The 136,285-nt window shown below is 38.2% G+C and overlaps 19 protein-coding genes, 1 long non-coding RNA gene and 2 pseudogenes across 37 annotated transcripts in view; 11 read left to right on the top strand and 11 right to left on the bottom strand.

Annotated features, from left to right (window-relative positions):
- LOC137720568 (cyclic nucleotide-gated ion channel 1-like) overlaps positions 1–6 on the bottom strand; it is a 3,612-nt gene extending 3,606 nt beyond the window's left edge. For all 4 annotated transcript variants that reach the window (XM_088691216.1, XM_088691217.1, XM_088691221.1 and 1 more), the window contains exon 1: positions 1–6. This exon is cut by the window's left edge and continues 231 nt beyond it. The gene's annotated coding sequence lies outside the window, so the exon portion shown is untranslated.
- Positions 7–7,952: 7,946 nt separating this feature from the next.
- LOC137720567 (cyclic nucleotide-gated ion channel 1-like) lies at positions 7,953–10,782 on the bottom strand. Of its 2 annotated transcripts, XM_068459648.2 has the most exons (6): positions 10,505–10,782; positions 9,972–10,410; positions 9,689–9,889; positions 9,216–9,478; positions 8,997–9,111; positions 7,953–8,863 (listed from the first exon to the last, which is right to left on the bottom strand). In XM_068459648.2, the coding sequence occupies exons 1-6, from the start codon at positions 10,528–10,530 to the stop codon at positions 8,129–8,131; spliced, it is 1,779 nt and encodes a 592-aa protein (XP_068315749.2). In that variant the 5' UTR covers positions 10,531–10,782; the 3' UTR covers positions 7,953–8,128. The 2 variants fall into 2 exon arrangements, with proteins under 2 accessions (XP_068315749.2, XP_088547337.1); XM_088691211.1 differs by lacking the exon at positions 9,689–9,889 and having other exon boundaries at positions 10,505–10,663.
- Positions 10,783–17,126: 6,344 nt separating this feature from the next.
- LOC137719446 (cyclic nucleotide-gated ion channel 1) lies at positions 17,127–25,088 on the top strand. Of its 2 annotated transcripts, XR_015960826.1 has the most exons (9): positions 17,127–17,715; positions 18,288–18,423; positions 18,786–19,338; positions 19,648–19,860; positions 19,948–20,246; positions 20,389–20,500; positions 20,597–20,833; positions 20,922–21,724; positions 24,950–25,088. XR_015960826.1 is itself a non-coding variant. In XM_068458482.2 (8 exons), exons 2-8 carry the CDS (start codon positions 18,395–18,397, stop codon positions 21,618–21,620), a joined length of 2,142 nt encoding a protein of 713 aa, XP_068314583.2. In that variant the 5' UTR covers positions 17,127–17,715; positions 18,288–18,394; the 3' UTR covers positions 21,621–21,820. The 2 variants fall into 2 exon arrangements, 1 of the variants encoding a protein (XP_068314583.2); XM_068458482.2 differs by lacking the exon at positions 24,950–25,088 and having other exon boundaries at positions 20,922–21,820.
- Positions 21,943–25,848, top strand: LOC137719447 (cyclic nucleotide-gated ion channel 1-like). 2 transcript variants are annotated; one of them, XR_015960828.1, is made up of 8 exons: positions 21,961–22,733; positions 22,818–23,018; positions 23,132–23,412; positions 23,508–23,619; positions 23,825–24,061; positions 24,154–24,855; positions 25,568–25,626; positions 25,733–25,848. XR_015960828.1 is itself a non-coding variant. In XM_068458483.2 (6 exons), the coding sequence occupies exons 1-6, from the start codon at positions 22,320–22,322 to the stop codon at positions 24,850–24,852; spliced, it is 1,944 nt and encodes a 647-aa protein (XP_068314584.2). In that variant the 5' UTR covers positions 21,943–22,319; the 3' UTR covers positions 24,853–25,088. The 2 variants fall into 2 exon arrangements, 1 of the variants encoding a protein (XP_068314584.2); XM_068458483.2 differs by lacking the exons at positions 25,568–25,626; positions 25,733–25,848 and having other exon boundaries at positions 21,943–22,733; positions 24,154–25,088.
- A 372-nt stretch (positions 25,849–26,220) lies between these two features.
- Positions 26,221–28,302, top strand: LOC137719444 (cyclic nucleotide-gated ion channel 1-like; annotated as a pseudogene). The gene is made up of 5 exons (XR_015957404.1): positions 26,221–26,534; positions 26,590–26,707; positions 26,792–26,992; positions 27,099–27,331; positions 27,502–28,302. The product of XR_015957404.1 is annotated as a cyclic nucleotide-gated ion channel 1-like (transcript).
- Positions 28,303–29,858: 1,556 nt separating this feature from the next.
- LOC137719537 (uncharacterized) lies at positions 29,859–31,797 on the top strand (annotated as a pseudogene). The gene is made up of 3 exons (XR_015967019.1): positions 29,859–30,217; positions 30,377–30,884; positions 31,425–31,797. The product of XR_015967019.1 is annotated as an uncharacterized LOC137719537 (transcript).
- Positions 31,798–32,385: 588 nt separating this feature from the next.
- Positions 32,386–34,087, bottom strand: LOC137721059 (uncharacterized protein At4g00950-like). The gene is made up of 2 exons (XM_068460182.2): positions 33,391–34,087; positions 32,386–32,639 (listed from the first exon to the last, which is right to left on the bottom strand). The coding sequence occupies exons 1-2, from the start codon at positions 33,946–33,948 to the stop codon at positions 32,562–32,564; spliced, it is 636 nt and encodes a 211-aa protein (XP_068316283.2). The 5' UTR covers positions 33,949–34,087; the 3' UTR covers positions 32,386–32,561.
- Positions 34,088–38,602: 4,515 nt separating this feature from the next.
- LOC137720853 (PP2A regulatory subunit TAP46) lies at positions 38,603–41,372 on the top strand. The gene is made up of 9 exons (XM_068459964.2): positions 38,603–38,860; positions 38,970–39,092; positions 39,243–39,329; positions 39,471–39,575; positions 39,767–39,928; positions 40,073–40,108; positions 40,202–40,273; positions 40,550–40,830; positions 40,968–41,372. Exons 1-9 carry the CDS (start codon positions 38,759–38,761, stop codon positions 41,218–41,220), a joined length of 1,221 nt encoding a protein of 406 aa, XP_068316065.2. The 5' UTR covers positions 38,603–38,758; the 3' UTR covers positions 41,221–41,372.
- Positions 41,373–41,887: 515 nt separating this feature from the next.
- Positions 41,888–44,691, bottom strand: LOC137719370 (phytolongin Phyl2.2-like). Its single transcript, XM_068458416.2, has one exon. The coding sequence runs from the start codon at positions 43,081–43,083 to the stop codon at positions 42,313–42,315; it is 771 nt and encodes a 256-aa protein (XP_068314517.2). The 5' UTR covers positions 43,084–44,691; the 3' UTR covers positions 41,888–42,312.
- A 3,101-nt stretch (positions 44,692–47,792) lies between these two features.
- On the bottom strand, positions 47,793–52,975 carry LOC137720059 (starch synthase 1, chloroplastic/amyloplastic). The gene is made up of 15 exons (XM_068459065.2): positions 52,152–52,975; positions 50,955–51,316; positions 50,763–50,840; positions 50,533–50,657; positions 50,311–50,392; positions 50,034–50,207; positions 49,685–49,766; positions 49,497–49,588; positions 49,350–49,412; positions 49,168–49,257; positions 48,874–48,998; positions 48,684–48,792; positions 48,535–48,590; positions 48,391–48,430; positions 47,793–48,204 (listed from the first exon to the last, which is right to left on the bottom strand). The coding sequence occupies exons 1-15, from the start codon at positions 52,447–52,449 to the stop codon at positions 48,046–48,048; spliced, it is 1,935 nt and encodes a 644-aa protein (XP_068315166.2). The 5' UTR covers positions 52,450–52,975; the 3' UTR covers positions 47,793–48,045.
- Positions 52,976–53,934: 959 nt separating this feature from the next.
- On the bottom strand, positions 53,935–56,668 carry LOC137719404 (protein IQ-DOMAIN 21-like). 2 transcript variants are annotated; one of them, XM_068458443.2, is made up of 4 exons: positions 56,462–56,668; positions 55,351–55,656; positions 54,830–55,207; positions 53,935–54,743 (listed from the first exon to the last, which is right to left on the bottom strand). In XM_068458443.2, exons 1-4 carry the CDS (start codon positions 56,537–56,539, stop codon positions 54,096–54,098), a joined length of 1,410 nt encoding a protein of 469 aa, XP_068314544.2. In that variant the 5' UTR covers positions 56,540–56,668; the 3' UTR covers positions 53,935–54,095. The 2 variants fall into 2 exon arrangements, with proteins under 2 accessions (XP_068314544.2, XP_088547315.1); XM_088691189.1 differs by having other exon boundaries at positions 55,351–55,653.
- A 7,524-nt stretch (positions 56,669–64,192) lies between these two features.
- LOC137721078 (protein DEFECTIVE IN MERISTEM SILENCING 3-like) lies at positions 64,193–68,652 on the top strand. Its single transcript, XM_068460199.2, has 8 exons — positions 64,193–64,294; positions 65,192–65,335; positions 65,568–65,682; positions 65,863–66,100; positions 66,482–66,673; positions 66,784–67,104; positions 67,333–67,558; positions 67,916–68,652. Exons 1-8 carry the CDS (start codon positions 64,274–64,276, stop codon positions 67,955–67,957), a joined length of 1,299 nt encoding a protein of 432 aa, XP_068316300.2. The 5' UTR covers positions 64,193–64,273; the 3' UTR covers positions 67,958–68,652.
- Positions 68,653–69,872: 1,220 nt separating this feature from the next.
- Positions 69,873–76,717, top strand: LOC137720060 (uncharacterized). 2 transcript variants are annotated; one of them, XM_068459066.2, is made up of 13 exons: positions 69,873–72,521; positions 72,704–72,819; positions 72,962–73,061; positions 73,166–73,298; positions 73,401–73,464; positions 73,756–74,527; positions 74,611–74,937; positions 75,052–75,396; positions 75,484–75,556; positions 75,661–75,746; positions 75,868–75,987; positions 76,290–76,360; positions 76,471–76,717. In XM_068459066.2, the coding sequence occupies exons 1-13, from the start codon at positions 70,218–70,220 to the stop codon at positions 76,517–76,519; spliced, it is 4,560 nt and encodes a 1,519-aa protein (XP_068315167.2). In that variant the 5' UTR covers positions 69,873–70,217; the 3' UTR covers positions 76,520–76,717. The 2 variants fall into 2 exon arrangements, with proteins under 2 accessions (XP_068315167.2, XP_068315168.2); XM_068459067.2 differs by having other exon boundaries at positions 76,443–76,717.
- Positions 76,718–77,434: 717 nt separating this feature from the next.
- On the top strand, positions 77,435–82,297 carry LOC137720181 (CLP protease regulatory subunit CLPX1, mitochondrial). The gene is made up of 15 exons (XM_068459197.2): positions 77,435–78,300; positions 78,434–78,495; positions 78,728–78,828; positions 79,080–79,159; positions 79,393–79,443; positions 79,860–79,934; positions 80,020–80,097; positions 80,317–80,373; positions 80,621–80,691; positions 80,781–80,880; positions 80,985–81,089; positions 81,435–81,497; positions 81,660–81,782; positions 81,871–82,026; positions 82,118–82,297. Exons 1-15 carry the CDS (start codon positions 77,743–77,745, stop codon positions 82,190–82,192), a joined length of 1,755 nt encoding a protein of 584 aa, XP_068315298.2. The 5' UTR covers positions 77,435–77,742; the 3' UTR covers positions 82,193–82,297.
- A 2,069-nt stretch (positions 82,298–84,366) lies between these two features.
- On the top strand, positions 84,367–87,086 carry LOC137720052 (E3 ubiquitin-protein ligase SINAT5). Its single transcript, XM_068459053.2, has 3 exons — positions 84,367–85,123; positions 85,921–86,307; positions 86,561–87,086. Exons 1-3 carry the CDS (start codon positions 84,872–84,874, stop codon positions 86,921–86,923), a joined length of 1,002 nt encoding a protein of 333 aa, XP_068315154.1. The 5' UTR covers positions 84,367–84,871; the 3' UTR covers positions 86,924–87,086.
- LOC137720051 (pentatricopeptide repeat-containing protein At3g49240, mitochondrial-like) lies at positions 87,060–89,246 on the bottom strand. The gene has a single exon (XM_068459052.2). It carries the CDS (start codon positions 89,157–89,159, stop codon positions 87,222–87,224), a length of 1,938 nt encoding a protein of 645 aa, XP_068315153.2. The 5' UTR covers positions 89,160–89,246; the 3' UTR covers positions 87,060–87,221.
- Positions 89,247–101,242: 11,996 nt separating this feature from the next.
- Positions 101,243–105,827, top strand: LOC137719559 (calcineurin B-like protein 4). Of its 2 annotated transcripts, none has more exons than XM_068458597.2 (9): positions 101,243–101,684; positions 103,623–103,761; positions 104,056–104,138; positions 104,233–104,292; positions 104,488–104,596; positions 104,743–104,795; positions 104,887–104,967; positions 105,056–105,168; positions 105,277–105,827. In XM_068458597.2, exons 2-9 carry the CDS (start codon positions 103,686–103,688, stop codon positions 105,338–105,340), a joined length of 639 nt encoding a protein of 212 aa, XP_068314698.2. In that variant the 5' UTR covers positions 101,243–101,684; positions 103,623–103,685; the 3' UTR covers positions 105,341–105,827. The 2 variants fall into 2 exon arrangements, with proteins under 2 accessions (XP_068314698.2, XP_068314697.2); XM_068458596.2 differs by having other exon boundaries at positions 101,425–101,684; positions 103,656–103,761.
- A 1,539-nt stretch (positions 105,828–107,366) lies between these two features.
- Positions 107,367–111,229, top strand: LOC137719557 (uncharacterized). 4 transcript variants are annotated; one of them, XM_068458591.2, is made up of 7 exons: positions 107,367–107,693; positions 107,809–107,887; positions 108,114–108,602; positions 108,726–108,920; positions 109,207–109,236; positions 109,351–110,460; positions 110,550–111,229. In XM_068458591.2, exons 3-7 carry the CDS (start codon positions 108,159–108,161, stop codon positions 111,099–111,101), a joined length of 2,331 nt encoding a protein of 776 aa, XP_068314692.2. In that variant the 5' UTR covers positions 107,367–107,693; positions 107,809–107,887; positions 108,114–108,158; the 3' UTR covers positions 111,102–111,229. The 4 variants fall into 4 exon arrangements, with proteins under 4 accessions (XP_068314692.2, XP_068314693.2, XP_068314694.2 ...); XM_068458592.2 differs by having other exon boundaries at positions 107,443–107,693; positions 107,803–107,887; XM_068458593.2 differs by having other exon boundaries at positions 107,453–107,693; positions 108,169–108,602.
- LOC137719558 (putative RING-H2 finger protein ATL21B) lies at positions 111,221–114,509 on the bottom strand. The gene is made up of 2 exons (XM_068458595.2): positions 113,741–114,509; positions 111,221–112,016 (listed from the first exon to the last, which is right to left on the bottom strand). Exons 1-2 carry the CDS (start codon positions 114,435–114,437, stop codon positions 111,616–111,618), a joined length of 1,098 nt encoding a protein of 365 aa, XP_068314696.2. The 5' UTR covers positions 114,438–114,509; the 3' UTR covers positions 111,221–111,615.
- A 4,050-nt stretch (positions 114,510–118,559) lies between these two features.
- LOC148698930 (uncharacterized) lies at positions 118,560–120,115 on the bottom strand. The gene is made up of 4 exons (XR_015960761.1): positions 119,916–120,115; positions 119,446–119,689; positions 119,157–119,349; positions 118,560–118,935 (listed from the first exon to the last, which is right to left on the bottom strand). It is a non-coding gene; the product is annotated as an uncharacterized LOC148698930 (long non-coding RNA).
- A 38-nt stretch (positions 120,116–120,153) lies between these two features.
- Positions 120,154–120,670, bottom strand: LOC137721057 (succinate dehydrogenase assembly factor). The gene has a single exon (XM_068460180.2). It carries the CDS (start codon positions 120,591–120,593, stop codon positions 120,270–120,272), a length of 324 nt encoding a protein of 107 aa, XP_068316281.2. The 5' UTR covers positions 120,594–120,670; the 3' UTR covers positions 120,154–120,269.
- A 1,282-nt stretch (positions 120,671–121,952) lies between these two features.
- On the bottom strand, positions 121,953–132,742 carry GLT1 (NADH-dependent glutamate synthase 1). Of its 4 annotated transcripts, XM_068460062.2 has the most exons (22): positions 131,947–132,742; positions 131,722–131,841; positions 131,154–131,267; positions 130,692–130,844; positions 130,461–130,561; positions 130,270–130,366; positions 129,665–129,774; positions 129,434–129,537; positions 129,130–129,309; positions 128,693–129,036; positions 128,523–128,593; positions 127,973–128,442; positions 127,007–127,876; positions 126,762–126,916; positions 126,488–126,649; positions 124,790–126,367; positions 124,248–124,463; positions 123,867–124,135; positions 123,446–123,751; positions 123,087–123,354; positions 122,692–122,949; positions 121,953–122,594 (listed from the first exon to the last, which is right to left on the bottom strand). In XM_068460062.2, the coding sequence occupies exons 1-22, from the start codon at positions 132,322–132,324 to the stop codon at positions 122,295–122,297; spliced, it is 6,624 nt and encodes a 2,207-aa protein (XP_068316163.2). In that variant the 5' UTR covers positions 132,325–132,742; the 3' UTR covers positions 121,953–122,294. The 4 variants fall into 4 exon arrangements, with proteins under 4 accessions (XP_068316163.2, XP_068316164.2, XP_068316165.2 ...); XM_068460063.2 differs by lacking the exons at positions 130,461–130,561; positions 130,692–130,844; positions 131,154–131,267; positions 131,722–131,841; positions 131,947–132,742 and adding an exon at positions 130,075–130,209 and having other exon boundaries at positions 130,292–130,338; XM_068460064.2 differs by lacking the exons at positions 130,270–130,366; positions 130,461–130,561; positions 130,692–130,844; ... (1 more) ...; positions 131,722–131,841; positions 131,947–132,742 and adding an exon at positions 130,067–130,205.
- Positions 132,743–136,285: the final 3,543 nt, after the last annotated feature.

Genomic DNA, 136,285 nt, shown 5'->3' with positions numbered 1-136,285 from the left:
GAGGTTCAGGAGAGACAGATGCTTTTTGTAGCTTGTCAGTGAATAGAGGTGGCCACGTGGCGGCTTTCTTGCATTCACTTTAGGAGAAAATTTTAATTATAACGGAAAAACAAGTAGTACACCACGACGTGGTGACCACGTGTTTTAATAAAAATGGAGAGAAATTTTATTTTTTAAATTATTAATTTTTTAGTACATATATCTCACTATTTGTTTATTGACACATGATATACCATCCCGTGTACCGGTCACATTGAAAAATCTCTCCCACTTTAGGAGTCATATGGTGCAGCCGCATCCACGATGGGTTTTGAGACTCGTAATCCTAGTATGCCACGTGTTTTTCTACTTTGCTCTCCGGGTATGAAAGATTTTTCAATATGATCGGTACACGTGGTGATACGTCATGATACGCCCCGACCCTGATATTGCTCAAATACCAGGATAGACACGTGCTGGCAGACACTTGAGGGTGACAAAAGCCATTAATTGATACAAAAGCTAAGAATGAGAAATAAATAAGGGTTATGAATTGAAATACAATGAATTAACAACTTAGGAACGTGTTCAAAACATACAGCTAATTAGAACACTAAAAGAAATAATATAAAATTGAATGAATAAAGGAGTGGGTCCTACACCGAGAGGGCTCGAAGATGCCGATGCTGAAGTGCCTTGACGCCGGGATTGTATGTCTCGATTCTAAGACCTGAATGGAGGCTCAAAACAAAGGTGAGTAGACCAGGTTCATATATACAATAATAATAAAACAGTTATCAAAATACTAACCCTCACAGTTTATATAAAGAAAACTACTAGCATAATAAGTGATAGGTTTACTGAAAACCCTAGCATGCCAAAAACATCTAAAAAGACATATCGCGGAAATCAAAATATCAATCGTCTCACAGACCATCTCGTAAGCGCGGTGTGTTGCTAGTAAGATCATTGAATAAATATAACTCCCGGCCCTATGCCAGCACCGTGGTCTCTGCGCCCGTAGCCAGAGATTACCAACTCCCGGCTCAATGCCTGCTCCATGTCCCTCAGCCCGTAGCTAGGGATTAGTTTTCCCGGCCTAACTACCAACACCAGATCCTCGTCCCAGGCAGCATAGTGTCCACTAGGTACGCACAAATAGTTACGCCTCTAAAAAATAATCACTTCATAGTATAAAGTCATCCATCATCTATACTATAAAGAGGGGTTTCTAAAACATGTTCTAGCATCCTATCATCATCCATCAGATAGTCTACCAGTTCATGGTTTTTATAGAAACTACAATATATCAAACTATAGCTCAATGTAGGCTAATAATTAATTCCTCACCAAAAACAAGACGATAAACAACATATTCCATAAACATGCTTAACATAAAATCAGTTCATAAAACTCGTAAGGCATACTATTCATTTATGCAATTAAACTATGAAATCATGTAATTTTAGAAGGGGTCCACTCACAGATACTCTGTAGCAGCAGAGTTGTGCCGGAAAGGATTAAGGAAATCCCCACTAGCAAGTTCACCTAAGCACAAAAATGTACAATTTATCAAAATATGCCCAAACGATAGAATTCTAGGAAATGGACGCCAAAAACAGATTCGGAACATCAAAATTGGCCTAGGAGAGATTTTGGGTTAAAAAGGGTTAGGGTGAAAAGGGGTGGTTTGGGCTTAAACCCAAACCCACACAAACATACACACACACGACACAACACACACACACACACATGCACACACTCACACAGACACACATACACACACACTTCACAAACACACACACATGCACAACATGCATACGCATGCACGGCATGCACGCACGCACGCGCGCGCGCACACATACACACACTCGACCCGCAGGCCTAACTAAAAATAAAAGGGCTCGAGCCCAAGTTTAATAAGACCCAGAGTATGGGTTAGGTCTTCGAAAGGTTATTGGGCTTAACTTAAATAAATGGGTTAGACAAATTTGACTAGGGTTATAGGACTTGGATTGGAAAGGCCCAAAGGCCTTGGGTTTGGTGGGTCGCCGGATTCCAAGGAAGGAGAAGGCCGGATTTCGGCCGGAGAATTCCCAAGCTCCGATGGAGCTCAAAACTCAACCAAAACATGTCATTCAATATACCAAATTGAAGCCCCGAAGGTAAGGAATCAAAATATACCCTTGGTTCCCGTCATCGTGGCCGGAGTTGGCCGGAAAATGGCCTGCAAGCCACGGGTACCCGCCGAAATCTTGGTTTAACAGACCCGAACTGATTTCAAGTCCAACCTTCACCAAAACAGGTATACATACTCATAAATTCATACCAACATCCAAATTAAGATAGGGTAAGATGATTCTGAGCCTCACCTACTCGCAAATGGTGGAGTTCGACGGAGTTCGCCATTGCACCCTCTCGGTGCTTGCCGTGGCAGAAGGAAGAGAGAGACTTCAACGTGTTGAAGATCCTAACGAGGGAGTCTCGAGGGTGATGGGTTCATCGAGGCTACAAAAGGGTGGGTGGTCTGCATGCGTGTGTGTGGTGCTCGGGAGAGAGTTGAGAAAAGAAAGAGGGAAGGAGAGAAAGAAGAGGGTCACGGGATGGGGGACACAAATAAAGAGGTGGGCCCTTAAGCTCACTAATTAAGAACAAAAAAACCATTTTTAAATAAAATGGGGGTGGGTTTAACACATCATGTGTTACTGTACAAATGATTGGCTTATAACTTTTTCCCATAACTCCAAAATGGCAAACATAAAAAGGACAGCATTTGCTTACCGTGGAATTTGAACCTCCATTGCCATTTGCCAGCGCCACAAAATTTAAGCTAGCAGATTATTTGCCGGGTTAAAGAAAGGAAAAGACTCGAAAACTATAATGAAGAAAGAAGCAAAAAGATCAAGCGTCAGAAAGGTTTCATGAATACCGGTTGAGTTCCAAGAAATGCAACATGTTGTAAGTAGGAAGCAGCAGTAACGGCGACCCTAAAAAGTGCTAAGACCGACAAGCTCCTTCAAGTCAACAAAGCCATTAAAGGGCATGGATCCAATTCACATAGATATTCTCAAAGAATCTTCGAGGAGATTTCATTCCTCACAAGGCAACCAATAAAGTCAACCTGAGTCTGATGGCTTGGGCTTATGACATTAATTATCGTTTAATTTTCAAAGGGTATTTATCATTTATAACTAAAATTTAGCACACAAATTCATTAATGTCAGTTTTTATAAAACAATTCAAAATTTTACTTGAATAGACCTAAATACCTTCAAAATTAAAGCTTAATTACACCTAAAACCAAAACCTAACAAAGCATCATTGTTCACCAGTAACATTGCTGCCATATTGGGATCCAAAAGCAACAACATGAATTTTCTTAGACTTTGGATTTGAATCGTCATATATATGATTCTCCTCACGGAAGAAGCCAATCACCATAAAATCGATCTAAAATATTCTCATCTTCCAATGCACTTGTTTGGAGTGAATTTCCCTTAATTAAATGCCTAATTTGGGTATCCCTCTACTTAAAGAGATCATATGCAGAATGCATAAGAACATGCAATCGCAGTTTCATAAAAAAATACCTGCCGAATACTATTTAAAAATAATCCAGAAGTTAATAGTTCTAACAAAATTTTCTAAGAAATATCAATTAATTATCACACAAGAATATTAAAAAATTGTAGTTATGTATCATGATCTTCGTTGTAGGCTTGTAAATTAAGAAAGGAAATTTGATAATTTGATTGACTTAATTTCCATTAGAATAAATACCTCTTTATTAAATGTTTAATTTCATCATGCTCCTCTTTCTATCTTTTTGGATTCGAATTGAGATATGAAAATAATTAAACCCTAAAATGAAAAAAACACAAATAGATCTCTTTGGCGTTTGTTTTTCATTTTGAGGGTAATTTGGTATATTTGTGACAGTTCGTCCTGAAATATTTGTATCGATGACGTGACGGCCAACACGCCTTGATTTTGGTCGGGGTGTGTCAATATTGATGTGAGGTTTTGGTTATAAATGATAGTTTTTATAAAAGCACCTCACCAAACCAGTACTTCCTCTCTCTCCGTCTCTGTCCAAACGCCTGTCTCAAAGTCTATAATTTATTTAATCACGAGGAGGGGTAGGCCAACGGAGTGTTCAACTCACTTGACTCAGGACCCACCAACTTACTTATTGCCCTACGCATTTCCCAGAACCTTCGTCTTCTTCTTCTTTTGCTTCTTCATCCTCTCTAATCAATCTCTCTCTCTGTCATTGATTGAATATCGAGCATTAAAAGCTATCTGGGTCTTGGGAGATAATCACAAGGAGAAGCTTCTGTTTGGGTTGTTCCGCCATGGATAATCTGCTCTCTTGGTCGCTCTCAAACTTTATTGTTTGGTGAGTTATTGTATTTTCGCTGCTTTTGTTGTTGGGTTTTCTTCAATTTGCTGTTTCTGTTCATTTTTTCTTTTGTTTCAATAACATGGTTTTACCCAAGGTTTTAAAAAACGCTAGGCGTTAATCGGGCGTCAAGTTGGGGCCATGTTGCCGCCAGAAGCCCGTATTTCGTCTAGAGAATCTCCTAATTGTTCCCGAGCAACTAGAAAGAGATTCTTTAACTAGAAAGAATTCAGTTCAGATGTAGGATACCTATCCAGAAGGAATTTTGGGTGCTTAGGCAGCTAGGCCGGTCCTAGGCAAATTTAAGTAAATCTGTTATATTTTTGGTAAATAAATATGAATATATATAATTAAATCATAAATTATAAAATAGAATTACATGTATATTATGAAGTACTGAAACATAATGAAAATATGAGCAACAAACATATAATGTGTGTTCATTTAAGTATTCAATAAGTCTCTTACAATTTATTAAAAAAAAAAATGCAAAATGAAAGTTATCTATTGTTTTTTTCTAAGTGAGTCACAACATAGGTGGGTGTCTAGGCAGGTCTGGGCGGACTAGGTGGGTGCTTAAGCGGGTGCCTCAGCAGGTCTAGGCGCCCTTTCTAAATTTTCAAATGCCTAGGCATTAATCAGGACAGTGGTCAACCGTCTAGTGCCTAGGCGGGGATTTTTAGAACGGTGGTTTTACCTCAAAGATTGGATTTTTAGTTTTTGAAATGTAAAAGATTTAGTTTTTTTGGTCTTTTTTTGGAAAGGATATGAAATTGGAAATCCAAAAATATCAATTATTTTTGTTGAAATTCGTTGGCTTTTGGTTCAAATTTTGAATGCAAGAGGTCCTGTTGGTCCATTTGTGACAATATTTTTTATTTACTTACTATATTTTGTTGTTAGCATTGATTTTATGAATGTATGAAAAAAATGGATGCTAAATTAGGGAGATATTGCTCAAACGAAGATATTTTTGTATGGATATCTAGCGTTAGTGCGATTTCTGCTTTTTGAATTGGGGCAAACTGCACTTGGACATTGCTCTTGGACCCCAGATAAAGTTTCCCCTTTTATTAACGCGTTTAGGCGAGTAATTCTACGAAACATCTTGTGAAATTACAGAAGTTTCTATGTTGAACTCATTTTGCTTCACTTTGAATCGTTGTCTAGGGACTGCTTTTGGAAACTTGGTGGTGCACGAGGAAGCTCTTCGGGTTATTCAAACGTTCGGAGGTTAACTTTCCAAACTTCGGGTTATTCAAACGTTCGGAGGTTAACTTTCCGTTTGGAGATTCTTTCGAAAACAAATTGTAGTCATGAATTTTCAGCAAGAGAAGTTCGTCAAGGGCCATTCCTTCAGAAGTGGAATAAGATATTTGTATTGGCATGTATTATTGCCGTCTCCCTTGATCCCTTGTTCTTTTACATCCCTGTGATCGATGATAAGAAAAAGTGCCTTGGTTTGGACAGGAAGATGGAGATAACAGCTAGTGTTCTGCGTTCATTCACAAATATATTTTGTATTGTTCACATAATTTTCCAGTTTCGTACTGGATTTATCGCTCCTTCTCGAGTGTTTGGAAGAGGTGTATTAGTTGAAGATGCTTGGGCTATTGCAAGTAGGTATCTCTCGTCATACTTCCTAATTGACATTCTTGCAGTCCTTCCTCTCCCACAAGTAAGCTAACCCTTCCGACTTTGCATGAGGTGCAATAATTTACTGTTCGGTTTCGATTTAGTGCTTTGCTTCCCACCCTTAAGCAGTGGTGATGTCACCCTTAGACGTTTGATCTAAAAGTATATCAAGATAAAAGCACATAAAAGATGATTCCAACCCCTCCCTTTCCACCCAAACAAAAAGTGATCAGCGTGTAGTAAATTAGGAGAGATCCATGTGCCGAAATACGAGTACATACATCATATATCAGTATACAAGCAGAAGCAAATAAGTACAACCTCGATAATTTAATATCTGATAAATTAATACCGGTTAAATCTTGGTTAACAAATATATAGAATTGTTAGTTTGTAAAGCGAAAAATTAATAAAAAAATACAATATTTAAGAAAATAAGAAATACCTTGATAAATTCAATGTTTGCTAGATTAATAGATTTTCCATGGTTCCAAGGCTATTAATTTATGGAGGTATAATTGTAGGCCTTTTTTTTTAGAATACATATATATTGAGTGGGGATGTGATATCCACACACCTTTTTTTACTTCTCACACACTTTTTTAATTTTCAACTGTCAGATCGGATAAATTGAAGAAGATTAATAGACAAAAATTAACAAAGGGTGTGTGAGAAGTAAAAAAGGATGTGTGGATAGCACACCCCTATTGAGTGTGACATGAATGCACATAACTCATTGCGCCCAATATGTCTATAACGATACCATATTAGAATATGCATGATTATCTCCGGCACATTTGTTTCATGAAATAACGATTGAGATTTAACTTATTAAGATTTAGTTAAATCTTAACCGTTTCTTTTTGTCTTTTGATGCTTATGAGAGAAAAGTGTTGTGCCTCGTTACCTCACCAAGATATAAACCCACAGTTAAACAGAATAAAATACAAGAAATAAAGACATTGAGAAATTTACGAGGTTTGGCAAAAACCTGCCTATGTCTTCGGAGAGATATTGATCTTCACTATGAGAATAACAGTACAAGTACACATGAGTTAAATCCACATAACCCAATCCCGAATCTCGCCTCACTCTACCCCTAAGAGTTCTTTCATCAGAGATCTTTCACTCTAGCTCTCTTAATTTCTCTCAACCCATGTTCAACCTTTCCATAGGAGAGCCGGATGCTCTCCCCCTTGGATGCTTCCATGATGCTTACTCTCTCACTCAGCAAGCATGCCTAACGCAAGCATTTCCTTGCATTAAATAAAGGACAAGGATTGTCTGTTCTCTAACTTCCGGTGCCCTCTCGTACCCTCTTATTTTATGTGGTCACGGTTAAGCCACGTCAATATTATATATATATATATATATATATATATATTTTATAAAGATAATAAGATAAAAATGAATAATAATATAAAATGTTGATATGACTTAACCGTGACCACACAAATAAAAAAGTACGAAATGACACCGAAAATGAAAGGGTAAACGATCCTTGTCTTTAAATAAAGGCCAAGTCATGACATTTCTAACAAAATGCTCCCAAAGTCAAAAAGCAAACCCACTTTTGCTTTTCCTTTGTAGCACTTGTCACTTCCAATGCAGTCCACAGACATGTGATATTTCCACCGAAAGCAAACACACAAAGTCACAAATCATCCACTATCGAAAGCACACGGGTTAATTCATTGTTGTCAGCTCAAGATATGAGCCAATCACAACACAAAGCTCATTAAAATACATATGAGCATCCATTCTAAAATCAATTAGTGGTACGAGGCACATGAAAAATAACGTTTTGAATAACCTTATTGCTACAATTTCTATTGAGTGTTCATCATCCTCTGGCTGTGGCGTCTATGGAGTACCTCAAGTTATACTTCTTACTTCTAAAGTTCGATGGGGCAAATTCTCGATGGTCTATCAAATGTTGACATATAATGAGCAGTGTGATTTGAGAGAAACCAACCTACAACACGGGAAGAGAGTTTCAAACACGAAACTTCGGGTGCTTGAGCGAATAACCAATGATTCTTTACTTAACCCTATATAGAAATAAAATCTACTTGTTACAAAGTAGCAGTACAATGGAGAGCTTCTCAATAATTAACTTCTCCTTCGCACCATCGAGGTTTCCTTTTTATGGCGACGCCAAGCTGCTTGCAAAGCATAAGCTGCCCTTGGTTTCCATTGCTCCACGTTAAAGCTAGTATTAAGGCTCGAGTGGCGGCGTTGCTCTTTGGTGAAAAGCCACCAGAATTTAGAGACTACCGTCTTCAACTGCTGCGCCCTTAGAACAAACACTTCAACTTCCGTTTGCGCCTTGATAGTTTCAGTTGACAAGGGAAAGTTAGATAAGCTGGCACAGTTGATCAGCACCCAATCGAAAAGCTCTTCTCCATAGAAGTCACCTTTGCCAAGAAATCTTACCCTAGCGGTAGCAGAGGCGGTGTAAGTCAATAGTTTACCGCGTGTGACGAAGAGCATCTCAGCAAGTGGCTCTCCCTCATGAAAAATGATGCTGTTCTTTGCGTATAGCACCGGCGTGAGATGTTTGCAGATAGCTTCCAACAGCTGTTCGTCCATGGTTTGAAGTATTGGCACTTCTCTGAGTGAACCTGAGCAGAGATGCCATTTTATATCCTTACAAAGTTCGACGGGTAGAAGGTGAAGAAAATTCTGCACGTCAATGCGTATATTTTCTTTCAGTTTGTGTTTCACGGATTGCCAAATCCGTGCCTTTAGACTCCGAGGAAGTGAATGGAAATACATCCACAATTCTATTTCTGGTTTCTTCAATCTCATTTTCTCCGATCTTGCAATTTTTGACAGCACATATTCCTGTGTGACAAGTGATAACCAAAAGGCTGCTCATCAGGTTTACATAAGTAAATTAGATTATCTGATAAACCTATGCGCAATCAGTCATTTGATAATTAGATAAAGAACTAGGAGGGAATGGTTTAGCACCAACCTGCAGATTTCGAGCAAGAATTGCAAGTAGCACCAAGCCTGTTATCGAAACAGCAAGTGAAAAGTATATCTCCCATACGTAGATAGTTGTGGGTTTGAGGCTTTGGCCGAGGGAGCTGCAATAACACGATACAAATAAACATATAAGAGGATATTCTCAAAAGCGCTTAATCCAGAAGCAGTAAGAAATCCTTAGATGATAATTTGGATAAGTAATAACCTTAGATTTTGTATCCCCCACCAGAAGCAGTAAGAAATCCTTTTTACAAAAGGAGTTGAATCCAGAACTATAGATTCAAGGGCATCATAGTATATTCCAAAATTCATTGTGTTTGCAGAGCAAGAGTTGTATACGGGTGCGTTAGCTGCAAATGTGTCGTCGCAAAATAAATAGCAGTGCGCACCTCCATGAAATTCGCAGGCTTCTCCCCAGCACTTCGTTATTCTTTTTATAGAAAAAAAATACCAGAAGGCTCCAGTAACCTACGTACAGAACCAGAAAATTCGTATACAGAACAACAAAAGCGTTTCAGATGTCGAAGGACTGATTAGAAAGGAAAATGACAGGAGACCATCTTTGTTTTAAACAATATTTTAAAAACCATATGATTGGCGGTTGATGGTTGGATTCCATCTTTGTATCAAAATGGTCTCTCAAGCATCACTCAAATTAGAAATGGTTATGGAACTTACATGACCGGCAAGCATAAAAAGAAAGAGATCAGCCCATGCAGATTCGGCAAGGATGCTAGAACCCCTTAGAGCTACTTTTAACGAAAAGCCCATTCGAAAAAACCTTAGCAGATATTGAAGGACAAACATATTTTTCCATATACTTGCGACAAAGAAAGCCCTCGAATGTTTAATTTTTGAAATGACAGCAAAAATTAGCACCTGGACAGATCAGAGCAAGCTTATAAGCTAGCATACCTGGTAAATATTATAGCTCAACTATATATAAAATGGCTTTTCATACCTGTGGAAGTGGAAGAATTATAAGCATGTCGACTAGTAGGTACATCAACAAATATTTCCGTGCTCTTGCCCGAGTCTCTGCAACCGATTCGCCTTGTCGAGAGGTTTGAAAAGAATGAGCAACATTGCTTGCACGGAATTGAAAAATGATATGAAATATATAAAAGAAATCGATGCTGAAACGCAGAAGCGTAGTTACGGTCGCCAATGTTTTGTCCAGGGTAAGGCAATTCTGTTCGTTGTTAACCGTAAGGAGGTACAAGAACAAAGGATCGGTTGAGAGAGCGATAACACAGAAAACTAAAACTATCTGATTCCAACTCTGCAGGACTAGCTCTGGTAAATCAAGAATCTTTTTCTTGGGCAATTTTTTCAGTGCTTCCCTAATATTGTTTGGGAATTTTTCTGCGGCATTTTTTTCTAAGTCACAGTGATGTAGCCTGAATTATACAACATTTACAAACAGCAATTGGCTTAGAACTTTTACCCTAAAAATTCAAAATGGCAAACATAAAAAGGATAGCATTCGCTTACCGCGGAATTTGAACCTCCATGGCCATTTGCCAGTGCCTCAAATTCTAACCTAGCAGATTATTTGCCGGGATAAAGAAAAGAAACGACTCGAAAACTAGGGAAGAAGAAAAGGGTAAAATGATCAAGTGTCAGAAAGGTTTCATGAAAGCCAGTTGAGTTCCAAGAAATGCAATAGTTGGAAGTCAAGGGAGCCGGCCAAGGCCATGGATCCAATTCACACACGCATTGTCAAAGAAATCTCCAAGAGCTTTCATTTTCACAAGTCAACCAATCAAGTCAACTAGGTAGGGGTGGGCACAGTGCAGCTTAATCTAGCTCTACCCTAAAATTGGAACCAGAATCAGAAAATACCAATAGTTCAGTTTGGTAAGGTTTTGTTTAAATTTATTACTAAAAACAGCTCCGGTTTGGTTTACTACAAGCTTCGGTTCTGTTTATGTCGGTTTACGGTTCTAAATACTAAATCATTTGAATCTTGCAAACATACATTTAGAGCATATAAAAAAGTCGAAGAATTTTATGGTAAAATATAGTAATTGGATCACACAACGAAGAACATGCATGATTAATCATAAAGAATGATGAACTACAATTGAAGGAGATTTAAAAGTTAAATGGCACCAAAACTTTAAGTTAATGAATATTATTCATATCAACAATTCACAAAACAAAAACACATAACTAACAAATTTAGCTCACCAAACCTATTATGGTTTACTAATTTAACAATCTAGAAACGAAGACTGAAGCACTTTATTAAGAAACACGATCAAACAGTTACAATTCAGAAAATTTTCAAATCTTAATTAATTATTTATATTCAAGGTTTGGTTCTAAGTGGTTCTGCGAATATGAAAACCGAAATCGGAACTGTATTGAACAGTTTGGTCTAATTCTTGAATCTAAGTTGACTTTTTTTGTCAACTCGATCTTTTACAGTTTATCTTATCACAATTCGATTCGATTTCTCGGTTCCACGATTTTTATACCCACCCCTACAACCTGTCTAATGATTCTGATGATTTGAGCTTATGCTTCTTCTTTCTATGCCCTCTTCTCGGTTGCCAATCGATGACTGACCTTGATTTGGCTACTCCGGTGGGAGCGAGGTGATAGCTGGGACTGTATCTGATGTTGTCGATTGTGATTAGAAATTGCAACCGACATTTGCCATGTCTCCTCATAATTTAGATAAATTTAGCACAAATTATCTATCATTTGTCCAAAGATAAAAATTTAAAATTTAAAATTGCATAGCTCATGAGTATATAATTGAAAAAAAGGGATCATTAAACTCATTTTCTCTTTACATACACTTATTTATTTTTGACATTTGAATTTGATAAATTAAGCAAATCGAGAGAAAAGACAAACAAATTTATGTAATGAGTGTGCAAAATCATTTTGATAATTTAATTGCTTAAAACTACTTTTAACGTGATTAATAAAAAATAAATTAATTCAACTTCTTAGAGCATCTCCAACCGATGAGTTAAAACAATGTTATTTCTTCCAACCAAAATGTTATAAGTTGACATGGATTGGTTGCATTGGGTGTCAAATGCTTTTAATTCAAGTTATCCAATACACGTAGCATTTAACTATTACATATCACCAAAGTAGGACTGCCAAAATCATATATAAATAATAATTAAAGAAAATGCTATTTAACAAGATTATAAAACTTGCTTATACAAATTTTGGGCTTAACCAAATTAGCTACATTGTGTACTTTTTCTTTTGCACCTAAACTCTAAGTTTTGGTTGGCCATATTAGTAATTAGCGGACTGCATTCTCTCTGGATCCCTTCCATCCGGATCCTCGAGATCCTTCAATTCTAGAGCTAGGAGAGATGGAGTAGAGGGAAGAAAAAGGAAGAAGATGAACATTAGAAGGTGAACATGGAAGAAGATGAAAGAAGATAAACATAGGACGATGAAGACAAAAGAAGATGAACAAGGGATTAATTCTTAGCCGTTTGATTTTCGATTGAATAGATGAGATTGAAAGATCCAAAGAATCCAGATGGAAGGGATTTGAAGAAAATCCTAATCCCATATTAGTCAGTCGTGGCTCTCTCAAGGACAATTATCTGTAATTCCAACCAAGACATGTTTATAATAACAACTAATCACCATTGCTCACGCAATACTCTCCAAGTGGGATTTAAAATCTGTTTGTTACAAAGTAGCAGCAGAATGAAGTGTTTCTCAATAATTAACGTCTCCTTCGCACCATCAAGGTTTTCTTTTTATGGCGACGCCATGCTGCTTGCAAAGCATAAGCTGCCCTTGGTTTCCATTGCTCTACGCTAAAGCTAGTATTAACGCTCGAGTGGCGGCGTAGCTCTTTGGTGAAAAGCCACCAGAATTTAAAGACTACCGTCTTCAATTGCTGCGACCTTAGAACAAACACTTCAACTTCCGTTTGCCCCTTGACAGTATCAGTTGACAAGGGGAAGTTAGATAAGCTGGCACAGTTGATCAGCACCCAATCGAAAAGCTCGTCTCCGTAGAAGTCACCTTTGCCAAGAAATCTTACCCTAGTAGTAGCAGAGGCGGTGTAAGTCAATATCTTACCGTGCGTGACGAAGAGCATTTCAGCAAGTGGCTCTCCCTCATGAAAAATGATGCTGTTCTTGTGACAGCCCCATTGCACTTGACATCAAATATGTCAAAAATCGACACGAACACTCAAAGATTAATGTAATGTAGGTAGATATCAGAAAACACACAAGATTTTCCGCACCTAAAATGAACATCAGTCTCCCTCCCCATATTTCCCCATCATCATCACACTCCCTTCACTAAATAAATGAAATAAATGAATCTGAGAGTACAGAAGAGCCAACTTCACTGGTGTTTCGATGATTCATACAGTCGACCACAAATAATGAGATAAGACTTTGTTGTTGTTGAGAACAGAGAAGAATAGTCGGCATCACACACCGTCTGCAAAAAGATTTCTCCAATTTTTGTTATTGAAGAGCGCGAGCTGAAATTCTCCATGCTCAGAAACAATAATCCAAATCAATTCAGGCATCCAATGTACGTAGCACGAACCTCAAAACTCATATAAAATAATAATTTAAAAAAAAATCTTAATGAAACACTTATGGTATTGTTCATTTTTAACGAAAATGACATTTTTAACTTGAAAAATCACTTCTGGTACTATTCACTTACACCTTTATTTTGTCATTTTCGTTAAAATCTAAAGTTTTTGATGACTTTTCATTAGTTTTTCTTAAAAAAAATGCTAGTTAGGAAGATAATAAAAATTGCCTACGCAGATGTTGGGCTTAATCATATTACTACAACTGTATACTCTTTCTTTTGCGCTTGAACTATGAGTTCTTGCTGGCATCCCTCTCATTTGGATATAGAAATAGAGTTGGAGAAGAGAGAAAAGAAAGAAGATAAACATGAAAATGTGAACATGAAAGAAGATGAACATGAAGAAGTGAAGATGGGAAAACATGAATAAGAAATTAATTCTTGGCCGTTCGATTTTAGGTTAAATGGGTTGGAATTTTTTCTTTTTCTTTCGTTCATGTCTTAATATAGGAATTTATACATCTTCCATAAAGGAGCCAAATGAAATCAAAGTTTCACGTTCAACCTTGAATTAGAGACACTAAAAATAGTAAATTAACTTTGACTATTACCCCTAGCTTTCCCAGCTAACGATGCGGGTTCAATTACTGCTACCCGTTTTTGTTTTATTTTTTATTAAATTAATAAGATAAGAAATAAGAAAATGATTAAAGGATTTGGAGAATCCAGATAAAAGAGATGCGAAGAGCATCCTAATCCCATATTAGTGAGTTCTCTCTAATACAAATTATCGACAATTCCAACCCAAAAATGTTTATATATAATATCGACTAACCATCATTACTCACGCAATACTTTTCAAGTGGGATTTAAAATACTAAATATTTGTAATAATTGCCTAATAAAAAGACAATTTTGGATTCAAACGTACAAACCTGATTGAAAAGATATTATTCTGGTATAACCAAAAGAGCAAAAAAAATATTCCAAGCGGGATTTTCTTTTCCAATTTCAGAAATAGAAAGCCAGAAAATAATTGGGAGAGATTTGGAGTGCAAATTTATGATACTCCTGCATTCTTACAAATTTTAAAAAGAATAATTTTGTTAGTGTGACGTTATCCACCCACCTATTTTATCCCTCACACACTCATTGTTAATTTATGTCCTTTTATATTCTTCAATTATTCGTTCCGATAATTAAAAATCGAAAAATCTGTGTAAAATGTTTTAAAAAAACAAGTGTAAATATCACCACACTTTAATTAAATAAGGATAAATTAATAAAACAATCGAAGAAAACAACCTCACCCAACGTAGATTTTTCAAATAAAAATAAAATATTTAAAATACCAATAATTTGAAAAAAAAATTGTCACGCGCATTAGAGTTTGAGGAGAGGCTAGTAAAAAAAATAAATTCTAAATTCCAAAAAAAAGAAAAAAAGAAAAAGAAAACGATTGAAACAGGAAATAAAAAATGGGCTTTTGGATGTACCTCCAAAAACGTAGGTAGTTTTTTAGACTGAGTGTGACATCCCATATCGCCCAGGGAAGTGATCCTTATATGTATATTCTCATCTCTACCTAGCACGAGACCTTTTGGGAGCTCATTGGCTTTGGGTTCCATGGGAACTTCGAAGTTAAGCTAGTAGCACCCAAGAGCACTCCCAAGATGGGTGACCCATCCGGAAGTTCTCGTGTGAGTTCCCAGAAACAAAACCGTGAGAGCGTGGTCAGGGCCCAAAGCGGACAATATCGTGCTACGCTGGAGTCGGGCCCGGGAAATGGTCCCACCCGGACCAGGATGTGACAATTTGGTATCAGAGCCTAACCCTGACCGCGTGTGTGCCAATGAGGACGTCGGGCCCCTAAGGGGGGTAGATTGTGACATCCTACATCGCCTAGGGGAGTGATCCTTATATGTATATTCTCATCTCTACCTAGCACGAGGCCTTTTGGGAGCTCACTGGCTTCGGGTTCCATGGGAACTCCGAAGTTAAGCGAGTAGCGTGCGATAACACTCACAGGATGGGTGACCCATCGGAAGTTCTCGTGTGAGTTCCCAGAAACAAAACCGTGAGGGCGTGGTCGGGGCCCAAAACGGACAATATCGTGCTACGGTGGTGGAGTGAGCTCGGGAAGTGGTCCCCCCCGGGCCGGGATGTGACAATTTGGTATCAAAGCCTAACCCTAGCCGCGTGTGTGCCGACGAGGACGTCGGGCCCCTAAGGGGGGTGGATTGTAAGATCTCACATCGCCCAGGGGAGTGATCCTTATATGTATATTCCCATCCCTACCTAGCACGAGGCTTTTTGGGAGCTCACTAGCTTCGGGTTCCATGGGAACTCCGAAGTTAAGCGAGAAAAGGGCTAGAGCAATCCCATGATGGGTGACCCACTGGGAAGTTGCTCGTGAGTTCCCAAAAACAAAACCGTGAGGAAATGGTAAGCCCAAAGCGGACAATATCGTGCTACGGTGGTGGAGCGGGCCCGAGAAGTGGTCCTCCCCGGGCCGGGATGTGACAATTTGGTATCAAAGCCTAACCCTGGTCACGTGTGTGTCGACAAGGACGTCGGGCCCCTAAGAAGGGTGGATTGTGACATCCCACATCGCCCATGAGAGTGATCCTTATATGTATATTCCCATCTCTACCTAGCACGAGGCCTTTTGGGAGCTCATTGGCTTTGGGTTCCATGGGAACTCCAAAGTTAAGCGAGTAGCACGCGAGAGCACTCCTAGGATGGGTGACCCATCGGGAAGTTCTCGTGTGAGTTCATAGAAACAAAATCGTGAGGGCGTGGTCGGGGCCCAAAGTGGACAATATCGTGCTACGGTGGAGTCGGGCCCGGGAAGTGGTCCCGCCCAGGCCGGGATGTGACATTGAGTCCAGTTATCTAATTACATATTTTGATATCAATTTTGCCCCTTCAGATAAAAATATTTAATTTCTTCAAATTTTTTTTATCATTTATTCCGTTTTTAAATTTTGAATATTTAAATACTCAAACTAAAATATTATCAAGTAACTACCTACTATTTATGAAGAAAACAAAACCAATATAATCTAGTAACTACCTATTGTATAGGAAAAAAAATGCTCTATACCTACAAAGCAGATATAATCTACCTGCAAAACAAAAATAAACTACCTATTGCATCAGAAGAAAAATTCTGGGAACCTACATGGTGGAACATATAAATATAAATATGATATAATATACCTCCATTAAAGGAACGAATTTGGAGTGAAGAACATAAAAGTATCACCTATGAAAATGAGACAAAAAAGAGGAGGATTGATTCCATGATCTAACGGAGGGAATTGCCTGGAAGAAGGAAAGAAGGAGGGATGAAACGGACTGGGGGTTGAGGTGATCATATGACTATAACTAATCCTACAATTAAGGGATTAGTTAGACCGCAAATAATCCCATAATTAAGAAATTTTGTGTATTTACTGTAATTCGTAAGCCTAAAGGGTAAATATGATACAAACCATAAATAAACATACGTGGAATCTCAATTATTGAACATATTTCAATGAAGTGGACTAACCCTACCAATGGCTCACAAAATTCGATATATATCAAGTTATCCCAATAAAAAAAAGACACAAAGCAGCCATACTCCCGGGAAGCACCCGGGCACAAATTCACTTTTCGGTCATCGGCGAACGTACGCAACGTTGCGAATAGTAACCGCAGAGAGAGAGAGAGAGAGCACAAAATATTTTAGTTCACGGGAGTGCGACCCAGGCCACAAGACTTTGTTCGTCTGCCTAATCACAAACTTTGTTGGACTTCCTCTCTCTCCCCGTCTCTGTCCGAACGCCTGTCTCAAAATCTATAATTTAATCAGGACGGAGCGGTCGAGTCACTTGACTCAGAGACCCACTGACTCACTTCCTACGCATTTCCGAGAACCTTCGTCTTCTTCTTCTTTTGCTTCTTCTTCCTCTCTAATCAATTTCTCTTTCTCTCTCTCTCTCTCTCTCTCTCTCTCTCTCTCTCTCCCCGTCACTGATTGAATATTGAGCATTAAAGCACGAAAAGCTATCTGGGTCTTGGGAGATAATCACAAGGAGAAGCTTCGGTTTGGGTTCTTCCGCCGTGGACAATCTGTTCTCTTAGTGGCTCTCAGACTTTATTGTTTGGTGAGTTCTTATATATCAGCAGTTTTTGTTGTTGGGTTTTCCTCAATTTGCTTTTTTTTTTTCCTTTTTTCTTTTGTTTCAGTGACATGGTTTTTCCCCCAAAGATTGGATTTTTAGTTTTTGGAATGTTAAAGATTTAGTTTTTTGGTCTTTTTTGGAAAGGATATGAAATTGGAAATCCAAAAATATCAGTTTTTTTGTTGAAATTCTTTGGCTTTTGGTTCAAATTTTGAATGCAAGAGGTCCCGTTGGTCCATTTGTGACCATATTTTTTATTTACTTGATTATATTTTGTTGTTAGCAAGGAATTTATGAATGTATGAAAAAAAAATGGATGCTAAATTTAGGGAGATATTGATCAAATGAAGGTATTTTTGTATGGATATTGAGCGTCAGTGCGATTTCTGCTTTTTGAATTGGGGGCAAACAGCACTTTGATATTGCTCTTGGACCTCGGATAAAGTTCCCCCCTTTATTAACGCGTTTAGGCGAGTAATTCTACGAAACATCTTGTGAAATTACCGAAGTTTCTATGTTGAACTCATTTTGCTTCACTTTGAATCGTTGTCTAGGGACTGCTTTTGGGAACTTGGTGGTGCACGAGGAAGCTCTTCGGGTTATTCAAACGTTCGGAGGTTAACTTTCGGTTTGGAGATTCTATCGAAAACAAGTTGTAGTCATGAATTTTCAGCAAGAGAAGTTCGTCAGGTTAGTTTGACGATTAGTACTATAACCTTACAAACATGTTATCATGTTGACTAGTTTGCAACTATACAGCAATTTCCTGGCTTTTGGGGCCAAATAGGTCAGGATTTTGATGTTATGTTGTCCTGCTACTATGAAGTACTTGCCGGGAGTTTTATATCACGGTGGCGATGGGATGCTAATAATGTGCCACCACTGTTGCTAATATCACTTCTTTCACTGGTTCTGTTCGCACATTGGCACATAATTCCACCACCCTGTCCCTGTCCTTTCGTTCGGAATTATGTTTAACTGTTGTATGTAATGCTAGATGCTTGGAAACCTCCTTGCGTTATTTAAATTGGAAATATAATGTCTTGTTTCAGGTTTCAGGATTGGACTGCAGAGAAAAATGTTGAGCCATTATATTCTCCAGATGATGACATGCCACCAGGGAAGTTCAGAAGAACAATTAACTCGGTGTCAGTCAAATTCCAAAGAAGCTTGGAATCTGGTTCTGAGCGGATTAAGAAGTCATGGAAATCTTATTCAATTGACAGTGTTGTCGGCAACAGCTTTGGTAGTGGAATTCTTGATCCTCAAGGCCCATTCCTTCAGAAGTGGAATAAGATATTTGTATTGGCATGTATTATTGCCGTCTCCCTTGATCCTTTGTTCTTTTACATCCCTGTGATCGATGATAAGAAAAAGTGCCTTGGTTTGGACAGGAAGATGGAGATAACAGCTAGTGTTTTGCGTTCATTCACAGATATATTTTATATTGTTCACATAATTTTCCAGTTTCGTACTGGATTTATTGCTCCTTCTTCTCGAGTGTTTGGAAGAGGTGTTTTAGTTGAAGATGCTTGGGCTATTGCAAGGAGGTATCTCTCATCATACTTCCTAATTGACATTCTTGCAGTCCTTCCTCTCCCACAAGTAAGCTAACCCTTCCTACTTTTTATGAGGTGCATTAATTTACTGTTCAGTTACTCATCTAATATGGCGGGTTGAGGGGTATCTTTATGCACAATCTGTACTCTCTCTGCACATGATGTGTAATCATTTTGGCCCAATATTGTGTATACTTTTGGTGTTGCGTATGTTACTTAATTGTATGTAGTATCTGCACTTTAAATTCGGCATATAGTGTGGTTAGTGGTAGTCGATGTCTTGTTTAGATTAGAATGTTTGTGCATTATTTTGATTCTGCTTTGGACCCCTAATGATACTATGAAATATTTCCAGGTGGTTATTCTAATTTTCATTCCAAAACTGGGAGGCTCAAAAACGTTGAATACAAAGAATTTGTTGAAGTTTGTTGTTCTGTTCCAGTATTTTCCAAGGTTTATACGGATATATCCATTGTATAGAGAAGTCACAAGGGCTTCTGGTATACTGACCGAAACTGCTTGGGCAGGAGCTGCATTTAATCTTTTTCTTTACATGCTCGCCAGTCATGTAAGTTTGATCGTGATATTCATAGCTACAATATAATTGTCCTTCTTCTTTGAATCTTTTGATTTTCAAGTGATATGCTGTTCTTAGGTATTGGGAGCTTTTTGGTACTTGTTCTCTATAGAACGTGAAACCAAGTGCTGGAAAGCAGCATGTGGGAACAATACAACCATATGCTCGCTCAAGGATTTATACTGTGATACCGTGAGCTTGAATGCTTTTAGTAAGATCAAATTCTTAAATTCTTCCTGCCCGATACAAGATGAAGATAAAACACAGTTTGATTTTGGAATATTCCTTGATGCCCTTCAATCTGGTATTGTTGAGTCAAGCACAGATTTTCCTCAGAAATTCTTTTACTGCTTTTGGTGGGGCCTACGGAATTTGAGGTGTGCCTATACAACTTGTCTTTGTCTGCATTCTTAGGGTCTTCTGATGATGAGCTCAGTAGAGTTGACTTATGAAACGAGTATTTTATACTTGATACAGTATCTTTATTTCATATTGATTCTCGATATTTTCATTTTGCAGTTCACTTGGTCAGAACCTTGCAACCAGTACATATGTATGGGAAATCTGCTTTGCAGTCTTCATTTCTATCGCTGGGTTGGTGCTATTTTCATTTCTCATCGGAAATATGCAGGTTGGTACTTAATGTTGTGCCTGTAGTTTTACTGGATTGACATATCGTTTCTGTTTCTGTCGTGAGGTTCTGATGGACTTTAAATTTTTGAAACAGACATATTTGCAATCTACAACCACAAGATTGGAGGAAATGAGAGTGAAAAGGAGAGATGCAGAACAATGGATGTCCCACCGCTTGCTACCTGAGAATTTGAGAGAGCGCATCAGGCGGTATGAACAATATAAATGGCAAGAAACCAGAGGTGTTGATGAAGAGAATTTGATATGTAATCTTCCCAAGGATCTTAGAAGGGACATAAAGCGCCATCTCTGTTTGGCTCTGCTTATGAGAGTAAGTTTCTCCACAATTGTTGTTGTCATCTTAATGTGCATTCGAACCACTAGATATTGATTCTTACTCTTCCTTGACTGCATTAAAGGTGCCAATGTTCGAGAAAATGGATGAACAACTGCTCGATGCAATGTGTGACCGTCTCAAGCCGGTACTATATACAGAGGAAAGCTATATCGTTAGGGAGGGAGACCCAGTGGATGAAATGCTCTTTATTATGCGGGGCAGGCTATTGACTATGACCACGAATGGTGGAAGAACCGGTTTCTTCAACTCTGAATATCTCAAGGCCGGTGACTTTTGCGGCGAAGAACTTTTGACATGGGCTCTTGATCCCCACACATCAGCTAATCTTCCAATCTCAACCAGAACTGTCCAAGCCCTTAGTGAAGTCGAAGCCTTTGCTTTAAAAGCGGATGACTTGAAGTTTGTAGCCTCTCAGTTCAGGCGACTCCACAGCAAGCAGCTCCGGCACACATTCAGGTTCTACTCACAGCAGTGGAGGACTTGGGCAGCTACTTTTATACAAGCAGCGTGGCGCCGTCATATGAAGAAGAAGCTAGAAGAGTCTCTGCAGGAAGAGGAGAATAGGCTGCAAGATGCACTGGCCAAGGCTGGGGTCAGCTCCCCAAGTCTAGGGGCCACCATTTATGCCTCACGTTTTGCTGCTAATATACTGCGTACTATACGGCGTAGTGGTACGCGGAAGGCAAGGGTGCCAGAGAGACTACCGGCGATGCTACTTCAGAAGCCGGCGGAGCCTGATTTTACTGCTGAAGAGCAGTAATAGGTATATAGAGGTTTTGATTAAGTTATATGATCAGTCGTCTTCTTGTTGTAAAATGTAACCGAGAAACCGTTTTTAACTGTTAAAAAGGAAGGAAGAAAAGTGTAACAGCATAATGGTAGAGAGCTGCATTTTGTTGAGTGTACCAACTTCTGTAAAATGTGTGTTGTATATGGCAATGTCCAATTCTTTTTTTCTCATTTTACGGAATATGAGAGAAAGGATTACAGTTTTCTTTCGTTTTACTGAAATTTTTTTACCTTTGGTCCGTCAATATTGATACTTGCTTAGCATCTAGGAGCAATTGGATGACGCCACATCTTAGCCTCTCGATTTCTTTGTTCTGTAATCAAGAGCCTTCCCTTTCATCTTTTACATCCTTGTCTGAATTCTTAAGTCGCCTTCGTCCTTCCACCCGCATATCCGATCGCCTTCGATTATCGATTGGTAATCGAGGAGGGGTTTGCAAAGAGCCAAGAGGATAAGTCTTGGTACACAGGAGCTCAATATTGAAGGTTCCTGCACTATTTACATTTCTTAACTTGAAAGGCCGTCGCAGTTGACTTGAAGTATTCGTCTCCTCTCTCTCTCTCTCTCTCTATGGTTTGAGCTTTTTATCCACAAACTGTCGTCTCTCTTCCTGCGGATAATTTAGTATAATTATTCTATCTTTGGGACGTGGGTTTGAAGAGGATATTGATGGATTATATTAGGAGGGTTGGAGAAACAATGACCGCTTACCATGAAGTTTTGGGTTCCAAGAGGAGTCGACTTGGCCCGCGGGAGATCCGAAGGTTGAATGATGTGTATCTAATTTTTTGTGTAATTGCGCTCTCACTGGATCCGTTATTCTGTTATATCCTTGTTTTTAATGTTCAGAAGAAGTGCCTTAGATTGGACACAACACTGGGGACTCCAGTCGTTGTTTTGCGGTTCCTCGTCGATTTCTTATATATAATCCATCTGGTTTTTCAATTCCGTGCTGCTATTCGTTGTCTTTCTTCTCAAGCTTCTGGAAGAGTTGAGTTGTTTAAACAGATGCGGGCAATTGCATGGAGATATTTGTTCTTCTACTTCCCGGCAGACGTATTTGTGATTCTTCCACTGCCACAGGTCAGGAATTTCATCTCCCTTCACCCTTAGGTATATTATATGACTGCATTTGTGGACTCATAAGCTTTGCATCAACGTGTTCAGGTCCTCATTTTTGCTATTGTTCCAAAACTAAATGCTTCAAGGGTTTTGGGTGCAACAAAATCGTTGAACTTCATAGTTGTCTTTCAATATGTGCTGAGGCTCCTTCGCATCTGTTCCTTATTGAAAAAAGTTACCAGTAATTCGGGCATCCTCGCTGGAACTGCATGGGTTAATCTCTTTCTATACATGCTTGCTAGTCATGTAAGTCCCGTAACCATTTCCCATGTTTTCTTGCAGAATTGATGCTTTACCAATGTATAATTAGGAAATTTGTGCAGATTATGACAATCCAGTGTGGTTTGTTGGCCCTGTAGGTTGTTGGAGCCTTTTGGTACCTCTTTTCTATAGAAAGGAACGTAAGTTGCTGGAGTGAAGCATGTCAAAATCATACAGGTGTACATTGTTCTTTATTTTGTGATGACACCTTCGGAGCTAGATCTTTTCCCAACGACTCTTGCTCTACAAAGATACCAAGCTCCACACCTTTTAATTTTGGAATATACGCTGATGCCCTTGAATCCGGTGTTGTGAACGACTCAGCAGATTTCATAGAAAAGATTTCTTACTGCGTTTGGTGGGGACTGCAAAATTTGAGGTTCAACATTTCATCCTATCGCATTTGTTCGTTAAGGATTTTTGTCTGCACTATTTAGACTAGCTTCTCATATATTTGAGCCTTATATTCTGCAGCTCCCTCGGTCAAGGCCTCAAAACGAGTACATATGTTTGGGAAGTCTACTACGCAGTTTTCGTTTCACTTTCTGGGTTGGTACTGTTGTCATCTCTAATTGGAAATATGCAGGTAGGTGGTATTTAGTCCATGTAATCGCTCTCAGTTATGTGGCATACATATAATGTCCCTCCAATTCTTTAGTCTAATCTCTAATGACCAATTCGTCATGCATATATTGTTTGGATATACGTATAAACCAAACTTGTATGACACGTTTGTTTAACGTTGTTTAGGATATGATTGATTAATAAGTGTATCTTGTTGTGGATCACAGACATATTTGCAGTTGAAAACTGCAAGATTGGCGGATATGAGATCTAAGGAGGAAGAGAGAGAATATTGGATGGCCTCTTATGCACTTCCCCCTCATCTCAAGAAGCGTATTCGGGAATACCAAAGAGACCAATGGCAAGAAAACACAGGAGTTAGCATGGAGAATTTTTTTCTGAGTCTTCCCAGGGAACTCAGGAGTGATACAAAGCGCCATGTCTGTTTGCCTCTGCTTATGAGAGTGAGTTTCTTCACCATTATGTTATTGTCATCTTAGTATGTCTTTCAAACCACTAGATATGGATTCTTACTTTTTCCTTGACTGCATTAAAGGTGCCTATGTTTGAGAAAATGGATGAACGACTGTTCTATGCAATGTGTGACCGTCTCAAGCCGGTACTATATACAGTGGCAACTCATATTGTTCGGGAGGGAGACCCAGTGGATGAAATGCTCTTCATTATGCGGGGCAGGCTATTGGCTATGACCATAATTGGTGGAAGAACCGGTTTTTTCAACTCTGAATATCTCAAGGCCGGTGACTTTTGCGGCGAAGAACTTTTGACATGGGCTCTTGATCCCCACACATCAGTTAATCTTCCAACCTCGACCAGAACTCTCCAATCCCTTAGTGAAGTTGAAGCCTTTGCTTTAAAAGCGGATGACATGAAGTTCGTAGCCTCTCAGTTCAGGCTACTCCACAGAAAGCAGCTCCGGCACACATTCAGGTTCTACTCACAGCAGTGGAGGACTTGGGCAGCTACTTTTATACAAGCAGCGTGGCGCCGCCATATGAAGAAGAAGCTAGAAGAGTCTCTGCAGGAAGAGGAGAATAGGCTGCAAGATGCACTGGCCAAGGCTGGGGTCAGCTCCCCAAGTCTAGGGGCCACCATTTATGCCTCACGTTTTGCTGCTAATGTACTGCGTAATATACGGCGTAGTGGTACGCGGAAGGCAAGGATGCCAGAGAGACTACCGGCCATGCTACTTCAGAAGCCGGCGGAGCCTGATTTTACTGCTGAAGAGCGATAATAGGTATGTAGAGGTTTCGATTAAGTTATATGATTGGTCGTCGTCTTCTTGTAAATGTAATCGAGAAACTGTTTTAATTGATAAAAAGGAAGAAAAGTGTAACAGCATAATGGTCGGGAGCCACATTTTGTTGAGTGTACCAACTTCTGTAAAATGTGTGTTGCATATGGCAATGTCCGAATTTTTTTTTTTTTTTTCTTCTCATTTTACGGAATATGAGAGAAAGGATTACATTTTCCCTTCGTTTTACTGAAATTTTTTTACCTTTGGTCAGTCGATATCGGACTTGCTTAGCATCTAGCAGATATTGGATGACGCCGCATCTGAGCCTCTCGATTTCGTGGTTCTGTAAATAAGAACCTTCCCTTTCACCTTTTACATCCCTTTTTGAATTCTTTGTTAGAATGAGCATGAGATAGAGAAGTTTTAGGGACCGGCTATGGGTATTTAGTTTGGTAGAAAAGTATTATTGATAAGAGGATTGCTAGTCCTTAACGAAGAAAGGTTTTGCATAGCATTAGGATCAGTTCTTATGGAACAAGTAAAGCAAGTATTTGTTTTCTATAAGGATTTTAATAGGGAATCCTTTTCTGGAATGGAAAAGATTATATATATATATATATATATATATATAGAGTGGCCTCTTCTCTCACAGGATACACGCTCATAGTGAGACTTAAACCTATTGTAAGTTGAGTTCTTGATTTTCTGCAAGAGAGAAGAAGGCTCACTGAAAGCTTAGCTCTATGGCTTCTAGTTCGGGAACTTCTGCAGGTATGTTTTCTTCTTGGTTCACTCACACACAAATTCTGGTTAGTTCTTATTAGGTTGTAGTTCAAGTTTTAATCTTGGTTAGTGTGTTAATTCTTACATTCTTAAGTCGCCTTCGTCCTTCCACCCGCGCATTCAGTCAAGGTCGATTATCGATTGGTAATCGAGGAGAGGGGTTTACAAAGAACCAAGAGGAGAATCCTTGGTCCACAGGAGCTCAGTATTGAAGGTTCCTGCACTAACTACATTTCTCGACTTGCAAGGCCGGTGCAGTTGACTTGAAGTCTTCGTCTTCTCTCTCTCTCTCTCTATGGTTTGAGCGTTTTATCCACAAACTGTCTTCTTTCTCCCTGCAGATAACTACTAGATTAAGATTTCTGGTAATGGCGGTCAGATGAATTTAGTATAACTATTCTATCGTTTGTCCGAAAAAAGCTAAAAAAGAATAGTTTCTTCTGAATCAGACAGGTTCATATCTGAAAGAGGTTGACAATAAGTTCTTTCAAAATTGACTATCTGTCCCTCTGTTAGAAGTGTTCCAGAAATGTCTGCGAACGAGTAAATAGTTCTGCAAACGAATGGATCGGATCAAATTGGAAAACGTAAAGATTTGTACAAGTTATCCCTTTCGTCACCATTTTATGGAAAATCGTTAGGTATGAATATGTTAGACACCTGTAGGGATTATATTAAGAGAGTTGGAGAAACAATGACCTCTTACCATGGAGTTTTATGTTAGACACCTGTAGGGATTATATCCGAAGGTTGAATGATGTATATCTAACTTTTTGTGTAATTGCGCTCTCACTGGATCCGTTGTTCTTTTATATCCTTGTTTTTAATGTTCAGAAGAAGTGCCTTAGATTGGACACAACACTGGGGACCTCCAGTTGTTGTTTTGCGGTTCCTCGTTGATTTCTTTTATATAATCCATATGGTTTTTCAATTCCGTGCTGCTATTGTCAGTCTTTCTTCTCAAGCTTCTGGAAGAGTTGAGTTGTTTAAAGAGATGCGGGCAATTGCATGGAGATATTTGTTCTTCTACTTCCCGGCAGACGTATTTATGATTCTTCCACTGCCACAGGTCAGGAATTTCATCTCGCTTCACCTTTAGTTATATTATATGACCGCATTTGTGGACTCATTAGCTTTGCATCAATGTGTTCAGGTCCTCTTTTTTGCTATTGTTCCAAAACTAAATGCTTCAAGGGTTTTGGGTGCAACAAAATCATTGAACTTCATAGTTGTCTTTCAATATGTGCTGAGGTTCCTTCGCATATGTTCCTTATTGAAAAAAGCTACAAGTAATTCGGGCATCCTCGCTGGAACTGCATGGGTTAATCTCTTTCTATACATGCTCGCTAGTCATGTAAGTCTCGTAACCATTTCCCATGTTTTCTTGCAGAATTGATGCTTTACCAATGTATAATTAGGAAATTTGTGCAGATTCTGACGATCCTTTGTTGGCCCTGTAGGTTGTCGGAGCCTTTTGGTATTTGTTTTCTATAGAAAGGAACGTAACTTGCTGGAGTGAAGCATGTAAAAATCATGCCAGTGTGATACGAAGCGATATGTTTGCATGGGTGCAATCCAAAGTGACCGATGGCAAGAAAACACAGGAGTTAGCATGGAGAATTTTTTTCTGAGTCTTCCCAGGGATCTCAGGAGTGATACGAAGCGATATATTTGCATGGGTGCAATCCTTAAAGTGAGTTCTTTTCAATTGTCCCAATATGATCAGTTTCATTCAGAATTTCCTAACTTACATTCCGAACAAAACAAAGGGACTTGAGCGTCATCGAGACTGAGTCTGTTTAGTATAAGTGTTGGGTTAGATTTTGTGACTGTTTCTTGATAATATTTCATTTAATTTTGAAGGTGCCATTCTTCGAAAATATGGAGGAACCACTGTTGAATATACTGTATGACAGTCTGAAGCCAATTCTCTTTTCGGAGGGAAGCTACATTGTTCGGGAAGGAGATCCAGTGGAATCGTTGGTGTTGATAATGTGAGGTACGGTATTGAGTACCACCGTGAGTGATGGAAGACACTCCAGTTCTGCAGATCTCAAGGTTGGTGACTTCCGTTGCGAAGAACTTCTCACATGGTTTGTTGATCCCAGCGCATCATTGTTTATTTTCCCAACTCCACACGTACTTCCCGTGCTTGTTGTGAAGTTGAAGCGTTTACTTTAAAAGCAGAGGACCTGAAGTTTGTAGCCACCCAGTTCAGAAGGTCTGCTGGCAAGCGAGCACAGCACACATTTAGGTTTTATTCACGGCAGTGGAGGACTTGGGGAGAATGTTATATACAGGGAGCTTGGCGGCGCTATTGCAAGAAAAAACTCAGAAAAGTCTCTGCGGAAAGAGGAGAATAGGTTGCAAGATTCACTGACCGAGGCTGGTGGTGGCTCCCCAGCTCTAGGTTCCGCCATTTATGCCTTGCGTTTTGCGGCTAATGCACTTAGTCATGTACGGAATAGTGACCACCGCAGGCCCATGCTAGTTGAGAAGCCAGCTGATTTAAACGATTCCGAGTAAAAACAGCTAATAAGCTAGTTATGTGTGGAACAAATGAATCAACGACAGCATCCGGCATTAGCATGGAGATATTGTTGAACGACTTACAAACATGGTACGGAAAATGTGTTAAGAGTAGCACTTTTGCATTTTGTTTGAGTGTACCAACTTCTGTGAAGTGTTTTGTATACGGCAAAGTCCGATTGTTTTTCAATCTCCTTGATCGGCCGGACTCACGCAGTCGTTTGCCTATTTTCGTTCTTTGCGAAAACAGAAAATCAAATGACTTGTTAAAGCATCTCGATCGGTCATGAATTTTGAACGTTCGTCGTGGATTTGTAAGTTTCTTCGCTGAAACGTTGTTCGGTTTGAACCTCAAGTCAGCATAGACTTTGCTTAAATTTGCTTGCAGGGTTTTATAATTCATTTGGTATACTGTTGGTAACTGGACGGTACCTTCCTGGCGTTAGCTAGCAAGGAAATCAAAAGACCATTTTAAGAGGTAATACCTACATTTGGAGCTTTAGCAACCAAACTGTCATACCAACATTGTCTCCCAACGTGGACATTACATCTCTCAATCGGTAGATGTGGGGGTTTTAAACAAAAGGTTTGGACGTTATTAAAAGTGAAACCATACACTTACACTTGTTAGATCTACGTCCATGTCGTAGTGTGTCCATAGGCATCGTCTATGTCATGTCATTAATCAATGCATTCTGTTTGAACGACTTAGTTAAAATTTCTAATTTATGCATTCTTTTTTGTTCATAATATGAATTTTAAATTATATTACAATGATAATAATTAATTACCAATTACTAAGATATAAATTCTTACATACATATGAAAAGAATTCAAGTTTACGTATAGCATCCTTAGTCTATAACGAACTTGAATCACATATGATGGTGTTGAGAGTCAGACCAAAATGAATCTTTGAATCTTCTCAATCCCTAAAAATGGATTATCGTGATAGTTATAAAAAAAATAAAAAATTTACAACTCAGCGTGGCTTGATTCACACCCACTCCCTCTTTCTTTCTAGAATAATATAGAAAATTGTCTCTAATTTTTTTTAAAAAAAAAAACAATTATAATGAACAAGAGCGGGTGGTTAAATGAAAAATTAAAAGTAAAAAACCTCCAATTAATTAATTAACAGATGGTAACAATTAGAACCGTAATTAAGCACATTTTAATGTGAATTAATGTCTACTACATCGTTAATCGTTCAGTAGCCTCCTATCCTATCCTCTCGTCAAATTTTCTGGTTCTTTGGGCCATTCATGTTCATACATTTATTGAGAGAATATTTTTTGCTTACCATCCTCAAGTGATGGTGATTTCACCGTTTTATTTACCATCGTTTGATGAATTTAAATTTCGAGATCTGTAAAGTGGATAAACATAAATATTAAAATTAAAACTAACTCAACGATGATAAGTAGGGTGGTGAACATTACCACCACTTGAGTATAGTGAACAAAAGCGCACACCATTTATTTATGCATGCATTGCATATGCCTCCACATGCATACACGGTCCATCACCTCTGCGGTAGGTATCCAAACGTATATATCCACCTCATCTCCACATTCGGTATAAAACTCATTCACATTACTTACGCATTCAGTATCAAAACCATCATCGTTACGTACACATTTGATATCAAAATCATTCCCATTACTAATATGCAACACTCAAATTCATAATTAAGCCATAACCAAGTCAATTATTCTTGAACATTATATTCATAATTAAGGCATGGTGCGGCCCCTTTTGTGATTGGTAATTGCTCACAAATAAAATTTCCCATTTAGTAAGTACCCCTTTTGAGAGCGTCTGCACGAACTTTAATTCTCATCCCATCTCTCCTTCCCGATTCAATCAAATTTATACTCTCTTCTCTTCTGGTTAGTTCTCCACTCTCTCTAGTGATTCTGTAAGCTCTCCAAAACTCTCCAATGGCGGATTCCATTTTCTCCCAATATCTGGTTCCAAAAATTGAGACCGACCCACATGAGTTTAACTCCTCCATACCGTACTACCAGGACCTATGTCAGGATCAAAGGTAAGATGATCAAAACATATGTACTTTTTTATTTTGCCCTTTGGTCTTCCATTTATTTGAAGAATGCCATATATATATATGTGTGTGTGTGTTAATTTGTGTGTATGTATATGTTTTATGGTTATTAGAAGTTAGAACATGGGTTATTTACTTTTTCAGTGCTGCGTTAGAAAGTCTACGGCTTGAAAATTTCAATCAGTTTACTTCACCCCCATTGCCGTTGCAATACAATCCCAACCAACTTCCACAAATGGGTTCTCAAGATTTTGAGGATTTAGGCATCTGGGACTATATTTTGGACGATGCTGCTCTTCCATCACCTTTTGATTACGAGGTGGTTGATTAAAATCCCCTGACAATAATGGCGGAATCCATTGTTTCGGGTGATTCGGGTGATGTTTTCAGGATGCTTGATTGGGGGATGGAAAGTTGGGGGAAATACGATGGGGAAGGCATGACAAAAAATGGGAGTTGCTCTAAGAGAATGTCCGCTGCTCCATTGGAATTGGACGAGATTCAGAAGTATTTCGACGTGCCGATAACTCAGGCGGCCAAGGAATTGAAGGTGGGATTAACGGTTTTGAAGAGGAGGTGCAGGGAACTGAATATCATGAGGTGGCCGCACAGAAAGCTCAGGAGCTTGAATGCTCTCATTGAAAATGTTAAGGTACGTTTGCATGTTCATGTTGTCAACTTGTCATATGATATTTAGTGCCTTTTCCTTCTAATTTATAGGAATTTTGTATTATATATGTCAAAATATTCTATGCTAATGATTGAAACTAAAGCCTTAGTTGTAGTTCCTTTTTTGTCCAATGCTGCCGATTTCCCTCGAAACGGGAAAGATTTCGGTGTCATCGTAGTATAGTTTCATGTTAATATATTTTACTTGTCATGAGACGAGATATATACTATAAAAGGGTTTTCCTCAATACATTTCTTTAAACAGTGACTAGGTTTCCTTTGTTTCAATGATGCAATTGCGAGATTACATAGTTTATGGACCAAATGTTAAAAGGGGGTTTGAAATTGCTTTTTTTAGGTCTTAAAAAATCTCCGATATATCTTACATATTAAGAAACATGTGATGCGATGAGAATGACTCCAAAATAGATTTATGATGCTTGACCCGTATGACTGTGATGATAAGTTTCGTTTTGGGAAGTTATATTAGTGTAGGGATTGACTGTTGAAATGCATGATGCAGGGGATGGGATTGACGAATGAGCTGAGGATGCTGGAGGAGCACAAGAGGCTTTTAGAGCAGCTGCCGGACATGGAGTTGCCGGAGAGAGCCAAGAGGCTGAGGCAGGCTTGCTTCAAAGCCAACTACAAGAAGAAGAGGACTTTGTGTTTGACTGCCGGTCCATGATTTAGTCTAGCTTTAGCTTAAATGCACAAAATTATAGAGTAGATGAGAAAATCAGGACATGTTATATGGGTAGAACATGTTGTGAGGGTGAATCCCACCTCTTCGGGACAAGTGACGAGATCGGTATCTTTTCGATTCAAAAACGTCTAAAGCTTAATTTGTGTTGATGTGATCTTGAACTTTGTGTCTAGGTATTTTTTTTTTTTTTTTTAAAGTACTCGTCTCCTTGCTTGATGTTGGGACCTAGAAATTGCGTTTCATTCTTTTACTATTTTGATGTTGTGGTCAATCTAGCTCAGTTGGATGAGAGTATTTGTCTATGTACTTGGGGTACTATGTACGAATTCCCTTCACGTAACTTAGATAAATTTAGTGTAGATTATCCTATTGTTTATCAAAATAAAAAAATCAATGCCACATGCTAAACCACATAATTCTACCATACATCACTATAGTTTCTAACTGCCTTTGTACTGTTAGACGTGATGGATTTACCATTTCCTTTTAGGTGTAGAATGATAATTTCCGTTAGATGTAAAAACGCTTGACATACACACTAATCTCCTGCGTTTGTTTAACCATATCTCGTTCATTCCTAAGTTTGAACTGAATTTCTCACCAAAAAATATCTGTCTTTAACTACTTATCTCTTGTTACAGTATACCCTTTCTCTCTCTTATCATATGATTAGTCAAACATAAGCGTTAAAGAAGTTTATCTCCCAAATAAGGAAATTTATGACGAGAAAAAGTCAAGTAACTAATGTAACAAAAAAATTAGAGTAGATGCTCAGAAATTTTGAGAAGGTGAGCAAATTGTTGGTACACTGACAATTATAGAAGACTAATGAAGCTTATGAATTTTAGACTAATTTCACTATTTTCAATTTTCTGATATATTTACACAAATTTTTCAACAAGTAGGAAATGGATCGCCGGATCGGGTTGATCCAACGGTTGCGAAGGGCTTTCTTTAGGAGGCCATTTTTCTCATTTTTTCTTGCCTGCGTCGCCATGGGACCACCTGCTTAAAGCTTTCGCAAATGCTTGCCTGCAATTATAAAAAAAAGTAATACTAATTAATTTTTTTAGGCAAAAATACTAATTAAATTTTGTGAGCTTAGCAATTATGAGTGACAAATAATCACATTTAGGTAACTGATTACAATATAATACCAAATGTGATTATTTTGTAATCGATTAAACGAATAAAGAAAAGTAACGAATTTTAAAATAATCATCATTACAAGTATTAATTTAGCAGAAAATGGGAAGATAATGCGCACAATGCTAATATTTGGAGAGATATTTTATTATATCGGAAACACGGCGTGAAACACTAAGTGTTATAATTTAATTGATTGTAAACTAGAAAAAAAAATTTCAACCAATTGTATTATGATACTTGGTGTTTTGGGTTGTATTTCTAGCACATGAAAAAAATTTCCAACATTTGACAAGCATTTTTAATCTTATGAAGAAATTAAAAATCAAGGAGTGTGACATCAAACATTTTGCCCACAAAGAGATGATTATTATATGGTAATACGTTATATTTTGACCTATTGATTTAATTTTTTTTTGTTGATAACGATGCATAAGTCCTAAAAAAATATATATATAGTATAGATAATATCATTTGTTAAGAAAAAAAATATATCAAGAGACCACAAAACTTCAATTATATATGCAACTAGCAATCGAGGCTAGGAAAAAACATTATAACAATATATTGTTTGTTAGTTTCTAACAACACTAGGAAAACTGACTCAAATTCATCATACGAATACTTGGTTACTTACCCACATACGTGACCTTGTGTTGGAATCATTCAAGAAACTGGCTCTCCTCCCAACTCTTGTGATATTCACCTTCGTTTCACCACCGCCACCGCCGCCCCTAGCCGGAGGAAAAAAGTCAAAGCCACCCTGGCCAACAACCTCCTTGCTCTTCCTAAAACTCCCCCACCTCATAGACCCAAAACCGCCGGCGCCCCTCCTACAACTCTCCTTGCTCAACCTCTTACTGATCCCAAAAGCATCAGGGCTCCTAACTCTGAACGAAAAAGACATAGTCCGCCCAACGTCAGGCCCGTCCAACACGGTGATCGGGGAGGGCATGTTGGTAGTTTTGGCCGCCTCGCTCAGCAACCTCGGAGGCAGCTCCAAGGATCTGGCGCACTTGGGTTTGGATTCTGCGCTGCCACCGCAGTTCCTCGGCTTTCCTGGAGCTTCCTCCCACTGGAATGGAACCGAGGCGGAGGTTTGGAGCGGCGGAGTTAGCATCCCCGGCGACTCCGGCGACTGGGAAGGAAGCGAGAACAGCGACAGCTTCGGTGTTATGCTTATTTCCGAGACCATATTGATACCTCTTATCGATTCTCTCTCAGAATTTTTTCTCAAAACGATCTGTTTTCGATAAACAGAGACAGAGGATTCTCGAAAACTTTGAGCTTCGTTTTCTAGTAAGGTGGAGAGATGGGATGGGCGAGTTTATATATATGTGTGTGTGTATTGAGAGAGAGAGAGAGAGGGGAAGAGGGGGGAGGGAGGTTTAGGGAAAGACCTAAATACCCCGTAGTCAGTGAGGTTTAGGGTCCCACCCTGGAAAATCTTGATGTTTTGGATTGACGTGGATAACGACCATCAAAGTAAATAGGGTTCAAGTAAGTCGGTATATGAATTTGGATGCAAAATAGGTTCGAATTTTGCATTTCATAGTTGAGTGATGTTTTTCTTAAATTCTAGGTTCGAATTTTGCGTATATCAAATTTAATAAATCATGCTAAAATTTTAAATTGAACAAATCTGAGTGGGAACTCCCTTCTCCTTTTAGTCAGTTTTGTGACGTGAAATTTGAAATATTTGGAAGAGAGCTCTTTATCAAGCTTTAGCCAGTCAAAAGGTACACAAAGGTGGCACAAATGCATGCCTTGAAACTTCATTTTCTAAAATATTGGGGCAGAGAAACAAAAAAGGAAAAAAAAAAAAAAAAAAACAAGAAACAATACCGAAAACTATTATTAAGTAGCAAAAAAAAAAAAAAACAAAAAACACTTGCATCAGTATGGTCACGTGATAAGTGAGACAGTGACACAAAACTAAGAGAGATATGTGGCTTGATAAGTCGTACTCGTTAATCAAGCTGCATGAGGCTTTTGCCACAATGACTGCATATTTTTATTCAAAAAAAAGGACCATCTTGTAGTTTTGTCATTGCAGTACTCCACCCTTCCGACAGTCAAAAAGACTCACATAAGCATTTTTCGCCTCTTCAGACCACCACTGCATTTATCTGCTCGTTTATACATTCCTGCCGACATATTATGGGGGTAAAAACATAACAGAAATATTGCATCTTGTTCCGACCAAAAAAAGGACGCATTGCAATTGACTTTTATTGTTCTTGTATACATATTTATTAGGTCACTTGTTTTGCATTATTATTGGTTGAGAAAAGTAAATAATACTTGCTAGCTGGCTCTGAAGTTCTAGTAACAAGTTTTCAAGAACACTTGTTACCGTGTTGTTTTATGATTATTGAGCAGTAGTGATTTACGCACTTTCGTCTTGTGTTCTTCTTCTACATTCGTTTTCTTGTTTTTATTCTTCAATTCATCTTTGATACATTCAATACAAAGGCTAAAAAGAGCAATCTGGGTGAGAAAATGAATGTGCAAAAGTTGTTTTCCTTTGTAGTTCTAGTTTCTCCCAGCAGGGAAGTACCAGCAAGTAAAGAGTCATACTTAAACATGATGTTTTTTTTAGTATGGAATAAGTGTTGGACTTTATTTTTAAATACATAGTTGTAGCTAATTTGAAGGGTGTGTTTATGATAGAGGGGAAGAAAAGCCAAGCCACTACCTGCGCATTAGGTCTTTAATTTCCTTTTTCTTTTTCCAATTGTCTAAGCATGTTTCTAATACTTCTACTTTATTAAATTGTATCTTTTCTTTTGCAAACGTAAACGAAGTCAAGTTAACTAAAATAATGTATTCCTTATTTGCATTAAAATTGAATCACTCACCTTATAATTTAGATTAAATAAGAATACCGCTCGAATAAATGTGCCCACCAAATAAATAAAAACTACATTTTTCGTCTTTTTTATTTACTTTTATTAAGAGTAAGGGAAAAAATTCAATACTATTACAATAGTTTAGAAAATGACGCATGAGTAGAACCCAACACCCTATTCATTAGGATGTTAAACCACATGTTTGCAGAGGTTTCTATACCTAGCAACTCAAATTATTGGCTCCCTAAACGACAAAACAACATGTGTTTACTATTTTGGAATAGAAAAATACTAAGCATCATGAAAAAGATTGTTTTTGATGAATGATGAGGAATACAATTCAACAGAGAGAGAGAGAGAGAGAGAGAGAGAGAAATAATGCAGGTCATTGACAAGAGAGCAACCTTCTCCTTCACAAGATAGGTTGATGATCAGCTGATGACCAAAGCTTTTAATCAGCAGAGCCCCAACACAACCACCCCAATTCAAAATTGTAGTGCAAATTGGGAACACATGTAGATGTTGATTCATTCGGCCTGACTGAGACATCCCGAAGCCCCATCCCACCCATTAATGGCTGCCTCTCTAACTTCTATAACTGAGTGAGAGCTGTGAGCATTTCACTTTTCATACATTAAAAACCATGGGATTGAAACCCCTAACAAGTTCATCTCAAAGCTTCATGAGGTATTGTTTGGGATTGAATTTGAAATGGCTGAAAACGCTTTTGAACCACCAACATAGTTTTATTAGTTGTAGAAACGCTTTCTGAAGAATCACCTGCACTTTCAAGGGATTTTTGACAAAGCACTTGGATGTTTAATAACAATTTCGACATGTTTCCCATGAAAGAACCTAGATATGAGCAAAAAATTCCTACAATAGCAATCCCTTGCCAGCACTTAATTAGTTGTGACAACTACCGATTTCTTGTAACGTGTTAGCTTCACAGGACAAAGATCAGCAGGTATTGGATTCGGCTGATGCCGGAATAAATGAGCACAATGACCATAATTTGTTGCGACAAATAGTAGCAAACAGTACTATAGTAGCGTGAAAACCCAACAAAACTAGTCCTACAATTCGACATTTAACCAATTTGGTTTTTTTTTTTTTTAAATAAAGGAAACGAAGCTCTTCAAGGTCCCCAGATTGAACTTGAAGGAGACAAGCTATGGAGTTTGGAGGATGATCAATGTTTTGTCAGGTTAATTAGTAAATTTAGACGACAAATAGCCAGTTAATCATAGTTTAGTGGTAATAATCCTATGTGTTTATCACTTTTTTACCCATCAAAAGCTTGATATGCAGAGATATTTGGTCAGTCAAAATTATAGTACAAGAAAGTTAAATTCTTAGCATTTCTTCTGCATTAAAATTATATATGTTGTTTGTCTATGAAGTAGAATTCTCTCTCGGAATAGAATTCTCTCTACTCCTCTTTTCTCTCACTTTTTTTTTTTTCTTTTTCTTTCACTCTCTACAAAGAAGTCAACACAAGATGTTGACGTGACTTAATCGAAGTCCTTACGTTTTTTCATCACTACCTCCTCAAATGTATCATCCCATCACCAGCCAAGTTCCCCTCAAGATCTCCAATAATTTGCGCTATTGAACTTCCTGGAAGAGAGTTCTAATGAAATCGGAAGCAGTTCATGTCGAAGCTTGCAGACGTATCTAGCTCTTCCGCAACACCGGCAAGTACAGAAGAAATCTTGGGTTGGATTTTCCAGTGAAGCTAGTAACGATGTGCTAGTTTCAATATTCACTTCAGTTTTCGACCTTTTTGATCCCGTTTAGATCCTAAATTTTCAAGGAACTACAACTAGATGGTATTGATGTTTAGTCGGAAACTGTTACGAATTCTTGCTGAACTTTCACTAACTGGATTAAGAATCGAAGCTTACCATTCGTTGGCAGAGGTCATCAACCTGCCCTTGGAGGGACTGATACCAGCCAAAGGCAAACTAGGGGAACTAGGTTTAGGGTTTAGTTGGATTCGCTTGATACCCATAGGGTTTTTAGGGTTTTGTTAGATTCGTTTGATACCCATTTTATTATTGTGTTAAACAGTGGGAAGATAGCTGGATGAAATGAGAGATATAGAAAGTCGAGCAATGATGGTGTATGAGATGTAGAAAAAACAAGGCAAGAGTAGGCATCAACGGCAGGACAACCAAAGAAAACCCTAAAGAAAGAACCAACAAAATCGAAGCAGAAGAACCGGTGATGATAGACGCGTGGCATAGGAGGGCATTTTCGTCATTTAACTGTGCAACCAAGAGTAAAAACGCCTGGCGGAAAACCAAACAGAGGTCATTTTTGCCATTTTACTGTCCATGAACAGTACACCCGAGTTTGGGTTTTAGTATAGGATAATGTATAACAAAAGGTACGTGCACTGGAACCCTTTCTATCTCATGATTAAAAGAAGAGTAATGTTATTCATATCATATTTTTATACCACATTTCTATGTACCACAATCATTATTTAATTAACTAATTTTTCTTAATTATTAGTTTCTTAAATAATGAACTAAATTTAAAAATCTGATTAATTCAAATGATGTGACTGTCCACATCAAATGCCACCTAAGGTGGTATGAAAATATGGTACAAAAATATAATAAGAATAACATTTCTGTTAAAAGAATGAATTGAAAATTAAAAATAATTTGTTACAAAACGACCTTGATGGTTCTATGAATGTCATGTTCATTTTATAACGACATGCATATTGAGTCTCTACGTGATCAATTTTCTAAGAAAGTTGTAGGGTGATATTATTCATACATTTATTTTTACCTCTTATATATTTTTTAATTTTCAACTGTCGAATCAAATGAGTTGAAATTTGTTTTGTTTGACCCGGAACTAGGCTTGAGATCCACTATAGACAACCCGTGCACCGCTCCACATCCAATTCAGCCCCACGCTAACTTACGCCGGAGGCGCGTATCTCTCACTATAAATACCTCCCATCTCATTTCCCGAAATTTCTTAATTTTTCCATCTTCTTCTCCAGAATTCGATTCCCAAATCTGGAAACCCTATTTTTTCAAATTCGCGATTCAACCGCCCTAACATTTCTGGAAATTAGCAATTCGAAGCTTAAACTAAAACCACACCAGAAGAAGCTCCTTTTCAAATTTCATGGGAGAGTTGAACATGGAGGACATGCCTCTGCCGGCACTTTTCGAGCGAGCTCGGAAGATCCACCTGGGGGCGACGGATTCCGGGGACGGTGTCGATCAGGTACACTTATCTACACCATAATTTCATAGTCTCGCTCATTTTTTTCAAAAAGTTTTAATTTTCGTTTTTGTTTTGTAATTAATTTAATTGATTTGGGGATTACTGGTAGGAGGAGATTAGGAAGGGGTGCAGAGCTTTGGAGAAGTGCGATGAAATGATAAGCAATCTGGGTTTGTTCTCGGCCAATGAGACCAAGGAGGATATCAGCACCACCAATCTCAAATATCTTCTGGTAATTCTTTTGGGTATTTGTTTTTATAGTCGAAAACTTTGAATGATTGTGAAAAATCGGCATTTAGTAATCATCTGATGGAATAGTTTGGAAAGTTTGGATTTTTGGTTTGAATGTAATGAGCTCACTTGTGATGGGTTTTGATCACAGGTGCCGTATTACCTCGGGGAGTTAATCGAAAAGGTTGCGCAGGATGACAGGATATCGATTCTTAAGGCTTCCCAGGCTAAGTTAAAGGTGAAGCATTTTCATTAGTTACAGCAATACTACGTCGGGCATGTTTTGCTAGTCAGCGTCTCTGTATGAGGATATGTGTTGATTGGTTGGTTTGAGATTTATGTTTCTGTTAAAACTAACTAGGATGGCGGCGTGTTGTAGGAGTTTATTTCAATTTGCGAGACAATGGAACTTGTTCCAAAAGAGGAGTTAGAAGCATCTGCAAAAGATGGCCCAATTTCACATGTTGATCGAAGGGCTCTAAAGGTACTGTAGTTTTCCTGTCGTCTTTTTTTAGAAAGCATGAAAATCCTAGCTCAAATTTCATGGATACTCATGACTTTAATTATTGCATTTTGTTGTGCTGCCAACTGTTTCACATGTTGCGGGGCAGAAAATGTGAAAGTATAGGCTTGGTGTTTTTATTTGTTACTTACGCTACTTGCATCTGTATCCAGATTGCTCGATTTAAAAGGCAGAGAGCTGCAGAATCAAAATTGCTGGAAATTAAGGAGCGGAAAGAGCGAAGAGGGCGTTCAACTAAAGCATCTGCCTTGTCAACTCCTATTGAGGCAGGAGAGGAAGACGTGCTGGATGATGACGGAGAGGAGGAGCGGGAGGTTTGTAGATTTCTTGTTACATATCCTCTTTACTGAAATGTTAATTGGTTCTACATCGGAATGTTTTCATAAGTTTAAAGTCTAATTACATCGGTTAAAAGAAAAAAAATAAAAAAACTCTAATTGGAACCCTTGTTTTTGTAGGCTTGGTTTACTACAATCTCTTTGGCAGTTAGTAAGGTTAGTTTACAGCTTAAAGTAATCCTCCTAAGGCAATTGTTTTTATTCACGTCAATTCATACTCATGTCTTTTTGCCATGCAATCATGTTCAGGCTTTTGATCTGTTGGAGATGCTAAAGAAAGAGGAAGAAATGCTTGTAGCTTTTAAGGAAAGGCAATCAAAGGTATTTAATATTAACACTCTAACTTAAGAACTTTTATTGTGTTATTATCAGTGTCGGTCTTTGAGTTTCATTATCCTTTCATGAATTTTCAATTTTTAGTCATAATTAGGAGAGATAAAAATTTCTGGAGCAGCGTGCTAAATGTTATAGAAAAAAGCTGCATGTCTCGCAACTAGACCTATTTCTTTACGTGGTAGATGGTTTGTCAGTAAACTTAATACTATTTAGTAAAAAAAGCTCTGTTCTAAAAGCTTTTGTTTTTGTCATGTATTTCAGGATGGTGGCAAGGAATTTTATCAAGATGTTCTTGATGATCGTGCCAAGAGGGCCGAAGCTTGGCATCGTGATGCTGCAACCCGAGTGCAGTATAGTAGACCGGCAGAGCCTATCACCTGTGCAACTTTTGCTCAAGACGTTCTAGAAGGCAGAGCCAGGGTTTCAGAGATGCATGAACACAAACATCAGCCACTAATATTTGGACCAGCAAGTCTTATAGGTGGAAACCCAACAAGTGAGAGGGAAAGGATGGCGGCTCAGGTTTTCCAGCCCAGTCATAGGTAAATCTCCATGTTCTGTTACTTTGATGTGCCAAGTCTAATTTATCACGAGCACAAATGATGGAAATATCTGGTTTTCGTGTTTGTGATTGCATCTTTCTTTGTGTTAAACAAAATTAAATCTACTGTGCGGCAAGGTTGCCGACCATGAGCATAGAGGAAGCCGGATTGAAGGAGATGGAGATAATGAATACGTGGCAAGAGAGGAACGCGAAACTCATGGAAGAAGCCAATTCTGCATGGTACAAGGAACCTATGAAACCAGGACCACCACCGGAGGGGGAAGATGAAGACGATGATGCCGCTCAAGACAGGGCGAGGGCTTGGGATGACTGGAAAGATGATAATCCTCGGGGTGCTGGCAACAAGAAGCTCACCCCTTGTGGATAAAATGGCACCTGCTGGATTCAAAGATTTTGATTTATTGCAAATTAGAAAGTTTTGTATTCGGTGTCGTTCTTCTTGTGACTAGATTTACGTTATGTATATTGATGTCACCCGGATAATTTATTTGAATAAAATATAGGGAATTTTAACGAAAAGCTTTTGGTACTGTTCACTTTAACGAAAAATTACATTTTCATACTAAAAAGTCAATTATGTTATTATTCATTTTATCTTTTATTTTGTTTCTATCGTTAAAATTCAAAATTTTTCAGTCATTTTTATTAGTTTTTCTTAAAATATATTCTCATAATCGGTCTACATTTTGATTGTCAAATTCAAATTTGGTTATCCTAGCACACTGATAGAATTGTTGACAGAATGACGGGTTAGGGAATTACATTGATTGATTTTTAAAATAATGAGTTTCGGTCAATTTCATAATCATTTGCAATAAAAAAGCGAAAATCAAATTTAAATATTGAGCGATGTTGTCCACACATCATTTTTCTCTCCCACAAGCACTTGTTAATTTCTATTTGATTTTTTTCGATTCATTTGTACCGATATTCGAATTCGACCGTTATACAACGGAATCAAGCAAAAAAGATTTAGCTTCTTGGTCTTTTAGGTAAAGAATTAAATAAAGAGACGACAGTGGAGGAAGCGGAAATAAAATCCAGAAACAGAAACAACTTCCATTAAAGCTAACAAACAGTTTCTACTGTTAAAACCAAATATCCAGACATCTGAGAAATTACAACATCAACTGAAAACAATGGAAGGAAACCAAACACAATGCCTGCATAGTAACGATCTGTAAGTATACACAATTTGATGCACTACTTGGAAACGCTTATCGCTAATTGTATAACACAAAATGTAGCTTAAGATACGTACAAGAAGCTCACCGGGAGGGCTAAGGAGACAGTTACCAGTACACAACCGAAGGAGAGCCTGCGAACGCATTGATTTCGCTAACTTATCCCCCCGAGTGCTTGTTTGTAATGTCACAGAATTGTCAACCATCTTCGAAGCACAAGCAGTCAAGCACAATACAACACGGAAACATCAAAACCTTCCAAAATCCCCCGAAATTCAACTGGCAATGCACTTGAATCCCCTGCAAACCCACAACCAAATCCCAAACAACACGGCGCAAACGAACAAGTCGAGCATCAAAACCACCCAAACATGCCTCCTCCAAACTTGCTTGGCCTTTTGGCGGTCGCTCGAATGCAAATGATCACTCTTTTGCGTTGGCAACGAAAAATCCCTAAACCCGCAGCCATTAGCATCGTCGCACACATCCACCTTCTTCTCCATTGCAGTCGCATCTTTGCAAAGATCACCATTAACCTCTCCAGATAACCTTTTCTTCTTCTTCTTCAACCCTTCGTTCGGCTTGTTCCCAAGCAGTGGCGTCAGCACCATGTTCTTCCCTTTACTCGCACTCAAGCTCAGATTCCGACTGGCTGCCGGTGAATTTGGCAAGTCCGAGGCCATTATTTTCTGAATAATCGAATCAAACTGGACTTGCAAGCAACTAGGGGCAAAATTATCCCGAACCAAGATCGACCCACTTCCAGTAACCTCCTCAAAATCCGATTTCAACCGGTTTAAGAACGAAAGCGCCTCCGATTGATCGAGATCAGCATTGTAGATAGCGAAATACACAAAAGGGTCATGAATTGAGAAAATGTAAGTTCTTTTTCTTACGGTGTGAGTGAACATGGAATGGTGAGGAGGGGCTATCTCCACGCATTGCTGCGCTAAGTCTCCGAGACCCGGCTCTTTCGAAAACTCGCCGAGAATCGTGACCTTGTGGGCAATGCAGGCGTAGAAAATCAGATTCGGATTCGAAATCATCGATTTGTCTTCCAACAAAGCCGAAAAATTTCAAGCTTTTCAATCGGAGATTCAATGGATGAAGAGAAAGATGGGATTTCGATTCGGAATCGAGTCCGAGAGGATTCGCATGCTAAATCTGATTCGTTTCGTGGGTGTTCGATTCGGAAAGATCGAATCTTTCGAAACCCCCACAACTTCGAAACGTTTCTTATGAGTTTCTCTGCTACTTTCTCTCTCTAGACCATTTCCCGGAGGATTGGATTTTCTTTTGTTTCTTTCTCTCCCTGGAAATGCAGAAATCTCTGTGTGTAAAATATCAAGGGTTTAGACTCCTCCGATTGAAGGGAGGAATCAACCGTTGGAATGCGTGGGAAGCGAAGGGAAAAAGAAACGGAATAACGGTTGCTTTTTATCCAAGTGCCCTCGCTGGAAGGATTTGTTAAGGATGTACCCTTCAATTTGCAGCAACCATTCTTGCAACTCTTCCCTAGACAAACTCTAACTCATGGTATAAAACTTTAAAATCCTCCCAAGACATCTCCAACCATTGAGCTAAAATAAGTTTTGGAAAGAAAATTTATCTCTGTGCTAGATTTCCCTTAGAATTTAAGTTTGGCTTAAATTATTCTAGACCCACCAAACTGTCATATTTCAAACATCTTTTTGTTTTCTACATATAATCTAATGGTTCTGATCAAATGAAATCAAATATAATGGTAAAAAAAAAAAAAAAAAAAAGATTTGAACGGCCCAAAATTAAATATAACGTTTAAAATAATTTACGAAAATTATGTAAATCAAATTTAACTTAAAACTTTATAAATACCTATGTACTTCTATGATTTTTAATTACTTATCGGAAATTAAATATTTTTAGATTAAAATGTTCAAAAAATTAAATTAGAATAATCCACATAAATTTTATTTTCAAAAAAGTTACTGAAAAAGAAAAATTAAGCTAAAATCATTATTTAATAATCTCAGGTTAAAATTTTTAGCCATAAAGGTTGGAGGAAAAAAAGCAGTTTCTGAGTTACGATTTAAAATTTTCTAGCTTAAATTTTTAAGCTTTATCCTCAAGGTTGGAGATGGTCTTAAACCTTCTCCTTTTTTTTTTTTTTTTTTTTTTTCTCGTCTTTCTCATACATCGTAATGGAAGTAGGGACCAAGGTGGTCCCAAGACGACTTGAAGTCTAGAAAATATATATGTGAAGGTCCTTTGAGGACCCTTCAAATATATAGTATGGGTCCTTTTTGTGTCGGCTAAATGTTTAATGTAATATATGCTAGGTATATCCCGATAGGTTGCATCGACAACACTCAGCAAATTCTCTCTATATCACTCGTGACTCATCAGATTGTTTTGACATATATTGTTATCTGTTGACATGTGCACAACATGGTTTGGCTGCTAACAACAAGACTGCCAAGAGTTCGACGAAATGCCTAAGTGAATAAACTTTCTTTTTTAGCATGTTTTGCGCTCTATTTTTATCTAAATAACTTGTATTTAATATCGAGACCCTCAAAGATTTAAATCATAGATCTACCACTATATCATACAAAGGTTTTTGCATTCTAGGTCATCTTTTATAAGTCAGCTCTGAAAGAACAATCATCAAATGCAAATCATGAACATTTAACTGTTTAATTGGTATGATAAAATTTGAGTATTTAAGTAAGAAACATAGTTCGTCTATTTATTAAAAAACCACTAGATGGCTAAATAATTTTGAATTCATTAATTTTTTTTACATAGATATTCTTTGAAAATGAAAAAAATAAAAAATAAACACTTCCAATCATCAGAAAACATTATAGTATGAGAAAGAAAAAGGAAGTAGTTCAAATTAGAAGGTTTTTTATTTTTATTTTTTTAGTACATCAATAATTTTACACTAAGAAGATGGAAAGTTTGGCTAAGCCACACAGTGGACAGCCTAATTTGGTATCAAATTCGTCATCTACTAGATTCGAACTTGAGACCTCTCACTTCCGAGTGAAGATGAATACTACCAGACCGTAGTATTGAGTGATAAGGTTACTAGTACATATTTTTATTATTTTTCAATAAAGAAATAAAATATTATATTATATTTTAGTTGAATGATATAATATAAAATAATATTGTTAAAAGAAAAGCTATTTTATATTATGTAATGTGGAAAGTTCAGATCGACGCTTGCTGGCCTGGTTGATGCAAGCACATGTTATCCATTGTTTATATTTTGTAGGGCACAAGCTTGTATGCTTCGTATGGTTGTGCTAAGGGTCGGTACGGGCCAGATCGGGCCCAAATTTGAAGGAACCGAGTTAGACCTGGGTGCAAAGGAGACCGGTCGGGTCGAGTCAGGGATTACATTTTCTTATATAAGAATCGGACCTTACCCGGGCCGGTTTGGGCTGGATCCACGGGTGAAAACAAAAAAAAAAAAAAAAAAACTGGAATTTGCACAAATTGCACAGATTCACCAATGCAGCAAATTATGCAATAGGAAACCCAGATAATGCAAGAGGAAAGATTTCAAAAAATTTCCAATTCCAAATGCACCCCCTTCCTTATAAAATCTTGAGCATAAACATCTCCGAACAAAGCAGATCAATACTCACAACAGAAACCCAGATAATATAATCCATAGAAAATTGAAACGCATAGCGAAATTAACAAGTTTAAATATTTAGCAGGTCATTAAGTATATAGGCATCACAAGAAATCCATGATAAATACGAACAGATCTCGATATGAAAGCCCTAATACGAAGCTAAGAGTGACCAAACGCACATGGAGAGATCAGTACTCTAAGCCTTAGCATCCTCACTGGCGGCAGCAACGGTAGATTCCACCGTAGAGCTCATAGTCTCGGACTCCGTGGCGCCGTTTTGAGCAGCAGAAGCAATGACGTTCCTAGACTTGACGATGTCGAGCATGTGCTTGCTGATCTCCTTGGAGTAAACCTGCAGGATCTGAATCTCGTCCTCCTCGATGAGGGGAGGGGACGACACACTCGAGATGGCGAATGAGAGGTGACAAATTGAGAAGATGGTGGTGGGGTGGCTAGGTTCTATAAGTCTGGGTCCCTGGGATGTCAAATCGAGACGGCGAGAGAGAGGTGACAAATCGAGAAGATGGTGGTCGCCTGGGCCGTCGTGTTGTCGGGGTGGTGGAGGGAAGGAGATGACGCACTGGAGACAGCAAGAGAGACTCGATCGATAGAGTGAGAGTGACAATTGAATTCGATAGGTTGGAGGACAAGCAAACCTAAAACCAACGATTCAGATTGGATGAATAGATGATATCTTCAATCTCATCTGTCCATTCTAACTACAAACGGGCCAATCCGGATACCTACGATTCCTATACTTCAGGAACTGGCCCCAACCAAAAATTTCAAAGGCCCACCCCGCCCCGTTTCTGTTTTTACAAAATAAGAACCGACCCGTACCCGCCCCGAACCTTAATTACCCGCCCCGACCCGCAGTTCCTGTACCCGTTTGCCCACCCCTAGGCTGTGTTGTGAGTTGGCGAAGCATAAAATTGCATTGGTAAATGATTTCTATGTTTATTCGAAAAATATTGTTACTAGAGAGAACATCTATTCGAACTGTATTTTATAAAATTATATTTTGTCGATTATATTGAGAATGAGAGTAACTGGAAGAAGATTAGCACATAGGATGCAACTCTCACTTTCTTTGCATTTCCATGGCACTTGTGTTTATTTTTTACATTTGAATTGAAATTGAACGTGAATCAAATACGGAGCATAAGACTTGGAGCCAAACTTATGGTCAAGAAAATGATGAAATGCTTTTGTGAGTCTTCCCAACTCCAAAAATGATAGATAAACATGACTTGCCACTAATTATCCTTTTTTTTTTGGAAAAAAATAAAATATAGTGTAAAAATGAGAAAATGGATAATTGTTTCCCATAAAAAATAAAAATAAAAAATAAAAAAAATGAAACACTCCTGATAGTTTCACTTTTAACGTCAAGGAGATTTTTAGCCTAAAAAATCATTCCTAGTACCATTCACTTACACCTTTATTTTGTCATTTTATTTAAAACTAAAAATTTTTAGAGCTTTTCGTTCATTTTCCTTCAAAATAGGGTGTTGAAAGTTGAAATTGATAGATAACATATGCTTGTACTGAGACCAAAAGTTTTATAATATAACTAAATGAATAATTATTCTTTTTCTCTAAGTATTTGAATAAAGAAAAACTAATGAAAATAACCTAAAAACTTTGAGTTTTAAGGATAAGGACAAAATAAAGAATAAAGTAAATAGTACCATAATTGACTTTTTAATTTAACATGTGATTTTTCGTTAAAATAAACAGTACCAAAAACTTTTCGTTAAAGTTCCCTTTGAATAATCTATCTTTCTGATGGAGAAGTCAACCTAGGGGTTGACTAGGTTGACTTGCTTAATTTGCAGAAAGCATTCAGAGCATATAACTAATCCCATTTCTTATACCAATTAAAGTATAACATCATTTAGAAGTGCTTTTAAAATGACTAAAAACGCTTTTGATGAAAATGTTGTCAGAACCAACCTTCAATAAAAGTGCCAGTGAATTCCAGCATTTCAAGTGTTTTTACAACCCAATTTTTTTTTTTTTCTTTTTTTCTAAAAGTATATTCAGTTATTTTAAAAGCAATATCAAACGAGCCCAATGTCTACTAATCACGGCTCAAAAGGATGAGACTGCTTTCATATGTAATGGGGAGTAAAACTGCAGGATGCTTATTAATTTGCACTCAAATGAATCAGAATTAATAGTTTTACGCATGTATATACCTCCCACGTCGACAACCGAAAAACAACGAACATGAAACGAAAAACTTATCTGTTGTAGCGTGTTTGATCTCTCAGCTGACGGATAACAAATAGATTACCCTATACGTAGAACTGAAGCGCGAAATCTTTTGGTCTTTGTTCTTCATCTCTCGGTCTTTCTTTTGTTTTCGAGTCGTTTACTTAACGTAGGGTGGATCGATAAAGGCCCATCCGAAGACCTGCTCGTACTTGATTGCGGCACTTTCCCATGTGAAGTCTCTCTCCATGCCTCTCTTCATCAATCCCTCCCAGGAAGGCTTGTACTCTCTGAATGTCCTACAAGCAAGTTTTAGTGCCTGCAATGGATTAACCGTGAGTCAGTACGGCGGAAAAGATTCTCAACACTAAGTTTAGGCTGAATAAACTCCGCAAGACTATATGAACATCCAACGTACTCACTTCTTTGATATAGAACATTGTAATAATCGATGTTTGGGTTTAAAAAACGCAAACAGTGAGAGACGTAGAAGAAAAAAACTTACCGCCAACATACTCTCTTTTGTTAATGGAGAAAAGGTCCACCTGACAATGTAGTCCACAATGATGTTATAAGATTGATTCTATGAAATTTTTGTAACAGGAAACTATCAAGGAAATGCGTTGAGCAATAGAGTCGAGTAATATACCCTGTCCCGTCACCCTTGCCTCCTTGAGCATATGGATTGAAATTCACTACTGTATCCTGGAACACAAGTAACAGAAAGCATCTGAGAAAGAAGCAACGTCATGAGGAACGTGATGGACCAGATTTCATTTTTCAAGTATTTAAACTCACTCTAAGTCCTCCTGTGCTATGAACCACTGGTACAGTTCCGTATCTCATTGCATACAATTGATTTAGTCCACAAGGCTCGAACCTTGACGGCATCAAGAGTATGTCACAGCTGGTAATTCCAGGATCAGGGTCAATACGATGCATGTATGTAGTAAAAGCCTAAACAATGAAACACAAAATCTTGAATTACCCTGCGGTTATTCTATGGGAAACTGGAACATTAAATCCAACCCAACCCCGGAATTTATCTTTGTAAGTTGCTTCTGCTGCTCTCATCCAATCTTCACACACCGGGTCCCCAGATCCCAGCATAACCTGAAACATGTACATACCCTTAGTTGAAACTTGAAACAAAAGAGCATTTATGAGCCGTAGTATATGGTACTAAAGTTCTCAGTAAAAACTAAAAACGTTAATATCGAAAGTTGGGAGCAAGCTAATTAACATAACAATACCAAAATCAATGGAAAAGAGAAAAACTCACAAATTGCACGTCATCTTCCATAAGTAGTGGCATTCCTGACTGAATCAGGTCAATACCTTTCTGATAGTCCAGTCGTCCAACGAATCCAATCTATAAATTTCAAACTCGGATCAATATTAGGAGCGGAGTATAAATCGTAACTGAAACTGAGCATAAGTAGACATTAACGTCTTAAGTCTTACCAACGGGCAATCCGGCCTAAGGGGAAGACCTAACTCCTTCTGCAAAGCAAGCTTGCACTGAACCTGCAGCCGGCACACAAGAACGGTAAGAGAATTATAGTATAATAACACCATAACGCCCCATCTTAAAATGGTAGATTTAGCCACCTTTCCGGAAAGATCATCAGCAGAATAGTGGGAAGCAGTGTGTACATCAGTAGATGGGTTCCATTCAACCACATCGATCCCATTGGTGATTCCTGTCAGATGGTATTATTCCATTAACTGAGAGTTATTCTCCTTGAGCATGGCACACGGTAAGCTAGACAATGAAATATGAAGTTTAAGAGATGTACCAGTAATAACACTCTTTCTACTGCTTATTAGTTCATTTAGACCATATCCACCTTCAACGGTTGTTATTTCCCAGGAGTAGCCCTACAATTTGAAGGCATAATTTAAACATGAGATATAAGAAGAATAGCATGATGAAAAATATGCAGGCACATGTCTGTTTGGAAAGTTTTGAAAACGCTATAATCTTCATCATACAAGTGGCCTAAACATTTTGCAATCATTATTATACGAACAAGATGCAATAAGGTCGAAAAATCCGACAACAGGTCTTATCAACGATCGCCATAAAAACGTTTGATGCTTCATTAAATGAGACACGACAAAGACAATACATGGAATACAACTGACCTTGCTGACTGTCAGAATCCGATCAGATGTCACAATTGCACCCTTCAGGATGTTCACTGCTTCACCTTTGTCAAGAGCATGGGCCCTTGCCCATGTTGGAAACACCCATTCCAGTGCTCCGTACCACTCTGCAGGTAGCCCTAAATTCTTGTATGTTACTCCTGGTTCCACTCCCTTGCATATCAAAAGACGACGTTTAATAAAGCTGATCGGATATATGACTAAAGATTGATAATAAAACAAACAAACAAAAAGGAAGGAAAGAAAAAGCATCAACCTGATGTGCAAGGTTATGAATTACAAGAATACTTCGTGCATCCTTATAAACTCCATATGGACGATACTTGGCAGCCAAAAGCCTGAAACAGAGGGACATGTAATGATCAGAAGTCCACTATCAGTATGTTTACCTGAAAAAACGAAAAGATAGAGCAATATAGGAAAGATTTAAAACAAAATCATAGATAGCTAATTCATTTAATTAGTTGAAACTACTTACAATGGCACAAGGCCAGCATGCCAGTCATTGACCATGAACAGGCTTTTCTCCCCATAGGTGAACCCTCCCAATGGAAGCACTAATGGTGCTTCACACGCTGCATGGCAAAGTAAAGTGAACCGAAACTGTAAAACCAAATGAGAATAAAACGTATCATTATTCGTGAATAAAACAGGATACTACTTAAATGATATATCCATTACGTACAACTTTTCAGTTCAAAACTATACCTGATTGTCATCAAATGCACCCAAACTATCACCATATGGACTTCCAGGTCTGTGATAAGACGGATGGTCCACGAATACCTAATGAACATAGGAAAATAGGTCATCATTGGCAAAAATTCTATCAGTCTGCAGAAGGCCAAACTGTTTAAAAAGGGATCAACTAGAACACAAGAAGTATCCCCAACATCTTACCCAATCAACACCTGCCCTATATTCATGGTAGAAAGAAACTTCTTGCTCTCCACCAAAGCAATAAACCTTGACGCGGGTTTCCAAATCAACAGCACCAGAATATTTCTGGTCTGCAGCAGTACCGTTTTGATATCTAGGAGAGACAACCATAACACGGTGTCCACGTGCTGCTAGAACAATAGGCAAAGAACCGCAAACATCTCCTAAGCCTCCTGTCTTCGAATAGGGCGCAGCTTCGGCACTAACAAACACAACATTGTACCTTACACTTGCTTTGGATGTTTCTTTGCCATCTATTTCCACTGATTTTTCCCCTCTAACATAACTTACATCTTCAGGCGAGTTGATGACATTGAGTTCACCTGCAGTAAAATATCAGATGGACCCCACAACTAATTCACAAACAAAATTTAAAATATCTCAACACGCCGGGGTTTGGGAGTATTCCTCAAAAATTGCAGTATTATTCGATTCAACCAATGAAAATGCAGCATTCGATCACAAACCAAACAATGCACATGCTATGAGGTCCAGATATGGGGACCAGAGTGGAAAATATACAATCTGAGGTGGAGACCACAAGAAATGCAAGGACCTGGAGTCCTCACATGCAAATTGATGTGGACATCCAAATCCAAGGATGCCTCACAAACAAGTGAAGACTCCATCAAGAACCACCATACACTCAAAATAGCAAACTTCTGACACATCACAAATCGCTTATCGAACCAAACGCAATGATTTTCGGAAGAGACGTGGGTTAGATAGTTGGCCATGACAGTGTCCCTCCCCGTAAATCATAGTTTAGAATATCGCTTTGCAAGACAAAAAAGCAATGATTTTTAGGAAACTGAAATGGGGCAAGCATCAAGTAAAATCTAAACCGCATTTACTCCATATTTACCAACCAATGCATCAAATAAAACATCTATCATCATTTCGAGGTTAGGTTGTGTCTCCATCAGCATGCCACAAAATGTAATCACACTAAAATCTTTCTGGTAACAGCATTCAAATTTCTACTCAAAATTTTCAATTAAAAAAATAAATTCAGAATTTCGACTTCAACAAAAGGGAAACTCATCAATCATTAAAAATACTTCAAATTTCTCAAATAATCCACCAAACCAATCCAAAAACAATGAAAAAGCAGGAGAATTTATGAATAAATAATCAAAACCAAGCCTGAACATTTACCGTTGGGAGGAATCAAGTTAAACCCAATAACAGCGCCGGAACCATCTCTCTCGGCGCCCAAAAAAACACCCTTTTTGTCCTTCTGCTGGTCTTCCACCGCCGAAGCGCCGTCCTGCCCGCCGCCGCCACTTCCACCTGCAACCGACGCTCTCAGCCGCAGACAAGCTGCTCCCCTCCTTTTCCACAGAGGAGCAAAACCCAGTTGCCCGATCGCCTCGTGATTCGCGTATTTAGTTGGAATCGGAATTAAAGACGACGATTTGCATGGGATCAAGCTAGTGAATTTCAGAGACCCCATCAAAGTCTGAGAGTTCTAGAGAGAGAAAGAGAGGAGAGGAGAGGAGAGGAGAGAGTGCAGAGACTGGAGAGAGAGAGAGAGAGAGAGAGCGAGGACCCGAGTCCGATATAGGACGGAAGGAATCGAGATTTACGTTTGACGGAATAAAGAAGAAAAAAGCAGGAAGAAAAATAAGGAAGTCACACACAAACAAGGAACCACGCACATCTGTTGGGATCAGATATGAACGATCCAGAAAAAGCGCCAAACTCAGAAACTGATTCCCAGTTCTAAACCACGAGAAACTGGTTCGTATTTAAAAAAAAATAATGAGAAATTTTATTTTTTAAATTATTAATTTTTTAACACACATATTTTAAGAGTATATTTTTGCTCATTATCATGTGTTTGATTACCATTATATTTATCACTATTAAATAATTTTGAATTTTGAGATTTGTGCTTATCTATGTTACGAATCTCGAAATTCAAACTTATCAGTCGATAATAAATAGGCTAGTGCGCATACATCACACTAAATAGTGATAAGAAAAAATACTCCCCATGTTCTACTAGTGTATAAAACTCTACCTTCAATAGGATGATGCCACGTGTTAGTAAATCAGAACTTGGTTTTTGTAGGGTACGACGTGGCAAGATCGCGACTGGGGAGACGGTTTTTGATGTCGGCCAGTGACGTAAGTGATTGTGCTTAAGCAGGGGGACGTGGCGTGGTCAGAAAGGAACACGTGTAAAGAAGTAAATTGGTGATGAGAGACACATGATGCCAAAGTAAAGTGAACCCAACTTGATGTCGGCCTGTAAGTATACTTGTTGAAGACTCGAACAATTTTGTCCTTCTCTCAGATCACATGAATTTATGTGTCCTCTGAAGATAATGATTTTCACACTTTCGTCTTTTTTTCTTCACTTTTGTTATTTGTTTTGCCTCGATTTTTCTCTTAATTATCTTAATTAATTTAAGATTTTTATTTAAAATTGTCTATAAGATTGATATAACTATTTACTTTGGTCTTTATGGTTTGAAATCAATAGAAGTGGTTATTGAGATTATCTACGGTTAATCATTTTGATCATCGGTGACAAATCTCGGTTAAATTGAGGATATTCTCTCAAATCCACCCCTCATTTTGGACTATTGGTTTCTTCAATTTAACGGAGATTTTTTTATAGACTGACCAAAATGTTTGATGATAGACAATTTCAAGAACCACTTCTGTCGATTTTAAATCCATGGAACATGAGAAATTATGACAATCTCATAGACAGTTTTGGCTAAATAGCCATTAAAACAAAAAAAATCCAATGCAGATCACCTATGGACACAAATTAAATAGCCTTTGAACATTTAGCTAAGAATTCATCTATGATGAATTTCAGTTCATGCTATGGGCCAATCCATACTAGACAGACATAGAAAAAGAAGAAATTTGTATAGTATTTTCTCTCTTTTTTTTTCAAAAAAATACATATCACCAAATACAGTGACACAATTTTGTATAATATTTCACAAGATATATATATATAATCATTACAAAACCTCGTGGATCCATGCCCATAAAATAAATAATACGATGTTTGTTCATATCATAAGCAAAAAATGTCTTGCAAATGGAAAATTTATGTCACACCATATTAACTTGCACCTAACCGAAATTATGTCTCCAACCATGAACACCAAGCGGCAGGCCCCAATCCTCACCATGGGGTGAATCAGGCCCAAAGCCCACAGCCCCTCTAGCATGCCCACGCGGACCATTACTTTTCGGGCTTGGGCTACTTGGGATCAGGTAGTTTGCTGTCCCTCCACCCGAGCTCGACGAATCGCAGCCCGACCCAACAACAGACCCCTTCCTCATTGAAGGGTTCCATTGAGGAGTTGACGGGCTGCGCTGCTTGCCCGAGCCTTGGCCTCGAACCTTGGCCTTGGCAGATTGGGTCGGGGACATGTAACTAGGGACGTTATTCGACCCTTGTTGGCGGTGTTGTCGGGTTGGATACGCATATGAATCAATCATGTCTGGATTGAGTGGGCTCATATTGACGTGAGGCGAGCTTGAAGGTGCGGTAGTGTCCATTTCAACTCTTTTCTCATACAAGTTATTCCTTGTAGTTGTAGTGTTGATGGGTGTTCTGTAAGAGGTATCTCGAGTGCTTGAGTGGTGGTCTTGGTAGGGTTGTGATGACATCCACTGCTCGAGCCAATTCCATTCCCATTGGGCCTTCTCAGGCATATTGGATTCGAGCCCAAATCCAGGTCCATCTGAAATGGATTGTAGAAGTTGTTGTTGTCTCTGTTAAACAAAATCGACACTTTATCAAACACTGTCACGCAAAATAAAAAGTAATTTTTCAGTGTGATCGTCACAAAATCACTTACATGATAACCATAAGCATAAGCGAGAGCCCTCTCTCTTTTCACCACAGCATCATTTTCCTTGAAACTTTGATGCCTTTGATGCCTAGTCCTATTCGTATTTTGCATTTCATATTTTCTCAGAGGACTCTCGAGCTTTTGCTCTTCCTCCTCCATTAATGCTCTTCTTTCTTCTTCTTCGTCGTAATCTTTCTGATCATGATCCTTCTTGTGATGCTTGTCTTTGGTTAATTCGAGTCTTCGAGCTCGTACTCTTGCTTGCACACGCACTAATGCCTGCATGCATCGCATTGTCATTTGCGCTTGCTTTCGTACGTTATACCCTCTCACCAATGCTTGCAACCTCACCAATCCCTTCAACGCACGTAGCGCGCGACGAGCCTAAAAAATAATTGATTTGTCACGAATTATCTCAGTAACAAGGTGAACATACAATTAGGGTATTGATGTCATATAGATCCTTGAAGTAGAATTTTAGAACAATGTACAAAAATATAGTAAAGATTAAGGTAAAGGGTAATTACTAGGTATCCTCTATAATATGACTGAATGAAGATTGCAGCTCTTTCTTCCCTAGAGTGATGCCCGTAACCGCTCAATCGGACAACTTTAGCGGCGGCCTGTGCTGCGGCAACAGCAGCTTCAGCAGCAGCTGCAGTTGCCACAGCAATAGCAATGGCATGGCTTCTATCTTGACGATCATTATTCAGGGGAGTTGACGACTCAATGGTTCTCTCATCGTTCGTGACGCCCGGTGAGTTCTTTGCCAGAAAATGCTCTAATGACACCACTTCTGCTGCATCGTGCTGGCATTTCTCATCGATTTCCTTCTGAGATTAAATCATATTACGTAACAAGTATCATAATTCACACTAAAACCAGCACTTAATTAGCAAATAAGTTAACTAATATATATTGATGTGATGGGTTAGGTGGCATGACAATAATAAGTCACGTCGAGTCATGTGCCTAGCCAGGAAAGATATAAAGCTTATAGTTACAGTATTATGTATGCATATGATGATGGTGATAGGGGACCATATAGTGCATGCATCTTGGTTGCGTTCCTGGTCCTAAAAATGCCAGAGCCAAAAGGGTAGCTCATGCATCTTTAATGTGAGGCAAACCATTTCACTTCACCTCCAAACAAACAAAGGTCACGATCTTGATAGTTGATATGTGTTTTCTTCTATATATCCAACCCAAATCATTAAGTTAATCATTTGCTAGCTCATATTGGTTTGTAATAAGATTACTAGAAGCTATTAGTGATTCATGAACACAAATTATGCGTACAAATTCGAGTTATATAACGGCAAAACAATGTGTTCACCTCTCTGTATCTAAGATTGAATCATCTCCAACAACAACGAAAAAACTCGAATCCCTTTTTCAATAATTTATCTTAAATCATTATATCGCTTAAATAAAAAATGGATTAATTAGGTATAATAAATTGTATCATTGCTTGCCTTCTTGGTGTGATCATGATTAGTACAAAAACTTCACAGAAAATAAACTGAAAAGAAAAAATAATTTTGTGAAGAACAACTTTTTCTTTCGAATTAAGAAATTATATGAAAAACTATTTGAAAACTTGCCAAGAAAAATGAAAGAATGGAATTAAGAGAAAACCTTTTTGTCAGGCGAGTCCTTAGATTGTTTGAAAACTTTCTTGACGGAGGAGAACCAGCCGCTTCCTTTCTTCCCCATCTCCGGCCCGCCGGCCAAAAGATCAACTTCTTATTGCCGCCATCATATTGCTCTCATCTCACGGGAGCGCATACACACACACATATATTTTTCAGAGTTCAGACATATATATATATATATATATATATATATATGTATGTATTTATGTATATATGTGTATGTATATGTTTGTTGGGAAGTAGCCTCTCTCACAGACGGAGAAAATGAGCTGATAATATCAAGACTGAAGAGATCTAGAGAGTGAAAAGATGTCTCAGAGAGAGAGAGAGAGAGAGAGAGGGCCGAATGGGGAAGTGAGGAGTAGTAGTTTTGTGAGGGTGCGCAGTCGCCGTTACTATTTAACGATTTCACGTGTGAATCGATCTTGTAGAAATTTGTAGCTACTTGTCCAGTACCAGTTAGTTACTACCTACATACACTACGCATATGTATATATGATGCAGTTGGGGCTGACCCAATTTGGCGAGAAATTATTTAATCCGGACACCTGTATGCTTTATACACAAAAAAAATCAGTTTGAAAGTGAAATTAAAATATAGATAAATAGGATGTTACGTGCATGCCTTTAATGATAATATGATATGATCGTCTGTATTCAAGAATTTCTCTAATATTGGACTTCTACTGCATCATTTAGAGATGCGAAGTAGGGTATTTCTAATAAAGTGGTCAAGGTTTTGATGTATATTTACAAATGATTAAACCTTTTTTTTTATTCAATACACAAACTACCAAACTTGTACAAGAAGCAAAAACAAAAGACTTTCCCTATCAAGTACAATATTAATTTAAGTAGTTGAAACTTCAAAGCCATTTCCCCCCTACAAATACAAAAAGCAGAAAATAATTTCAAATAATTAAGGTGTTTTTAGTTGCAGAAAGAGAAGGACCATGGTAAGTGGTAAGCAGTGAGTCAACAGTGACCCAACAACACAAGACATCCTCTCAACATATTTGTCATGATATTTGGTTTCTTTCTCTGTGAAATACTTTTCATTTCTTTTTTATTTTTTTGAAGATACATTGTAGCGATATTTTAGATTAATTATATATTATATTTTAATTTTTTCATACGTAACACATGATTAATTAATTAAAAATTACTACACAGTGTCATTTTGTTGTATGAATTTTTTTCTCCTTCATCCCTGGTTGCAGCTCCGGCTCCGGCTCCGATTTTCATCAACCACCCTGGCGCTTTTGGCGTTGACCAAATTCTTTTTACAACACAACCCCCACACTTTAACAAAATTATACGCTTCCGACTTAGCCAAACCCAAACATACTAATTTGGGGAAAACTCCAACTCCCTTGTCAGTAGCCAACCATATTATTGTTTTTGTTATTTTCAACGAGAAATTATGTTCGTGTTGGTGCCATGTTGTAAAACTTATCATTATTCACCTGTGAAACACATAGATTTAAAATATCATTCAACTACTTCCTTTTGGTTATTTAAATAAGGGCCAATTTGGTATTGTAATACTTTAAAAAAAAAAAAAAAAAATGTTTCTGCTGTGTTGTGAGAATACGCTTATTTTTACTGTTTCACGTTTTTTGTTTTTTTTTTTTTCATCCAAAATTGTGAAAATAAGTTTTTTTTAAGTGTTTATTAAACACATTTTTAAGCTCAGCTTTTTTTTATACCCACTTTTTATAAAAGCACATCAGTACTAAGTGTGTTTTACCATTGGGTGTTACTTGTGAGGGAGGAGAAAGACCTAGTTAGAGCCAATGAGGGCTAGCTCTGTTGGTAAGGTTTTTGTATGTGTTGCCCCATCAAAGTTTGATTGTTACTAACAACAATTGATGTTGGTGTGCGATCTATAAACATTTACGTAAATCTTGCCCCATCAAAGTTTGATTGTTACTAACAGCAATTGATGTTGGTGTGCGATCTATAAACATTTACGTAAATCTATACCTGCGTCAGCTGGTAGTTTGGTGCAACGTGTAAGTCCTTTCGACTCGAGATTGTGGGTACGTCTTGGCGTTGGTGAATATAGTAACCAATCTTCTCCTCCCAAACTTTTTACAACCACAAAAAGAGTTCATTAGATGTCATTCACAATAATAGTATCTCAAATCAATATGAACTATCACATGAAAAAGTTAGACATTTGGCACTATGTGATGTTTGGATACAGCTACAATGATATTCACATGCAAGTAATTTTTCTTGATGCATGATATACCAAGCCAATACAAACTGCCATGTAAAAAGGTTAAATATACAATGGTGCATAATTAATTTAAAATATTGTCATGATAATATTTTTTTATTGTACTCTCAAAGGAATAGATTAGATTTGTCTGTTTTGATGAATTAAGAAACATGCAGTGTAACCTCCTTCAGTCATCTGCTGAGCTGTGAAGTTATATTAGACCAGAGTCCTGCGCAGAACCAAGCTTGAGGTAGTATTGGTTGTGGTTGAGACTTTAAAATCGAAAAATAAAAGAGTTTAATTAAGGTAGATATGACTTAATACTTGCATTTAAAGGGACATTCAAGCAAGATATAAAGAAAATGCTTCATTAGAAAGGAGAAAGAAGAGTCCCACAATCTCACCTTTAAGCCCTACTTTTGATGGATTAAATTATGACTGGTGAAAAGCACCTTTCAATATAGTTAGTACTAGTTTGGTACCGATGTGCTTTTATAAAAAATAGGTATAAAAAAAAAATTAAACTCAAAAAAGTGTTTGGTAAACACTTAAAAACAACTTATTTTCATAATTTTGAGAGAAAAAAAAGCTGAAAACGTGAAGCAGCAAAAATGAGTTTATTCTCACAACACAGCAAAAACAGTTTTTTTTTTTCAAAACACAGCAATACCAAATCAGCCCTAGTCATATTAATATAATCACTCAGCTTCAAATGAGAAATTTCTTAAATAAACTTATTTAACTGACATGGGGCTCATTTCATATTGTATTTCAACTAAACTGTCCAGCTTTAAAGTTTTGTCCAAATCGGTAACCATGACGTAATTTCAACTAGTAATTCATATCACGTAATCAGGGAGATATTGTTACATACGAGAGAATCCCTCATTTGCACAGATGAACCACAAAAACTCATATATGGCTTTAGACTAGTTGGAATGGTGCTTCCAAAGTAAGACCATGCACTAATTGGTCTCTCCGCGTAATTATCATTATAATCAAGCAATAATGTATCTTATCCAAGTTACCTAATGCAAGTTGATGGAATGAAATGGTGGTGTTCAACTACCTAAACTAAGAGGTCTCAACTACTACTAATTTATCATCATGTATTTACCTTCCTTTAATTCTAATTAAGATTTGGTAAACTGAATTTCTTGTTGAATCTTTACTTATCTAGTAGTTAATCTCTTTTATTTCATTTTTTAGTTAATAACTAAACAACAACGGATAATTACTTATTTGTGTTTGTCGCATTTGGTTATGACTCAATATCTTGCATCGGAAGAATAACATATTTTATAGTAGTTATGAGGACCCTTCCTTTACAAGTAGTTTAAGACGTAATTGGGGTCGACCATTTATAGATTAATGTGAGTGTGCTCGAAATACGGAGTGACACTACTTGTTATTATATAAGTAGTGAGATACTTATGTTAAAAAATTAATAACTTAAAAAATAAAACACTCCCATTAATATAATGACATCCAGTGTACCACCATATTCCGAACACAATGAAGAACTTCTCATGGATTAACATGTTAATTGCATATCTTAGAGTGGTTTGAGAGCATTAAACGGGTAACACCGCAGCTTTATCGGGTTAGGTTACTTGGCTGCTACACCGAAGTTTGTATGGTCTGTTTTTGGAGAGATTTTTTTCAAGTTCAGGGTACTAAGCAGTATTACATAGGGGTGGGCACGAGTCGAATCACAAGAAAGCGTTGAAGAAGGCCAGGAAGAAATTGAAGAAGCAACAGAAGCTGATAACAAAGATGGCGGAGGAGTTTCAAAAGAAAATGACTGCAGTATAGATTACAGTTGAGAAATGAAGAGTCTCTTCTTACTTCTCCAGTTACTTGTTCATAGGTTCTTACGTTTCGGGTCCGATAACACGGTTGTTTTGTGCACACAGGAAGTGCTACAAGTAGTGTGTATACATTTGTCCGTCGTAGGAATCACTGATGACCTGTAATTAGTTTTGCAGCACTGACATTGGCATCATGTTCTTCTGAGTTATATATATATATATATATATATATATATATATAGTTGCAGTGGTTGGAGTTTATGATGTTGTGCAAAATATCAAATTCATTATCCTTTTGATTTACTGTCGTTTGATTCTCTTTTAGTTCATAGGATACTGAAAAATCATAATATTTCGATTTATCTTATAAGAGAGAAACTTTAGAAAGAGGATCCCGCTCTACTGTTTATGTTGAAGTGGGATACTTGATAGGTTGTAGTATGTCATCCATATAACTGCTACAGTATCGTTGCGTGCGGATATGAGATGTTAATATCAATGTCAAATTGTCAATAATGCTTCAATATGGATGTTAACATGTTAGTAATAGTGTAAAAAAATTGTCTTGATACATTGTTAGATAGATTTGTAGCGGTTTATGATGTACTGCAACTTACGTGTGTGAACACATATTTTTAGAAAATGAGAAGGAGAGAGGAAGAGAAAGAGAGAGAGAGAGAGAGAGAAGAGTAAGAGGTTTTTGTTTTTATTTTATTTTTTTTAATATTGGAGGTATTTTAACATCACATGTAAGTAAGGTTTCAATAAAAAACAGTAAAATTTGGACATGTGAAATTATATTATTGCTCATTATTTTTTTTTTGTGATAGAAAACTAAGTAGTCTTTTCACCCTCTTTTGATTGACAAAAAGGGTTTCATTAATTAATAGAGATAATATGTCGTCCAACATTGTCACATTCGGGGCTCGACTCCACCGTAGCACGATATTGTCCTTTTTAGGCCCCTATCACACCCTCACAGTTTTGTTTTTGGGAACTCACACGAGAACTTCCCAGTGGGTCACCCATCCTGGGATTGCTCTCACGCGAACTCAACTCCGAAGTCAATGAACTCCCAAAATGCCTTGTGCTAGGTAGATATGAGAATTTATATATAAGGCTTATAGGATCCACTCCCCTAGGTGGGATGTGGGATGTAATAATCCACCCCCCTTAGGGGCCCGACGTCCTCGTCGGTACACTTCTGGCTAGGGATTGACTATGATACCAAAATTGTCACATCCCGGGCTCGACTCCACCGTAGCACGATATTGTCCGCTTTGAGCCCCTACCACACCCTCACGGTTTTGTTTCTGGGAACTCACACGAGAACTTTCCAGTGGGTCATCCATCCTGGGATTGCTATCGCGCGAACTCACTTAACTTTGGAGTTCTTACGGAACCCGAAGCCAGTGAGCTCCCAAAAGTGCTCGTGCTAGGTAGAGATGAGAATATACATATAAGGCTTATAGGATACACTTCCTTGGACGATGTGGGATGTAACAAACACCCTTGCCCAAAGTATGGATTTCAATATATCCTTTGATTTAAAAAAAAAAAAAATACATCCTTTGATTTACTATGACATCCCACATCATCCAGGGGAGTGATCCTTATATGTATATTCTCATCTCTACCTAGCACGAGGCCTTTTGGGAGCTCACTGGATTCGGGTTCTGTAGGAACTCCGAAGTTAAGCGAGAAGGGGGCTAGAGCAATCCCATGATGGGTGACCCACTGGGAAGTTGCTCGTGAGTTCCCAAAAATAAAACCGTGAGGGAATGGTAAGCCCAAAGAGGACAATATCGTGCTACGGTGGTGGAGCGAGTCCGGGAAGTGATCCGCCCCGGGCCGGGATGTGAAAATTGGTATCAGAGCCAATCCCTGGCCGGAAATGTGCCGACGAGGACGTCGGGCCCCTAAGGGGGGTGGATTGTGACATCCCACATCATCCAGGGGAGTGATCCTTATATGTATATTCTCATCTCTACCTAGCACGAGGCCTTTTGGGAGCTCACTGGCTTCGGGTTCCTTAGGAACTTCCAAGTTAGGCGAGTAGCGCGCAAGAACACTTCCAGGATGAGTGACCCATCGAGAAGTTCTTGTGTGAGTTCCCAAAAACAAAACCGTGAGGGCGTGGTTGGGGCCCAAAGCGGACAATATCGTGCTACGGTGGTGGAGCGGGCCCAGGAAGTGACCCATCCCGGGCGGGGATGTGACAAATTAGTATCAGAGCCTAACCCTGGCCGTGGTGTGCCAACGAGGACGTCGGGGCCGTAAGGGGGGTGGATTGTGACATCCCACATCGCCCATGGGAGTGATCCTTAAATGTATATTCTCATCCCTACCTAGCACGAGGCCTTTTGGGAGCTCACTGGCTTCGGGTTCCGTAGGTACTCCGAAGTTAAGCGAGAAAGGGGCTAGAGCAATCCCATGATGGGTGACCCACTGGGAAGTTGCTCGTGAGTTCCCAAAAACAAAACCGTGAGGGAATGGTAAGCCCAAAGCGGATAATATCGTGCTACGGTGGTGGAGCGGGCCTGGGAAGTGATCCGCCCCGGGCCGGGATGTGACAAATTGGTATCAGAGCCAATCCCTGGCCGGAAATGTGCCGACGAGGACGTCGGGCCCCTAAGGGGGGTGGATTGTGACATCCCACATCATCCAGGGGAGTGATCCTTATATGTATATTCTCATCTCTACCTAGCACGAGGCCTTTTGGGAGCTCACTGGTTTCGGGTTTTGTAGGAACTCCGAAGTTAAGCGAGAATGTGGCTAGAGCAATCCCATGATGGGTGACCCACTGGGAAGTTGCTCGTGAGTTCTCAAAAACAAAACCGTGAGGGAATGGTAAGCCCAAAGCAGACAATATCGTGCTACGGTGGTGGAGCGGGCCTGGGAAGTGATCCGCCCCGGGCCGGGATGTGAAATTTACGGTCTTCCAACATCACTAAAAATAATTTTTCAATTCTTTAAAATAGGTGAATAAAAACTAATTTTCACTCCAACTAACTGAGAATTAAGATCAATACTCGTTACCAAAATTAATTTTGATTGACATTTTTTTAAAATCACAAAATGTTGATTTTATTTATATTAATATGAAAAATTTTTGTGACCTCAAATAAATTAAATTTCGATAGCATTGACATGAAAAAGATTTTATATTTTGAATTAATGTTTTCTTTTTCAAAATTGCTTCTGTTATGTCATAAGAATAAATAACTATGAAGAGAGCAATTAAAAGTAATTAAATGTTTAGTAAAATATAGTGCTAAAAGTGCTTTTATAAAAAAATAATAATAATTGTCAATTTAAAAATTTCATTACTTGGTATTGTTCGCCTGCCCTAGATGAAAAAAGCGTTTTTTTAAGAAACATACGAAGAGTTGCTTCTGCTTTATGTTGTTTTAGATTCATTAAAAAAAAAAAAAAAACTATATTGCAACACAATTAAGTTCTCAACTTTTCTAACAAACTGCTTTTAAAAAAATTTAAACAATCCTAAACCAGCCTAAAGACAATTTAAAAAGCTATAGAATTCCACTTTATTCGTAAGTGATCAAGTTACGGCCCTTGGATCATATGGGCCTAACTATACCGGTGGATCCAATTTGATCCAACGGTCCTCGATTCCGCCGAGGAGAATAAGGCCCAACTTTATAACTCAGAAAATCAGTGACAGTTGCAGCTGGAGAGAGAGAGAGTGACTCGGTGAGCGAGAGCCACCGGCGAGAACATTGAGTCAACTCGGAAGATGTTCCAACCCAGCAACCAGGTGAGAACCCTCTAAATTTTCATTCTCTGCCCTCTGTTTGGCAGCCCAGAAAATGCAAGAAAACAACCGGGTACCTCTCTTAGGTTGTAAAGTTTCAAAATTTTCTCTGCTTTTCTCCTCTCTTGAAGCATTTTACCAGCCAGTCAAACGCCCAGCATAGAATTAGCTGTGGTAATTCAAATGCATGTCGTTATTCTCTTCGCCATTGATTTTTCCTGCTTCGAATGCCAAAAAATTAAACCTCAATTCGGTGCTCAATGCAATTCTTTGATTTTTAAGAGCTTTTTGGTAACTGAGTTTGGTTAATTTTCTCGAGTTTTTAGCTTTACAATTAAATTTTCCGGTACTGTAAGCTTCCAAGAGGAAGAAGAAAGAATGGAAAATCAGCATGCATCTTTGCATTTTCGGCATTGGCAGTTTTATGGGGAATGTGGTGCTTATAAATTGCTTGAATTAAGTTTTCGAATTGACCCTTTAGAGGCGTTTGCGATTTTTAGTCTGCAACCGCGGTCTTGAATTGCGTAAATTCTTTCGTGGCATGAGGCGTTAGTGTTCTAAAACAATTTTCCGGTTGATTTAGTTTTCGCTGTAGACACTGCCGTTAATTTAAGAACTTGAGGCATAGAAATGTGTATGTGCCTTGCTGCAGTGGTGACTGGATATTGTTTGCAGGCTTTTCTTGTTGGTAAAGAAACATATTGAACATTTAGAAAACCCTGTGCTTGTAGATGCTAGTTTGTACTTCCATGAACTTATTAGCGAGCGGAGATCACTTCTAAGTTGTGCTCATTTTTTTTCGTGCCCAACGTCAAACTTAATGAACAGTCTGCATAGTCTGTGTACGTGCATTTTGGTTTCTGTCTGTACTATTTATGCTATTTAATCATTCTTTTGCAGGTTCCAGTTCAGCCGACGCCATTGTCTGTTCAAGATCCTGCAGCTTTGATGCAAGTAGATAAAAAAGAAACTAGTGTAATTGTGCAGGATGAAGTCAAAACTGGAAGCTTCTCGCAAGCAGAATCCATCATCTATTACACTAAGGTCGTACGAGAACCTATTCTCGAGACCCTTTATATTTTGATATACCATGCATTTTGGTAATATATAGTTGATATTTCACCTTGCATTTCATTCGAGGTAATTAATTAATCATAACAAAATTGTAGCATTTCAATGTTTTTGTTGTTCATGATTAAAGAAATTATTGTGGAGGATCCTTTTTTGAGCAAGGATGGATCAAACTAACTGACTTTCAAAGAGCTAATCTATGCAGAAACTTCAAGACGATTTACAAATGATGGGAATGAAAATTAAACAACATGAGGACAACATAAAACTGCTGAAGTCTCAGAAGCACAAACTAGACGACTCTATTCTCGATTTGCAAGGTACAATATCTTCTTTTTCTTCTTCCTCCACTATCTACATTTCATTGGTGATGTAATAAATCTAGTTCAAACAAGTGAACTAAAAATGTTAATAAATATGTAAGCACACAGTTCGGAATTCTTTGTTGGGCACTTTTTCCTTTGTTCCCATAGTTTCTCTACTGAAGCATTTCCTTTCAGTTATTCTAGGCAAGTATCACACCTCAACCACTCCTAAAATCGAAGATGATGGCCATTCTTGCCGTAAAAGTGAGGAGGAAACTACTGAAAAGATTCTTCAGCAGGAGAAGTCTGCCGCAGGCATTTTATGGCAGTTGAAAACTCGTCATGGTACTCAGGCTGCCCTTCTTTCCCCGATCAAGGATGTCGTGGGTATTGTTGGTATGCTTGGCAAAGTAGAGGATGATAATCTTAGCAGGTCAAAGTTCCCATATTGTTTGTTGTTACTTATTTCTCAAGTTGTGAAATTGTGCTTTAGTCATATGACCACATTAGTAGTTGTGTCTCTGCTTTTCCGTGCATTTCACTACTAGTCCTTTGATTTTGGATAGTGAGGGGTGAGTTTAGGTGCTATAGTACTGCAATAGATATGTTTGTTGTAATAGAGATGGAATTTTACTGACCAGGTGTAAACGGATCCATTAGTTTAGGGGCGGTGTAGAATGAGCACATTGATAACACCTGGCCATGAAAATGTTTCTAATTGACCCCCTCTCCAGCTCTCCCCTTCCCACCCTATCTATCTAGGCCAATAACTATACCAGACCTAGTTTTCATTCCGCTTATTTGGGATGTGCAGGATTTTTTCAGAGTACTTAGGGATCGAGACTATGTTGGCAATTGTCTGTAAGACTTATGAGGGTGTTAAAGCTCTAGAAGTGTTTGAGAATGAAGGCTGCATAAAGAAATCTGCTGGTCTTCATGGACTTGGTTCATCCATTGGTAGGACATTGGAAGGCCAATTTCAGGTCATTTGTCTTGAAAATTTAAGGTATGTGTCCTATATACTGTCATACCTCAAGCAATCTGAACAAGTATTGATTTGTAAACTTCATTATATCAACTATGAAGTCAAATTCTTTTATTTTTCTTTTTCTGCAGACCATATGCTGGTGCATCTGTGCCCGATGACCCACAGATGAGGCTTGATATTATAAAGCCTAGGTTAGCCAATGGGGAGTGTCCACCTGGATTTCTTGGTTATGCTGTAAATATGATTAATGTGGATAGCGCTAACTTATATTGTCTCACAGCCACTGGACGTGGCCTAAGAGCAACTTTATTTTATAGCCTCTTTGGTCGCTTGCAAGTATATAAAACAAGGGCAGATATGGTTCCTGCTCTTCCTTGTATTAGTGATGGAGCCATTTCTTTAGATGGCGGGATGATTAGGTCAACTGGTGTGTTTTCTCTTGGCAACCGGTAAGAAGCTCTGCCAATAAATGAAATGAAAAACTAATTTTAACCCCATATTATATTGAAGTAGTTTTGTCACACCGTCTTTTGAAACCACTTTTGAAAATTTTAACGTGCAAACAATTTAAGATATATATAACTTTTGAAATGTCTAGATATTGTGGTCATTTGTTAATGCTAACAAGGATTTTGTTTGCTGCTAACGTCTTAGTTTTTAAACATATCTGATGTCAGGGAAGATGTAGATGTGAGATTCCCCAAACTGTCAGCAACATCAGGCCTACCCGAAAACTATCTCGAGTCTGAAAGACAAATCAACGAGTTGAAGTGGAAAAAAGACAAACTGCAGGAAGATATGAAGAGTGAACAATCATTATTGGACAACGCAAAGTTCAATTTTGACAGAAAGAAGCAAGATTTTCTCAAGTTCCTGGCTGATAGCTCATCATACGTAACGCAGGTAACACCCGTAACATATCTTAACTAACAATAAAGTGCAGTACAGTCGTAAAAGTAACCTGCCATGTGCCTTCAGTTGCAGGCACCAACCCGATAAAAAGAAATTATTAGACTATTGCTGGATTCTAGGACCCTTTTTCATTCAGTCCGTCGGCTGTGTTAAATACGTTTTCATCCATTATTGTGGGAAATTAGGGAATATGGATAGTTATATAAATCGTGGATACTGAAGTAAATCATTTCAAACTTGCTATTGCACTAGACAGGAGCCCGTATTGAGTAGTTTATCATCTGTGTAGTTTTGCTTTATTTTCCTTCCTTCGTCAATGAGTTTTAATTGCGGCCTTTATCATTGCAGCATCAACTTTATGCACCGCAAAGCAGAATGACCCCGAGGTGACAACTGACATACATTGAAGGAACGAGGCACCGTTGAACCAAACAGAAGGGAGAGCCTTCAGATCTTTGTCCAGTTGAGTGTCTGGCGGAGGATCACGTTTTCATCTTTGTTTTAGAAAGCCACAAAAGCCTAGTGGGAAAATGCATATTCTTTTAGTCAAGTGGGGGGCTCGTTTGTTGAAGTTTAGGGCCTCGTAGAACTAGAATTAGGTAGAGGAATTTTTCTATTTGTTTGTCCTCTCAAATGCTTGTGACTTTGTGATAAAAATGTATGCACCATTTTTCCATACGAAGACGACCTATCTACTAGGATAGAAACTTAACACCCTATCTGCTAGAATATCGAGCTAAAATTCGAAGGGAAGTTCTCCTTGCAGGAGAGGACTGGCCATATGACCCGGCGAGGAAAGAAATGAAAACCAAGAGGAAAGGGCACACGGTTGACAGGATGGCCCAGGAGAAACGGGAGAACACTGAGAGGCTGATGGCGAAGATGCCGCAAATGCTGGCCGATTTCAAGAAGCGCAGGTGGGAAAAGAAGATGAAGGAGGAAGAGAAAGCCAAGGACTGATCTTGTCTGAGATGATGATGCTGTTGTAGTTTTGCCTGCGTGTTGAATGCTTGCTAGAACTACTTAGAAGATAAATGTGTTCGGATCATCGGTGTATAAATACCAACATTTCGTTCTGTTGGCTATTGTTTTTCTTTTAGGACCTCATTGATAAAAAATGTGCATTGCAGAGCAAGAATATGGCAGCGTATGCTAGACGTTATTTAAAACTAGACGTTATCTAAAAATGGAAAAAAAGAAAATGAGGTTGCGTGAAAGGATCTACCAAGACTTGAACCCAGTTTATGGGATCCGGGGTCCCGTGTCGTCACCACCAGACCACAAAACCTTGCCGTTAGAATAGCCTGGTAGTTTCATATTTAACAGTTTCAAGGGACTGCTGAAGGGTAACGACAGGTCTTATGAAGTCAAAGATTCCAGTCCGAGGAAATCACGACGAATAAAAAGCTGTCTTGTCAGACTCAAAAAAAATTAAAAAAAGGAAACTCTTATCAGATGTGGCCGCCCTAGTGGACTGAGGGAAAATATATGATCCCTTCATTTTAATCTATCAAGTTTGGAATTTTGGATCATTGAAATTTAATTTAATGATTATAAATAGAATTTACTTTAAAAGTTATAATAACTTTAGCCATTAAATCAAATTTTAATAACCCGAATCCTCAGACTTGGTGGATTTGGTAAAAGGGATCCAGAGAGGATCTCTTTCTTGGAATGAGGATCCTTTCCGGATCCTCAAATCATGTCCGTTCATCTTAAATCGTGTGGCCAAAAATCATTTTAAATACTTTTATTTTAAATTAAATATAAATAGTATCTGACGAAAACTGACCGCACAATATATAATGATTTAAGGATCCTCAGAATCCTAGTAAAGGGAATCCAAAATGATCCTCCTGGACACTAGTGTAACATGAGATCACATAGATTTTAGTTGTGTCAGCTCACTTCCGGTTACGCCACTATTGTCTTGTCAAAATAGTCACGTTTTATTGGAAAAAATTAAAAATATAAATGACTTTTTTTTCCTTTTTTTTTTTTCACACCCCTAATTGTAAAAGTGTTCCAAATTTTAAATATTTTAACTTTTTCACATGTCATGATACGATTGATTTCAACCTTAATTCATTTCTATTTAATTTTAAGTGAGAGTTTTTTCGTTTCTTAAAATAAAAAATTAGAAATCAAATTATAACTGACGTCATTTTCCCAAGTCATTTTCCTCCACCTCTTGCCAACAAAATAAGATCACATGGACTGTTTAATAGAGAAATTTTTTAATACGTCAAGGACATGATATGGTACTTTAAGTGTCATAAAATTTGGTGTCACGAAATTTATTAGCGGCACACTGAAAAATCTCTGGGTTCCAATCCACCACCTATCCATGAAAACGACGTCGCCCAAAGTCACACATGGGTGTTGTCTGTCCCTTCCATCTGAAAAAAAAGCCAGAAAAGATGGTTCGAATGCCGAGGGACTTCTCGGTGTCTGTTCGGCCCAACAACATTTAATGTCCCAAAACAATAGTAATTACGAGTAACAGAAACACAAAACAGTAGGCAGTTTCGTTTTGTTTTCCGAGGTGGTTTTTTGAATGTTTGATCATTTTCATGTTGTAAGAACTTGGAATTCTGTGAGCTGAAGCGGTATGTCTGGTTGCAGCTGAGGAGTGAGCGGTCAAAGGAGGATGGAGAAGGTGGTGGAAGAAGCGGAGAGGAAGAGGAAGGCTCAGGAGGAGGTTGGGAATGGTGAAAATGGCGGGGGAGCTGAGGGCGGTGAACAGAGGCAGAAGAGAAACAGGCAGGAAAGTGGTGAAATTTTGGGAAATGGGGATCTGGGTGTTGCAGGGGAGGTAGCTGAAGGGTGGTTCGGCGGTGGAAACGGCGGCGGGCTGAGTGTTGGGGATGAAATTGCGCGCCTTTTTGGTGAAGTGAGTGGCGGCGGCCTTGGGATTGATGGTGAAGGTGTGAGCTTTTGGGGTGGTGGTGGTGGAGATGTATGTAAATTTGGCGGTCAAGGTTTTGGAATTGAAGAATTTCGAGGTGGCTTCGGCGGAGCTGGTTCTGGAAATGGAGGTAAGATTTTGGGTTGTGAGAATTTTGGATTTGGGTTTGTTGGAAATAAGGACCCTGGTGGCTGTTTGGGTCTTGACGGTGGCGGCGGAGGCATTGGGTTTTGGGGTGGTGAGCATTCTTGTAGCGGACTTGGCGGTGGTGTGGGAAATCAAGTTGTTGGGTGTGATCTGTATGCTTGTGAAAATGCCGGTGAGGGAATTCAAGGCCTGTTTGGTGGTGGAGTCAGAGGCGGAGCGGCCGGGCTTTTAGGCGGTGAGAGTGGTTTGTTATGGGGTGGTGAAAGAGATCAGGGCTGCTTGAGTGGAAATGCGTCTGGAAATGGAGGTGGAATGGTGGAGAGTCGAGGTGAATGTGGCGAAGATAGACGTGGAAAAAATGCTAAAGAAGAGGGGGTTGGGTCGAAAGGGAGGCGTGGGAGGCCGAAGGGATCAAAGAACAAGAAGAAAGTTGTTGGTGCTGAAGAGGGTGTTGTGCAATCGAGTGGAATTGCTGGAGAAAATGTGGGTGAAGGCGAGATTGTGAGGCCAAAGTGCAGGCAAGGTCGACCGAAGGGGTCCAAGAACAAGAAAAAGAACAACCTTGCAGATGATGAAAATGAGGGTATGCCTGGTGAAAATGTGGGTGGAGAAGGGACTGTGAAGCCACAGAGTAAGCAAGCTCGACGAAGGGGTTTCAAAATTAGAAAGAAGGCTATTGTGAATGATAAAATTGAGGCTTTGGCGCCCGTTGTGGGTGACGAAACTAAGGAATTGATTGCCATAGCCACCACCAGCAATGAAGTTGGGAATGAGATCGTTCGGCCAAAGAAAAAGGTTGGTCTACCAAAGGGTTCAAAGACTAAGAAAAATCTTATAGGAGAGGAAAATCATGGCATGTCAATATTAGGGGCTGAGGGCATTGACATATCTGCTCCGCCTATCGGTTTGAAGAAAGAAATGCTTGATCTCATGTGTGAACAAAGCGAGAAAATGGAAGTTAAAGTGTGCAGTGGTTATGAAGTTGGAGATGGGATTGTGCGGTTGAAGGCAAAGCGTGGTCGTCCTAAGGGTTCAAAGAATAAGAAGAAAAATGTTGGTAATGATAGTAAGATTGAGGTTGTCTGTTCGACAGGGCTGGAGGATGAGATCATTATTGGAGAAGATATGGGGAGATTGCCAAGTGGAGCCACTTCTGAGGATGTTCAGATGAAGAAGAAGCGTGGTCGGCCAAAGGGTTCAAAGACTAGGAAGAAAAATATTGTAGGTGAGCCAATTCAGGAAACGCCTGGTGATATAGTAGTTGGCAATCACGGTAATGGTGAAGATGCTTCCGTGACGGGTTTGGAGAATGAGATGCCTATTCTTTTGGGTGAGGAATATAAGCGAATGCCTGTGGAAGCCTCTGGTAATAATGAAGGAGGAAATGAGGACGCCCAACAAAAAGATAGGCATGGTCGATCGAAGGGTACAAAAACGAAGAGACTAAATGCTGCTGCTATAAAACACCGAAGGCAGGAAGGGGAAAACGTTGAAAAAGTTGATGGTGGAGATGAGAGATCAGAGAAAAAGCGCGGCCGACCTAAGGGTTCAAAGAAAAAGAGACAAATTCTTATTGCTGAAGCTTGGAGTAAGATTGCAGCACTGCAGCATCAAAGTTCAGCATCTGCATTGGAGGTAGAACATCAGAAAGAAAAGGATTTGAAGGAGGACTTCGGTTTCCCTGTGGAGCAATTGAAAAACTCTCTTATGGAAAAACATTATCATAAGAGGCCTAGAGGGAGACCCCGGAAGGACTTCGGTTTCCCTGTGGAGCAGTTGAAAAACTCTGATGGTATAGAAAACAATTGCCATAAGAGGCCTAGAGGGAGACCCCGGAAGTTCAACAACCAGCATCCGATTGCCACTGAGTTTAACAGGGGAAAATCTACCGATATGTGGGTGAGTTATCCTACATTCAATATTTCCTAAATTGATTAACTATCTGAACAAGCTTATTTGAAACTTCTCTTTGTACAAATATCCTGTGTCTTTTCCCTACATATAGAATATATATACCTTTACAAGTTAATTCAAATCGTCTATTGCAATGCATTTTAACAGTTTTTTTCTTCTTCTTTTAGGATGATAAAAAGGAGAGTTTAATGTGCCACCAGTGCTTGAAGAATGGCAGAAAAGGTGTCGTTGTTTGTTTAAACTGCAGAAGGAAACGCTATTGCTACGCTTGCCTTGCAAAGTGGTAATTCCAATTCAATGATCATTTGGTTGTCACAATGTAAACTTTTCTGTTAATTGTCGATTAATATGAATGTTCTTTAATATCGCTGATATGAATGAGTCTCATCAAACGTTTCTGATGGTATGTTCATTCAAATGAATAGGTATCCAGACAAGACAAAACAGGACATAGAGATTGCTTGTCCATATTGTCGTGGTAACTGCAACTGCAGAATATGCCTCAAGGAGGATTTAGTTGTGGTGGTGTGAGCCGTACCTTGATTTTCTTCTTCTTTTTGTCTCGTTTCTTCCTGCCCTAGGAAAGCAATTTTTTCCTTTTTATACCAAACAAAGTACTTGTTTTACAGGCTGGGAATGAAGAAACAGATGCAAATGTTAAGTTGCAAAAGTTGCTTTACTTGCTATGCAAGACACTTCCTCTCCTTCGGCATATCCAACAGGAGCAGAAATCTGAGTTAGATGTGGAATGCTGTTTGCGGGGTATTGTAATATGATTTGTTTTCCTTTTTAACTTTCATTTTATATGCTAGATTGATGGTTCAGAAATATTTAAGGACAGGTTTTCCGTACTTGTTTTTATAGGCGTCCAATTGACAGAGGAGGACTTCACGAGGTCCATACTAGAGGATGATGATCGAGTGTATTGGTATCATCTTATTCGCCCTTATGATTGAAGTTGAAATACTAGTTATCTATGAAGTTACTTTTTCAGGAATTTCATAAATGTGTACGTTAATGTAATCAGTTACGTTGATAAATAAAATGGTTACTCTGTTACCATCTTACTAGGTAGGTTTGGACTTGACCGATCACATAGTTTTCTGGGGGGTTACTTACCAATGAGTACTGGTGTTCATGAATATCCTACGATTTGAGTAAAATGTATTTTAGTTTCATTCATATGGTACAAGTTTGTGACCGTGAACAAATTCTACAGTGACAATTGCAACACATCCATTGTCAATTTCCACAGAAGCTGCCCCAATCCTGATTGTTCTTACGATCTCTGTCTCACTTGTTGCTCGGAACTAAGGGAAGGATGCCAGCCTGGAGGTGGTGAAGCAGAATCATCTTGTCAGCAGTCTTTTCAAAGAGTATATGGTAAAGGCACAGTCACAAATGGCCAGATTCCTGCTAATGGGAATGTATCACAGAGCGAAATGGCTGTACCATTAAATGGGTGCACAAGTGACATGTCATCTGATTTTCCTGATTGGATAGCGGAGGCTGATGGTAGGATTCCTTGTCCTCCTAAAGCACGGGGAGGTTGTGGTGCCCAATTACTTGAACTGAGACGTATCTTTGAAGCTAATTGGGTTGAAAAACTAATTTTGAGTTCCGAGTACCTCACTGTCAATTATCAGGCACCAGATATTGATTTTTCTCGAGGATGTTCTTTGTGCCATTCTATCAGTTCTGCTGGAGATGGAGTAAAAGCTTCTGAAGTAAGGCAGGCGGCTTATAGGGAGCACTCCCATGATAACTTTCTCTACTGCCCAAATTCTGTTCATCTGGGGGACAATGATATTGAGCATTTCCAGTTACACTGGACGAGAGGCGAACCTGTTGTAGTTCGGAATGTACTAAAAAAGGCTGCTGGCCTGAGCTGGGAACCAATGGTTATGTGGAGGGCTTTTATTGGGGCGAAAAAAGTATTGAAAGAGGAGGCTGTCAGGGTCAAAGCCATTGATTGCCTTGATTGGTGTGAGGTACGTGGTGGACTTTCAACATGTTGAATGCAGATTTCATCTCCCCTATATTTGTTTAACTGTCTTTTAATTTGGCACTGCAGGTTGAGATTAATATTTTTCAGTTCTTTAAGGGCTATATAGAGGGCCGTAAGTATAGCACTGGGTGGCCAGAGATGTTGAAGCTGAAGGATTGGCCTGCATCAAATTCCTTTGACGAGTGTTTACCAAGGCATTTTGCCGAATGTATTGCCATGCTTCCATTTTGTGACTATACCCATCCCAAATCGGGTGTTCTAAATCTTGCGACTAAGCTTCCTGTTGCCTTAAAGCCAGACTTGGGACCAAAGACGTACATCGCTTATGGAACAATGGAGGAGCTTGGTAGAGGTGATTCAGTAACAAAACTGCACTGTGACATTTCTGATGCGGTACACAATTAATCAATTTTAGATTTGTTCTTTATTAGCTATTGTTGCCTATCGTTCTCATTTTTCTATGCAATTCCACTGCTACTTAAACCGTTTTTCACAATTTCTGTTTAGGTTAATGTGCTGACACACACAACGGAAGTAAAGATTCCTCCACGACAGCGGAAAATCATCAACCAATTACAGAAGCAATATGAAGCTGAAAATGAAATAATTGAAAGGAATTCATGTAACGAATATCTTGAGCCTTCTAATTTGACAGAAGACATGAAGTTTGTCAATGCCCTGGAGTCCAGTTCAATTCCAACTAGAAATGCTCGAAGTAATGATACTTCAGAGGTTGTATATGGAGGTGCTGTGTGGGACATTTTCCGTCGCCAAGATGTACCCAAGTTAAAAGAGTACCTACAGAAGCATCACAAAGAATTCTACCACATCAGTAATTCCCCCGTGAATTCTGTACGTATCATGGCTTATCCCATTTTCAAATATTACTTTGAATTAAGTCGTTTCTAAGTTGATGTGCTGCACTTGAATTTGCTTCAGGTTATTCATCCTATTCATGACCAGACTCTTTATCTTAATGAGAAGCATAAAAAGAAGTTGAAGGAAGAGTTTGGTAAGGAGTTGTGTGCATTTAGTGAGTCATTCTTGTTAACCAGAATTATAACCGAGTAATTCTTGCTTGACGAGTTTTTAACTGTGAATGTGAATTACTTTCAGATGTTGAGCCTTGGACATTTGAGCAACACCTCGGCGAGGCTGTTTTCATTCCTGCTGGATGCCCACATCAAGTGCGAAATAGGAAGGTGAGATTTCCTCCCATTGATTTGCCAATTTATCACGACTTACTTTCTTTAGCAGCGCTAGATTATCAATATTCATGTAATATATCAAGTTTGACACTGTCTTCATTTTCTCTTCTCTCAGTCATGCATTAAAGTGGCCCTCGATTTTGTTTCCCCCGAAAATATTCAAGAATGCATCCGACTAACAGAGGAGTTTCGCTTGCTTCCGGAAAAACATAGATCCAAGGAAGATAAATTGGAGGTAGTGTTAATTTGGATTGGTCCTGGAGCTCATCGTTAGGTGGTTTTGCATCCCAAATAATCTGATCGTAATAGGTTGAACTATTAGTTTTGCATCAAGGCAGCACTATGATTATATGATTTTCGTATTGTCTGGTTACAGAAAACTTCTATATTTCTATACGTTAGCAAAGAATTATACCTGCACAGTTAAAATGCTACGGGCTTAATCTTATATTGTCTCCATACAATGTATACGATACAAGGCAAGAATGCGGCATGTCTGGAGTTGTCTCTTGGGCTTAACGATTTTGCTGTTTTCAGGTGAAGAAGATGGCGCTATTCGCAGCGAGTGATGCTATAAATGAAGCCAAAAATCTGATGTCAAAAAAAGAGTGAGTGATCTTTCTCTGAAGCTCATTATCCAATGCCGAAAAATAACAATCTCATGATGAAAGTTCTCGTGTCTGTTCACAGATTCTAATTGTTTTCGGGGACCCTGCAGTTCATTAAACGGAGCGTGGGAGCTTAGGAGGAGCAGCCATTCCGATTGAAAGTGCCCGTCGGAGTTATCGGTTTAACGTTGTAGAGTTGAGGATTATGAAAGCTTTGCTTGTAGAGAAGTGATCTTTCACCTTCTTAGCTTGCATTGTAACTATTTCATGTAAAGATGTAAATGATAATGTTTAGATTTCTTCGTAAATAAGTCCCTTTTTTCCAAAAAGGGGATTAGCTGGCGTCACGGCAGTCCACCCTTCTTTCGTTAATAAGCCCCTATTTTGATGTGTTCATTTGTCACTTTTTTGATAATTCACATGTTTAGGCAATCTCGAATGAAGAGGATTAAAGGTCTAAAAGTTAAAAAATCGCTTGAAAATTCCTCTCTAATTGATGGCTGATTATAAGCCTATAATTATATGGAGCTTATTAGCTCATTAATTGTCTAAAAGGCATTAGTGACCAAATGTAACCTCTCATTGGTCCTTTTTGGGCTCCATTTGAACAACTAGATTTGAAAACGTCTAATGGTAGTTTAATTAAATTAATTAATAAATTTAAAGTTAAAACTAATAAATCATTATGGGGTTATGTTCAACTATTCGGTTGAAGATTGTATATGAGTATGGGTTGACACTGTTTATTTTAAAATAACTTCTCGGAAAATGAGTAAATGAGTTGTTCTATGATTTCCTATAGCAAGTGATACTTATGCACTATGATAGAAGTTCGATTTTTACTGATTTTTTTTCATCTAATAACTAACCATTTAATCTAGTAATGCTATACTTCTACTGAAATGAAAAAAGATGAGCACTGAGTTGCTCTAAGTCCGGACTCATCTCAAACCTGCTTGTTTTTTCTCATTTCAAGTAAGTAAACATATACAGAGATAATTCTGATCAAGTTAAATGACATTTTTATCCTTGCGGAAGTCTTCAAACGAGACGTGGTGAAATAGATAATCGATCAAACCTCAAGCCCTGTTCTGTAAATTCAGACATTTCCATTGTCTTTCTTGCAAGTCATTACAACAATCGAGCTCAAATATCTCTGCTTTCCTTTGTACTCTTCTTCCAAATTTCAATTTCCAACTCCACCATCAAAATTCAACCACCATACACACACTTACCAAAATCTTAGATAAACCCAGTTGAATTCAACCCCAAATTTCCCAAACGCCTCTCCAAGTTTTCATTTTTTCACCCAAAAATCCATGTTTCGATCCTAATTTTCCCTCGTTTTCCTTCATTTTCCCGTAAAATTCCTCACGCCCCCAATGGCCGCGGCGCTCAGATCCAAGCCCTCCAGAGACACGGCGTCATCCGCCGTCTCCCAATTCAGGTACTTTGTCTTGAACTACATGCACGCCAGCAGGGTGGCCAGCTCTCACTATGCCCACCGCACCAAAAGCGAGGACTTGTTCATGAACACTCCCGACCACTTCACTTCCTTCAACCCGGTGTTGCTCGGCGGCAAATTTGTTGGAAAGGGTTCGCAGATTTTCAATCACCCGCGAGCTTCCCAGAGAGTTAGCAAGAATAGTGATAAGAATTGGGGACGGAAATTGAGCAGCAGCAGGTGTAACACTGTTGTGTCGTCTCAGGGGGACCCGCCGGAGGTGTGGTCCGGTGATGGAATTGTGGTTCGGACTGCTCCCGGCTCGAATTTGGTTCGTGGAGGAGGCGGTCCGAGCCCTGGCTCGGGAGGTGGTTTCGATTCGAATTCGAAGGATGATAATTGGGGTGGTTCCAATTTGGGGAATAATTTTCCTACTCCGAAGGAAATTTGTCAGGGGCTTGACAAGTTTGTAATTGGGCAAGAGAAGGCCAAGAAGGTGAGTTTTTGCTTTGGTTTTTTTGTGCCTTTCGGAGTTCCATATAGGAGAAGTTTATGTTTCTGCAATTCTTATATAATATATATATATATATATATATATATATATATATATATATATATATTTTATGCAGGTGCTATCTGTTGCTGTTTACAATCACTATAAGAGGATATATCATGAGTCCCTGCAGAAGTGGTCAGCTCCATATCCATATACATATCTTGTTTGACTCTATGTTTTATGTTAAGAAGAATCATTTCGAGGCTCGCGTCGTAGATTGAAGGCATTTGTACTAATTATATCTCATAGCTTTAACTATAAGTCATGAAAAGTGAAATTCAGTTTAGTTTTGGTGTCTACTCAAAACCCGACTGGACTGACTGATGCTGACTCCTACTTTCTAACATGCTGCTTCTTGGGAAATTAGGTCCACAGGAGATTCAAGTAACGGGAAAGTAGATGCAACGGATGACGATAGAGTGGAGCTTGAAAAAAGTAACATTCTTTTAATGGGGCCAACAGGCTCAGGTAATTTAGAATTATCCTTGAAAACTTTGAACTACATTTTCACTATGTATTAAACTGTTCAATTGCTGCTTGGATTCGCCTGGCATCTTAGTTTCATGGATGTTGCATGTATTTGCATTATAGCTGGAAATTTATATCTTTAATGCTTTCTCGTTTCGATGCCTTTTAACAGTTTGCTTTTGAAGTGTTCATTAGTTTGTTGCTTTGGTTACTGGTCTCATTTGTTCTCTTTGATGCTCTTTCAAGGACAGGGAAGACACTACTCGCCAAAACCTTGGCACGGTTTGTGAATGTTCCATTTGTTATTGCAGATGCAACAACTTTAACTCAGGTAAGTTTTGTTGTTCTTCGTTGTTGTTTTGTAATTGAAGTTCTTTTGTAATAGAAAGTGGTTCTTCCTTTACCATTAAATTTGGAGTCACTATGCTCTAGGCAAGGATCAACCTTGGATGTTTTTTGAAAACGCTGGCCATCATGGTCCCTAGAATATTCATCGTACATGCATGGTTTATTATTTAGGTTCTCGTCAGTATGGTGGTCATGACGCAATGTTGTTACTTGCAGGCAGGATATGTAGGGGAAGATGTGGAGTCAATTTTATACAAACTCCTTACGGTAAATTTTCTTGAACATATTTTATTTTTGTCCGTCTGAATCCGAGTGTTGATAGTCTATGCTCAATAGCAAGGGCTCCCTTTGGTGCTACATGTGCATCGCATTGTTAATTGTTTTCCGCTTATTGTGATTAGTTTTGGAATTGGCAACAAGAATCCTATTATTGAAACATCTTTTATGTTTACGGTTTCATTCTTATCTTATATTTAAGTCTATAAGAAGCCAAACCTGTTTTAATTGTTTTATGCCATAATTCTGTGGGGAAATTTGAAAGTTGTTTTTTTTGCCATAAACCTTTGTTATCATTACCTACCGAGTTCCCACTTATCATGAAATTTTTCTTGAAACGTGCACTTATATGCTTATAGTGCTTAGTAATCCCAAGTTCATCTATGTGCTTCTGTATTCAATGCCAGGTTGCCGATTATAATGTAACAGCTGCACAGCAGGGAATTGTTTATATTGATGAAGTTGACAAGATTACCAAAAAGGTGCGTTTTTATGTTCATCTTTCTCTCTTTGTGGAAGAAGCTTTCAACTCTTTTATGTGTACCAACCTCTGCTCCTATTTTGCAGGCTGAGAGCCTAAATATTAGTAGGGATGTATCTGGAGAGGGAGTTCAACAGGCTTTACTTAAGATGCTGGAAGGGACCGTAAGTGCACATTTTACCTACTATGTTAGTACTAATGCTAGCGGGCATCGTGGAGATGGCATGTTGGTTAAGGCTGTGTCAAGGGCCTAAAGGCCCATCTCAGGATATTCTTGTACGCGGTCATAGATGTCTCATTTATGACTTGGATTCATTTAAACAATTTTAACCTGTGTGGGTTTAATTCATTGTATTCTGATCTGTTGATTTCTTATGATCTAGGTTGTCAATGTTCCTGAGAAGGGAGCTCGAAAGCACCCTAGAGGTGAAAACATTCAGGTATATCAGTGGCTGAAGATACATGTCTGAGTTATCTACACATTATATTAAACTGCATTAGCTCATGGATACAATTAGATATTGATCATAGTCATAAAAATAAGCTTATTCTGCTATTCTTTGCAATTTAACTAGTATTTAGCCTAGTAAATGTCTTTGTGTGTTATGGTTGACTGATTTTTGGTTGGGTAGATCATTGAAAATGAGTTCGTAAGTTTACTCTTTTTTCCCCCGTGTTTCTTCACAGATTGACACAAAGGATATTCTCTTCATTTGTGGTGGTGCCTTTATTGACTTAGAGAAAACAATCTCAGAAAGGTACTTCTATACCCCCAACACTGAAATTATGTAATCTTCTTGTTCTCTCTCTCTTTAAAGTATTTCTTTGCCTTTTGCTTGTCCTACAGACGCCAAGATTCTTCTATTGGGTTTGGTGCCCCCGTTAGGGCGAATATGAGGACTGGCGGTGTTACAGATGCTGCTGTTACATCATCCTTATTGGAGATTGTAAGTTCCCATCAGTTTTGAATCAACAAGTAGCAGTTTATATAACCTTCTATTTTTATCTCTTTAGAAATTTATAAATATGTGAGAACTGGTTTTGTTGACAGGTTGAAAGTAGTGATCTTATACGATATGGGTTGATACCAGAATTTGTTGGCCGGTTTCCCATCCTTGTCAGCTTGTCAGCACTAACCGAAAATCAATTGGTTGAGGTAATACATTGCATTCTTTTTGTTTCTGTAGAAACAGCTCGGGCATCTATGTCATTTACTCGACCATTTTTAATCTCAGAAAGTCTTTATGGATTGATGGCTAATTATTCATTACTAAGCTTTTGAATAAGTCCTTACTGATCCGTCCAGTAATTTGAAATTTTTTCTCCCCTTTGAGAGGAAATACGTCTGGTATGACTAATTTTAATCGACATGGTGGTCTACTTATTCTTGTCGTGCTCAAAGCTTTTACAAGTATTGTTTTTCTTGTTTGGATTTTTTTTTTAACGTTATTTGTTAAATGTACTGTCCCATGTGTTTCTTACCGGCAACTATGTTTTGTAGGTCTTGACAGAACCAAAAAATGCCCTCGGGAAGCAATACAAGAAGATGTTCCGAATGAATGGAGTAAGTAATTCTTATCTGTCAACGTGCTGGTTTTGTGCACTTCTATTGAAATCTTTGCTTGTTATGTCCGACTTACATTGTCCGTTGTTGCAATTCTCTCACTTCCATGGTTCGAGACACAATTGGTTTTTAGCTAAATCGTTTATGCTTCACTTCTCTCAGGTCAAACTGCATTTCACAGAAAGTGCCTTGAGATTAATTGCTAAAAAGGCAATATCAAAAAACACTGGGGCTCGTGGCTTACGAGCAATTTTAGAAAATATATTGATGGACGCCATGTATGAGGTACTCCCACTTATCCTTGTATCTTTTGCATCTTTGGGAGTCATCTGATATGTCGTAGATGATTTAATTCTCTTGGTATCTTTTGCAGATACCTGAAGTTAGAACAGGCGATGACATAATAGACGCAGTTGTAATTGATGAAGAAGCCGTTGGATTGGACGGCAAGGGTTGTGGAGCTAAAATCCTTTATGGCAAGGGTGCATTGGATCGCTATCATTCGCAGAATAAGGCGAAGGATGCAGAGGTGCGTATTTCTCGTATTCGTCAATAAAGTCCTGCTTTCAGTTTACCACCCTCATGTTTTTATCTGCTAACGCCGTATTCTCGTCTAGCAGATTGCAACCACGGAGGGCACCGATGGAGAGCCGGAGGCGGAAACAGAGCTTTCTTCCGTTGTTGCTAGCATGTAAACTTGGCTTTTGTTGGACCTTATTTGTATCCCTAAATCCCAATCTTGTACATAATAAACATTAATTTAATAAATCAGATAAGCGTCATGTATAATTTTTTTTTAATGATACAAAGCGTTATGTAGCCGATTCCACTTAGCGGGATAAGGCTTGGTTGTTGTTGTTTTGATACAACGCGTTTTGTATATTTCTCACAAGGGTTTTGGTTCAGTCCTGTTCAGCAGCAGGATGCATTACTTCTCGGTAGAAATTTGTGAGCTTGACTTTTTGCTTTACCCAGAACCTTGGAAATATGCAAATAACTTTTAATCAGAAATAGAACTTGAGGATGCTAAACAGATAATAATAAAAAATTTATGTTATTTTCGGATTTAAATTAGAGTGATAGGAATCTTTTCGTTCTATATTGAGATTATTTTTCACATAATTGGTTTTGAAATATTAATATCGAGAGACTCATCCACCGAAGACTTTATCGCACCCTTATATCTCCATCTCTTGAGTTGAGCTCAATCTTTGGCAGGTTTTTCTTATTTTTTTATTTTTTTATTTTTTTTTTTGGGGTAAGTAGGATCCAAAAGGATCACCAACGAGTAACTTTTATTAAAACAAACACACACTTACAAACCAAACAAAGGCCCAAATTATTCTTAGAAACAAACAAAGAACGGGGCTTAAAAACAAAGAAAACACATAAAATGAGCCCAACAACAGTGAAGCCCAAACAAAAACGAACTACCGAGAACCACCCATTGTGTTCTCCACCCCCGATCCGAGAATTAGCCAGCCATCCAATCCACTTCCACCGCAGATCATCACCTCCACAGGCGCCACCTGCACACAGCCATTAACAAGAGATAGTTGGCGGGAGAGAAGCCAACCATCGGAAAGAAGTTTCTGGAAATTCCCGAGCAACACCGCCAGAAATAGCAGACAACAAGGATAACGTGGTGGTGTGGCAGACACCCGAGCCGGATACAACACTGAAACTCTACACCCAAACTCAACAGAAAACATGGCTGCAAAACAAAGAAAGGAAGCAGGGCCGGGCCCAGGCCCAGTGCAGGCAGGGCAGCCATCTGGGGCCCAAAAAAGTTGGGGGCACCAAAATTATTAGAGTGGTATATTTATATATGTTTTTATAAGAGTATAAATTTATAAAATTTGGTTTAGTGACTAAGAAATTTAACCATAACTGATGATTTTGTTGTTTAAAATTAATGAAATGAGAAGGTCTTAGGTTCAAAACACCATGGGTGTTTATTTACATTCCAATTTTTACAAATTCCTTTTCATAACTGTATAAATTTATAAAATTTGGCTAAATGATCAAGAAGTTTAATTAGAAGTAATGGTTTTTGTTGTTTAAAATTAACAAGAGGTCCTAAGTTTGAAATGCTATGTGCATGTTTATTTTTTTCAATTTTTACAAATTTTTGTTTGGTTGTTAATTTATTTACTAGCTAGTAGTTATGTAGGTTGCTATGTTTAAACATCTGTTCCAATTCAAGTCTAATCTTCAACAAAGAGTAACGCATATACTAAATTTTTAGACTAAATTTGCAAATAATATTACATGTCATCAAAAGGTTTAACTTAGTGTTCATTCATTACTTATACATATCCTTAAAGACTCAAAAACATTATTATTTTTTTAGTCTTATATTGACGAGGTTAGTAAATAATTAAAAATACCTCACAATTTATACAAAAACATTTTAAAAGTTTAGATGGAAAACAAAACTCATAATCTATCTACTTGTAAGCCCGAAGTTTTTTAGTTTCCTTCTCTCGATACAAAATAAATTAGTTATTCTGTGTTTCTAAAGTATTGAGTTTGAAGTGTTTTTCTAAATATAATTTTATCGATGTCTTACGTGTGAAGTCAAATAAGCGATTTCAATCGTTGTACAACATCAATAAGAATAGAAGGTAAATAAGAAAGAAATGGAAAATAAAAAAAATGGGACAACTAATGATTTGAAAACTTTGAGTTTTAACGATAAGGGCAAAATAAAAGATAAAGTAAATAGTATCATAATTGAATTTTTAGTATAAAAATATGATTTTTTGTTAAAATGTAGAGTATCAGAACTTTTCGTTAAAATTCTCTAAAAAAAATTTGATGTTTCACGTGTGGTATAAGGCGTAAACCAAACGGTAATGACGTATGTGCGGCACCAAGGCATTCTCTAATCAAATCATAAGCGAATTGTCCTAAAACCTTTTGGCTTAGGACAATAAACTGGATTAAACAATTAACTCAATCCACAATAGCCGTCCGATTTCAATCCCACTCTCAATTACTTTTCGAATCAACGGCCACCCTTGTCCCTCTCTTTTTCTCTCTCCTCACTCAGAGACAGAGAGAGAGAGAGGAGAGAGAGAGAGGAGCGGAAAAGAAAAGAACCTTCTTTTCACAGAAGAGGGGGTTGGAATCCCACCAATCCATCTTCTCCCTCCTTCGCTCCCTCCTTTTTCTTCCACTTTCTGAAATTTTCCCGGAAAATAATAGGGAAAAGGGAAGGTCCGAGAGAAACCCAGCAGCTCCGAGCAATCGGTTCTTCGATTTGTGGGTTCGCTTGGGGATTTTGATTAGTGGGTTTTGGATAATTTTTCATTTTTGCAATTGGGTTTGGTGAAAAATTCGATCTTTTGGGGTGGTCCAGGGGGAGAGCGATGGACTTGGAAAGCATCGAGTGTGTGTCGTCCTCAGATGGACTCGATGAGGACGAGATCCATCCCCACCACAACACTCTGCACCCGCATCCTCATCCTCATCAGCACCACCATGAATTTTCCAAGCCCAGAAGCAATGTCACCACCAACGTCACCATCAACGGGCCCACCGCCATTGCTCCCGCCACCAGCGTCCACGAGCTGCTCGAATGCCCCGTCTGCACCAATTCCATGTACCCGCCAATCCATCAGGTCATTTTTCTCTCTATTTTTCCTGCATTTGGTTTTAATTTTATTGAATTGGGGTTTTGTTTGGGTATTGGTAATTTTGTTGCTTGCATTTCTGTTTATTGGGTGCGATGGAAACTTGGGTTTTTGAATGAATGGATTAATTTGACGTATTTGTGGTTCTTTTCTATTGGAAATTGGCCTTTTTGATTGGATTTGTGGAACTAGGCTTTGGGTAGAGTTTGGCTTTAGGATTTTGCATAGATGATATATGGTTCTACTGAAAGCCGACTGGGGTTTGATTGTATGAATGAGCGATGTTAACTAGATTACGGATCTTTCGGGTCCGCGGATGATTCAGATGGATGATCCAAGTGCTGCTGATTTAGTATTTGGAGTCATTGAATGTTCTCACTAAGAAAAAAGTTAGTCAACTGTGTCAAATACAAGCTCATTACTCTGCAAGAAGGGCATGTTCCGGGCACCGTTGAAACTTTCAATCACTTCTGGTTGTTCTTGTGAAAACTATAGTACATTAACTGTTGTTGCAGTCCAACGAAACACGGGTTCCTTACCGAGGATGTACAATTTACCATTTTAAGTAGCTGGAACTTTTCTTCCCAATACCTCCTTGGCATGCATATGCTTGTTTCCGTTGGTGTGAACCGTAGTTTTGCATTGCCGTGAGTGTGGTGCGTCGTGCAGAAAGTTTTCTTGTTATTGAAAGATGGATACTGTATTGATTTCTCTAATATCATGATGGTTATTGTAATTCATATGAACTAATCTCCTTTTCTGTAATAAAATTTGCTTATCTGCAGTGCCACAATGGCCACACACTGTGTTCCACTTGTAAATCGAGGGTACACAATCGCTGCCCCACTTGTAGACAGGAGCTTGGAGATATTAGGTGTTTAGCGCTGGAGAAGGTGGCCGAGTCACTTGAGTTACCCTGCAAGTATTACGCCTTGGGATGCCCAGAGATATTCCCGTACTACAGCAAACTAAAGCATGAATCGGTGTGCAACTTCAGACCGTACAATTGCCCTTATGCTGGATCGGAGTGCTCTGTTGTCGGAGACATCCCTTTCCTGGTTGCCCATCTAAGGGATGATCACAAGGTGGACATGCACACAGGATACACATTCAACCATCGTTATGTGAAGTCAAATCCGCGGGAAGTAGAGAACGCCACATGGATGCTAACAGTAAGTGGCATGGAATTTAACTATAATGCAAATTTCTGTGGTTTGTTTATTGTTTGTCCCTCTTAACGCCTTCGGCGATGATTACTGCTCTATCGAGAATGGGTCGGAAGATTGTTATTTTGGTTGAAGAACAATCAAGTTAAAATTGCTCCTAATGTTAAGGGTTGCATGCGGTTGATCGCGTTTTCTGTTTTCTACAAGCTAGGCTTCATTCTCAATGTACTTACCCTGAATTGTCTTCTTTCCCTGTCAGGTCTTCCATTGTTTTGGTCAATACTTCTGCCTTCATTTTGAAGCCTTCCAGCTCGGCATGGCTCCTGTTTATATGGCATTCCTACGTTTTATGGGTGATGAGAATGAGGCCCGGAACTACAGCTACAGCTTAGAGGTTGGAGCGAATGGCAGGAAACTCATATGGGAGGGAACACCACGTAGTGTCCGTGATAGCCACCGAAAAGTCAGGGATAGCCACGATGGTCTCATTATCCAACGAAACATGGCTCTGTTCTTCTCCGGAGGCGACAGGAAGGAGCTGAAGCTGAGAGTTACCGGGAGGATATGGAAGGAACAGCAAAATCAAGATTCTGGGGTGTGCATACCAAACCTGTGTAGCTAAGACAAATGATTTTGAAAGTTTTAATGTTTGTTACTTGAGACACTGTCGTGTGTTGTTGTACCTGTGCCAGCTTCTTCCTGGTACGTTGTAACGAACCCGGTTTCTTGAGTTTGGGAAGTTTTCAGCTTTAATAAAATTGTATAATAAGCAGGCGTTTTCTTCATTTTCAATTTGCTTGGTAACAGTACAACTAGCATGCTTTTGAATCAAGACAATTCCAATAAGCCTCAATCCCATAAACCCACTAATTCCAACTGAGAAAAACGATCTATCACAAATTTTCACCAGTTAACTAAATTCAAACCGATACCTGCTCAGTTGCACCGTCACTTTTGGACTCTATCTCAGCTGAGCCTTGGCCTTCTTCTCCGCTAAGTTCCTCCTGACCAGTCTCTGCAGCTTCACTCTCTGAGGCAGCTTCACTTGCATTTTCAGTGGCCTCCGTAGAGCCTGCCTCGGGTTCTTTATTGCCGAACAACTTGGATGGAAGTAGGGAGGAGACAGCAGCTCTTGCACTTCTCTTTGCTGCTTCTGCTGCCTCGAGCTCCTTAGCCTTAGCTTCAGCCTTCTGCCTTTCTTTCTCCTCCATAAGCTTCCCCACTTCGTCCTCTCTCCCTTCCTTTCTCAGCAACCCTTTAACAAACTCCTGCACCTCCTCATCGAATTCAACCCCATCGTCATCCAGTATTGTATCTACCACGTTAAGAACCTCATCAAGTTTCCCAGCATCACTCAACGTCTTCATTATAAACTGATAGCTCGGAATATCCATCTTGAGCTTCTTCACCATCAAATCAAAAAACGATTTTGCCTCGTCAATTTTTCCTACCTTAACCAATCCATCAGCCAACTTATTATAAACTGCCAAGTTCGGCCTCAGCTTGGCATCAACCATTTTTCTGAAGTACTCAGCTGCATCATCGGGCCTATTCTCCTCGAAACAAGTATCCATCAACAAAACGTATGTAAACTCATCTGGATTCACTCCCTTGTCGGGCATTTCTCCATAAAGCTCCTCAGCTTCACTCAGCATCCCATTCTTACACAATTGCTCAATCAAATTATTGAATGACAATGCATCCGGACTACACCTATAGTCTCCCATCTTCCTGAAAACCTCAATGGCATCCTTAAACCTCCCCTCTGCGCAATACCCGTTCGCCATCACATTAAAGCTTCCCAAATTCACAGCCAAACGCCTCGGCGGGTTATGCTCCTGGATCATCCTATCAAACAATCTCAATGCCTCATCAAACTTGCCATTCTTGCTCAAGGCATCCAAAACCGAATTATAAGCCATGGCGCTCATCTTCACCTTGGAACTCTCTCCCACAGCCTCCTCATAACAATCCATGGCCTCCTTCTCCATCTCCCTCATGAAAAACCCCTTCATCAAGTTCCCATACACAACCCCATCTTCCACAGCCCCTCCCAGCTTCTCCTTCAACTGCTCATAAAGCTTGAAAACCCCATCCGAATCCGAATTCTTCACACATCCCTGCATCAAGTAATGGTAAACAACGGGGTCCGGTGCGAAACCCTTAACATCAATTTCCTCCTTGAGCTCCATAGCCCTGTCCAATTTGTTGTTATCCACCAACCCTTTGATCAAAATCCGATAAGTAGTGGGGGAAGGGTTGAAGGGGGCGTCATTGATCAGCTGCTTGTAGTGTTCCATGGCGGTGTCGGGCTTGCGACAATCCATATAAGTCTGGAAGATGAGATTGTGAGTGATGATATTGGGGGCAACGCCGGCCTGAGTGATGAAGCGGTGGAGGGTGAGGAGGTCGGAGTACTTGGACTGGCGGAGCTGAGCGGTGAGCACGGCGTTGACGGTGAAAATGGTGGGTCGGCAGTTGGAGTAGATGGAGTGGCGGGTGTAGAGAGCGGCCTCCTCGAGATCATTCTGGCGGACGATGGTGAGAATGCGGTTATGGAGGTTGAGGCGGTTGCCGGAGAGGGCCGAAACGGGTTCGGGAAGCTTGGGGGCGTTAGGGTTTATTTGGGGTTTTGGGGACTGTTGCTGTTGTTGCTGCTGGTTGCGGTGGAGGGAGGAAAGAGGGGGTTCGAGGCGAAGGCGGCGCTTGCGCTGGCGTCGTTCGGCGGCGGCTTCTTCGGGGGTGGCGAAGGAGAGAAAACGGAGGGAGATGAAAGAGGGTGGCGCTAAACGGCGGCGAATTGGGGGCTTTGCTAGGGTTTTGAGGTGGGTAAGGAAGGTGGGTTTGGAGAGAGCCATTGATTTGGTTCAGAGTTTCAGAGATTTGGGGTTCTGAGAGGGGTTTAGAAAATCTGATTTGGAAGAAGGGATTTCACTGAATTTTGATAAACTGGATTTTGTGGTAAAAGTTGGGCCGTCAACTTAGAGTTTGACATAGGCCCATTATGTTCTATGCTCTCATTTTTTATTCATTTAACCTCCAGCGCTAACTAGTTAGTAAGTTCTTTGTCAAATCAACTAGTATGTCAATACGACTTTAATTATTCTTTTTTAATTACTCCAACATATTCAGATAATTTGCCCGAATTTTAGGTCATAACTGAAAGATGATAATTGTTGTTAGATCCACATCATCCAGGGAAGTGGATCATCTATGCCTTTTATGTACATGCCCACCTCCATATAGCACAAGGCCTTTTGGGAGCTCACTGGCTTCAGAGTTCATCGGAACTCCAAAGTTAAGCGAGTTCGGACCAGAGCATTCCCAGGATTCGGACGAGAGCATTCCTAGGATGGGTGACCCATTGGGAAGTTCTCGTGTGAGTTCCCATAAACAAAATCGTGAGAGCGTGGTCGGGGCCCAAAGCGGACAATATCGTGTTACGGCAGAGTCGTGCCCGAGATGTGGTGGAGCCCGGGTCGGGATGTGACAATTGTAATTGGGTGATTGGAAGTGGAGGATTAATTATAGATTGGCATGGTAACTGGATCATTGGTTTATTTATAAAAAAGAAGTTAGAGAAGTTTTCATTTTGAGCTTTGGGCTTTGTTTTACGGGTTGAGATAGCTAAAGCTAGAAATTTCTGATCATTATGGAGGTTGATTCTGCTTTAGTGGTCTTTTTCATTTATGGTTCTCCTAGCTGCAATCATCCTCTTTATGGTCTTGTCTCGGAGTGCAGAAGTTTAATCAAAGAGAACTAGAGTTGCAATTTGCAGCATATGTTCATCGAGAACGTAATTTTGCATCTGATGGGTTAGGCAAGTTGGGTTTAAATAGAGTGATGGATTTCTGACGTACTTTTTGTTTTATGACACACTAATGAAAATTTAAGTAGGTTACACATTAAGATTAGCTATATCGAGCCCAATTTCATTCAAATATCGTTATTAAGAGAACAACTTATGCAAACGAGTCTCACCATAACCACCCCCCACCCCCGGCGGGGATCATGATTTTGTCTAAAAGTGACCACCTTTCATTCATAGAAAAAAATAACTTACATAAAACAGATTCATCCGTTTTAACTATTTAGCTTGCTTGTTTTTGTTTTCTTACCTCTTTGGGCTCTATAAATTATTTCTTTCTAACCAACTTCTATGGAAATGGAATGCCTAGCTAGCTAACGTGCACTCAATTGTAACAAAAATTTTATTAGTCACATCTCCTTCAACAAGACTTTGTGTGCGTTGCAATTTTGTTAATAGAGGTGACTCGATCAATGAATGACTTCACGTAAAACTTTCGGACACGCAACATTAGCACACTTGTTGACACACTTTCTAATAAAGCTGAGCTGTATTATTATGCGCGAGTTGATAGGCTAAGCCTGCCAAATCAAATTCCAAATAGTTCTCTCATCACATCCAATCCATTATCAGTTGATGCTTATATTCAGTTTGAATCATTCAAAGACTTTAGGGGTTTGAATTTTTGAATTTATGAGTTATTTTTTAGAAGTGTTTGATCTTATTTCAAACTCACTCTTTTAAACCATATATAAGTGACGTGAGATATGCAGAAAGCTAAATTATCTAGCCAAACTACAATCAAAGTTTCTTATACAAGTATCAAAAGTCAAAAATGCATTAACAAATGCACATACTGTTAGTTTTTGTGTGTCCAGATAACATACCCATAACTTAACGCAACTATCGCAAATACGGTAAGCAAAAGAGATTTTGCATTGATCAAATGGAAATTTCATTAACAATTTAAGCCGAAATGGTTTAGGACGGTGTTATTCACAGACTCATTTACTATCCATGAACTTCTCTTAATTTTCCGTTCGTCAGATCAAATGAATTGAAGAACATAAATAACATAAGGTATATAAAAGGTAAAAATAAGTGTGTGGATATCACCACCCAAAATTAATACATACTTCAAGAAGGGACTTGATGAATGAAATAAATTAAACGTGTGGTTGTTGACAAGTATGTGGCGGACGTGTGTTTATGCTAATAGGGATTAGTATGTTTAATTAAATGTTAATCCCATTGATGTTGTTCCTCATTGAAGGGTGTGTGTGTGAATTGTCAACCATGAATTAGGCATGTTTTTGTACTCACATTATTATATTAATCTGTGTTGATCTTTTTCTCTGTCTATTTCTATTAGTTGGAAAAGGATCTTCGTTGGATCTTTTTTATGAGGATTATGTAATCGTAATCGTTCATTGTATATTGTACAGTCAGAAATCATTTAATATTTAAAATTTAAAATTAAATATAAATAGTACCTAAGAAAATTGACCGCACAATATACGATGAACAGTCACGATCACGAGATCCCCGAGATCCCTAGGAAAAGGATCCGGCGATGATCCCTTTCCCTATTAGTTTGCTGCTCTTCACAAGTGCTACACGTGCGAGAGACATTTTTTTTAGTCACGCATTTATCTACAATGGACAATTTATGTTATACCGTTTTGTGTGCCCTCTTCGTAATGTATTTTAACAATTCAAATCGTCTATCTTTTATAACATTATTCATAAATCATTATTGCAAAAAATTAGATAAGTCCAAAACCATTAAGACATTCATCTATAAAGAAAATAGACAAATACAGTTCTGCAAAGAAGCCATAATCTTTTAATCCAACGGTCATATGGTTTCAGATTTGAGTGTTTTTTAGTAAATATGATCTTTAAAAGAATACCTAAAATATAGAAAGTTAGGATCATTAAAATACATTATTGTCGTATCCCACATCGGCCACACGAGGGTCGATCTTGAGCCTTATATGTCCATGCCCACATGTACCTTTCAGTGAGGCCTTTTGGGGCTGCGGCCTGCAAAAACAAATCCGTGCGGTAGCTGGGTGTCTGCGACCTAGTCCAGGCCCAGAATGCCAAAGCGGACAATATCACTGCGAGGGAAGGCGGGATGTGACAATTTGGTATCAGAGCCGGACTCGTGTTGGTTCGTGTGTGCCGACGAGGACGTCGGGCTCCCTAAGGGGGGTGGATTGTCGTATCCCACATCGGCCACACGAGGGTCGATCTTGAGCCTTATATGTCCATGCCCACATGTACCTTTCAGTGAGGCCTTTTGGGGCTGCGGCCTGCAAAAACAAATCCGTGCGGTAGCTGGGTGTCTGCGACCTAGTCCAGGCCCAGAATGCCAAAGCGGACAATATCACTGCGAGGGAAGGCGGGATGTGACAATTATGAAGTGAGCTCTACAAAAAAAAAAAAAATAAGTGTCAAAAGTTATGTAATAACCAACAGGATCCTCTCCGGATCCTTTTGGTGAGGATCCTGAAGATCCATAAATCGTGTTCGTTCATCGTACATCGTGCGATCAGTTTTTGTTAGGTGCATTTTGTATTTAATTTTAAATAAAAATATTTAAAATGATTTCTAATTGTATGATGTACGATAAACGGATATAATTCACAAATCTCCGAATCCTGACAAAAAGGATCCCACGAGAATCCAGATAGCTTAATGAATGCGACTCGTATCTAGAAAACGAGTGGTTTTATTTTATTTTTTTTTAAGCTAGATGATAGTTGTTTTATTGATATTTAAGCGTGACAATCTTTAATAATACATCACAAATAATATCCGGAGGACGATTAAGCAAAAGAAAACTCTCAGCATGTTTTCAAGTGGATTCGCTATTAATCAAATCATTATCACTCCTTTTTTTTTTCGACAGTGAAAGGTCTCAATGTTGTTAGATTTTCCCTCTCAACACAATCTTGTCTTGAAAAACCAGTAAAAATTATCAACAATTGACTAATTATTATTATAAACACAGCTTGTGGCCTTGAAATAAAAAACATATAATTTCAATAGTACGAGGCTAGGAGCTCCTGTACATATACACATACATATTTTGACGGTAGCATATTGACTAAAGTCATGGAGAGGGAAGGCCACTTCATTTCAAATTCAGGATATATTACAAGTTTCTTTGAGAATTTACAGAGATATCTTAACTTTTTATTTTTTATTTTTACAGATCGTCTAATAAAAAAATTATAGACAATGAAACTCAAATCTATGTCTTGTGTAGTAAAAAGAACGATTATTATTAACTCAACCGATAGTCGTTGGCTCGCAATTATCAGGTTTCGATTAGATCATTTGATACCATTTACACTCCAATGTAGTCGCTCTCTTCCGAATTTTTTTAAAATTACTTATTAATTGATAAGAATGTAAAAACTACAGTTCAAATTACCAAAAAATGGAGAATATTATTGAGCTCAGACAGTGGGCCAAGATTTTTTTTTTTCTTTCTTCTGAAAAGTTGTCAATAAATAATTGTGTGACCGGCTGTTTTGTCAACAAATTATAAACTTTTCTTTTGGTCGGCAAATTGCGATCACGAACACCATTTCTACATGGTGTTCTTTCACGTGTACTGTCGCCATTGCCTAGTCCATAAGTTCTGTGTAACTTTAGGGTGCTTTCTTGCGTTTCAAATGTCATTCAAGCTCACTGTTGGATATAACTGGAATATTTTATGGATTTTTTTCTTCTTCAATGGCGGATAAGGTATTACATCTTCCTCTGCTGTTGGCTGTGAAGGATGACAAGTTTATATGGAATAGATTCACTGTCATCGTCATATTTTATTTAAATAAAACATAACATGTGTAAGTTTTTAATACATATCATTGATTAATTATAATTATACAATGTCACGTAACGGTAAACACATTTCATATCAATTGGTCTCATGAGAAGAATAAAGATTATACATAATGATGCAATGTCATGATACAAAACGTGCAAAAATGAAAGGTAGTGATACAAAAATACCATCAAATAATTGGTAGGGTGCACAAATTGACCCACATTATTACAATTATTAGTCGGTGTGATTTGTTTAAAGTCGAGTTACTGAACGAGGATCATCTCCTCTTTACGAGGATTCCGGAGATTTTTAAATTATATTCGTTCATCGTACATTGTGTGATCAGTTTTCATCAGATATTGTTCATGTTTAATTTTAAATAAAAATATTTAAAATAATTTTTGGCTACATGATATATAATGAAAGGATACGATTTGAAAATTCTTAGGATCCTCACAAATAGGATCTGAAGAGAATCCTCGTTCGCCAAGCATATCCCATCAAATAGTTTTCTACCATGAGCCCACTTCTTTTCCTTTTAAGCAAAGAGTGGTACTTGTTTAGGGAGTATGAGAACTCATGCTATGTCAAACCGAAGGAGGGTCAGATAACTCTCTTTAACTCTATAGCCATTCAAGAAATTATATTTTAATGAATAGTGTCTGGCCATATTTCATACCATCTCCAACCGAATGGGCCAAAGGGTTATAGGCCAAATATAGTCATGTGACAAAAAACATATCCAATCAAGGGGGTTAAAGGGACATGTACCAAACATAATTTATTCTTTTAATTGAATTAATATAGTTAATTTAATTAAATTACCATATTAAAATAAAATTTTCGAACATAAGAAGATTATAAGAAATGAGGTAAGATAATATGGAATAGTGAAAAGTATGTGAGAAATAGTGTTGGAAAAAAATTAGAATTAAAAAAAATAAAAATAAAAACTTCTAGAAAAAAAAATGGGTTGGGCAAAAAAAATCGTCCAAAAAAAAAAAGTGGGCAGGCTGGAGATGGCCAACCTGCTGGCTTGATTTGGTGCTTTTAGCCCGGTGGGGCCCACAAGCCCTTTGGTCTAACCCTCGGTTGGAAACGGTTTTCGTGTCATTTTAGGCTATTTTCTACCCTATGGCCTTCTGGCCGGATCGGTTGGAGATGGCCTCATATACAAAGAGTGCTGCTTTTTTAAAAGCAATGACTATTATTATTACCTCTTTTGCAATTATGTCACCAACACCGATTTACCATAACCACTATTTTACTTCCACAATAACCAATGTCACCATTGCCGTCACCACCATCACTCCTATAAGCATCACCATCAACCCTATTATGACTACCACCATCACCATGACCGCTGCATTTACCATCGTCATCACCATCCCATCACCTCTGCCCTCATCCCTTCTTCACCACCCTAACAACCCTTCGCCACCACAATCACTACTCCTATTATTTTCGTCAACACTAAAGATGCTAATTCTATTACCACCATCTTGTTGACAATCACCATGCGACCTCTAAGACTAATTTTTCATGGTCATCATCACCAATTTAATAATAAAAACTTAAGAATATAAGCTTATTAGTAAATTGCTCGTTAAAATTCTAAAGAATTCTAACATTGAACTCTCTAAAATTCTGCAAAAATCAACCATTTAACTCATTTTATTTTTCACAAAAATTTATTATCAAAAGTTTATGAAATTTTATAAAATTTAAGATACTCAGTAAAAATTTACTTAGATATGTGAAAATCCACTAGCAAAACTCCCTAAAAATCTTGATACACCATAGTGACTTGTATATGTTAAGGGTGGCAAAGCAAAAGTATCATATCCATATCTTATCATTTAACAAAAAATAAAAACAAAATAAACTCACACACATCACAAACGTTATTGTGACAGTTGCCTACTCGCACATGGAAGACTATCTCTAAAATAGTGCTAACATTGAAGACCACAAATTAATGTCCCCCAACTCCAAAGTAGTTGAGAAGGTAGGATAGCTACATCTCTCTAATTTGGTACCGATCATATCACCCCATCTCAATTGGGATATCACCAAGGATGGTGCATTGGTGCTAAATTTCCATCCACTTCGACATGGGACATTTAAGGAAGACACATCTAAAGTTCATGTTATTCACGTCGGCCTCGCTAGTTTTTATTTGCTAATTATTATATATTAATTCGAGCTATTTTGTATAAATCAATAAAAATTATAACATTAATAATATTTATGTTAATTATAAATAGGTTAATTATGTATTATATTTGTGATACTTAAATGCATTTAAAAAAAACTACAAAATTTGTTACTACAGCTGAGACTCACTTCAACTGACACCTCATTTCTCATTTTTTTTTTTTCCTTTTATATTTTAGAATAAGTCAATAAATATTCAAACATTGTTCATTTCTTGGTTCTGTTTTTTACATTTGGAGTCAGACACTGGTTTGCAATGCTTGTTGCATCATTATGTTTTTCCATCAATAACACACTTCCTACGCTTCACACTTCGCAATCGCATGATTTTTTTTTTTTTCTTACATTAAGAAATTGCAACACTATGTCCTTTTCTTGGCTATGTTTTTTACATTTGCTGCGTTGTAGTGTTTGTTCTTGGTTCTTCAGCAGCTGATGTACGCGTGCGATCACTCTTTCCCAAACCCTGCAACCACTATCCGCTTCATAATCTCATGGAGCCATGAAGGTCATTGATGGTTTGGGAGTAATTGTTTCAATCATGATGTAGCAGTCGTTGATCGCTTGAGCCATTGGGAACTGGTGCTCCTTGTTGTCACCAATTATCTCTTTTTCTTCATCAGAGGGAAAGATGGAGAAAAAGAAAGAGAGTCTGAAGGGAGAGAATGAAGAGAAAATTGTGATAAAAGAGAGTAGATAGAGACAAGAGAGGGAATGGGATAAGGAAATGAATAAAGTGAAGACAAAATGATTTAGTAACTATTTTCTATCAGAATTGGATTTCATCTGGATCCTTCATATCTTAGCCGTTAATCGTATATCGTGCGGTTATAAAATTTTTGATATTTTTTTATTTAAAATTAACACAAATAGTATCTGATAAAAACTGGTCGCACGCCACAAAATGGATCCGGAGATGATCATTTTCCATTTTCTATCTAGCTTAAACTCATATGGCATGCTTCATTAACCTATGTACAATTATTATAAATATTTCATTGATTATGTCAAAAAGATTAACATATGAATTATTATAGATTTTATTAACCTTTTTCTAAACACTCTCATTACTTGTAATGATTCGTTGAATTATTGGTTCTTTTTAAACTCATTGTACAATACATGTTTCATTTATTTTTAGGGGTGTGTTATCCACACATGTCATTTTACTTCTTGCACACCTCTTGTTAATTTCTAGTCATTAATTTTCTTCAATTCATTTGATCCGACAGTCAAAAATTAGAAAGGTGTATGAATATCACATCCCTATTTTTATAACACTTTTTTTTCTAATAATGCATATAATAATTCAAATATTTATACATAATAAAACTGCAGCACACTAACACGTGTCCATTAGACACTACTTGAGCTTCCAATAAAAGGAGAAGGATTCTCTACCCTCCTAATCTCTTTACCCTTCCATGCCCTTCTATTTGAACAGTCATGGTTAAGCCATGTCAACATCTTATATTGATTTAGAATGGAATAGAAGGGGATGAAAATAGAAAAGTAGAAAATCATCATCACCAATAAAATAATCACTATTATTATGTCCACTTAGCCGACTGAAAGTCCTCTTTCAATGTTGGACTTTCGGCCATCAAAAACCTCGAAGATGGCGATCGCTAAGTTTGAATTGGAGAAATAAAAAACTTTGAAGTAAAATATTTTATTTAAAAACTTCTTCATTTGACACGATATATTCTCAGAATCGCACGAAAACTAAAAGCAGTGTGAGAATCACTGACTTGTATATATAAAAATAAAAAAAAAAATTAAATGTTAGAGTAAATGTAGAAATATAAAGAATAATCCGAATAATGATTTTGTGGTACGATTTGAATCGTTTATTTAAAATGTTATTTGCTCCCATTCGAATGAGTTTGCTAAAGAGTTATTGGAAAATCACTTCCAGGATACAATAAAATATAAAATATTCGATTAGCAAAATCAAATTATATTCCCTTAGAAATAACTAGAAAAAAATTGTATGAATGTGATGGAGAAAGAAGAGAGCAAGGAACGTAGAAACAAATTTTTGAAATTGTGTGTGAAACATTATGCCACAATAGTTATTTATAGGCATTAAAACATCCGTTCATTGAGTTCTTTTATTTTAATTGAAGATATACAACCATTCTTAATAGTGTTGACCCAAAAGACATGTCTTCTATTTAGAATTTTCAATTTGACTAATTATATATTTTAATTCTACTCATATAATTTGAGTAAGCATCATATCTTTTAATTAAAAATTTTAACCATTCAATAAGATATACAAAAGTTGAATGAAACCCAACATTTTGTAAAGGTTGCCGACGACAGCTTGCCGCGCGCTGCAGCACCATACACAATTACACATGCTGCACAAGGCAGCACCAAATCATATATATTATATTCATATAATATAGATTTTATATATATATATATATATATATATATATATATTCTTGAAATATTCAACAAAAAACCAATTAGTCGTCTATAAGCATGACTAATGTCCATACATATTTGAGCCTATGAGATTTTTAAAGATCACTTACACTATATTTGGATGATGAAAATAAACTTGGAATTTGGATAAAAATCAGAATTTATAAATTGATATACACCAATTTCTTTATTTGAATTCATAAACATAGAAATTTAGAATTTCCGTATAGAAAAGAAACTTGAAATTTGGCACCTCCAATTCTCAAGTTTAAATTATATGTAAATAAGTGTCATTTCCCAATTTCTATGATTGTGAGTTTAAAAATAACAAATTCCATAACCAAACAAAAAAATTCACAAATTCACAAATTCCGTCATTCTAATTCCCATAGTAATCTTAAATTTATTCATTTAAACACAGTGTTAGTCACCTAATATGCATGAGTACTTTTCATAGAGTTTATTTAGCATGAAATATGTTAAGAGAACTTCTTCAAAAGTGAGACTTTCATTAATTCTCCTTCACCTCATAGTTCAACGTTAATTTTTGTTCATTATTATAAAATATTAAGTAAAAAACATGAGGTAACTGAGAGTCTAGAGCTCCACTTTTGAGAGATTCCTCATGGTGTTTATCTTTCAGCATATGAGATTTCTTTATTAAAGAAGTGAACCAAACCCTTAAAAGTGCCGAGTCATTCTTACCGCTGCATGCAGTACAAGGAGAAGTTTTTTTTATGAAAAATCAAAGTGAACCAAATTAGTGATGGAGTTAGAATTTTTAAATAATAGGATCACACCTTCGAAAAAAAAAAAAACATATGTCAACAACTACTATGATCACTAGAGGCTTGTCGAGACTCGAGAGCAATTGTAGGAAACTGTCTTTGACTGCCAAGGCTTGTCAATTAAGGCATATCATCGAGTACTTAGTTCACACAATAGAATCACATACAAGAAGAGAGGAAAAGCAAACATGGATAATAAAAGAAAACAAAATAAGAAGAAGGAGGAACTTATGATTTAGTTTGCCATAATTTTTTTATAGAGGTCAAATACAAATACACAACCAAATATACCTAGGAATTTTGACGATGTTAGGATCATGGGCAAACAATAGTCTTATGTTGGCTCCACTACGGCCGGCTTGAAATTTTGGAGGCTCTGTGTAACACTCACAAGGGCCCTTATAAAATCTAAAATTGTGATTGCTATATTTTCTTTTACTTTTTATATTTTTTGTTTGTGTATAAATTGGTATACGCAAAAGAAAATAAATAAAAATGATGCATTGTGTGGTGGCTAGGTATCTGAGTTACAGATAAGAAGCAAGACTATGAGAGAACACTTACAATAAAAGCTTAATTTTGCACCCTTAAATATATGTACTTTATATACATGTAAAATAAAATCATAAATTGACGACCCTTTTAAACTAAGAGTCTTGTACAACAACATCATTTACACACCCTTAAAGCTGGCTCTGCGCTCCGCCCCTGAATCAAACCATCTAACTGCTTCTATATTTTTGTAAAAATCAAAGTGAATCAAACAATCTAACTACTTTTATTAAAGTGCTGAGTCATTACTACAGCTGCATGTAGTCCTGAGATTGTATGAGAAAAGAGATTAGTTTGTCACTAATCTCGACAACTACTGTGATTAGTAGAGGCTTCTCGAGGGTAGTTAGGAAATTGTTGAGTAATGTTAAAGACTATCAATTAAGACATTTCATCGAGCATTTAGTGCGCTCAATAGAGTTGCAACAAAAGAAGAGAGAAAAGGAAGACATGGATGATAAAAAAACAAAATTAAAAAAAAGAGGAAGTTATGATTTGGTTTGCCATAATTATTTATATGGATCAAATACAAATACAAAGCCAAATATACACTATTAGAGTTATGGACAACTAATAATCTCATGTTGGCTTCGCAATTGAATCAAACCATCTAATTACTTTTATAAAAATTGCTGATTACTGCTGCATGCAATAAAAAGGGAGGGAGTAGGATTCTCTCCCTTTTTTTTTCCCTTCTCTTTCCTCCCCTCCTATTTAAACGGTCACGGTTAAGTCATGTCAACATCTTATGTTAATTTTTTTTATAACAAGAGAAAGACAAAATAAGAGAATGTGAGATAAGAGGATGAAAGGGGATGAAAAGATGATGGGAGATAATCCTAGTCCAAAAGGGAGAAGCTTTTTTACCAAAAACCAAGGTGAATCTAACAATCTAAATACTTTTATAAAAGTGATGAGTCATTGCTACAGATGCATGCAGTATCGAGCCTGTATGAGAAGGAGTATGAATCTCTCATTTTCTAATTTCTTTCTCTTTCTATTTGAAGATTATAGTTAAGCCACGTCAACGTTTTGTGTTAATTTTTTAATAGTCAAAAGAAGACAAAAAATAATATGTGAAAGAAGAAGAGAGAATCCTATGAAAAAGGAGATTAGTCATGTACATGCACGAGAACGTGATTCAAGTGAATCTAATTAATCTTAGTTTAGTATGAGTCAAATCATGAAAGCATAAAGCTAATGAGAGCCGTTGATAACTGTATATTTTTCAATTCCCACTTTAACTAAATAGAAAAAAATCTAGGAAATGATAAATAAACAAATCAACATCTTCTCTGGGGAAGAAGGAACAACACAAATCACAATATATTATTAAATTCCTTTGAAAACATAAAGTAAGGATAAAAAAAATAAGGTCAAACATTTGGACGTGCGCAGTGAGGTGGGCGGGACCGGCGGGTCCTGCTAAGATGGAAGGAAATTTGGAATTATGTCTCTCTCAAATCGCTTATAGACTCGCAGTCGGCAATTTTGAAAAGTAAAAAACTAAACAAGGAAAGCTCAAGAGGTTGAGAGAGAGAGAGAGAGAGAGAGGAGAGAGAGAGACGGGTCACTTGCTCAGAGCCCCATATCGACAGAAAGCTGAGAAAACTAGAACTCTTTTCAGTTCCCAGGCAAAGATTTGTACTTGCAGACGAGCAGAAAGAGTTAAGCTTCAAAAGCATTAATAACAACACCTCACGTTCTTACTGTTTGGAACTGCACTCTCTCCTCACAGGTCAGCTCTCGTTTTTCTCACCAAAGTTTGATTTTTTTTTCGCTTTTTTTCTTCATGTTCTTGAATCAAGATTGATGCTTTTTTTCGACTTTTGGCCATTTGTTGAGTAAATGGAACTCGGTTCGGCTCGTTTTTAGTTGTTGACTTGTAATTGTTTTGGTTTTCATTTGATTTTTGTTTGGTTGCCGAGAAAATCCGGGAAAATTTTAACACCATGTTTGAATTTGGTCACTACTGATGGATATTCCCAAGGATCAGATTTTGTGAATCTTTTTTCCTACTTTTAAAGTTAAATTAATCTAAACTGTGAAGAGGGAGATTCGAATTCAGTTGCATAACGAGAGTACATCTGCTATGGTTAGAGTGATTATGTCCACGTCTGCATATGAACCATTTTATGTTTGGTTCACAGAATGCTTGCATAATATCTGCGGTCCCTTGCAACGAAAGCGATGTTCGTATCATGAGATAAATACAACGCTCATACATTTTCTCAGCAAGAAAAGTGAGATTTAGTGTGTCTTGCCTTTGATCTTCATAAGTTTTTAGTTTCTACTTTTGAGATCAGTTATAGTGTAACAGTAACAAGCACTCAGATTTCAATAATTACTTAGGCCCTGGAGGAGGCCAGATTTGCTTAGGTAAGCTTCATTGCCATTGAGCCTTTATGCTAAATGGAAAATTCTTGGGATATTTTGATATAAGCGTCTTAATTTTGAATTTTCTAGATCAAACATCTATGTTTTTTAGTGATTTGATTAAATTTTTTTTTTGTAATAATTTTGGTGCTATATGCACATTATATTGTAACAAATTTCCTATAATCTAGCCTTTTGATTACACTCCTCCGTTAGAGATCATTGTAAAAAAAAAAAAAAAAAAAAAAAGTTGGTTAGATTCAATTTATTTTCACAATAATGCTACAATTTAGCAATAATTATCTACGATTGAAGATATTTTCTTTCCAAAATAGTTTAAAATATTTTTAAATCCCCAAAATCAAATGTACCGAAATGAGTTTTTATTTTAGTACGTTAAGAAAAAAATAGGATTGAGAATGGTAAAAACGTATCAATACACAATGTGTACAAAATAAAACGTACCAAAATAAAAATTATGTACCAATATTAACAATATGTATCAAATCAAACGTACCAAAATTGCAAATAAATGTACCAATTAATGATTTTTGTAAATTCAAACGTACTTGTAGATAATATATACGTAATATATTGTACCTAATAATAATTCGTCAACAACTATACTTAAAAAACAGCAAAAAAAATATATATATAATTTCACAAAAAAATTGAAAAAATTACACGGGACTTTTTTGATCACCAACTATTTGAAAAAGAAAAAACCATTTGGAAAAAGAAATAATATTAAATGTTTGCATAAAAAAAAAAACATATTTAGAAGAAGAGAAAATATAATTTAATTACTAAAATCTCTACTAAATAAGGAAAAGTGCATCCTTCAATAAAAAATAAATTCAAAAATTATTTTAATTTTAAAAAATAGAGGTGACTATATGATATAGAAAAACTGTAGAAGATTCTAATTTTTCCAAAATTCTTGGTTATTTGGAAGATTGTGAAATTTCCGATACATCTTTTGTATTTACTCCTTTAAATATCAAGCACATTCCTGCCTGCCGACTACGAGTGGCAGAACTCAAGGATAAGTGTTTGTTACTCATGGCCTTTGGTTTTGTGTGATTATTTTATTTTCTTATGTTGATCATTTCAAAAACAGCGGACCTCACTTAGTGGGATAACGCTTGTTTGTTGTTGTTTCAGTTGTTGTTGTTGACTGTTTCAAATATGCATTTGTGTGTTTTAAAACAATTTGTTCACTTTTTTGAGTGTGATAAAATATTATTGACTGAATGCCATCCTATCTTGATTTGCTGCCAAGTGCTAAACTGTTTTATAGCCATCCGGTCATTCTGTCTTGCTGATTGTTCAGGAACTCCGAGTGAATTATGTTGGTTTGTTAATGGGCTGCTATTGTTCAAAGGAAGCTAAAACTCCTGGCTATGAGGACCCTGTGATTCTTGCTGCTGCGACACCTTGTAAGCATGCTTTATCACCCTTCCACTCACTACTCTGCCGCAACTTTTCTCGTTTACATCTTCGTACTTCCACTCATAAACAATCGTACTCATTTTTTCCGTTGAAACTGCTTTTGAAGTGATAACTAATCTTAAGCATCCATCACTAGTTCATACTTAACTGATAGTTTGAGATCAACTTGGATGCTGCTAAAGATATTGATCACGTATTTTGTCTCCTGATCATGAGAAGTTAGATATTAAGTTACCCAAATGTAGAACTGGAGTTTTTACTTGAATTTTTCTTTGTTGCAGTTACTGTGAACGAAGTAGAAGCCTTGTATGAGCTTTTTAAGAAATTGAGCAGTTCGATATTTGATGATGGACTTATCCACAAGGTAGGTTTGCTAAAACTTTCAAGTAATTACTCTAAAATTTGGGTGCTTACGTTCAACAGAATGATAATATTCTGTCATCTATCTTTTTGAGCAGGAAGAATTTCAGCTCGCGCTCTTCAGGAACAGAAATCGGAGCAATCTTTTTGCAGACAGGGTGTGTAATGCTGACTACTCTTCTCTCAGATTATTTCATTTCGTTATTTGCTGAAGGGAGTGTGATGATGGTGCAATATGGGAAGGGTGACTGATGTTCATTTTACGTGTGGAAAATCTTGTGTGTTTATTATTAAGTAAACGCTAGACGCGGTTTTTTATTTACATTACATTTAATCTTTGGGTGTTCATGTAGATTTTTGACTTATTTGACATGAAGCGCAATGGGGTTATCGAGTTTGGAGAATTTGTTCGATCATTAGGTGTCTTTCACCCCAATGCACCTGTCGAAGACAAAATTTCATGTAAGAACATTACCCTTATCCTCTGTATATCAAACTAAAATCTTCTGCACGAATATCTTCAATTTATCTGGAAAAAGAAACAAAATTGGAGACATCTTACTAAAATGTGTTGTAATCTGCTAAGGGACGTGGGAATTCTTTTGCAGTTGCTTTTAGACTGTATGATCTGAGACAGACAGGGTACATTGAGCGAGAGGAGGTCAGTTTCTTACAGACTTCATTCTTACAATCTGATCTCTCTAGATGGAAATCGCTCCTCGTTAACTTAAGGTAATAATATTCCATGACAGTTGAAGGAGATGGTACTGGCACTTCTGCACGAATCTGATCTGGTACTCTCGGATGATGTCATCGAAGTGATTGTGGATAGGGTGCGAATTCATATATATTTATCGCGATTCCTACACTTCCTTGCTCAGTTAGCTGAATGTTCTTACCTTCTTTGCCCTTTTTCCGCAGACATACAGTGACGCAGATAAGAAGGGCGATGGGCGGATTGATGAAGAAGAGTGGAAGGAATTTGTGATGAAGCATCCGTCTATGATCAAGAATATGACTCTCCCGTATTTAAAGTAAGCAATATAATTAACTTGAAGTTTGTTCCTCTTAGAAAATTTTACTTCACTGAAACCGCCCTCTTCGTATTTCTTATTTCCGTTCTATTTGTTACCATGTTGCAGGGATATATCAGTAGCGTTTCCGAGCTTTGTGATGAATTCTGAAGTTGAAGATTCAGAAATATGAGAGTATGACATGAAAGATGCTCATGTGCCAAGATGGTAATTACTTCGAAGGGCGTTCGAATGAAGCTACTCGCACTTCACGAAGAATAAATTACTATGGTGACCCTTCAGGGGCCGATAGAAATCTCGAGATTAAGATGAAGCCGCGAAGAACTGCTGACGAAGAAGTCGTTCCTGGAGTTACATTCATGCTGTCCTCAAAGTCTCAACTGGTTCTTCAAATCTAGGGCTGGCAAAGATAAGCGTATATATAGTCTGTCCATATATGTGCAGATCACGTTGTCTTTCCACTTTTTTTTTCTCCCCTTGTAATGCTGCTTCAACATCAGATGTTCTGTGATAAGATTTGTTGTAGAGTTATGTATGCCAGCCGATCCTTCGATGCGAAATTGATTGTTCCCGCGCACACAAAAATTTGTGTGAACTTTGAATTAAGCGGATGCAGGTTAAGCAAATTAGTCAGAACAGTGCGCTCAAATTTTAAACAAGTTTGAATTCTTTTTCTTGTCAATTTGAGCTAGATTAAAAAATTTATCCTTGAAGGATCATCTTGTACAAACATCCAAAATTTTTTAGATGAAACTACATTTGAAAATTAAACGATGCTAATGTCGTTCATGATTCATACAAAGAAACGTTAGGAATTAGAGGACAGATGAACAATGTTGATCTTGATTAACCAATTATTCGAGATGGTTTAGTCCAACATTAATCTTAATTAACCAATTAGTCTAAAAACATATGGTAAATTCAGACTCGTGTGAAAGTGCTTGTAATTGAAAACAGTTTCAGACTATAAAGTACTTCGAGTGCTTGTTGCAGGAAACACTTCAAGTATTTTTTCAAGATTTACTTTTATTTTTACTTAAAATTGGTTCCAAAAATATTTCCGTTCTAAAATGATTTCATCTTGATTAGCAAATTATTCGAGTTGGGTTAGTCCAACACTAATCTTAATTAATCAATTAATCTAAAAACCGACGGTAAATTCTTTTCGGCCGTAAAATGATGAGATTTACTTTTGGAAAAGGGATCCTTTCTAGATTTTTTCTACCAAATTCTTCTTATCAATTAATTCAGGTTTTTTTAATTTGATCCAACGGTTACAAATAGAGACATATTTTAAAAATTATAATAACTTTAATCGTTATATCAAATTTCAAGAATTCAGATTATTTGATAAGAAGAACTTGGTGAAAAAGATCCAAAAAGAATCCCTTACCTTACTTTTGGTCAAAGTAAAATGATGAGAATTAAATTAACTATTGAGTAATTAATGTGAAAAGACGGGGAGCAATCATGTACCGTGGGCTCCACCGCGTTACTCAATGTAGCATTTGGCGCCTGCCCCTTGATCAATAGACAAAATTGGCATGTTAACACGTGGCGTTGGTCAGTTGCGAGGTATTCGGTATCTCAACTGGCCACCGAATTAATATTAAATATTTCGGCGGGTGGATGCCGAAGACTACATATTCTGACAAGTGAAATTTTGTCTACAATATTCCTTATAGTGATTTTTTTTACTCTAATGAAAGAAAGTGACAAAGGAATGTGATGCCAACGATATTTATGAATCGAAATATATCTTCACTGTGACATTTGATATTGTTTATATATCATGTGCAAATTTATTTTCATAATATTAAGTTATTGGCTCAAAATTTCTATATATTTGTGCATAAAAATTGCCCTCCTACAATAAATACTAAATTTATTCAAAATTTCAAATAAATACGTGTGAAATAAAAAATAGAACACACGACTCCAGCTAAAAGATTAATAATTTTATACGCACTACTCAAATTTAAACTACAAATCGCTTACAAATTACATTACGATTGAATAAGCTTATACCTAAGCCGTATTGCGAAATTGGTTGATGAATGCCAAGCCACAAAATCTTCAATGTCACTCTGCCATATAATTTTGACACTCCATTCATGTTATAAAAATATTTAAATTGATAATACCGTGTGACAGTAATATTGCGACGGATTTAATTATGTTGTGTATTTTTGTTCATCATTAGCATGGCGCGTGCATCATACCCAAAAAGCTAAACCAGATCTATTTGTTGTTAATTAGTTGCCTAAAACGATTAAGCATGATTAAGCAAAACAAGATAGAAACGTCACAGCCTTCTTCAACCATCGTTTCCTGGAACATTTTCAACGCACGTACCGCTAACATCTTCACATCTCTCTCTCTCTCTAAAAGACAAATCGATTCGGTGATTCCAAAGAATCGAACTTTCTTGGAATTCCAATACGATTCTCTCATTTTTCCCAGGAATCCAAAAACCCCACAACTTTGTATTGCTTCGGAGCTTTCATGGCCGATCGTTTTCACAGGTTCTGCTCCACCAATATTTAAAGTTCTTCGCTTTTTGTTATTTATTCGATTTCACTTTTCATTGATTGATAGTTTTTGTTCTTTTTTGTTTGTTTTTGTTGGGTGGAGGTGCAGTTTGGTAGTATTTGATCGGATCCAGTGGATAGTCTCCTGCAGTGCCAACAAGGAGCTTATTATTGGGATTTCTTAGAAGGTAATAATTTTTAATTAATTACATGTTTTAATCTTAATTTTGCTTTAATTGCTGAGGAAGTTGTGTTGAAGTCAAAAGATTAAATTTTTATTAATGGGTTTTGGATTTTGATTTTTAATTGCTATTTGTGGGTTTGATTGATGAAGAATTTTGATTTTGTTTGATTTATTTTGTGATTTTTGTTGATTATATGGATATTTATTGATTGCTACTTTTTGTTGGTTAGATTGATCTCCTGTGATTGTTCAATCAATACCAATTCATATTTGTAATGCAATCAGTTGTTGAGGATCATAAGAAGAAGAATTTAAAGCGTTCGAGATCATTTACTTTCGACATGCCTGTGACTGACCCGAATTTGACACAAAGTCTTGATGACTGTGTTCTTTTCCCACTCGAAGATATTGTGCAACACCCATTGCCGGGATATATTGCTCCGACTTCAATCAGTTTCAGTCCTGATGATACTATTATAACTTATTTGTTCAGTCCCGATCACACTTTGAATCGAAAGGTATTTGCTTTCGATCTCAAAACTGGCAAGCAAGAGTTGTGTTTCAGTCCTCCTGATGGAGGACTTGACGAGAGCAATATATCACCAGAAGAAAAGTTGAGGAGAGAGAGGTCGAGGGAGCGTGGGTTGGGAGTGACACGGTATGAATGGGTGAAGACAAGCTCGAAAAGGAATGCAATCATGGTGCCATTGCCAGCTGGGGTGTGTTCCTCAATCCCTTGGTGCAATCAAACATCCTTATTTACGCATACATGTACATATTTGCATTTTATATTTTTACAGATTGAGTTCTCATTGATGATGTAGTCCTTGCTTTATGGACAGATTTATTTCCAGGATCTTTCTAATTCACAAGCCGAGCTCAAGCTTCCGTGCACATCAGGTTCACCAATTATTGATCCCCATCTATCTCCAGATGGTACAATGCTCAGTTATGTAAAAGATTGCGAGTTGCACGTTCTAAATTTTTTATACAATGAATGTATTCAGTTAACATCTGGTGCCAAAGGAGATGTTTTGGTAAGTTTTCTATACAGTAACTTTAGGTCTGGACTAACTGAGTCACTCAAAATATTAGTATTTTTACAGTTTGCAACTATAAATCTTTCTGTCACAATTAGTATGTTTTAGTGATTGGAGCTTAAGATAACATCCTTGTGACTTGGCCTCCATTGCTTAAGCCAACATAAATTCTAAAGGAGTTGTAGTGGATTTGTTGTTTGGATTTACATTCAGTGCTAGTAGATTAAGATAGTTGAATTTCTGATCTTTTCGTTGATATGAATCTGGTTTTTCTGTGTCGCAGACTCATGGCCTTGCGGAATATATTGCTCAGGTGAGAAGTTCATGTAATAACCTCCTTTCATTTGGATTATATTGATGCTCTAGAAATTTCTCAGAAGGTTTATTTAAAACTATTCTTAGATTCGCCGAATTTTACTCATTACAGGAAGAAATGGATCGCAAGAATGGGTACTGGTGGTCTCTAGACAGCAAATTCATTGCATTCACAGAAGTTGATTCTTCTGAGATTCCGCTTTTCAGGATCATGCATCAAGGCAAAAGCTCTGTTGGTTCTGAAGCTCAAGAAGATCATGCCTATCCCTTTGCGGGAGCTTCAAATGTCAAAGTTCGCCTTGGTGTGGTTTCTTCTGCTGGAGGTCCTATTACTTGGATGGATCTTCTGTGTGGGGGAGCAGACCAACCAGACAGTGAGGACGAATATCTGGCAAGAGTAAATTGGATGCACGGAAATGCTTTAATAGCTCAGGTTTTGAACAGGTCACACAGCAGACTAAAGATCCTTAAATTCGATATTAAAACTGGGGAGCGAAAAGTTTTATTGGTGGAAGAACAAGAAACATGGGTTAGCTTACATGACTGCCTCACACCTCTGGACAGAGGAGTAACCAAATTTTCAGGGGGATTTATCTGGGCTAGTGAGAAAACAGGATTTAAACATCTTTATCTGCATGATTCCAATGGAACATGTTTAGGGCCTATCACCGAAGGAGACTGGATGGTTGAGCAGATTGCTGGTGTAAACGAAGCTGTGGGACTTGTTTACTTTACTGGAACCTTAGACGGGCCTTTGGAATCACACCTTTATTGTGCTAAGCTTTTCATGGATGGAAACCAACCCTTGCAAGCTCCAGTGAGGTTGACTCGTAGCAAGGGGAAACATGTGGTGGTGCTTGATCATCATATGAGGAACTTTGTTGATATCCACGACTCCCTTGATTCTCCCCCTAAAGTTATACTGTGCTCCTTGCACGATGGAAGCTTGATTATGCCTCTGTATGAGCCGTCATTAACGGTTCCAAGATTCAAAAAGCTTCAACTTGAGCCACCAGAATTAGTCCATTTGCAGGCTAATGATGGGACAACATTGTATGCAGGTCTATATAAGCCTGACGAAACAAGATTTGGACCTCCTCCTTACAAAACCTTGATCAGTGTGTATGGTGGACCGAGTGTACAGCTCGTCTCTGATTCTTGGATAAATACAGTTGACATGAAAGCGCAGTATCTAAGAAGCAAAGGCATCTTAGTATGGAAGGTGAGTATCCTTCTGTGACAAATTTAACCATTCCGGGTTTTCTATTTTTTCTAAATTTTATTCTTACCGTCAATTTTTCATGTTTACAGTTAGATAATAGAGGAACTGCTCGACGTGGACTGAAGTTCGAAGGCTCTTTAAAGTACAATTGCGGTCAGGTTGATGCTGACGACCAACTGACTGGAGCTGAGTGGCTTATAGAAAAAGGGTTAGCACGAGCAGGTCACATTGGATTGTATGGTTGGAGCTATGGTGGATATCTTTCAGCTATGACTCTTGCCAGGTTTCCCGATGTCTTCGGGTGTGCAGTGTCCGGCGCCCCTGTTACATCGTGGGACGGGTATGACACATTCTATACCGAGAAATACATGGGACTGCCTTCTGAGAACGAAGAAGGATACGAGTCTAGCTCCGTGATGCACCATGTGCACAAGATGAAAGGAAAGTTGTTGCTCGTCCATGGCATGATCGATGAAAATGTGCATTTCAGGCATACTGCAAGGCTCGTCAATGCTCTTGTTGCGGCTGGAAAGACTTACGAGCTATTAATTTTTCCAGACGAACGTCACATGCCACGCCGGCATAGGGATCGGATTTACATGGAAGAGAGAATCTGGGAGTTCATAGAAAGAAGTTTGTGAAAAATGAACCACCTGTTTATGTCTTGTGAAATTTTGTTGTTCGTATCCTATAACGTTCTTCCAATTTAGTTGTTCTGTCCTAATTCCATCAGTGATCAATAAATTTCTTTTTCTTCGAGTGCAAGAAACGGAAACTAGAATTCTCTTATTACTGTCAAATAATCAAACACCAGAATTTGAAAATTTTCTCTGAAGTTCTTTATATCTCAAAACAGTTCTTACAGGGGTAAATAAATTCATAAAAACAAGAAAGAAAAGAGCTTGAACTTCAAGTTTTAGGCTTCTTTTGTGTGCCTGAACCTTCAGGGTCAGATTTGCGCTTTCTGTCACCGGGAATGGGTGCCCCTTGGAAGCAGAACTGTTCGACAGTGGCAAATCCGCTCGCTGGATCACTTGCCTGACCCGAAAGAAACAGAGAAAAAAGAAAACAGAAAATATGTACAAATTGTGGGGGAGAAAGGGCAAAAGATTTTCCAGAAAAAATGTGATGGCACATGCATTAAAATGTCATGTATCACGGTGGAGAATTCCGGCAAATAGGGCAAGTCGCATTCATTTGAAGCCATTCATCGATGCAATCAGCATGGAAGCAATGCTGGCATGGGGGGATGGTCTTCAATGTCTCCTTGGGCCGGTACTCGGACAAGCATATCGAGCACGTGTTGTCGTCGGACTTTGGTAAGCGCCGGCTTTCTCCAAGGACTATTTTTGGGTAGGCCTCGAGGCTCGGCCTATCGAGACCCCTGACGATGGTGGGCTGCGGAGCCACTGCGGAATTAAACTCAGGCAGAGTTCTACGGCCCCTTGTTAACGACTTGACCTTGCCAAAGACGCAGCATAAAACCCCCAAAACGCACAAGATTGTTGGCACTCCAACTCCAACAGTAATAGCATAGCGTGCGCCCCTTGGGATTCCTGATCGAATTAGCAATTCAGATTTAAATTAAGATGTAGTAAACGTATGAGAGACAAGGAAATAGAGACCAAACACAGGCCCAATCATGTTGGGTTCGAGGAGTATTCAAGCTCGGGGGTATGGAAGTTCTTCTTGTCAATTGAGCTAACTCACGCCATGTATATCGTAAACACAGTCGTAAAGTTCGTTGATGGGTCATAACTCATAAGATAAAAAACTTGTGTAGAAGCACCTAGATACATCACCTGCATAGTACTATGGAAGCTTTCCACAAAGTAAACTCTGTTTTTTTGTCCCTCTCAACCTTATATCGACTCTATTGTGTGAGATTTGTTCTAATTAGGCAACTGTTCACGTACAAGTTTCTCCAAAAATAATGCACTAGACAAAGCTTTCATAATTTGACTCTATAAATGTCGAGTTTTGACTACAAGTGATATTACCAAGCTAATCTACACTAAAGGGAGAGGTTTAAACCCGAACCACAACTATGAGTTGAACATCCACCACTTGCACATAATGTCGAGTTTATACTGCCATTTTCCAACTCTTTGCGCGTATGGAGGTGTTGACGAAGTAGGGTTTAGTGGGTGGCTCTAATTAATGGGCGAAAGGTCAACTAAACCAAAGGATACGATGTTAACTTATGATCGCAGTCTGGAAAGCGTCGAACGCACTTCCAACAGAGGAAGACTCTAACGCTTACTTTTACTTATCTTCAAGAATCGCCAATCAATCACAATCTTAGGCATTCCACGGTAGTTTGAGTGAGCGTGATACTTATATATAAAAATCAAGCAATCTGGGTTTGATATCTATAATACTATTGCTGCACTAGTATAAGTTCAAGATGTTGATATCACACTAATGATTCTAATATATTAGAATCACACTCAAATTTTCCGATGCACTGTAAAGTGTTAGTATATAAGTTCAATATGTTTGTATCACACTCACCTTTTCCAACCTGACCTTTATAAAATCAAATTGCTGACCACGCCCATCACAATCCAAAGATAAATGAGTCATGACCTAAAAGTCAATGCAGATAGGTTTCACACACGTATACTAATATTCTTTCAACTCTTTTATGCTTATAATTTATAACTTTTACGCAGTCATATGAATGCAACAGAATTAATTCTTTAACTTATTAAAAACGAAATTAGCTATGTTATCGTCACTAGACTATATATGCACGTCTGCAACTTTTGATCATTAAGTGTATGACACTCACATCTCATTAACAATTAAAAATCACACACGTGAGAGCGAAAACAATTGCTTCTACCAAATCTTTAATGTGAACACTTCACAATTTGTACTAAACAAGTACTTTGGATATGAAGTTGGCATAAAACTTTATTTTGGAGGGAATAAATGTTTGGCTTAAATGTCAAAATGATCCTTACGTTTTATCTTATGGGTCAATTTGATCTCCGTGTTTTTAATTTGGCCAAATTAGTCGTCGTAAGATCACATGATCGATACGACACCTCAAAATATTTTTTGCGCCAAATAACCTTCTGGACATCTATCTGTTGGATTGCAAATCTGATGAAACATAGGTACCATGTTGACATTTAAGCCTAAATGTTTCACCACTAAATTATAAGACGAAACATGAACATGGTTCCTAGTTTGAGAACTTAATTAAAAACAAGAAATAAACAACTAAGTAATCAGGAGTAGAGCAGTAATTAATAGGTTACTAATCAATTACCTCGCTGAGGAAGTCTTGAGCAAACAACTTGACGACTAGAATTATTCTCAAACCCACACCGGCCACCACGTGCGGCACAACGGCCGCACCCTGGCCTGTCCCATGCGAGCCGGAGATAGCCATTCAGGTCTGACGACACAACCTCCGCGTACAACGGAAACTCAACCGGAACAACAAACGTACCGATTTGAGTGCATGTCGATGTGGACGCCAAGAAACTAATCACCCTAGAAGAAGTGGTGGCAAAAACTGTGTACGTAGAGCCGCTCATGCAAGCAATGGGGTTTAATAATCTGTATTTGAAATAATCCAACGAGCAATTAAAGAACGTAAAGCTTTCGTTTGTCCCGCCATAAAATGGAGAGCCTGAGAGATTGAGGGACAGAACTCGTTGTGCGAGGCAGCTGTTTGGATCGTTAATCCATATTTGTTGTTCGGCATAGTCTATACCCTGGACAGCGAACTGCCCGGAATAAGGAAGGGTGAGGATTGTATGGTTGCTGCTGTCACAGGACAGTTCAAAACCGGGATAGGAGCACGACTCTGGCTGTTTTTTTTGTATCCCAAACGGGAATTGGATGGCCGGCTCGCCATCGCCGCAGATATCATCCAACATGCAATTTTCTAAGCTGCTTGACAAGAAGAAGAAGAAGAAGAAGAGGATGAAGAAGGAGAAGATTGGTCTGGGAATATTCATTTTTTGATGGAGAAAAGCTTATGCTTGAAAATGGATTGCTGGGCAGGCACAGTTGCTGTACACTTCCAATTTATAAAGCAGTGTATCATATTTGACTTTATAAAATAAAGGCCAAGTCCTTCAGTCACCTTCAGTTTTTTTAATTTTAATTAATTTTTAAACCCTGTAGACTAATATTTAATTAAATATGAAGGCGAGGATGACATGGGAACTTTTCAACTAAGTATATGCCGTAAAAGTGCGATATATGTATGTATCAACACAACGTGACAAATATACAAATATTTAAAGTACATAATTTAATTTTCTATTTTTGGGCGGTGATAGTGGGAGTGGCCATGCACGATCAGGATCAATGGAAAAAGGTAGAGAAATTTGGGGGTTCCTCACTGCATCAATCTTGCTGGTAAAGACCTGTTCAAATGGTCTGGAGGTGGTCTATTCATGTGGAAAACACACAACGGTTTTTTAATTCAAACCAAAATATAACAGAGCTGCTCTCTTAGCATCCTTTGAGAACATATGAGGTCATTTTTTATATGAGTTCTCAAATTAATCTAACAGTAAATTAAGATATTAACTTAAATAATTTATGTTACACGGATATAAAATACTAATTGATAAAAACAAAAAAAAAAAAAAAAAAAAAAAGGGTTTCACGTCATGTCCCTTTCATCTGCAAAACATGATCTCCTCATCGAATATCTAAACTCAGCAAATCCAATTGCATAAAACCCTAATAACTTTACACATCCAGTTTCATCTCATATTCTATAAATAATTATTCAAACTCAGTTAGTTACAAAGCACCCAAAAAATTGAGATTGAGTGGTTTCAAAAATTGGGATCCCTTCCTTCTTGAATGCATGAACCCTTTTTATATGAAATTTTTCACCGATGGTGAAAATTTTGAAACAAGTGCCTCTCCCTTTTTCATACGCAAAAAGGAGAAAACAAAAAAAATCAAGATTAGAAAGGCGAGTGAATGATTGAGAGAGATGGAGGGAGGAGGGGGTGTGGAGGAGAGAGACGGTAGGGAAAGAAGACGGAGTATAAAAAAGGACCTTACAAGCATGGGTGGAGCCATGAAGGGACCAGAATGGTCCCCAGCCTACCTTGATATTTTTTTTTCGCACAAAAAAAAAAAAAAAATCTAGAGTTATCCCTCCCATTTCCAAAGCTTTTTGAGGGTATTCGAACCCCAACCAGAATCTTTCCTTATTTCCTTCACTGGGTTCGATTTAAGGCTAGTAGCTCTTATGCAATTAACTGACATCATTGTGAGTTTTGAGGGACTCGGATGATAAGAAGAGAGAGAACTAATTTTTACTTTTATTTTTTATGGTATTCCCTGGAGTCTTTTAATACCATTACTTTTGTTTTGAATTTGATCAGTTATGATACTAGGCATGGGGATTGAGTTGAGGATGAGGATGACAAGAACGACAACATGCCAAACCCAAATGATGGTGGTTTGTAGTTATGACACATCATATCCATATTTTTCTTAAATCAGAAGAGTGTTTTAAGGTGAAACTTTTGGCCCCTCCTAAGCCAAAATTATGGCTACGCCACTGCTTACAAGTCCCCCAAAATGACAACCTTAGCAAAACAGTTTTGTTTTATAATACCCTTAATATAACCTTCTCTATTTTTCTCTTATCAATAAAACACCTCGTTCCATTGAACACAAACATTTTCTTCTAACAATACTACGTATCAAAACGACTAATGCTGACATTATAAATAAATATGTTTTGTTAGATATACAAAGGTCATATCATCTTCTTGGGGAAAATATATATTTGGGTGTCACTAGGCCTGCATATATCCTCGAGTGAATATAAGTCCTATAAAATCATCACATTGATATTACTCTAGTGACATATAAGAATCTCCAGTCATCTAAATGGTCTTAAAGATCGATGCAAATAATTACAATGTTATGAGTTTCATATGGGATCATCGTTGATGAATGCACAGTTGAGATGTGTTGTATTTGCGTCATATTGAGGCAAGCACAACTTGAAATGGTCAAGCCATTTATTCAAAGGATTAGATCACATCTAGAGCTATATATAGTGGTTAGGGGCCAAATTGTCATGCAGGTAGCGTTAATGAGGCAGTTGAATATCATCAAATAAAATTGTAGATTGATCATCCTGAAATTCAACGGTTGGTGTTTACATATCAGAGATATGGTCCACCCAAGGGCTGCGCAGCACCAGGTTGGTCTGAATGATGTATGTACAGAGGATGATTGGGATCATCGTATTTGGTTGCCTCAGATTTGTTGGAGGGCTTTTGCTGTTTTTTCTGCCATAGTTGACAGCTTGTGTTGAATTGGATAGTGTTTAGGTGTTTAGGGTTTATAGAGCGGAAGATTGTGTTGGTTACCAGGATCGTTTCTGCTCTATAAACCTTAAACGCCATGTCGAAAAAGATTGAATTGTATATTACGTGAACAATGAACTAATACATAGGTTATATACAGCGTGAGGATCAATCCAGAATCAAGAATCAAGGTATACGGAATGAGGAGAGAAACTGGATTTTCTTGTGGCCAGACAGACGATTGTATTCGCTTATGAGCCCATTTCGTGTTTGCACTTTTGACTTTGGACCCACTATTCTAACTCACTTTCATCTTCTTTTTGTATTTTTTTTATATACGAACGATGATAAGAGAGAAAAATAGCTTTCAAGTCCTCGAATTGAAAATATTTTGTTCATTGTGAAACTAAACTCATCCCCTTTTCTTTAGTGTAGATAATATCATTTGTTAAAAAAAGCTCTAGAAATGAAAATGGAAATGGCGGAGCTATGTAGGAACCTAGGTGGTCCAGACTAGAAACAGTGATGAAGCTATACATGAACCGGAGTGGAATAACAACTGTATAATGACATGTGATGTTCCGTCCCATGTCTCACCAGGGTGGTCTCAATCCCCTTGTGGCATGAATTTTATTTGTCAGTTGTTATGTAGTAAAACAACTTAACAAACTATAACCAATTGACACTATAGTCCAATGGTATTCTTCTTTACTACTAAGTGAAAGGTTTCAAGTTCGATTTTCGTAGATTGTGTTGACGTAATATATTTGTGTTGAATTATATAGTTTATGGCATCTGACCCCTGGCCTAAACCAATTTCTCATCCCCTTAGAATATAATTTGGGTAGTGTTATTCACACACAAATTCTCACTCACTCTTTAAAATTTTCGACCGTCGGATCGAATTAATTGAAGAAGATCAAGGCCAAAAATTACAAAGATGTGTGAGAGATAAAAACGGATGTATGAATAATACTTTCTTATAATCTTATCATTCCCTTAGAGTAGAATATCTTATAAAACAAGGGGCGGATGGAAGAGCGTCTCGTGTGGGTGGTATTAGACTTGTTTGATGCTGAAACCCATGTACTACATTCAACTCTCTAATATGTCGTTGACAAAAAAACCCTCTCTTGTTTATTTTCTTCCATTTTATTTACTTTAGTTGAAGCCTACATATATAATGTTCATGCATCTATCATTTTCATTTATGCTCCATTTTATTAGCTACAAAGATTTCAAAGAGATAAACTAATAGTTTATCACTAATCATAACGATATTGTCATCAACTTGATCATATGTGTAAGCTTATAGGCGTGGAACTTTATCACAAAATGCATTGATGCAATTAAAATTGGAATGGTGATTTTTAACATTGTTCAACACATTCATCTTAGAAATTGCTGGGATTGCCACACATAGATTGCACGCTGCAGAAAACATATTGGAAAAAAAAATGTCATAATTCGAACTAGCATTTAGTTGCAAACAAACATACTTAACAAGCCATTTCATGACTTTCTAATTTAATCGTCGATATAACTTCAAGAAAACGAGACATAAATACATCTTTCAAGGTTTACTAAATCGCCTCTAGTATTTAATGGAAGGAAGATGAACATCGAGCAGAAAACGGAAGCAATAACCCTTGAATCAGTAGAAGGTTTGCGAGTCTGAGTCTAAAATGACGATTTTGAATCTATTGCAGCGATTTTCTAGTTTTAGTGGCGACTTTACCACTTTTAGTGACCATTTTTAGTTTAAAAATGTTAAATGACTTTTTGGGGACAAAAAATTCGTCACTCTTTGCCGCAAAAGGTGTATTATATGGCGATTGAAAGGTCGCCGCTAAAGGTCCACAAAATTAAATGGTTTCCTTCCTTCCCCGCCCCGGTAATATTTTGTTTTTTGAACGAAACCATTCAGGCGATGGTTTTCCTCCAAATAACCTAATTTTAGGAACCTCTTTGAAGGCTCCATGAGCCTTACCGGTGATTTGGCTTCCTAATTCGTTATCCTACGTTCACAGTTTTATTACAACCATTTTAAACGAAATTTGGTAACGATTTCCATGGCAGGTCTTGATCGCTTTGGATGATTATGCCCGGACGATTGAGACTCATACACCGGCTATGGATCTGCGACTGTGATATACATTGAAGCCTGCATATTCACCCAACCAATGTTCCATAAGCATCTCTCCAAATTAAACTTCAGCTCCCAAATCAGCTTTTATAAACACAAAATAACAGCTTTTCTTTTCCCAAACTAACACTTGCAGTCGGACAGAAACTACGCACAAAATTTGGAGGTCACTATGAAAATCACTGCAAAAACCGAAAACAAGATGAGAGCAATGATATGCACAAGGATTAGGGTTTTACCAGGATGCTTCCATGCTGTTAACAAAAGATTTAATCACTTCTGCGCCACGCAATTTGGTAACTGTATCTCAACTCTTAGCCATGTTCGACTGATTTCCTTATCTTGCCAAATACAACCAAACTGAATGGAGAATCTCAACAAGCACTTGCAGACAATGAGATGCAAACTCGGACAAAAATTGATGTTCAAGTCCTAAATAAAACAGGGATGGCATGATGAAGCTCATTTGCCTCACAAGAACCAACCGAAAACAGAAATTCGACATTCATGTTTCCCTAGGTGAATTACCTCTGCTTTTGTCGTTCTAGGAATACTGATACAGTGATGTTATATACTTTGCCTGAGACTAGTGAACGAAGGGAATCATATAGAACCAACGCTTGGTGGTTCAAGTGGTAAGGAGCATGTTCCCCTTAAGCAAGGTCTCGAGTTCGAGCCTTGTGAATGGAGAAGCCAGCATTGGGAGAGCTTGCCCCCGGAATGGGGTCCGACCCAGCTCGAGGGAATAGCCCTCGCCTACGTGCGGGATACCCTGGATTCATCCAAACAAGGAATCATATAGACGAAAAGTACCTCTAAAACCAGTTACCAATTACAAAGTAAATGAGATGCCAATCTCCAAACTACTCGGTAAGGAATGACTTGTTGGATCAAACACTATTAACATGCGAATATTTTCCTGTGGTATGCACTTACGGACGAAATTGAAAACAGTAATTCAAGCTTTGAAAGGACTGCAGAATTGGGGATGTTTGTACCATATTACATCGACCTCGAACCACCGAGTACTGGTCAATTGCCAATTAGGAAGCCTCGGTAACCCTCCGAAGGATCCCCCTCTTCGGCAAGGGTGCCGAAGCGCACGAATCAACCTCACCGAGTACTGGCCAATTGTACATGTACAAGACTAAAGCCCAATCAAAATCCAAGTTTCTTCGTTCCTGGTTTTCATCTGGTGCTGTTTCGAGTTAATTTTAGCTAATTTAGACAAACAAATAACCAGAGATTACGATCACCATTTTTATTTCATTCATCCATTTCCAAGCTAAAATTTCACAAAAAATTACATAACATTATTACCACGATTTGGTCAAATCTGGAAAAAAGAAAACTCAAAAATCACAGCACCGACCGTTTCGCTCCCAATCGCCGAAACGGGTGGGCTCCGGCCCTCTGGGCCCACCGATCTCGCCGGTCTCTTTATTCACCAACCCATCGTCGTCGTCGTCGTCGTCTTCTTCAGCTTGATTTTCGTGTTTTTCTACGATGGGTTCACTTTGCTCCTTGCTGGGTTTTTCGTGCTGGGGCTGCGATGGCGAGGCTGACGAGCACAGGAGCCGACTCACTGAGTTGAAGGCGGCGCGAGTTAGAGGCTCCGTTGTGGAGGTTGAGAGGATGGTCGTTGATGAAAATAGACGGCCCAGATTGATCGCCATCTTTGCTGATTTCTGTCCTTTTCCTTTTCCTTGCCCGTTGTTGCGAAAGAGGGGTGAAATAGAACAGGAAGGAGGCAGGAGGGGAAAACAATGTGGCTGTTGATACGGCGTCGTGTCATGGAGTTGCGGAGCCACGTGGTGGTTGTCTAAGTTTTATCGGGCAGAAAGAGATCATCTCTGAATTCATTCCTTCTGATCCACCAAATCAGGGACTAATTCATCAAATCAGGGAATCCATGCAGTTGAAAATTGATCAAACGGCTGAAATTATTATAACTTTTAAAGTGAGCTTCTATTTGTAACCGTTGATCAATTTTTAACTACAAGAATTTCCTGATTTGATGGATTAGAAATAAAGAATCCGAAAAGGATCCCTTTCCTTATTGGGCCGCCTATATTGGGCCTAAATAGGAAAAACTTCTTCAGTACGCCAGACGCACCAAATCACGTGTCACAAGCAAGTGAATCTCCTTCTGGAATAATTTTTGTGTCCGACCGTCAGATTAGTTGCACTATCATATCCACTGTACCGCTGGACTGCATGTAGGTACAACTATAATACAAAGATCAATACTCCTTCCTAAAGTGGGTCGAGTGAGACATGAAAACTTCTCTTACATTCTCTTTGAGCAAAAGTTATCCCGCTTATTTGTCTGACAGATGACGTAGTTGGACATCGGACACAAGGATTGTGGATTTCTCCCTCAGTGGGCTTGTTTGGGCAAGTGGTCCAAAAGACATTTAAATTGTTGATGAATAAAGAGCAACCAAGAATTCCCAACATGTGGATAACCCAAAACAGAAAAGGTGAGAGAGAGAGAGAGAGATGGGAAAGATACGACGTCAGAGGCTATTTGTGCTCTACGAATGACGTGATTAGACATCTCTATTCAAGTTTTTCTATTCTCTGTTTAGGTTCTGCTTAAAAAACTCAACATGAATTGGCACTTGGATCAGATATTCCGCACCGCTGAAAAACACGGCTGTCGGAGGCAAAGCTTCTCTTCAGCCGGAACGTACACCGGTCACAGCCAACGAAATAGATGCCATACATGTGAGCAAAATTTTACTTATCTATAACAACATATTTGGATGTAGTATCTTTCCGGTGCGATGATTTTGTTCATTTTGCAGTTGGGTGGATGCATTTGAAAGAGAATGTACGAAACAAAAACTTACAAGCTCGGATGCAATAAAGAAGATCAAATCATCAAATGATGTTTGTTAATTAGTTTTTAACTGAATCATTAAGGAGCCAACTGTACATTTTTTGTACAGAATATTTCTTGGCCTTAAGCATTAATGTCATAATTTCATAATTCAGCTTTTAATTTCTTTTTCTGGTCTTAAACATAATAATTTCCCTTAACATATAAATTTTAAATAATTGGTAAAAAACCAAAACTGTACATTTATTTTTTTAATAATAACCACGCAAAAAGAACCGGGAAAAACTATAAACAAATTAATAATATATTTTAAAACCCCTATATCCAGCTCCCGCTGCAAACTAGTTTGATTCTTCAGCCACCACCTCCTGCTTCTGCTGCTCCCTCCGGCCTCAGCTCCATTGCAGTGGTGAATCCATGAATCGATTGCGAAAAATCCTTCCGAAACCGAAACATGTCAATCTGCGTGTGATTTTTGCTGCTGCTGTTTAGGTTCTTTAACAATAATAATCTTGGATGATGGTCGAGTCGTCTATGTCATCACTGTGTGTTTACTGCTACCTGTTGGGTTTCTCTTGCTGAGGTCTTGATGCCTCTTGCTAAGATCTGGATGGCTCCCGTTGCTGATGGTGCGGTCTTCCTCGTTCAAGAGGTATTTGTCAACCTGTGCAGCGGCTTGCCTTCCCTCTGAGATTGCCCACACCACAAGGGATTGACCGCGCCGGCAATCCCCGGCGGCAAATACCCCATCCACATTGGTTGAGAACCGACCATAGTCCGCCTTGTAGTTTGAGCGTTGGTCACGTTCCAAACCCAACTTCTCTGCTACCGTCTGGAACAGAACACACAGAAAAACCTAGTGAGCAAAACATGTATTCGAATTTCCAAGAAAGCCTGAATGTCAGTGGATAGGAATTCAAAACACTAACCGCCTCTGGTCCAAGGAACCCCATTGCAAGTAGGACGAGGTCAGCCTCGAGGATCTCCTCAGATCCCTCGATTTCCTTGAATTGGAACCGCCCAGTTTCATCCTTCTCCCATTTGACACGTACCACCTCAAGTCCTTTCACGGCCCCATTCTCATCTCCCACAAATCTCTTTGTCAGCACCTCATAAGTTCTTGGATCTTTGCCAAACTTAGCTGCAACTTCTTGGTGCCCATAATCCACACGGAATACACGAGGCCACTGCAAACACAAAGTAAAGAAAATAAATACGCAAGACATGTAATATGCATTCAACGTCACAAAAACCTTGGTTAATCAGCGCATCCAATCAAGAGTGAGTTAAAAACGAAAAACACAAGATTTTACAATAATCCAACCTGTGGCCAAGGGTTTCCTGGAGCCCTTGTTCGTGGTGGCTCAGGGAGAAGCTCCAGATTTATGATGCTAGTGCAGCCATGGCGTACGGATGTTCCAATGCAATCCGTGCCAGTGTCACCCCCGCCAATTACCACAACTTTCTTCCCCTTGGCAGAAATGTAGTTACCGTCCTCAAGATTGCTATCTAATAAGCTCTTGGTGTTTGCACGTAGAAATTCCATTGCAAAATGTACTCCGGACAGCTCTCTCCCTGGTACAGGAAGATCCCTGCACAAAAAAAATAAATAAATAAATAAAACTTATGAAACGAATGAATCATTGCTATAAACCATATTTAGCATTTAGAATTACAAGTTACCTGGGTTTCGTTGCTCCTACAGCTAAAACAATGGCATTGTTCTCCTCTCGAAGCCTATCAAGTGAGTACAAGGGATCATTTCCAATATTAGCGTTAACCACGAAGTTGACACCTTCCTCAGCCATAAGGTTAACCCGCCGTTGAACTATCTCCACTTTATCAGTCTTCATATTAGGAACTCCATACATCATGAGCCCTCCAATTCTATCAGCACGCTCATACACAGTCACTGTGTGGCCTATTCTGTTTAGCTGATCAGCAGCAGCTAGACCAGCTGGCCCACTTCCTACAATGGCAACCCTTTTCCTGCAATTATAAAAAATATCAAACTAATGATTCATGCACAGAAAACTTGCGAAATGAAATATATATTCCGACAATACAAGATAGCATCACCCTTAGGCTGAGAAGAAAACCATACCCAGTTCTCTTTACGGGAGGTCGTGGCACCATCCACCCTTCCTCAAAAGCCTTGTCTATGATGGCACATTCTATGCTTTTGATAGATACAGGATTCTCGATAATACCCAGAACACAAGAACCTTCACATGGTGCCGGACAAACCCGACCAGTAAACTCGGGGAAGTTATTGGTCTCAAGAAGTCTCACTAATGCTTCACGCCACCTATTCTGGTACACCAACTCATTGAACTCTGGTATTTTGTTACCAAGAGGGCATCCAGTGTTCTCCTGCAAATTTTTTAAATGAACATATTCAGTAATTGGTAGGAGGTAGTCTGTCCATAACTATATAATTCTCGATAACAGGTAAAAGAGCCAACAAAAATATACAAGTTCTTACCTGATGGCAGAAAGGAGTCCCGCAATCCATGCAACGGGCTGACTGAGTCTTCACAAGTGGTCCAGGTTTAGTTTCCTCCATAACTTCCTTCCAGTCATTCATCCGAACATTAGGATCCCTATATTGAACGCCCTCGCGCTCATAAGAAATAAAACCGCGATGTTTAACAGCATCAGTGACCTGAGAAGGCCTCTTCAATGCTTCAGCATCTTCTACCTTCAGCAAAATTCAACTCTCATATAAGATTACAGAATTCGTTGAGATTACCGGGATGCAAACTCAAAATAATCATATTTCTGTATATAAATTTTAAACCAATTACGCTTGTAATGATATGAACACTTAAGACGAAGCCAATGTGAATGCTACTAAGATCAGAGATGTTCCACATATAACTGACATTATACTCATGAAAAAAAATCAGAAGAGAGATCCCCACAAAACAAAAGTTCTTTTGTTTGTCTAACAAAAAGGAGAGAGGGAGAAAGTCAAAGAGAGATGCGTATTCATGCTTATATAATAAGGGTAAATAATTCAATTACCTGATTGGATTTCCCATTTAAAGATGCAGCCGCCAACTTCTTAAGTTCTTCAAAAGCATCTTTCTCTTCAAGCTCTGGCTCATCTTCCTCCTCGTGCTCTATAACCTGTTTGGTTTCCTCTTTCATATCTGCAAGAACACGCTTGTACTCTGTTGGAATAACCTTGATAAACTTAGGAAGAAGATTTTCAAAATCAGCCAGTACTTGAACGGCCAGCAGGCTGTTAGTGTGGCGTTGATGTTGTTGTATCATCATTTGAAGAGTCAGAATATCTTCTTCTTCAAGTGTATCAAGATCTATAAGCTCAGGATTACATCGAGACCGAAATTGTCCATCCACATCATAAACGTAGGCAACACCACCACTCATACCAGCAGCAAAGTTCCTGCCAGTTTTCCCGAGCACAACAACAGTGCCACCTGTCATATATTCACAGCCATGATCACCAACACCCTCGACAACTGCCTTAGCCCCTGAATTGCGAACACAAAATCTTTCTGCTGCCATTCCATTGAAGTATGCCTCACCACTAGTGGCACCATATAAAGCTACATTACCGATGACAATATTTTCTTTTGGGTCAAACTTGCTTCCCTTGGGAGGATAAACTACAATCTTTCCACCAGACAAACCTTTACCAACATAATCATTACTGTCACCCTCAAGCTCAAGCATGATTCCAGAACACAAAAATGCTCCAAGACTCTGCCCTGCACTTCCACTAAATTTGATATGAATGGTGTCAGCAGGAAGCCCTGCCCTGTTGTAACGCTTTGTCACCTCGTGGCTAAGCATTGTTCCAACAGCACGGTTCACATTGCAAATTGGTGTCTCAAAATATACAGGAAGAGCCTTTTCCAAAGCAGCTTTAGACATAGCGATTAACTTGTGATCAAGAGCCATATCCAAGCCATGGTCTTGTTTCTGAACACAATATTGTGCAGCTCCAGGCCGAAGGTCTGCGGCAGGTCGAAGTAACAAAGATAGATCAATATTGTCAAGCTTCTCATTGTTTTTAGTCACTTCTCTATCAACTTCAAGCATATCTGAACGACCAACCATCTCATTTATAGTACGGAAACCAAGGTGCGCCATAATCTCTCTGAGTTCCTCAGCTATCATAAAGAAAAAATTAATAACATGTTCAGGTTCTCCAGCAAACTTCTCACGAAGTACAGGATCTTGAGTTGCGATGCCAACAGGACATGTGTTCTTGTGGCACTTCCGCATCATAATGCAGCCAAGGGTTATCAGAGGTGCAGTGCTGAAACCAAACTCTTCCGCACCAAGAAGTGCAGCTATGGCAACATCTCTTCCAGTTTTTAGTTGGCCATCAGTCTGGAGAGTTGTCCGGCCACGAAGATCATTAGCAACCAAGGTTTGATGAGTCTCAGCCAAACCAAGTTCCCATGGAAGCCCTGCATTCTTAATTCCTGTCCATCTAGAGGCCCCCGTGCCTCCATCATGTCCAGAGATCAAAACATGGTCTGCGTGCCCCTTCACAACTCCACTAGCAACTACCCCAACACCTGCCTCCGATACCAACTTGACACTAATTCGAGCTGCTGGGTTAGCATTCTGCAGATCATTAGAACAGAATTAAGATCCAAATTAAAAATGCATTACTCCACAAGCAGTAGAAGCAATATCACAGCAGGAGAAGCAGTTTATAGGATTCATTATTGAAACGGAACATACCTTAAGATCATGAATTAATTGCGCAAGGTCTTCAATGGAGTAGATATCATGATGGGGAGGTGGACTGATAAGACCCACACCAGCAGTAGAATTCCTCGTAACTGCAATGTCTCCAATAACCTTGTGTCCAGGAAGCTCACCTCCTTCACCAGGCTTGGCACCCTGTGGAAGACAAAGAAGTTCAGTTTATGTTAACTCCAAGAAACAGTTAATGTAGGAACATAGGAAAAAATAGAAGAAAAATCCAAGATCCAGTGTATATATAATTATATACCTGAGCCATTTTAATCTGCAGCTCATCAGCATTCGTCAGATAGTAACTTGAAACTCCAAATCTCCCACTGGCAACCTGCTTAATTGCACTCCTCTTTGGATTCCGTGAACCATCTGAAAGAGGCTCCATACGAGATGGTTGCTCGCCTCCCTCACCTTTAGGAAGGGAAAAAAATTCATTAGCAATATAAAGAAGCAACAGTTGATGTATTAGAAAAGTTCCAAGTAAAGATTTGAAAAACAAACCTGTATTTGACTTTCCTCCAATTCTGTTCATAGCAATGGCCAGTGTACTATGCGCCTCCAATGATATTGATCCATAACTCATAGCACCAGTACAGAACCGTTTAACAATCTCACTAGCAGGTTCCACTTCATCCAAGTGAATCTGCTGCTCTGTGTTTTTAAATTTCAAAAGACCCCGGAGATTGCAGGCTTTATTTAATTCATGAATGAACTTGGAGTATTCTTTATATGCAGCAACACTGTTAGTTCTGGCAGCCTCTTGAAGCTTCGCTATAGCAAAAGGATCATTTAGGTGAACCTCACCACCTTTTCTCCAATGGTAATCCCCAGGATTTGGCAGTGCCACTGCTTCTGCACTTCCTGGAGGATAGCTTCGAGACGGAAATGCCAACTCGTGCATATGAAGTTCGTCGCGAGCTAGCATCTCGAATGTTGCACCCTCAACTCTACTAGGGGTTCCTGCGAAGCACCTCTCAACTACTTCCGATGAAAGACCCAAAGCTTCAAAAATCTGTGCACCCTTGTAAGAGGCCAAAGTAGATATCCCCATCTTGGCAAGAACCTTCATCATTCCGTAGTTGCTTGCTTTGAAGTACTTTTTAACCAGTTCATCCTTGGAGTATATTACCCCATTAGCTTTTGGTGGGATCTTTCCGTCCACCTGCAGTCTCCAAATGGCCTCTATAGCCAAGTATGGGCAGATAGCATCTGCACCAAAGCCAACCAGTGTACAGAAATGATGAACTTCACGTGGCTCAGCAGATTCAATTATCAACCCCACTTGTGTGCGTTCAAGGTTTTTGACTAGATGTTGATGAACAGCGCCAACAGCCAAGAGGGAGCTTACTGCAACACGCTTTGGGGAGAAGGCTGCACATTGAAACAGCGACAAGTAAATAAAACATAGTTGTAAATCAAGTACTTAAAGTTTTCAACTCAATGGTAATATAAATATACAGGCCATACCTCTGTCTGAAAGAACAAGTGTGGTATATCCCTTCTTTATTGCTTCACGCGCTTCAGCACAAATCCTGTCCAAGGTTTCCTCCAATCCTTCCCTACCACGTTTCTTGGAATAAGTTATATCAAGAACTTTGCAGCGCCAACCTCTATAGTTCATTTTCTTGATTGCTTCCATTTCGTCAATGGTCAAAAGAGGACCTTTGAGTGAGAGACGGTGACATTGCTCTTCGGTGGTTTCTGTCAGATCACCCTCTGGACCAATCATGCATTCCATAGAAGTTACTACCTTCTCTCGGATGGGATCAATTGGAGGGTTTGTTACTTGAGCAAACATTTGCTTGAAATACTGGAATGTAAGCTTTTCTCTATTAGACATAACAGCCAACGGGGTATCATTTCCCATCGACCCAAGAGCCTCTACACCATCTTTTGCCATGGGAAGCAACAACATTTCCAAGGATTCAACTGTATAACTGCAGAGTGGGCAAATATTTCAGTTACATGAAAGTCAAAAAGGCAATAACAATAGGTAAGACAAGCAAGAACCACATACCCAAAAGCTTTCAGTGGTGCCAATAAACCGTGGATTCCCATGTTTTCCATGGTTTCATCATCAGTAGATGCCTAGAAGACAAATGATATATAAAAGTCAGAATCGACCACATAACAAAATCTAAGAAAAAACAACAAAGGCGACTTGCATATATAGTTAAGTCAACTTACAAGAATAGCTCCAGCTATGGACGGAGGGACCCTGTCAGATTCATGAACAGAATCTACAATGTCCTTGAGCTCAATCTTTTGCCTTTGAAGCCACTCCCCATACGGCCTTGCCAAGGAATATTGCTGCTTCAAGGCTTCGTCGTCCACAACAACGTGGTTCTCAAAGTCCACCAAAAGCATCATTCCAGGGTTAAGTCTTCCTTTCCTGCTGACATCTTCGGGTGGAATGTCCACTACGCCAACTTCACTGGCCATAATAACGCGTCCACTGTGGGTGACGTAAAATCGACCAGGTCGGAGTCCATTACGATCCAGTGTAGCTCCCAAATAGCGTCCATCAGTAACTGAAACAATTATTTGTTAGAACATAAGTACACAAAAGTAGTAACTGATGTAAATGTATTACCAAGTCAAAAACATTTTAGAGCATATTTTACATGATATAAGAGCTGGCCCATCCCATGGCTCCATGAGAGATGAGAAATACTCATACAGTGCTTTCCTATCCGGGTCCATGTTCTTGTCATTTTGCCATGCTTCAGGAATCATCATCATAATAGCTTCAGGGAGACTTCTTCCAGCTTGAACCAGAAGCTCAAGAACACCGTCAAAAGCTCCTGCATTATGGAACAGTGATTGTACAATCAGACACACAAAATGGAACCGATAACCAAATACGCTCGTCACTTTAAAAGAATGTAGACGTGCATGCACATGCTAACTCAAGTTTTATAAACTCACCTGAATCCGAAGAACTGGCATCCACAATGGGTAACAGCTTCTTTAAATCATTTTCTGATAGACCAAGTTCTTTACACTTAAGCAATCCCTCACGTGCCTTCATCCTGAGTACATTTTACAAGAACGTCAGGAAATTACAACATCCAATATTGACAAGGGTACAAGGCACACAAGACATCAAATGAATGAGCAGGAATGTATACAGAACCCACTAACGGCTAAAAAACAAACCAGTTAACATTTCCTCTGAGGGTGTTGATTTCACCATTGTGGCCAATGACACGCATAGGCTGAGCGCGATCCCAGCTGGGAAAGGTATTTGTTGAGAATCGTGAGTGAACCTGCACAAATAATCAAAAGAACAAATATTATCATGTACAATTCCATATTCTTTATTCATAATATGGAAACCTGATGCTAAAAGCCTAACAACACACACAAAATTGTGTTCAGGCAGCTCCAGTCAAAAGCATACTGCATGGCAAGTACAATTTGAAACCCTAAGCTATACTTCGACCAAACACAATTTCCTTTTCACCACTCATTCGTAATTTTCATCCTCGACAACTGATCATAGAGAGCACTGCACCAAGTTTCTGCAAACATGATTTACTTGATAATGAGGTTTCTTACCAACTCACCCAATGCATCCAATCCAGCATCCAATTTCAATTAGTAATCAAGGGAGTGGAAGAACTTAAGAGATCATTCAAACCTCAATGCCTCAGAAGTCATTCCTCAACCTTGCACCTCTTCAGTTACTGGTTGTTCCCACGCTGTTTGTGGAGCATGGAGTTAGTGGAGAAACATAACAAGTGAATGGATAAAATATTTACCAGGGCCATGTAGCTCGTAAACCTTTCATTGCCAAGATCTGCATAATAGTAATCCTTCAGCTGAACGGGTTTCAGCTGACCTTTGTACACAACAGTTCTACATAAAATCAAGTAACAGATTGAATTAAATGATTGTACAAATTATAAAACTTCGTGAAAAAGAAAGCATGTGAAATATCTAAAGAACAAACCTTGAGGAAAGCGAACATATATAAAAGTCTTTAGCGCCACCAAGTTCAAGGTTTAATGCAGCTCGGATAGCAACCATTAACAGCCTTCTTAATATGTACATCTGGAAGGAAGGAAATGTAAAACAGAATCATATTATCAGGCACATATGAAATTAAACTACTCATTTTTTTTCTCTAAGACAACCCCACACTAGACCTCCAATGGTTGATTCACGACATGGGAAAAAATACCTGTCGCTCGAGGTCAAGTTTTGACCTTGGGGTCGCAGTAAGAAACACTTGCTCAATAACAGGTTCTGTCTGCAAAGCAGACTTCCCCAAGTCTGAGTTATCTGTTGGGACAGATCGCCACCCAAGAACAGTGTGTCCAAGGGACTCTGCAACCTGAAAACATATGAAGAATTTTCACATAAATTCCATCGGACAAGAAATGAAGGTCACAATTAGGGATAGTAAGTAACAAATTTACACAAAAAAGATCCACCAAACAACAAAATGACACGAACAAATTAAGCATTGTCCTACTGATGCACACCACAAAAAATTCTGAAGGACGCTGTCCAATAAGAAATTATATGAAATTATTCCATTTTCATTTCCACATTTTTCCAAACAAACTAAAACAAATGTATTGAGTTCAACAATGTGATAAAGCTCAAATTGACGGGCGTCAATGGAATCATAAGATTATACCTTTGCAAATACTCTTTTGCTTTCTTCTCTTCGACTCTCAGATGCAGGCAAGAAGAACATTCCAACAGCGTATTCCCCTGCCGGGGGAAGGTGGAACCCGGCATCTTTGGTAACCTGAAAAAGAGCAACCCGCAACAACTATCAGTGCTGAGCATGCAGAACTTGGTGATGAAACCATAACTTCAAATGGAAACATTCAACAATAATTAAATGTTCTTCAATCCAAAATTCATACTAGTTTATTTTCTTCAAAAAAAAAAAAAAAAAAAAAAAATCACAGAAAATTACCATGCACATTTAATATATTTAAATAACCAAAAAAAATTTTAATATCTAAACAGAAACAGAAATTTCAGAAAAGGATATGATCTATATAGAAGATTTTCCTATTTTTATAACAAAATAATCTACGAGAAAAAATGATTTAAATTTCAGTTAGGAGCACATGACCTTGACCAACTAACTAACCAACATTAAATATTTAATCTCATTAGAACCCGCCAAAAATAATACATAAAAATACTAAATAAATAAATAAAAATTCCGAAAAATTAGAGATAATCCCCACCTCCTTGTAGAAGTCGTGAGGAACACCGACGAGAATCCCAGCTCCATCACCAGTATTCGTTTCGCACCCACACGCTCCTCTGTGCGTCATCCGCTCCAACATTTCAATTGCATCCGTAATCTAAAAAAACACACACAAAAAAGTAAATAAATAAATAAAACGACACCATAAACGTGCGTTTAGCAATTTTCACATCCACCAGCATAAACAAACACGACGCCGTACCGTTTTGCGGCTGACCTCGCCGGACAATTCGGCGACGAAGCCGACACCACACGAGTCCTTATCAAACGACGGGTCGTATAGCCCGAGAGGCTTCTCTGGAACGGCGGAGAGCATGTTGCGTACGACGACTCGGAGCTTTGGGGAGCGACCTGGACCGTCGGAGCGCCACAAATGGAGCCTCTCGGATCCGGACGCCCTCAATCGGGTCCCGAAGAACTTCTTTGCCAGAGCCTTGCTAGATTTCCGGGAAGCAGAGCAGGTTGTCACCGCCGCCCTGCTCCTGCCGAGCCCAGCTACCGGCGTCGCATTGAGCTGCAACGGCAGAAGTGACGATTTGGTTCGGAGCTGAACGACGGAACCGCCAGTGCTCGCCAACATTATTCAGAAATGGAATCGGATTGGATGCCGATAATTTGCAAATATATAAAATAATTATATAGAAATATATATGAAATATGTGCTTAGAATCTGAGTCGTTTCAGGAATCTTAATCCCGTATTCGAAACTTGATTAGAAGACTAACACAGGATTAGATCCAGATTAACAAAGCGACTGAGATTTTCCTCTGAGATCTGTAGACGACACCGTTTCGAGATTGGGGAGGTGAACGGCTGGAAGTTGGAAGGGGAGAAAAGGTCAACAAATTCGCCGGTGTTTTCTGTTCCCGATCTCAATTTTCCCGGAAAACAAGCGAGAAAGTGATTTTCCCGGAAAATAGTGAGAGAAAACTGAGAAGGAGAGGGAGAAAGAGGGGCAGCACAACCAGGAATATGAGCGGCCCTTTCAGCTTTTGGGTTTCTATGAGGCTCTCAGGCGGTGTTTTTATAGGAAAAAACAGAGGCAGGTTTTCTAGAGAGAGAGACGGAGCGGACTGTTTAAGTGCTAGAGAGAGAAAAACAGGGGAGTGTGGGGACCACAGGAAGGGGAGGGAACCGGGCCTTAATTTACCAAACGCTCACTGTTCCATTTATTTGATTTTTTAAACAAATAATATTATCTATGTTTGTGAAGTTGAATTTAATATCATAATAGGCTAATAATAATATTGTTCAAATTCGTTTTTAACAAATATCAAATTTAAAACCCCTTATTTACGAGAGATTTTTCAGTGTAAATGTCACCTGGAATGGTATATCACGTGTCATTTTATAAATTATGGAGTATGTATATTAAAAAGTTAATAACTTAAAAAATAAAATTTTTCATCACATGTGATATATCATTTGTGTTCCCGTCGCAGCTAAAATTTTTTCCTTATTTACAAGTAAAACGCTCACTGTTTTATTGAAGTGACGGGTACAGCTCAGAATTAGCGAAATGCCACGTGGGCAGTAACCGATGCGGCACGCGACAGCCGCTGATGGCTGGGGCCCGCGTGAAATACTTTGGGGATGAGATAGAGGAGAGAGAAGGTATTTTTTCTTTAATTAGATAAACTCGTTTCGGATTTTGCTTTTTGATGTTTTTCTGTTTGCGTCAGGCCGCCTCTCGCTGTATCCGAGCCTGCAGATCTGACTAGGTTCGGATACGACCTCCGCGGTAAAAAAAATAAAAAATGGTAGGTAATTTGTTGATTTGGATAACTACGACGGTTACCGGTAATCCGGTTTCTTTTATTTATAAAGAAAATTAAATTCTCCATGTTATTCCGGGTTTTCAAGCTTGAATGCCCAGTTTGTCCTTGGAAATCAAAATGTTTTATTTTCTTTTCTTTTATGTTTCAACTAAAATCCAATTTAAATTGCATCGATAATATTTTAATTGATTAGAGGTTGGTCGTTAATTCAACTTGTACAACCCTCAAGGAGGCCCACAACTTCATATTAAAATAAGATTCTTGTGTGTCAAACATGAAACTTAATACATATTTTTATTTTTTTTACTACGCCTCTATCAAATAACGATCGACAAACAGTCTTTTTAATAGTGAAAGTAAAAATGATTTAGTTGTTTTAGTACCAATCGCATCCTATCACATTATCCTTGTGTTAATCTGTGTGTTGTTCCTTATCATATTTGTGTGCTAATTATGTCATTACATAAATAAGGAATTTTCAATCAGATTTTTATTTTTCTCTAAATAAATAAAGGTTAATTTGGTAAATTAACCTAGTTCTTAGTGATGCCGCAAGTGACGAAATACGCGGCCAGCAGATTTCATACGCGGCCAACAGTAAAAGTTAGTTTTAATTAACTTTGCTAAAAAGTCCTTTTACTCGATTTCGAAATTTAATTTTTGTGGTTCTAGTGATCTGCTAATTAAATACGAAATTAATGACGATCGATAAGATTAAATGTTGACCTCTCTTTCTGGATTGTTCTATCCACTGAAAATTTGGCCACATTTTGTTTTAATTACTCCACATTTTGAAAAGTCTATCTTGACAAAAGGCCAAATATAAGAAGTTTAATAATAAAATAGAAATAAAAGTGACCCGTCATAAATGACAAGTTGGTTCAGCAGTACTTGATTTCTATTTAGTTGGAAAAGATACTGAGATGGTTAGCGTTTTTATTATTATCTCATGTTTTTTTATCATATAAATAACTTGTGATTTTCGCAAGATTTAATGTTCAAGTTGACTCATCCATGTATTTCTCATGGGTGAACAAACAAATGGAGAACAATGACAGAAGATCCTGGGAATGCTGGAAAAGAAACGGACAAATGTCTCACTCGGTGCTACTTGATCGCTAGTGTACAATCATGCGGTGCTCAACGAAATGCTTCACTCAACAACAATCGGCAAGGTTTGTCGACTACACTCAATAGCTGTCTGTATGTCATCTCGCTCTTAACAACTGTCAACAACAGATGTCGATGTATCATATCGCTTAGTAGGTTATGCTTGCAACACACTTTATTTTTAATGACCTAAAAAAAAACGTCATTGTTTACCAAGAACTATGAGAAGTTACTATTACTTTATTTTTCTTTGTTATTTTTTCTTAAAAAGTCGTTTAATAATAACTTCGTTTTTACTTTTCAATTAGTAACCACATTTAATTTTCAAAATAATAAAAAGTGAAACTTGAACTCAATTTTTGAAAACTCAAATATTTACTTTGAAAGCTAAAAATAATGAATAAACAAGATTTCAATTCCATTTTAAAAAAAAAAAAAAAAGTTAAAACAAAACTTCATCCAAAAAAATAAAAGTTAAAACAAAATAGCTATCAAATCGCTTAAAGTGAAACTCACGGATCCGCCACTCGCACCGTCACTCATGCTAATTACAGCTTACCTTGTAATCTTCTTGTTTAACCTTCTAATAATTAGCTGCAACTCACGTGTCCTCACCTAATCCCACACCCCTATGCAATGGTAGGTCTTTGGGAGTTTGGGATGGGACCGGCTACTCAGCTGTCTAAATCAAAGGGACTATATCATAAAAATATAGAATTAGTTAGGGCACTTTTTGAAAACCAGATTATAAGGACTCCTTTGTATCAAATATACCGAAAAGTACGGATGCCCAACAGACTTTTCAACCTAATCTCGAAAACGACGTAAATTTTCGCACAAATTCAAAAAATTGCCCTGTCACTTTTGCAATTTATATTTTGAAATTTTAACGAAAAATTCTGATACTGTTTATTTTAACGAAAAATTATATTTTTACATTAAAAAATTAATCCCGATACTATTTATTTTACCTTTTATTTTGTTCTTATCGTTAAAATTCAAAGTTTTTAAGTAGTTTTCATTAGTTTTTATTTTGGACAAGGATTGTCTGCCCTTCCACTTTCGGTGCCCTTCGGTGTCCTGTTTGTGTAGTTACGGTTAACCCACGTCAACATTTTATATTACTATTTATTTTTGTCTTATTTTGTGTATAAAAAAAACAATATAAAATGTTGACGTGACTTAACCGTGACCACACAAAACAGGAGGGCACCGGAAGTAAGAGGGCAGACAATCCTTATCCTTTTGTTTTTTACACTAAAAAGTCAATTTTGATACTTTTTATTTTGTCTTTATCATTAAAATTAAAAATTTGCAAATCTTTTTCATTAATTTTTATTTTTTATTTCGATTTAACTTTTTATTTTTTGGTTTAAGGGGACAGCAGGGAAACACACACGTGGTGGGGATTTGGTGGCCACCAACCACTGCGATGTTAGGTGGGATTTTAACAGTAAAAAGTCCAGGCGCCACGTGGACTTTGGGTTGTCCCCCCATACGATACGCTCTGTACCAAATCAGTGGAGACTCGACGCATGCGGACTCCTTGCGACAACTTGTTTACTTTCACCAACCCAATGGAAATTCCGGTTTTCCAAATCCAAGCATGTGTAGTAGGTTGAATTTTTCATTGTATTGGAAAGGCTGTTAATA

This window comes from Pyrus communis, chromosome 1, assembly GCF_041283825.1.
Source record: "Pyrus communis isolate YQ-2024b chromosome 1, ASM4128382v1, whole genome shotgun sequence".
Classification (NCBI taxonomy): domain Eukaryota; kingdom Viridiplantae; phylum Streptophyta; class Magnoliopsida; order Rosales; family Rosaceae; genus Pyrus; species Pyrus communis.
This window is presented reverse-complemented; position numbering and strand designations above follow the sequence as displayed.

What these genes read in the sequence shown, in the direction of transcription:
- LOC137719559 (XM_068458597.2), top strand. Translation starts at nt 103,686, where the DNA reads ATGGGCTGCTATTGTTCAAAGGAAGCTAAAACTCCTGGCTATGAGGAC. An exon ending in GGTACATTGAGCGAGAGGAG is followed by an intron (nt 104,796 to 104,886) that starts GTCAGTTTCTTA and finishes ATTCCATGACAG; the next exon opens with TTGAAGGAGATGGTACTGGC. An exon ending in TCGAAGTGATTGTGGATAGG is followed by an intron (nt 104,968 to 105,055) that starts GTGCGAATTCAT and finishes CTTTTTCCGCAG; the next exon opens with ACATACAGTGACGCAGATAA.
- LOC137720052 (XM_068459053.2), top strand. Translation starts at nt 84,872, where the DNA reads ATGGACTTGGAAAGCATCGAGTGTGTGTCGTCCTCAGATGGACTCGAT. An exon ending in TGTACCCGCCAATCCATCAG is followed by an intron (nt 85,124 to 85,920) that starts GTCATTTTTCTC and finishes GCTTATCTGCAG; the next exon opens with TGCCACAATGGCCACACACT. An exon ending in ACGCCACATGGATGCTAACA is followed by an intron (nt 86,308 to 86,560) that starts GTAAGTGGCATG and finishes TTTCCCTGTCAG; the next exon opens with GTCTTCCATTGTTTTGGTCA.
- LOC137720059 (XM_068459065.2), bottom strand. Translation starts at nt 52,449, where the DNA reads ATGGGGTCTCTGAAATTCACTAGCTTGATCCCATGCAAATCGTCGTCT. An exon ending in TAACTTGATTCCTCCCAACG is followed by an intron (nt 51,317 to 52,151) that starts GTAAATGTTCAG and finishes ATTTTACTGCAG; the next exon opens with GTGAACTCAATGTCATCAAC. An exon ending in CATGCTGGCCTTGTGCCATT is followed by an intron (nt 50,393 to 50,532) that starts GTAAGTAGTTTC and finishes CCTCTGTTTCAG; the next exon opens with GCTTTTGGCTGCCAAGTATC.
- LOC137720567 (XM_068459648.2), bottom strand. Translation starts at nt 10,530, where the DNA reads ATGGCCATGGAGGTTCAAATTCCGCG. An exon ending in TTTTTATGCTTGCCGGTCAT is followed by an intron (nt 9,479 to 9,688) that starts GTAAGTTCCATA and finishes TTCTGTACGTAG; the next exon opens with GTTACTGGAGCCTTCTGGTA. An exon ending in TTCTTGCTCGAAATCTGCAG is followed by an intron (nt 8,864 to 8,996) that starts GTTGGTGCTAAA and finishes CTTGTCACACAG; the next exon opens with GAATATGTGCTGTCAAAAAT.
- LOC137719558 (XM_068458595.2), bottom strand. Translation starts at nt 114,437, where the DNA reads ATGAATATTCCCAGACCAATCTTCTCCTTCTTCATCCTCTTCTTCTTC. An exon ending in CTCAAGACTTCCTCAGCGAG is followed by an intron (nt 112,017 to 113,740) that starts GTAATTGATTAG and finishes TAATTCGATCAG; the next exon opens with GAATCCCAAGGGGCGCACGC.
- LOC137719557 (XM_068458591.2), top strand. Translation starts at nt 108,159, where the DNA reads ATGCAATCAGTTGTTGAGGATCATAAGAAGAAGAATTTAAAGCGTTCG. An exon ending in TGGTGCCATTGCCAGCTGGG is followed by an intron (nt 108,603 to 108,725) that starts GTGTGTTCCTCA and finishes CTTTATGGACAG; the next exon opens with ATTTATTTCCAGGATCTTTC. An exon ending in GTGCCAAAGGAGATGTTTTG is followed by an intron (nt 108,921 to 109,206) that starts GTAAGTTTTCTA and finishes TCTGTGTCGCAG; the next exon opens with ACTCATGGCCTTGCGGAATA.
- LOC137719370 (XM_068458416.2), bottom strand. Translation starts at nt 43,083, where the DNA reads ATGATTTCGAATCCGAATCTGATTTTCTACGCCTGCATTGCCCACAAG.
- LOC137720051 (XM_068459052.2), bottom strand. Translation starts at nt 89,159, where the DNA reads ATGGCTCTCTCCAAACCCACCTTCCTTACCCACCTCAAAACCCTAGCA.
- LOC137720853 (XM_068459964.2), top strand. Translation starts at nt 38,759, where the DNA reads ATGGGAGAGTTGAACATGGAGGACATGCCTCTGCCGGCACTTTTCGAG. An exon ending in CCGGGGACGGTGTCGATCAG is followed by an intron (nt 38,861 to 38,969) that starts GTACACTTATCT and finishes GATTACTGGTAG; the next exon opens with GAGGAGATTAGGAAGGGGTG. An exon ending in GTTTTCCAGCCCAGTCATAG is followed by an intron (nt 40,831 to 40,967) that starts GTAAATCTCCAT and finishes CTGTGCGGCAAG; the next exon opens with GTTGCCGACCATGAGCATAG.
- LOC137719447 (XM_068458483.2), top strand. Translation starts at nt 22,320, where the DNA reads ATGGATTATATTAGGAGGGTTGGAGAAACAATGACCGCTTACCATGAA. An exon ending in CTCTAATTGGAAATATGCAG is followed by an intron (nt 23,620 to 23,824) that starts GTAGGTGGTATT and finishes TGTGGATCACAG; the next exon opens with ACATATTTGCAGTTGAAAAC. An exon ending in GTTTGCCTCTGCTTATGAGA is followed by an intron (nt 24,062 to 24,153) that starts GTGAGTTTCTTC and finishes ACTGCATTAAAG; the next exon opens with GTGCCTATGTTTGAGAAAAT.
- LOC137721059 (XM_068460182.2), bottom strand. Translation starts at nt 33,948, where the DNA reads ATGGTCTCGGAAATAAGCATAACACCGAAGCTGTCGCTGTTCTCGCTT. An exon ending in ACACAAGGTCACGTATGTGG is followed by an intron (nt 32,640 to 33,390) that starts GTAAGTAACCAA and finishes TTATAATTGCAG; the next exon opens with GCAAGCATTTGCGAAAGCTT.
- LOC137720181 (XM_068459197.2), top strand. Translation starts at nt 77,743, where the DNA reads ATGGCCGCGGCGCTCAGATCCAAGCCCTCCAGAGACACGGCGTCATCC. An exon ending in CCGAAAATCAATTGGTTGAG is followed by an intron (nt 81,090 to 81,434) that starts GTAATACATTGC and finishes TATGTTTTGTAG; the next exon opens with GTCTTGACAGAACCAAAAAA. An exon ending in TGATGGACGCCATGTATGAG is followed by an intron (nt 81,783 to 81,870) that starts GTACTCCCACTT and finishes TATCTTTTGCAG; the next exon opens with ATACCTGAAGTTAGAACAGG.
- LOC137721078 (XM_068460199.2), top strand. Translation starts at nt 64,274, where the DNA reads ATGTTCCAACCCAGCAACCAG. An exon ending in TGTTCCAACCCAGCAACCAG is followed by an intron (nt 64,295 to 65,191) that starts GTGAGAACCCTC and finishes ATTCTTTTGCAG; the next exon opens with GTTCCAGTTCAGCCGACGCC. An exon ending in CTCTATTCTCGATTTGCAAG is followed by an intron (nt 65,683 to 65,862) that starts GTACAATATCTT and finishes ATTTCCTTTCAG; the next exon opens with TTATTCTAGGCAAGTATCAC.
- LOC137721057 (XM_068460180.2), bottom strand. Translation starts at nt 120,593, where the DNA reads ATGGCGATCAATCTGGGCCGTCTATTTTCATCAACGACCATCCTCTCA.
- LOC137719404 (XM_068458443.2), bottom strand. Translation starts at nt 56,539, where the DNA reads ATGGGGAAGAAAGGAAGCGGCTGGTTCTCCTCCGTCAAGAAAGTTTTC. An exon ending in CATATTATAGAGGATACCTA is followed by an intron (nt 55,208 to 55,350) that starts GTAATTACCCTT and finishes ATTATTTTTTAG; the next exon opens with GCTCGTCGCGCGCTACGTGC. An exon ending in CTTATGCTTATGGTTATCAT is followed by an intron (nt 54,744 to 54,829) that starts GTAAGTGATTTT and finishes TTTGTTTAACAG; the next exon opens with AGACAACAACAACTTCTACA.
- LOC137720060 (XM_068459066.2), top strand. Translation starts at nt 70,218, where the DNA reads ATGGAGAAGGTGGTGGAAGAAGCGGAGAGGAAGAGGAAGGCTCAGGAG. An exon ending in AGGAGGATTTAGTTGTGGTG is followed by an intron (nt 73,062 to 73,165) that starts GTGTGAGCCGTA and finishes CTTGTTTTACAG; the next exon opens with GCTGGGAATGAAGAAACAGA. An exon ending in GAAGTTGAAGGAAGAGTTTG is followed by an intron (nt 75,557 to 75,660) that starts GTAAGGAGTTGT and finishes AATTACTTTCAG; the next exon opens with ATGTTGAGCCTTGGACATTT.
- LOC137719446 (XM_068458482.2), top strand. Translation starts at nt 18,395, where the DNA reads ATGAATTTTCAGCAAGAGAAGTTCGTCAG. An exon ending in CAGCAAGAGAAGTTCGTCAG is followed by an intron (nt 18,424 to 18,785) that starts GTTAGTTTGACG and finishes GTCTTGTTTCAG; the next exon opens with GTTTCAGGATTGGACTGCAG. An exon ending in CAGTCCTTCCTCTCCCACAA is followed by an intron (nt 19,339 to 19,647) that starts GTAAGCTAACCC and finishes AAATATTTCCAG; the next exon opens with GTGGTTATTCTAATTTTCAT.
- GLT1 (XM_068460062.2), bottom strand. Translation starts at nt 132,324, where the DNA reads ATGTTGGCGAGCACTGGCGGTTCCGTCGTTCAGCTCCGAACCAAATCG. An exon ending in TGGGCCAGCTCTTATATCAT is followed by an intron (nt 129,037 to 129,129) that starts GTAAAATATGCT and finishes TAATTGTTTCAG; the next exon opens with TTACTGATGGACGCTATTTG. An exon ending in ACTTGTTCTTTCAGACAGAG is followed by an intron (nt 127,877 to 127,972) that starts GTATGGCCTGTA and finishes TTCAATGTGCAG; the next exon opens with CCTTCTCCCCAAAGCGTGTT.